The following is a 128499-nucleotide window of genomic DNA, read 5'->3' on the forward strand; positions in this document are numbered from 1 at the left end:
AGAGAATGACCAGCTGGGGTCATCACCTAATAACACGTGGGCAGAGATCATAATGTGATCACCTTTCAGCTCCAGGCTCTACCTGCCAATGAACTGTGGCCCCAGACCTGACCAATCAGACTGGCCTCCCCCCTCCCATGGGGAGGAGCTAATACTGACTGATAGACTGGTGGTGGGGGCAGAGGTGTTCCCTCTCCCTCTGGTATAGCAGGAGGGAGCTTGGGTGGTAGCTCCATCCTCTCCATGGAGGAGGAAAGTGAGGAGAGCTAAAGGAACCCCAGTAGCAGTGAGAGTAGTGACAGAGGTAGACACAGGGTCTGTGGGTGGACAGAGGAGCTCTAAGCCATTCTGACAGTAGTCAGGGAGGGCTCCCTGGAGGAGGACATATCTGACCTCATTCAAGCACTTCATGGGCAGAGAGGAGGGGCAGGACATTCTCAATGGAGAGATCAGCGTGATCAAAGGCGTCTGGGGGCTGAAGGGTAATTGAGGATTTCAAGAGTGTCCGGGTGGGGCTGTGCAAGGCAGGGGAAGTACTGGAAAGGCAGGCAAGGGTCAGGTCTGGAAGGGGCTTGCTACCTCTCTGTGTGTGCTACGGGAACGAGGAGGTAAAGCTGCAGAATCATCATAAAAATCCATCCTCAGCCTTTTCTAGGGCTTTACCAGGAGACCCTTGTAAGAATTCAGTGGGCATGATCCAGGCTCAGAAACAATGCAGCTTCGATCTGCTCTTTCGCTGACATTGTGTTGCTGTTCCTGCTCTCCTTACTGGGGAGGGGAGAGAGGGCCAGTGGGGGGCGTCCCTCCTGAGGTCAGAGCACGTGGGAGGAGGGGAGGAGGAACCAGCCCTGAACTTTGCAGGGGCAGGGACTGGTCGTTGGAGGTTCCCAGAGGCCCCCCCAACCCCGCTCACTCCCTGTATGCCGAGTACCAGCTGTGCCAGTGCCTGGTGGGTGTGGGTTGTTGGGTGGGAGGAGCGGGGTGGAGATAGGAGCAAAACAATTAGAACACGCAGTCCTGATGTACTACTACTTTCCTATTGCTGCTGTAACAAATTGCCACAAATTTAGTAGCTTGAAACAACACAGAAGTACTCTCCTACAGTTCTGGAGGTCAGAAGTCCGAAATGGGTCTCACGGGGCTGAAATCAAGGCATCAGCAGAGCTGGGTTCTTTCTGCAGGGTCTAGGGGAGAATCTCTTTCCTTGCTCTTTCCAGCATCTAGAGGCTGCCTGCATTCCTTGGTGGTTGCCCCTTCCATCTTCAAAGCCAGCAGTCCGCAGTCCCATTGTCTCCCTCCTCTGCTTCTGTCATCACATCTTCTCTAACTCTCCTGCCTCCCTTGAGCTTTTAAGGACCCATGTGATTAGATGGGCCCACCTGGATAATCTAGCATAATCTCCCCATCTCAAGAGCCTTAATTTAATCACATCTGCAGAGTTCCTTTGGCCATATAAGTAACTATTACATAGGATCTGGGGATTGGCGCCACCATTTACTAGCTCCGTGACCTTGGGTAGGCTTCTTAACCTCTCTGTGCCTTGATTTCCTTCTCTGTAAAATGGGAATTATAATTCCTGCCTGCCTCCAAGTGAATTTGTGAGTACTTAGTAAAGTGAGACTCACAGTTTTTTGGAGGAAGTCAAGGTGAAGGCAGTGTCATAAGTGTTCTCCCACCACCGCTACTAATTCCATGTCACTTAATGTGGGCAACCCAGAAAGAAAAAAAATAAGTGGGAACTGCAGTGGTTCTTGGCATCTGCTAGCCTGAAGTTTCAGAGCAGGGTGGAGTTCTCCTGCTTCAGCAGGCCACGCTATATCTTGTCAGCGGCAGACAAGGTGGGACCTCTTCTCCAGCCACCAGCAGGGACTCTGCGGCATGCGTAGTCAGGGCGCGGGGAGCTGGCAGTCGCCACTTGCTGACCACCGTTTCAGCTCTGCCTCCCCCTCCACTCCCTTGGCTAATCAGACCCATTTGGCCACGTCCCTATACCACTGCTCTCAGCCTTCTCCATTCCCTTCCCAGAGCCTTGGGGAGTTTTCTTAAACATCAGAAAACCTATCCCACTCTCCAGTTCTTTTGACCCAAGGCTTACTGGAGAGCAGATAACCCGCTTTTTGCTATGTCTTATCCCCTCCATGTCCACATGGGTGCCCTGGAGGAGAGGATCAGAAGTGGCGGTTGCTTGACCTTGTTAGTCCGTACCGTTTGCACTTCTCTGCAGACAGGCAAATGCAGAAGTCTGTGCTCGTCACACGCTGCTCAACATCCCTGCATCAGGGTGGTGTGCCTGGGCTCCTTCGAAGGGGCTCACAAAGGAAAATAGATGCCAGTTTGTCAGTCTGAGGAAGGAAGTAGAGGTGTAAGCCCCTGACTCTTGACAAGGTACTCTTCTTGGAGGGGAAGGTCACATGCAAGTCAAGGGTGAAGCAGACAGCAAGGAAGGCCCACCAGCATCAGGGGGGTCTGCAGCTGGCTGTGGTCCTGGGCGTGCAGCCCATCTTTCAGCACCAAGGCTGGTGCCCTTACCTGTCGCCTAGGCTGCTGGGCTAGGTGAGTGCACGGCAGATAGTGGTTGACTACTCACCACCATTTATTGAGGTGAGGGTGGCCACAGCCTCCTTCTGAAAGAGGCAGGGCGGGTCTCTAAATGGGAGTCTCTAAAATAATGGAGAGCCTGGTTTTTTTTCTCCCTTTTTAAATTGTGTTTCTTTTTTTCCCAGTTTTACTCCAGGGAAAAAAAAAAAAAAAAACAGAAAAAAGGGGAAAATTGTGTTTCTTTGAAAACACACACACGTGTGTGTGTGTGTGTGTGTGTGTGCATGTGCACTTTCCTGACTGTTTGTGTTTGTTAGAGATGCCTCTCTATAAAAAGAAGCTGGACTTACCACATGTGAAGACTGGCTTGAATTATGGGCCATGTGGTCTACATCATATTCACTTTGGGCAGCCCTGAGGGTGAGTAGCATTTCAAAGGATTAGCAGTCATCCCCCAGCCGCCAGCAAGAGGGCTCGATGAATGCTGATCTGTGCAATGTGACATAGACCATATGTGTTAAGAGGCTGAGGTTCAAATATGAACCCCAAACTGAAAGTCACAAGGACAGACACTGGCAACGGCAGTGTCCATTTTTAAGTGAACTGCTTGGCAGACGGGCAACTCTGTGTAACTCTGTGTGTCTGTATTGGTCAGGGTGGGCTTGCTGCTGCAACAAACAGCCCTCAAATCTCAGTGACTTGACACTTCATAAATTTATTTCTGGCTTCTGTTCCAGTCTGATACAAGTCAGAAGGGGGAGGGGAGCTCTGCCCCACACTGTCGTTCAGGGACCACTGTCATTCTGTTTTGTAGTTGAACATCTTCTAGGCCCTCGGAATCTTCCCCTGAATTCTCAGCACCCCGTTGGCAGGTGAGAGAAGAAAGGGAGGCTGCTGTGGCAGTTTCAGGGGCTAAAAGGGCTCATATCACTTCCTTCCACTTTCCATTAAGAGGCTGGCTGGGAAATGTGGGCCAGCTCTGTGCTCAGGGAGACGAGGGACCAGGTTTGGTGGGCATCTGGCCAGTCTGTGCCACTGTGCTCAGGATGAGAACAGCTGGATTGGGTTCTTCACTGATGGCAGTGGAGTGAGTCTCCTGATCTGCCCTGAGTAGGTTTGCCCCTTCAGAGCTCTGTCTTTTGTGAGAATTTACACATTTGATCCAATGATTCTGCCATTCCTTAAATCATGCTTGGAATTCCATTTTCAATATTCTCTTCTGAGCCTTTGAATAGTCTCATGAATGACAAGTTTTTGTCCTTTGAGGGTTCATTTGATTTCTGGAAGCATCAAAAATCATTTGGAACCAAATCTGGGAATAAGGGGACCGATCAAGCTAAATCGTCTCTTTGGGTCAAAAATGAGGTGTGACCATAAAGCAAACTGACTCCTGAAGCAATTTCTAAAGATGAGATGCCAACACAACACGTTTTGAGGACTGACAGTGTCACTGGAATAATTTTATAAGGCCTCTCAAGGTGCTGATTTGAAGGAACAACATTTATTTAGATAAACTGTACGTGTGTGTGTGTGTGTGTGTGTGTGTAGTGAGTGACTCTGTAGTTTTGGTTCTGCTCATCTTTTATTAATGATCTGTGTTGGTCTTTTTCTGCCCAACCAGATTGAAAGACCTTCAGTAGTAGAGGTGTATCTTCAGTTATAAATCATCCCAATTCATGGCTTTAAGTATTTTTTCTGTGCCCTGTCAACCCATCCAACTCATCACGGATTCATTCAGTCACTCACTTAGCAAGTATTTATTGAATGTCTATGTGTGCAAAGCCACGTGTTTGTTTTTTTTTTTTTTGATTCAGAAACTGTGAAAACAGATGACAGCGATTGCTCCCCCAGTAGCCTGCAGCTCAGTTTTTAGGAGTATTCTAGGATTAAGAAGCAGGAAATGGGCACAGACTTCTTGGCTGGCTAGGAGGAAAGGAAATGGGACTTGGAATAGACTGCACTCGGATGGTTCAACCAAAATGTTCTGAGAAGAGTAATTATTCACATTATCACGGACTGAGGACAATGCATCACCTCTTCTCTGGGTGATAGTAAAAAATTCCTGGGTAAATACAGTGCCCTGGAAAATCTTCACGTCTGTTTTAGAATTAGTCATGTTACCCCAAGACATCCAACCTGAGTTTCTCTTTTCCTCGTGAGCAGTAGGAGGAAGTTTAATGGATAGGGGTGGACCCTGTTCTATGGCTGCAGTTCTAGGGACAAAGTTGGGGATCCCATTGTTTCATCACGCAGCCGCGTTCAGAGATGACAAAGTCTTATTTCTGAAAGCGTGGTTCTCAGCTCACTGGTGTAAAAAATGACCTGGGATGCTTGCTAAAATGCAGTTTCCCGGGCCCTTCTCAGACTTACTAAACCAGAATTTCTTGGGTGAGGCCTAGGACATACTTTGTTTACTATTAATTTTTATTGGAGTAGAGCTGCTTTACAACTAGGACATACATTTTAAATTTATTTATTTATTTATTTATTTTTGGCTGTGTTGGGTCTTCGTTTCTGTGCGAGGGCTTTCTCCAGTTGCGGCAAGCGGGGGCCACTCTTCATCGCAGTGCACGGGCCTCTCACTATCACGGCCTCTCTTGTTGCGGAGCACAGGCTCCAGACGCGCAGGCTCAGTAGTTGTGCCTCACGGGCCTAGTTGCTCCGCGGCATGTGGGATCTTCCCAGACCTGGGCTCGAACCCGTGTCCTCTGCATTAGCAGGCAGATTCTCAACCACTGCGCCACCAGGGAAGCCCCAGGACATACATTTTAAAGTAACCCCTCCCGCAGGTGACTTTCTAAAGTTTGAGAAGCACAGGTGGAAAGGCTTTGAGCTGACCTGAGTCTGAGGCCTCTGGTCTCCATGAGCTCCAGGCTCTGTGATGGGCAGCAGTGGTCCCAGACCAGAGCTCCGTATGCTATGTGCTAGCGAGGCATGCTGGTCCGTGCTGGGGCCTGATAAACCAAACTGCGGGGGGCACGTCCATGGGCCGCACACTTAGCCAGAGACAAAGCACTGCAGAACCTCGTTCCACTAAGAACAGTGGAGTTGGGCTACATGACCTTGGTGTGCCTGTGTGTGCACAGGTGTGTGTGTTTGCACCTGTGGGTCTGTTTGTAGCCCTGGCCATACAGATTTTGTTCTCTCTGCCACCAGGTGGTGCAGCCCCACCCCTTACCTCTCAGCCCAGCCCCCACCTCCTTCCTTCCTTCCTTCCAGTCCCACCTGCAGGTGGCATCCTGCAATTCATGGTCAATCTTTATAAATAAAAAAATCTTCACTGAGCCAGGTGTTCCGCTAGATACCCATATTCATTGTTTCATTTGATCCTCAGAACAACTCAGTGAGGTAGGACTGTTATTTCCTCCGTTTTACAGATGAAGAAACTGAGGCTCAGGAAAGTTAAGTTATTAGCTAGTAAGTGGTAATACTGGATTTGAACTCACATCATTCACGGTTCCTGGTCCTGTGGATGCCAGCCCAGACCCTAAGTCCCCAACGGCTCCTCTTTCACCTCCAGAGCAGGTGTTGGCAAACGCTAGCCCCGTGGGCCGAATCAAGCCCAGAGCCTGCTATTTTTTAAATTGAGGTGAAATTCATATAAAATAAAATTAACCCTTATAACCACTGCCTGTTTTTGAAAATAAAGTCTTATTGGCACACAGCCAGGCCCATTCATTCACGCGTTGTCTATGGCTGCCTTAGACAGTCTATGGCAGAGTTGAGTAGCTGTGACCGAGGCCACATGGTGCACAAAACCTAAAATATTGACTATCTTATGGAAGAAGTTTCCTGGCACCTGCTTTAGAGGGTTTGATCTGGATCCAGGCCCTTGGGAGTGAGTTTCCTCACTATCTCCATCTCTGTCTCCGTTAAGGAATGCCTCTCCTTCCTGAGGATAAACTCTCCTCCTGTGTTGGATGCACCTCATGGACCTAGCTCCTCGGCTACCGCTGATTCCTCTTTCTTCCTCCTGTCTCCACGCACACGCAGGTCAGTCCTGGCAAACACACACCTTGTGCCTGATCTTCCGGGTGCCATCCCATTTTTCTTTCTTCCCCTGATAAATGCCTGATGTAGATGATTTATACCTGGACATTCCACTTTCTCTCCTTATATTTTCCCTCCTTACCTCTACAACCCAACTTGTGCCCTTCAGCTAGCCTTTTGCATACATCCCCACATGGATGTCTTGGAGTTACATGAAATTCAAGTAATCTACCTGGCATCCCATCTTTGCTAAGGTCATGTTATCCTGTCATCTTGCTGTCTCAAATCAGTTACTGTGAGGCCATCTTTGCCCTTCTCTTTCCTTACATCTGTTCTTTTCCCAAATTCTGTTGCCTTTTGGGCAGTATCTCTTGGGTTGCTCTCTTCCTCATTCCCACCATCAATTCCTCGGCCCAGGCCTTCATCACTTCGTGCTGGGGTCTCTACAGTGGCTCCTGACTGTTCTCCCTACCTCGCTCTCTCTCTTTTCTAATCTGCTGTCTCTAGCTCAATTTTCAAATACTGAGAGCTCAAGTAGTATCAGGCCCTTGGTGCTTCCCTTTGTCCTTCTTTCCAGCCTCTTCTCCCCACACTCCCCATGTTATGCTGAACACAGGGAGTCTTATAGGACTCGGCACCTGTATAACACGTTTTCTTCCACTTAGAATGTTCTCCTCTGTTTCCTGTGTTTGGTAAACTCCTAAGCACCCTTCAGGAAAGAATTCTAATGTCACCTCCCTAAGAAAGCTTTTCTCTAGCAAATCCTCAGTGTTCTTAGAGCACTTGGTTCATACTTATGTAAAACAACCTCCTTTATATTATACTTATTTATGGATCTGTCTCTTCTCCTAATTTGCTGGCTAGTCCAGGGCAGGGACGATATACATCTTCCACATCTCTGTGTACCCAGAGCCTAGCACAGTGCCTGCTGCTATACAGAGGTGCTCAGTAAACGCTTCTTGAGCAACCACTTTGATCATGTCCCTCTACTGCTGGAAGCTTACAGTGAGTATTCCCACTGCACTTAGGTTAAGGCAGTGGTTCTCAACCCTGGCTGTACATGAGATCACCTGGGGAGCTTTTAAAGAATACTGATGCCCCACACCAGAGATTCTAACTAGGTAGGCGGGTTCCAGGCACTGACGTTTTGTAAAAATTCCCTTGGCAATTCTAATATTCAGCCAGAATTGAGAATCACTAGTCTAATGCCTAGTTTTCAAGGCTCTCATTCATTCCTCCACCTCCTTAGGAGTTCCTGCTCAGAACCCCTCTCGAACAAGTGGCTTCCTTCCCAGATCCCTTTCTCTCCTTTGGGCCACACTTCCCTCCCCACCCAGACGAGGGCAGAGACCCTGTAGGTTTGCATGCTTGGACACAAAGCACAGGGCTGCCAGTGTTGTGAGAGCTCGCTGCAGGGCGGGAGCTTCAAGCACAGGGTTTGTTTGGGGTGGCGGGGGGGAAGCACTGGGTGGGAGCTGGTGGCGGTGCCTAGCCTGCACCCACGCCAGCGTGTGGACGGCCCCCGCTGCCTGACACCAACAAGTGACCCCACGCTGGCAGGGAGCTCAGAGCCTCAGATATGCTCTGCTGGCCAGCAGACATGCGGCCCTGTTTCCTGCTCCGCACGTTTGTCTGATGCTCTCCTTATGAGGGGACAGTGCAGGGGATGGGACGGGGCACCGGTTGGTATCCGAAGACAAGTCTAGTCCTGGCCTTCTGTGTGTACTCTGTGGGCACATCCCTCCTCCTGCGGGTCCTAAGTATATCCCCAGGTCCCTACGGCTCAGTCAGTGAGGCTTTTTTGTGGTTTGTCTAGACCAGGGGCCCCCATCTGCTCTGAGCCAAGGCCACTTGGAAGGGACAAAAGATGTCACAGACCACCTGTTCCCAGTCGCTCATGTGAAACAAAGACTTTTGGAGACAGGGCATTTTGAGACATTTATTATCTTTTATTTGTTATTTCTTACCTTTGAGACATGTATTTATCTTTCATTGCCCAAGTGGGTAATAAGGGCCTTTTGTCTAAGGCCCTAGGTTCAAATTTGTTTTCTCAAATTTTAAAAACAGGTAAATCAAGAGCCTCATAATGTATCTGTTATTTTTTCTTTAATACAAGAAATAATAATGTATTTTATTTTTCCATGACACTCTTTCCCTCATATCCATCATCTTACTTGATTGTCGTAGTTTCCCTGTGAGGTGGTCATGCCTCCCAATGGCAGCTATTACTGTCCATCTTTTGCGGATGAGAAAACTGAGACTCACTGAGGTTAATTGATTGGCTCAAAGTTGTAGAAATAGAGAATAGAGAAGCCAGAACAAGGGCTCATGTGTTCTGCTTCCTACTCCAGAGCCCTTTTCTAAAACATCCCACTTGGCCACCTTCATCTCTTAAAACGGAAATAGTTTTCCTCTCTTTTCCTGATTATAAAAGTAATAGATGCCATCAAAAGACACATACATGAACGTTAATAGCAGCATTATTTGTAATAGCTGCTCATGGAAACCACTCAGTTGCCCATTAACAATAGAAGGGAAAACAAATTGTGGGATGGCCCCGCCCCGGGTGCTATGAAGCAAGGAGAATGAAGCGTTTATAACTACATGTAATGATGTGAGTGAATCTACCATCAGATTCTGAGCAATAAAAGCCAGACACAAAAGGGTACATCCTACAGCACTCCACTGATAGAAAATATAAAACCGGGTGTTCTGTATTTTATCAGAAACTACTAGTCTCTGCTGAAAGAAGTCAGGATGGTGGTGACTGTGTGGGAGGATGAGTGGAGGGGACGTGGCATCTCTCCACGTGAGTGCTGCCTCTACCCGCGCTCTGGTAGCGATGAGCTCTGCGTGGCGCTTACCGCCGCTACACTTGCACTGTCGTCTGTGCACATCGTACTTAAATAAAAAGTTGTAAATAGTTACTCATGCTCTTGTAAGAAATGCAGATGACGCAGAGAAGGACACATATTCTTCAGCCAGTTTTAAGAATAAAACACAGAGAATGTAAAAGTTTATTCCACAAATATCTTTTTTTAATGTATTTAGTTCTGTGCAACAGTTTGTTAGAGAGAAGAAACAGAAAAGGGATGGAGGAAAAAAATGGGGATGAGCTGATTAGAGGAAAGGCAGGAAAAGAGTGTCTGATGGAGACACAGAGAAAGGGACGGGCTGGGAGGCACTCTGATGCAAAGTGAGATGTGAAGAAAAGTGGAGATTGTGATGCCCAGAAACAGCCAATGGAGGAGACCCCTGCAAGCAGACAGCGACATAAAGGTCAAAAGAATGGGGGGCCCAATGGGATACAGAAGAAAATGGAGGCTCCAGCCTCACAGGGTGAGGCAGAGAGGATGGCCAGAGGGAGTAGGGGGGAGTCGGTGTGGAGGTGCAGCCGCAGACTTACCCCTGATTGCTGACCTGGGCTGTGTGAGGGCAGCAAGTTATCACTGCTTTTTGAAAGACAGGGACGCTTAGCAGTTGCCTTCCCAGTGACTCCAGATCAGGGCCCAGCACTTGGAAAGTCTTGTCAAATATGTGTTGACTGATGGATTGAATGAGATGATGCCTGCAAACCCAGGCCCCTCTGATCACAGTGGGAGCATCACCCTGGGTTTTCTGCTCCTTCCTTAGGGCCCTGGCCGCTTTGCCTGGTGTCCTGGCATCCCAGGAATTTCCCTGCCTGCTCTGGGGAGGATTTTTCACACTAGAAGGTTTTGCAAAATCAGACCACTTTATCAGAATCCTGTTGCACTGGAGAATGTTCCTGGCTCCTTGATGTTTACAGTGTATAACTGATTTTATCGAAGGAATGTTGTTTGGAAAGGAATGGTCCTCTCAGATGAGCAGACAAGAAACGGAAGGTCATTTGAGGACCCACCCCAAGCTGTTGAAGTTGGAACTCAGGGTTGCCATACATGATGCTTGGGAGCTTGGCCAAGCTGTGAGCAAGCCTTCCTCCCTGAAGGAGGTCCCAGCCTGTTTGCAGCGGGCTTGCCTTGCTGTGTTTACATTCTCACCTTAGCCCTCCAAAGCAAAGGCCTCTGGAACCCTGCACCAGCGGGCGGAGAAGCAGCAAGAGCTCCCTAGGCTTGGGGTCCAGCAAGCAGCCCAGCTTGGCCTGGACAAAACAAAACCATTCGTGACATACCAGAAAGGGACAGTAAGGCTTCTCCCGGGAGGTCAGAAATAGGGAGATGGGTTTATTCCTTCAGTTCTTTTGTCAAAATCCCAAGGCGCTCTGCTTCCTGGAACTCTGAACAAAACAGTGCAGGTGTAGCAGGTGTTCCCTGGGGGGCCTGCACCCTCTCTCTTCTGTTATAACCCTGGTGCTGTCAGGGCTGGCTCAGCAGCTTCTGTCTGCAGGGGCTCTTGATGTATCATTGCGCAGAGAAAAGGACGGCGTGGGATGCAGAGACGAGGCTGAGATGGGAAGAGAGGCGGGGTCAAGAGAGGGCAGAAGTCTTTGTACCTGGTAGGAGGGAATCTATCCTGAAATGGGAGAGAGCCGATGTGCCCCGGCTCGGGCCAAGGATGCTGGGCGCCGGTCAGCAGAGAGGAGCAGACTGGAAAGAGCTGGAGCTGCTGGACACTGCCCGCCAGTCTCTGGGAGCCCTGAACAGGGTGGGTGTGCTAGCACACTGGTCTCACTCTCCACAGCTTTCTAAACTTCTTCATTCTGATGGGTAGAATTGTGTCCCCAGAAAGATACGTTCAACCCCTAACCTCTGGTGCCTGGGAATGTGACTTTATTTGAAAAGATCTTTGTAGATGTCATCAAGTTAAAATGAGATCAGACTGAATTAAGCTGGGCTCTAAATCCAATGACTGTGTCCTTATAAGAAGGCCAGGTGAAGACACAGACACACACGGAAGGAAGAAGCCCACATGGCAATGGAGGCAGAGACCGGAGTGGTACGTCTACAAGCCAAGGAACACCGAGGATTGCCGGCAGCCACCGGGACTGAGGAAGAGGCAAGGGAGAATTCTCTCTCCGAACCTTCAGAGGGAGCATGGCCCGGCTGACACCTTGACTTTGGACTTCCGGCCTCCAGATCTGTGAGAGGATAAACTCCTGTTGTTTTAAGTCACCAAGTTTGTAGGTACTTTGTTTACAGTAGGCCTAGGAAATGAATATATTCATGTTCCTCCAAATTTCAAATCCTGAGGTCCCACCCCTTCAGTCCCCCACTCTTAACAAATAGCTTTGTATTTGCTATCTTACAAAAAAAAAAAAAAATTCAAGTCCTCAGGCAGAAATCCAGATCCCCTCACCCCGCTCCTCTTTCCCTCCTCCCAAGGCCGGTCCCTCCACCTGTGCTACGGATTCCGTCTTCTCCGGCTTCTCAGAAGCCCTTTCCTGTCAGTCATCTTTTCTCTTTCTTAGACCTTTGATTTTTCTCTCTCCCAAGTAGACCATTTCTATGTTCAAATTCTCCCACTAAAAGCGAGAAAAACTCCCTTACTCCTAATTCCCCTGTAGTTCCTGTCCTAACGCACTCGTCCTCTTCAAAGCCAAGCTCTCTTGAAGTTATCTTGACCGGCTTGGTTTCCTCACTTCCCATTCTTCCCAGCTCGCTCCATTGTCCCTTCTGCTCCACTGACACCTTTCCTAGTATGGTCACCGGTGACTTCCATGGGGCTAAAACCAGTGGGTTTTCGGGTCTTCACCTTGCTGGACCTTTCGCCGCGTTACACGCTGTTAACCACGATCTCCCTCCCTTTGCTCCAGTGACGCAACTTTCTCCTGGACTTCGTCCCACATCTCCATGGCTCCTGCCCAGTCTCCCTTCTGGCAGAGTCCCCCCTCCCCAGCCATCTCATGGTGTGTCCTCAGGGCTCATTCTTAGGTTCCCTTCACTGCCTACAGCCCTCTCTAGATGATCTCATTCCCGGTTATGCAGATCTAGACCTCAAACTGGGACCTCTCCTCTCAGCTCCAAGTCTGCAGATCGAAACGCACACGTGACATGGCCATGTGGACAAGCTCAAAGACGTCCCAAGTCCAAGACAAAGTTAATGATCTTGACCTCAAAGACCTAATTCTCATTCACTGTTCCCGCTTCCTTGTGAATGGTACCACCATCCATCCAATCATGAAGGCCAGAAACTCAGGAAACCTTTGACCTCTTTTCCTCACCCTCCATATCTGTCCGCATATCTTGTGGATTTTACCTCACACAGTCTCAAGTCCACACTCTTCTCTGAACTCATTTCTATCACCTTCATCCAAGAATTATCATTTCTTATGTGGACTCCAAGAGTTCAGACATCAGCGCTTGTTTCTTTCTAAATCATTCCCCTTATCATAGCCAGAATGGTGCTTTCCATTCCCACCTCACTAAGCTAAAACCTTGGAATGACTTCTCTAAATTCTTAAGATAAAGCAAAAATCTTAAAAATGGGCTGTTAGGGTCTGCCTGATCTGGTCACTCTGAAAGTCTCCGGCCTCACTTCCCTCCACACTCTTCCTCGCTCTCTGTGCTCCAGCCATGTTGGCTTTCTGTGGTCCTTTCCATTTATCCCAATCCTTCCTGCCTCAGGGTCTTTGCACATACGCTCCCCACTCTCCTTTGCCTGATTAACAGCCTACATGTTAATGGCCTACAGAGCTTTCAGATAGTAGCTCAATCTCATGTTTATAGGGAAACCCCACCCTCTCTCCCTCCTTCAGGGCACTTTCTACAGTGACAAGTTTACATTTACATTCTTTGATAACTATCTGTCTCCTCCAAACCTTTAAGCTCTGTGAGGTCTGAGACTCACCCAATACCCAGCACAGTGCCAGGCACAGAGTAGTCAGTTAGTAAATATTTGTTGAATGACTAAATAAAAGAAAGAAGGTGCTATGTTGGGTTCTGGAGATACAAAGAAGAACAAGGCCCAGGACTTCCCAGAAAGCAGCTCATTGATGAGGGGTGGGAAGGGACAAGCAGATGAGAGGATGAGTAAACAGATCCAGGGTGTAAAAATGTGATGAACACATAGCAGAGGAGCAGGCCAGAGGAGACAGTGATGGCCGGTCCCAGTGTCCCACCTCCAGACGAAGCTCAATCCAGGAGTCTGTTGACTGGTTTCTCAGCCCTCACGGACCCTAGTCCCGTGATGTTACTGATATGCAGTCACCACCGTGTCTACTGCCACAAACCCTGCAGGGGCACTGTCCTCAGGAACGGGCACACTTTGGGCCTGTTCCAAGGGCAGCGTTATTAAAGGCTCTGGTTACAGCAAGAGCATCATGTGGAGCATTTGAGTCCGATGGGCTCCTGATGCCTTCCAGACAGTGATTTCATCATAGCCTCAGATCAGCCCTGGGAGGCAGCAAAGGGTAATGATTTTTCTCCCCACTGTACAGCTGGGGAGACTGAGGTCAGCAGAGATCACTTTTCTTGGCCAAGGACTGAGAACAGCTCAGGAAGAGAACTTGGAGAGAACCCAAGGCCCTCTCTGCGGGGTCCGCCCCCCAGACCAACTGGCAGAGGAGGACACCCCAGACCGAGCGTACATTGTAGCAGGAGCCTGCAGGCTTGTTTACTTTGGTGCAGAAGGACATTTCATCACCTCTTGGAACCACAGAATGTTAAAACAGATGGGCCCTAAGAGATCATCTGATCCGACACCCTTGTTTAATGAGGGAGGAAACTGAGGCCAGAGATATGAATCTCCCTTCCCCTCCCTTTCCTTTCCCTGCCCAACTGATGCTGAGCAGTAGGGCAGAGACTGCTAGCTGTTTACCCAAATCTCTTCTCCCCTTCTAGCCTATATGGCTAGACTATATTTCCCAGACTCCTTTGCGGTTTGGTGAGGCATGAGACCATGTTCTCTCTAGTGAGATATAAGAGAAAGTGAAGCCTGGCCCATCAAAACCTCCCATCCTCACATCTCCGTATTCTTTTTCACCTCTGGCTGATTGGGATGTCAATTCCAAGGGCAACTTTGGAAGCTATGCATTAGAGAGTGGCAGAGCTGCCACAATGCCGAAGCCCTGAAAGGCTATATGGGAGAAAGCCACCCCCTGACCTGAACATCAGTGCCTAAGGCTGTTAAGTGAACAGGGAGAATAAAATATCTACCACATAAAGTTGCTGCATTTGGGGAGCCTGTCTGTTACTGCAGGGGCTTTCCTGTCTCATACAAGTAGAGACAGGAAGGCCCCTGCAAAATCTCTGACTACATACAGCATTGGGTAATGGAGATAGAGGCTCACTGATGATTTCACTGTCAACCACTTTGGAGTGGCCCCTCTGGAAAGGCTAGGGACCTGGCTCCTAACTCACTCAATCCAGGAATTTGGTCTGAGCTGGCCTCCTACCTGTTTAATTCTAGATCAGTAGACTCCCAGGGCTGGAATGGACCTGGGAATGTCATCTGATTTATCCCCTTGGCTCCCGACAGGGCCTCTTCTAAGCCATCTGAGATGACCAAAAATCTTGTCTGGATTTTTATATCCCTGGGAAGGAAACACTCCAAATTCCTTAGACACTTGTTTTATACTTCCTTGCTACTGTGTCAGAAGGTTCTTTACTGAACCCTAAAACAGCAGAGCTGGAGCATTCCTTAGCAATCATCTAGGACAATCTTTGTTTTACAGATGAGGACACTGAGGCCTAGATCACACAAATAGTGGTAAAGTCAGGACAGGAAGCAAGGGCCCTAAGATCAATTTGACTACTCTTTCCAGGGTTCTATCTGCCTCTAACTCTCTCTTGCTGTTTTCTCATGTTCTGCCTGGGAGGAGATGAAAATATGCTGGGGTCCATCTTCACAGTGATCAATCTTTCCAGGTTCTCCTGTGTTTCTCCCCTCACCCCTCCCCTCACCTACCCAGCTAACCCGAAATAGGTCCTTCTCTTAGGAGGCAGAGAGACGATCAGAGAGGTGAATCTATGCTTAAAGGGGAGGCACGTGTGACAGGTGCATGTTTGCTCCTTGGGCCTTGGTAGTGAAGACATCTCTGAATCCACACCAGAAGCCTGTAAGGGTCATTAAATCCTTAAATGTTACTGGTTGCCCAGGAGGGCAAACTGGGCTACGTGAAATGTTGTCTGAGGAAGGAAGGGAGCAGCAGTGACCAGAACCTCTGAACACAGTTTCTTGGCTTATTGGGGTTTGTCTGGCTGCCTCTGGGCAGCTGGGGGCAGTCCTGCCTTGTTAATATGAGAGCAGGATCCCAAGAAGTTGAACTGGGGCCATGAGCGCAAACCAGGTTTCTTACAGGGGTGTTATTGTATGGTACTTTCTTGGAAAGACCTGGAAATTCCATGTGAGAGCACTGGAAAGTTGGGTTTGTTTTGTGGTTCTTTAAAAACAAAACAAAATAAAACCAAATCGTTACTCCTCACTCCACAATTTAAGGTGAGCTTGTACATAGAGAGCATCCTTTATGTTTTCTGCCAAGTGACTCACTTGGACTGAATCACCAGAGTGGGCCTGGGTCCATCTGCAGCTGCCCTGGACACCACAATCTGCTCATTAACCTGAAGGGGAAGTCATGGGGCTCAGAGACAGCAACTGAGAGGAGCAGAGAAATGGGGTGGAGACAGGCCTGAAAGGGAAGTCCACACTCATCGTTTCCCGAGCATCTGGTGGTCAGACATGGTCCCCAGTGGAACTGACGAGATCCCCAAGGAGCTCCAGTATTCATTTCAGTTGAGACTTTATCGGGATTATTGCAAATTCATAATTGTGGGACAGAATTAATGATGCCACATGGTCGTTCACAGATAAATCCCTTAATCTTTGGGTCTAGCTTCAGAATCTTGAGCAAGTTATTCTTTCATTTTGAGCCCTTCTTTCTTCACCTAGAAATGCAGAGGCTTACAGTCTAAAAATTTAGACATTTTATCCTTTATTTACCAAGAAAGTCTGTTTACACGAAATCTTTGAATCTCTCCTCCGAAAGTGTCCATTTAAAATTCAGGGATCTCTGTGCATCCTTCTGTTTAATTTGCGATCTGCAGCCCTTTTCCGGATATGAGTTTGCCCTAGCCCTGCCTGAATTCACAGTTTTCTTTTCCCTGCAGCCTGTTTGGGTGTCCTGGCGGTGACATTTCTGCAGAACTCTGGTGTGAGCCAAAGGCAGTGGTGGGATGGGGATGCGGATGGAATCCGGGCTTGAGAGGGCGCAGGGAGGGGCATAGGATGACTCCCGAGTTGGCTGCAGGGTATAAAGTGTTAGGCTTGGACACCGCCAGCTCAGCCCCAGCCCTGGGGACTGGAGGAGAGGTGGTGGGAGGGGTGGGGGGGTGTCAGATTAGTAAGGGTGGGGGGCAGGGCCCCAGGTTCCACTGCTCTCGCATAGCAAAGCGCTTTGTATGATCTAGGTGGTGCTAATTATGTTCCCCAGCACCTGCTTTTCACCCATGGACTGTGCATTTAAGGAGTTGGGAAATTCTGGTTCCAGATTCGGAAGACTCAGATTTTCTAAATTTTCTGCACATGGCAGGGCAATACTAATTGGGGGCGGGGGGGGAGGGGGCGGCGTGTGTGTGTGTGTGTGTGTGTGTGTGCAATACTAATTGGGGGCGGGGGGGAGGGGGCTGTGTGTGTGTGTGTGTGTGTGTGTGTGTGTGCCCGAGGTTGCCGGCTCCTAGGACCTCCCTCCACGGTCCCAGGCCGGCGCTCGCGGGCCCGGCCCCCGCCCCCTTCCTGCCCTCTCCCCGCCCCGGCCCGGCCGCGCTCGGCCGGTGATGTCAACCCGAGGAGGAGCCGCCCGCCCCGCGACCCGCCCGGGCTAATCAGCATGTAGCGGCGCCGGGGCCGCCTCCGCCGCGCCCGCCCGGCCCTCTGCCTCCCTCCTGCGGCTCCCCACAACTTTTGAGGCGGGGACCGCGCTCGCAGCCTCACTTCGCTCACTTCCCCGGCCCCGGGCAGCACCCGCCGCTCGCTTCCCTCGCACCCGCGCCCGCCCCGCGCCCGCCCCGCGCGCCGGGCATGTGAGCGCGGGCGGGCGCCGCCACCATGGCCTCGCCGCCGCCTCCGCTCCTGCTGCTGCTGCTACCGCTGCTGCTGCTGCTGCCGCCGGCCGCCCCCGGGACGCGGGGCCAGTCGCCCTCCCCGGGAGGCGCAGGGCCGGCGGGGTCGCCCGAGCCCGGCCCCGAGCGCGAGCTGCCGCTGCCCCCGGAGCGCCACGGGCCCGCGCCCCCCGGCCACCGCCAGACGACCCCTGCGCCGGGCGTCGCGACGCGGCCGGGACCCTCGAGCCGGGCACCTGGAGGCAGGAGCGCGGGTGAGTGAGAGCCGGGGACTGGCGCCGCGCGAGCCTCGGGCTGGGGGCGTGGGCGCGCCCGGGGCCGCATCCCCCGCCCTAGGCCCTGGCGCCGCTCGACCCCGGAGGGGGCTCCGCTTCCCCGGGGCGCGCTGGGACCGGGCGGGGGTGTGGGCCGGGCGGGAGGGCAGCGAGCCGGGAGAGTGGTTTCCTAGCCGCTTTCGCGGGTGGCTGGACTTGGGGGTGTGACCATCCTGTTCTCCCCCCATCCCTTTGGAAGAAAACTTATCTTACATGGTGTACCCCGGACCCCATATACACCTACCTTAAAAGAAATACATTTAAAAAAATCCACACCTTCACAAAGCACCTCTCCCACTTCAGAGGTGATAACGTCCGACGGGTCCATTCCCCAATCCCATTCTTTTCCTATAGATACAGAAATGGGCCTCTTCTGGTACAGAGCCTGACTTTCAAATGTAAATAACTGATTTTTTAAAAAGGGTTCTAGCCCTGAGGATATTTGTAAAGGACAAAGGATGTAGTTGGAAACCAAACACTCTGCTGGCTCTCTCTAAAGCAGAGAGACTCCAGGAACTGTGTGGAGGTGGGGCTCCAAGGTGAAGCCTTGCAAGGCAGACGCTGCCACAGGGCTGTCCCCGAGCCTTTCCTCCCCTTTCCTTTCCCCGTGAGCTGCAGCTTCATGCACAGCCCCCGCCTGTCCACTCAGAGGGACCTGCCCTCTCTCCTCCGGACCTTTTTATCCAATTCCTTCTTTGGGTCTGCAAGAAATGCTAAGGACCTAAGGACCGAGTGGAATTCCAACCGTAATACCATTGTGACCTTGGGGATGTCACTTCTTTTGATCTCAGTCTGTCCATCTGTGAAATGGAAGTAATGATCCCTGCTCTTCCCAGCCTCCTGGTGATGATGTGACAAAATGAAAGTAAAAATAAGTGGAAAGTGCTTTGAACAAAGCCAGCAATGCGGTGGTGTAAGCCACTGCCTTCCTGTGAGTGACACAAGGCATATGTTCTCACGGGTTATCCGGAGAAGCCAGGTCGCTTGAAACAGTAGGTATTGTCTTGGAGTTTAGGTGAAGGCTGAGAAGATTTCATCTTTCTAATGGATACTTCATTTAAGTCTCTCATATCACACAAACTTTCCGGGATAGGAATTAGCTTGCTTCATTGCACCTAGGGATGCTTCCTCTAATTAAATAAGAAGAAAGCTTTAAAAAAAAAAAAAAACTCAGATCCTCCAGCAAAAACTCAATTCCACATTCAGTAGTAATCCCGTCATTGCAAATGCCTTGTCCTTGTGAACTTCTCCATCACTGGCACAAGATTGAGACACTGAGGAACTGTAAGGGAAGAGAGAGGAGAAAGAAGCTTCCAGACCTACGAGAGACACAGTCACCATGACTGCAACTCTAGGTGACTTACAGCATCCATCATTTTAAGTTCCACAGGAAGGAATCAAAAACATAAAAGACAATATTTCCTGGCTTTCTCACACTACAAGAGTAACCAAAGAATACTGTGCAGAAATTTGTGTGTCTTCTAAATGGGAAGTGGAGTGCAGGGGATTGAGGCCATCTCAGGAACTAAATGCAGTTTCTCTGGCTGGAAGTCAGGCTTTCTTAGCTGTAGGACCTGATCTTGTTAGTGGAGGGGTGGGAGCGACGCTGACTTGTGGGGGGCCTGGCTGGATGAGGCTGGTAGAGGAGTCTCCCTCCTTCTCTTGTGGCTGAGAATCCCCACACATCATAGAGAGTTAGGTGTTACGGGGAGAGGGACAGTGGAGGCAGTTGGCTTAGGGACTCAGCAGGTAAGAGTTGGGGCTGATCTCCCTTGCTGGTCACAGACACCCCTCCGCCCCGACCGCCATATGTGAGCCACACTTCCTCACAGGTGTGGCAGGTAACTACTAATCTTGGCTTTTGCAACCTTCCCGGTTGCAAAGATTCATTTGGGGAGGTGAGAGCAATGGAGGTTTCAGGTGCGTGAGGCTCTGGAGGAAAGCACTTGAGAGTCCCAGAGAGCAGGTAGGCAGGAGCTGGGGTTGTCCAAAACTTCTCTTACCTAAGAGGCTCTCCCCTGGGACCACCACCCCCTCCCCTGCACTGTGCACAGAGCCCACCCAAGGAGTGTCTGCACTTCACCTGAGCTGAGGCGAGATCTCAGGTAGGATGTTAGGAAGGTGAGATGAGAAAAGAGGAAATTGATTACCTATTGAAAACTTCTAGAAGCTACTAACATGGCTTAGGATTCAGGCAGGACCTGTGCTGCTGTTCTGGTGGCCCACATAACATCACTTAGAGGGAAAAAGAAACAATGAACAAGAAAGTCAGCATCAAGTGATTTCAGTGAGTCCAAGTTTCCTAATAACCTCTGAGATTTTCTCTGGACCCTTTTTGATCGGCCACCATGTATCACAAGGTACAATCAGTTATTTCCCAAGGCAGCCAAGTCTCAACACTGCAGGGGCTTCCGGAAGCCCTCTGGTCCACACAGCGTCCCATGTGGTTATCTGCCCTCTCAGCACCCCTGACAGATGGCCACCCAGGCTCTGCACCAATCTTTTAATGTTTGGGGAGGTGCTTGCTGCTGGTTATGAGCTCTGAGTCTTACAAATAAGGTGCTTCGTTTGATCGTTGGGGAAACTGCCTGTAGCCCCTTGTGTTGCGGAGATGCTGGTGGTCAGTGCTTGGTCCTCATGGCCTGGGCTTCCAAATATGATGTCAACAGCAGGGACCAGAGAATGTCCTTTTCTTCCCTGGGGCCATTTCTAGCCCCAAGTAACCATGCTTGTGTTCTGTCTGTGGGTTGTTTGCCTGCCTTAGACCTTAAGTCCCTGGATGGCAGAACTGCCCCCCTTTGTTTGGCCTTTGTTAAGCTTTTGCACCCACCTGTCACCCGCGGGCTGTTAAGCTAAACTTGTTGCTGGTGTTTCAGCCAGTGGAGGTAGAGAGGATGCCAAGTCCTCGAGGTTTCCTTTTTCTTGCTGTTTTTGTTTTTGTTTTTTTTTAACAACTCAGGGTTTCCGAGCCACAGTTCTGAGTGCTTAAGTTGATATGCTTTGACTTTTGTACTTCTCAGTCCGTGCTTTCCCTGTGAGATCCACAGATGAGCGGGGGTGGGGAGGAGGAGGCCTAAGTCATAATGAAAATCAGTGCAGAAGGAAAGCACTTTCCCACCCAAAGGGGAAATGACGCTAAGGAGCTGAGCAGCCAGACCGAGGAATAATAATCTGAGAAAAATGCAGCTCCCTAGAGGAAAGGAAGCGCTGTGAGCCCAGCCCCTTCTGGGCTGTTACATAGCTGTCCCCTGAATTGCTGTAACTTTGTGGGCCAACTTGTCATTTAGCTTTAGCTGAGGGGGAACCCTTACACAGTGCAGTGAAGACCTGGGCCGGGCAGGAGGCAGCCCCCTGGCACGAGAGGGAGCTTTCCTCCGGGCATGTCCTGGCCGAGGCTGGCGGCGGTGGTGGTGGGGATTTCTGAGAAGCCCTCTTGCTTTGATGGAGGGTGCCCCAAATAGAGGGAGGGATGTGGGGAAAGGGACTCACCCTGGCCCGTGTGTGTTTAAAAGCCAGGTCCTTTTAACTTCATGCTTGCAAATGCTGAACAGCTATTTCCTGCCCGAGAGCTGAATGGTGTGGGTAGGGTGAGAACGAAAGGTGTTTGCTGCCCAGCCAGCCAGTTACTGCACCCCTAGTCCTGGACAGCTGGGGAAGGAGCCTCTGCCCTCCCAGTGATCCCCTCTGCCTTCCAGCAGCCCTGCCCAGCTGGCTGAAAACGGTGTTCTCAGAACTGGCCTGTTGTCTCAGAGCTGCTCAGAAAGAAAGCAAAGCACAGATGGCAGTTGAAGTTTCTGAGCCCTTAGTGCCTCCTTCAGTGGCTGCCCTCTGTCCCCACCCCCTTTTGTGTGAACGGGAGGTTTCAGCTGCAATAAACGTGCCCCCCTTCAAGAATCCTAAGGAAGGAAGCAACAAGGAAGGAGATCAGTTTTGCTCCCTCTTTGGCTTCTAGCCTTTGAGCACCTGTGTGGTTGGAACTTATTCCTCGTCCCATTTAACCCTCAGAACAACCCTGTGAGGGATATTACTGACCTTTTACAGTCGTGGAAACTGAAGCCTGGTGATGTTAGATCAGACAGTAAATGGAGAAGGAGGAATTTAAATCGATTTGACCAAATCCGTTTGCTCTTTCCACAATATCATGCAGCCTCGGTTTTCTCATGGGTTAAATGGGGTGAGAGTTGCCTAGATCGCTAAGATCCTCTCCAGTGCATCGTTCCCTCTTCCTCTCTTCCTCGGATCCTTGCTCTTGCCCTTTTTTCGAGAGTAAGGACTAGGATTGGAATGAGAGACAGAACAAGGAGATGGCAGCAGTAGTGGGGACAACCTGCAGAGTAGAGATCTAATAGAAGATGGGACTGCAAGTCTTTCTACATGTGTAAGATGGTATTTTATTTGGAGATTGTGAATTATGCCCTGTTTCTATGCCAATCTATAAGGTTATTGATGCCAGAGGTAGCTACATTCATTAGCAACCAAACTGAAATGAATTGGTGATGTTCTCAGTGGGCTCTCCTGGGAACAGGGCTGGTATTCTGAGGAAGTGTTATGAGTACTTCTTCAGTAGGAGGAGACGTCAAATGGTACCCTATTCAGAGGCTGTAAAATTGTTTTCTTTTTAACTTCTATGCCCTCTTCTACCCACTCATCGTGCATCTCGAGTAGATAGAAACGCAGATGTTTCTGTCCTGTCTTCTCTCTCTTCTTTTGTTGGAGTGTGGTACATGGCTCCGTCTGCATCGCGTTTGACTGATCTGTAAATCAGAAAATCTGTACAGAGCTCTTTCTCTGTGAGAGGAGCTGTGCCAGGTGATAGGGAGGGTGAGGTGCAAGCCTGCCGCGCCCCCGGCGAACATGCAGTCTTGTTGGAGCATGAGATCCAAATGTCTAAAAAGTGAAATGATGATGCACGAGTGATTCATCGGTGAAGAAGTGTCACGAGATCATACTGACCCAAGGAATGGCGTGGCTGGAGATGGGCTGCAGCACGCAGAGATGGAGAGACGGATGGGGCCGGCAGCCCCGGGAGACATGTTGGGGAGAAGGAGAGAGTTGTTTGGATGTGGATAGACAGAGAGGCGGGTATTGACATCAGCAAAATCCCAAATACTGAAACGCTCAGGATATTTTAAATGCAGGTTAACAGCCAGGAAGGTGGGGGGAGAGGACTTGGGGAGACTAGGTAGGCTCCAGCATAATGGGAGTCATTAGACGAGACTAGAAAGGAGGATTGGGTCAGATTGGGAAGGCATCCGTGTTTGTCTCATCCGTGTTGAGGAGCCCCTGAGGGCTCATGAGAAAGGAGCAGTATCGTTTTCTTGTTCGGTGTTCAGTGTGCTTGATGCCGGAGCCCCATGGATGAATCACATACAGATCTGCCCTTACTACAGCCCAGCAGTAATTTCAGAGGTATCAGAGTGCTGGTGGGCAGTATATCGACACTCTGGGAGGAAAAGGGTGAAAACAGAGCAGGACGAGAACGTAGGGGAGCGGAAATTGAAAGGGAGCGATGCAGGGGCCCAGGCAGGAGGACCCGGTGACCGCCTGGCTGCAGGGACGATGGGGCACGGTGGATGGAGAGGAGCTGGTTTGCGTCAGGTGAGGTGCCTTCACCGTAAAGACTGCAGCCTGTCCCAGTGAAGCCAGTTGAGAATGCAGAACCGAACTCGGACGAGGTCAGGGCTGATTCAGGGCCTGGAGGGTGAGCCCCAGCAGCAGGGAACGTCACGGGAGAAGAGGCAGCCAGCTCTGACCGGGTGGAGAACATCCAGCATAGATGGTGGGGAAGAAGCAGTGCCAGGCAGGGGGTCAGGCCGGCCTGAGGGTGCCGTGAGGGCCTGGCAGCTCGGGGGCTGGCTGTGGGTGCGCAGGTGATTGGAGTTAGTGCACAGTGTATGCATAAAAGGCAATAGTCTTAGGGGCAGGACAGGAATAAAGATGCAGACGTAGAGAATGGACTTGAGGACACGGGGAGGGGGAAGGGTAAGCTGGGACGAAGTGAGAGAGGGGCATGGACATATATACACTCCCAAATGTAAAATAGATAGCTAGTGGGAAGCAGCCGTATAGCACAGGGAGATCAGCTCCGTGCTTTGTGACCATCTAGAGGGGTGGGATAGGGAGGGTGGGAGGGAGGGAGACGCAAGAGGGAGGAGATATGGGGATGTATGTATACATATAGCTGATTCACTTTGTTATACAGCAGAAACTAACACAACAATGTAAAGCAATTATACTCCAATAAAGATGTTAAAAAAAAAGGCGATGGTTTGTGAAGGAACGTGTAAGCTAAGGTGTATCTGCTGGGTCTTGTCTCAGCTGGGTACTGTCCCAGTTGAAAGGAAAGGGGGATGGGGAGAATGAGGCTGAGGGCAGGCCCCTGGCTTTCATTCTGAGAATTCGGGGGAGCCTTTAGGAGAGCAGGAAGGAGCCTGTTTACCGTGTGGGAGACGGCAGATGTTGGTCTCCCTGGGCAAAGTTTAACAGTGACGTGAAAGAGGAAGAAAGTCAGAGACCTAGAACCCTTGATTCCCACCCCCAAACCCATTGTTGACGCCCAGATCCTCCCATGTCAGGAGTTGGCAACACCACCCACCTAGTTACTTAAAGGAGAAGCCTAAAAGCCACCCTCCATGCTTTTTGTCCTCACCCTCTACATCTTTGTGTGTGTGTGTATGTGTGGTTACTCCAGTTGCTTCTGTTTCCAGAATATATCCCGAATCTGCCCTCTTCATCTCCGCTGCTCTCTTCTGTTCTCCTTGCATCCACTCATGGTCTCCCTCTACTTCATGCTCACAGGAGCCAGAGTGATCTTCTTAAAATGTAATTCAGGTCACCTCACTCTTGGGCTGAACACCCTCCGACGGCTGTGCCGTTGTGCTGAGATAAAATCACACGAGGTCCGCAGGTCTGACCCTGTTAGCTCTCTGGCCTCTTCTCACTCCACTCCCCGTCCTAACCCACCAGACTGTTGTTTCTACATGCCCAGCTCCTTCCTGTCCTGGAGACGAGGCACAGGGTGTCCCCGGGCTGTAGTGGAACCAGCCTTGCCGGCAGAGGGAGCAGCCAGTGCAAATGCCCCAAGGCTGGAACGAGCTTGCAGGTTTCAGGATGGAGAGAAGGAAGGCCACGGTGACTGGGTCATGTGGGACCAGGAGAAGGCGGTGAGGAGGGCAGACTGTCTTCTAGGCCCCAGGAGGGGTGTTAAGCAGAGGAGTGATGTGGAGAATAGACTGCGGGAAGCCAGGGCTAGTTGAGGGCCTGACACGTGGTGAGTACTCATGGATTTGTGGAGTAAATGATTGCTTCAGATGTGAGAGTGGGAGGCGGGAAGAGGGACGCACGCTTGCAGTACTGTCTCTGTGACAGAGCTGTCCTCACGTTCCTGGATCAGCAAAGCACAGGGTCGGCAAGCCAACACCTCCCCCCTGCTTTACCCCCACCCCCGTGCAGTGGGACAGTGGACTGGACAGTCTTCTCCAGGGGAGGGAGAGGGCAGAGGGGCTGCTGGTGGAGCAGAGAGGCCTGCATCCTTGCTGTGGGGTGGGGTGCGGTCGGGGTCCGTGGCTGGGGAGCTGCTGCGGCGGGATCTCTGGAGACAAGGGTTTGGCTGCACGTTTCGGGAGTGTCCGCCTTTTGCTTATGGTGTTGCCGCTTCCCTTGTTGGCCCAGGAGCTGTCAGAGGGTGAGGATGCTTCTCCCTCATCAGGCAGGGGCCCCTCCTCCCTGACGTTTGTTTCCCCTGCCAGAGCAGGGACCCTCAGGCCAGAGATGCCTGGCTTGCCGTCCGTCAACAGTGAGGCCATGAGGTGACATTTTTAACTTAGGCTCAGGATAAAGTGCTAACATTCGGTACTTCCAAGCTGCATGCTTGTCTTTCCTTTTTAAATGTTTTTTTTTTCCTCATTATAAGAGTTAATATATGTTTATCATATACCATTTGGAAGTTATAGAGAAGTAAAAGCAACAAATAAATTATCACCTATATTCCAACTACTAAAAGTGTATTAAAATATTAGCAATTGTTATTATTTCTCATTTACATGGAATATAAAGTTATCTAACTATATCTGTCTATCCATTTATCTAGCTACATATCAATCCATGTGTATAGCTGTATGAAAATCCAGACTAGATATTATTCCACTATATGGTAACTTTTTTCTAGCTATTTCTTTATTGGATATGTAGACTGTTTTCAGTTTTTCATTGTCATAAATAATGCTGTGACTAAATATCTTTGTGCAAAGATTTTTGCATTTATATCTGATTATTTGCTGCATGTTAATTCCTGGATGTGGACAATTTTAAGATCCTTGGCAGTACTACCAAATGGCCCCTTTGAATTGTACCAAATTATACTTTCACCAGCAAGTTGAGGAGAAGATGTTTCTGTGGGTGACTGACTGTGCAGGGCATCTGACAAGCAGGACGTTTGGTGGACGCTGCTGAGGGAAGTGGGTCCCTCCAGAGCAGGCTGGCAAGCTGTCCACCGCGCTCTGTCCAGGGAGCCTGCATCTGGGAAGGGAGGTAGCCTAGCACAGTGCCTTGGCTAAGTGACCAGGCGGAAGGGAAATACAGTATTTTAGAAGGAACTAGAATACAGAATTGGGGATGGGGCAAGAGAATGCCACAGGGACTTTGCATCTTTCTAAATTAGAGTCATTTCATTGGCAATAATTGATCCCTTAAATTGTGGAGTACTGGGCAAAATTAGTGTTTTGGTTGGGGTCTATAAGAGCACTTTGAGAATTCTCTTTACGTTCAGAAAATCCTACATCCTCAGGATTAGAAAGGACCTTAGAAGATCCATCTTTATTCATTAAATGATAGGCTTATGTCCAAAACAAGGAGGAAAAAGAAGACTCTCCATTTCGTTTTAGGGCTCTCGCTCTTTTGCCTCATCTACCCTGGTTGATTTCCAGCCAGAGTCAGTAATTTCACTTTGTGCTCAGAAACTTCTGGTCTCTTTGTTCAGGGTGCGATGCAAGATGTGAGGTCCCCTTAGATTGGGAGATTATCTGACAAATCCAGATGCATCCAACGAATGATGTGATGGCTGCAGCTCATAGACATAGGTATTCCTGGAAAGGTTCTAGAAACCGGTGAAGCAGTTTCACAACCATCACAGTGACAGAGCTGTAGTTGGGGGTAGAAATGGTGCTCCAGCAACTGGAGTGGCTAGAGGCGAAAACTGGTCCAAAAGGTCCGGGGTCAAGTTTTGGCTCTGCCACTTAGTCACCATGTGACTTTGGGCATATCACTTCCCCCTGGGCCTCCATTTCTTTATGAAATGATGGTCCATCCCATGCTAAAAGCTCCCTTTCTGAGAGGGCCCATCTTTATCCTGTGAACACCTCTCGACTTCCCTGATGCTGGTATAAAATGTGAGAGGGTTCAACACCAGGCTCCTTAGCTTGAGGTCCGGGAGCTTTCAGAGCCTGTGTGAGGGACAGGGAAGGACCGCACGGTGGCTCTGAATGTGCGCTTGTGAGCCCACTAGACCTGCAGCTCCTTGGGAGGAAGCAGTAGATTTTATCCCTCTTTGTGCCCTAGCGCCCAGCACACGCCCTATCCAGCCTGCGGCCACCACTGCCCGGGTCCTACTGCAGAAGCACCTTCACCGCCACGTGGTCGAGGGCTCCTGGTATAAGATCTCTTAAGGAGCCGGCTAGGCTACAGAGGCTGTTCAAAATACACACATTGTTTTTGAGCTATATTTTGGTTTGGGGGACGTGAACTTCATGCCATGTGAGTGTGTGAGGAAAGCTGGCAGGTCAGATGGTGTAGGAAGCGGGCAAGGCTCTGTGTTCCCAGTTCCTGGAGTTGTTGGGAGCGCTGGAGGGGAGGCTCTCAACTCACTGGAGACCCTGAATAACAGCAGACCCCGCCTCCCTGGGCTGGGAGGGAGCTGGGCTGCTGGAGGCAAGGAGATGGATTTGATGAGTTTGACAAGTTTCTGCTCGATGTCTTTGGTAAGTTGGGAGACGAAGACCGGGGAGGAAGATGGGTGACGAGAAGAGGGCAGAGGCCAAGGTCAAGCTCTCCAGCTGGCCCTGCGCCATCCTGGGCGTCTGAACTGAGGCGGTCGTGTTGGAGGACGGAGTCGCAAGGATACGGAAGAGGGACACCCGGTTGTAATCTGGTGGGATTTTTGTTCTTTGGGAAAGGTCGTGACTAGTGATTACCATATGTTAGGCTAGTATTGAAAACCACTCCATTTTCCTTCCCCGGGTGGTAGAAGGAGATGGAAGCAGCTTCAGTGTGGGGATGAGTGTCACTCCTGTAGCCTCTGGGGCCACCAGGACGTTCGTTGATGCCATGGGTGAGACTTTCTGGGATCATCTTGCGCCGGGTGTGGATGAGAGCCCTCCTGGCTTTGCAGTCACAGACCTGGGGAGGTCCTGGCTGGGGGGTCAGATAGCCTCAGTCCAAACCCTAACAGCGCCACTGGCCAGCTGTGGGACCCTGGTAGGTTATTCAGCCTCTTTGCGCCTTCAGGTTCTCATCTGTCAAATGGGCTATTAATAGGCCCCTGCTCAGGGAATATAGTGTCGTAATCCCCTGTGGAGCAGATTGCGAGGTGCCTGGGCAGGAGAGCTCTATAAATACTGGCCACAATGACTCTCCTGAAACCAGTGTCTATTAATACTGACCATTGTATTGGTGACAACGCACCCTTCACCTCCAGGCTCATTGGCCAGGGGACAAGTTCTGAATGCAAAGGGCTCAAGGCCACCTTCCAAGGACCTCTGTTACCTAGTCCGCTCTTACCCTGGACCCCTGCCAACTTCACCTGTGGTCTTCTAGAACTCTCTCTCTCTCCTTAGCTTCAGAGAAAAGAGCAAGATTTGAAGTCAGAAAAACTCAGTGCCACAGCCCTTGCCTATAATCATCTGAGGAGACCCAGTTAACACACGTGAAGCAATTAGGATTCAACAAAAACAGAATATGAGGTATATGTGACTCCAAAAAAATAAGCCTTTGAAAATCAGTCATAGTTGGACCTCTATGGCCAATGAGTGTTCTCCTCCAGGTCAGAACCTCTGGAGGTTATTGACACGCCTCCAAAGTGTTTGAAGGAGTTGGGAGCTACCTTTAGAACCAGTGTGTGGGGCACAAGCGACTCACTGCTGAACTTTTGCAGTTAAACCTCCTCCTGGATCCAAAATGGGTTCACCCATTTTGATTGCCTTCATCAGTCACTAGATTGGGCTTTGAATTTGTGTCTGTGTCCAAAATAATCTAAACGCCTTATCAAAGGATGAAAAAATTGTCGTTATCCAGGAAACTCAAGAGAATAATATTCTGCAGGCTCTATTGAAAATTAGAGATTTTTAGAAAACAGCTCGAGCAATGACAGCATTGTTGGAATAAGTGTGGTCTTGATGGGACCTCCTTGAAGGGGATCAGACTCACTGGGTAGGTGAATTCTTGTGGTTTGCTAGGAATTATTTATAGTATAGTTGTGCCTTGTGGTAATGGAATGCCGCTGGCAGAGCTGGGAAGACAGATGCCAGTGGTGGCTCAAGGGCTCTGACGGGGTCAGAGGACTTCTGCTCTTAACCCCTTTGCTTTCTAGGTATGTGGCACTGGGCAGCTGCCTAACATCTCTGGGTCTTCCTTTCCTTATGTTAAAAATGAAGATGATAATGTCTATTCTGCTTCCTTAGCAAGGCTTTTGAGGAGAAGCAGATATAATTATGACTGTGAAAACATGTTTAAATGTAGACATAGCAAGTAATGAGTTATAATACAATGAACTGACTGTGACCTTGGGCAAGCCGTTTCATCTCTGAGCCAACTTCCATATCTGTAAAATGGAGAGGATAATACCCGTTGTGTCCACCTCACAGTGTTGTTGTAGGGGTGACATGAATCAATCCACATGGACGAGCTTTGTAAACACGCGTGTGCCGTGTATGGGTTAGTCATGAATGCTTCCCTGGAACACATCGGGCAGTGTCATTACTCTAAGTGAGGTGGGGCTCTATGGAGAAGGTAGATGCAGGAGGTGAGAAGAAAGTGGGAGAACATTCTAGGAAATCTCAGTGGCCTTTTTCAAGCCTCCTTCTCTTTGTCCTCTCAGCTGGCACTGGCTAAATAGCTCCTTCCCATCTCTGCCCCTCCCACCAAATGGGATGTTCCTCACAGCTCTGCCCTTGGCCTTGTCCCTCCAACTCAGTGAAGTGAACATTTATTGAGCATCTCCTGTGAGCCACAGTCTCTCATAAGGGACACAGAAATGGGATCATATAAGTTATAATTGTATAACAAGGTAAAACAGTGGTGTTGAGGGAGAGAGTTGTCTCTGGGAAGGCTTCCTGGAGGTGGTGGCCTCTGAGCTGGGTGTGAGAAATGAGTCACATTGTGCCAGAAGGCCAAGGGGAAGGAAGCAGGGCACTCTAGGTAGGAGGACTGCAGGAAGGAAGGCATGGAGGGAAGACAGCAGGGCTTCACCTATTTTCTCTGAGGGGGAGATCCTCCTCTTTCTTCTCTGCAGAAATCCAGTTCCAAGCCTTCAGCCACCAGTCAGACGTTGACACATTCGTTTATCCTGCTTCACTTTCAACAGCACAGATAGTGGTTATAAACGCAGACATGTCGCCCTTTCCTCCCCTAGACCCGACCACCCTTTGCCTGATAATGGTCCTGTTAATCTCTCCGTTGCACATTCAAAACCTCCATCATCTTTGTCTCATTGCCTTTTCTCACTCACAGGTAATAAGTGTGGACTCTTCCCTCCCTTCTTTCCTCCCATCCTCACTTCCTTTCTTCCTTCCACCTCCTAAATCCCATCACTTGTTAATCAGATGGAATTAAGTACACGTAATTCCATTTGGACAGTGGGCGACCTAGGCTGTCAAGGTGTGTTACCCCATTTGGGTTGTGAAGCCGCAGTGTGGACCCTGGAGTCCCTTGGAGGTCATCCTGGAAGCACACCAGGAGGTCCTCCTCAGCCCTTCCCTGCTTTCTCTTTCAGAAGCTGTCTTTGTTTTGCTCCTTCCTTTCCTATCCTTCATTCTTTATTTCTGTCTTTTTAAATTGGTCTTTGGAGTCAGACAGACCTGGGTTGATACCAAGTGCTACTATTTGCTGTGCAACCTTGGCCAATTTACTTATCTCACTATACCTCAGTGTCCTTATCAGAAAATAGGGATAATAATGGTGCCTACCTCCCAGGATTGCCAAGAGGATTAACTGGGACAGTCCCTGTGAAATGCTGAGCGCGTGTCTGCAGGGAGCAAGTGCTCCCCTCATTTGGGCTGCCATAATAATAGCCAATCATGACCCTACTCTGGTGGGCATCTTTGTAAAAAACCTTTATTTCTCCCTCCCTCTGTAAATTTCTCCCTTTTGTTTTATTTCTCTTTCCAGCCCCCTTCCTGTCTTCCTTTCTTCTCCCTCTATTTTATCTTTTCTCTTCACTGTCTATGGCATACAACTGATTTTTTTAATATTGGTTATGATTGAATCGAGTGTCATGTTTCCCAATCTTAATTTTAAAAGTGTCATGTTTCCCAATCTTAATTTTAAAAGGCTATCAGTAAACCTTTAATGTATCTTCTGAAATAGATTTTACTTAAACCCCTGCGGGCTCCTGGCGTTGCCACGCTGAGCCCCCCACCCCACCCCCGACCCCCATCCCCCATCCCCCATCCCTTGAGAGGCAGTGACCTTGGCGACCACCTTCCTCCCCTTCCCCAGTCCAGGCCTCAACATCTGTCCAATGTGTACATTTTCTAATGCTGTAAACTTTCCAGACAAATGATGCTTCTCTGGTTTCCTTAAAGTCCTGGGCCACTTCTCACAAGTCAGTGGAGTAAATGGACCCCAGAACGTGTAAAGGCACCGGCGTCTGGCTCAGTTCGCCCGCCGCCCCGGTAGCGGCGCTTCCTGCCCCCTTCCCACGCCTCTCCCCCTTCCTCCTCGGAACCAGGATGTTTTCCTTGCCTCTTTATTGTTTCACTAACCTGGCAGGCCTCCTTTGGTGGAGCCCTGCCACCAGGCTTCCTCTCTGGGTGTGAGCGAATGTCAGGGTGACCTCGCGGGAGGCAGGGAGGCTGGCTCCCCGGGCTGCCCCCCAACCCCAACCTTCGCCTCTGGCGCCGCTTGCTTCGGCCTCTTTCTCAAAACTGCCTCTCTGCTAAGGAGCCTCTTCTTCAGCCCCTCCATGGGTGTTTATTTTTCAGAGGGTAAGAGGGGCAAAGAAAACCGAGGCACAAGGTATAGGCCCCCCAAAGAAAGCCTTTTTGTTTACTTATTTAATTGAATGGGAATCTTCTGACCTTTGACCCTAGGGCTGTTTCTCAAGGTCTTTTTTTCCCCTTAAACCTATAGAATTATTTTTAAAGCAAGGAGCATGAGGTCACACCAAGGTCCTTCATCTTTCATTCCTGCCTGGATAGGCAGCCTCTTTCCTTAGTGCCCCTGAGGCCGCCTCAGGGCTGATTCCCTTTCTGGAAGCCTGACCCCAGACCCAGGGGCTCCAGGTCAGCCGACTCTGGGTCACGGCTCAGCCTTTGTCCTGGAGGATGGTCATCTGGACAAAAGCTGACTCTCTCACGGGGAGGGGAGGATAACGTGCCTTGTAAACTTCATGCTTTTCACTACGAGGGGCTGTTCCAGGGGAATCTTTTTAAAAATCACATCATCGGAGTTTAAGTCCAAACACTTCTCAATGTGTATGTTTTTTCTTGGGGCCGCTCCTCTCAGGGTAAGAACAAGGAAGGAAACGAAACTCCCCGAGAGCCCTGGACAGTCCAGATCGAGAGCTGAGTCTTTTGTTCACACAAACTCATTTGGCTCCTAAATGTCCTCCACCCAGAATCATTACATCCGCAGCAGCGTTTCAAAACACTGCCCAGAGTGGCCGAGCTGAGTAGGCGGCTGCCTTTCTGGTGAGATTGCAGCCACCCTCCCCCCAAGCGCCCAAGGTTCCTGCCTGCCCCAAAATATCCTGCCGCTGGCCATCTGGCCTGAAATCCCCCTCATTTGGAGGATTCCTGGGGTGCAGACAGTGAGGCCGTGAGGGCTCTGCTATGGAAGGCCGGGGATATTTGGAGGAGGGGGCGGCAGCTGGGGGAGGGAGGATGGGATTCTGGTCTTAGCGCTGCGCCTTCCAGACTCCCTGGGCGCCCCCTCTGCCTTGCTGGGCCACTTCCTTCGCTCCAGCAGCATCATAGGGATTTATTTCCATGGTTCAGCTCTCTTGGAAGCAGGAAGCTCCCTGGAGCAGATTCCACCATGTCTTGTGTGTGGTTGATGCTCAGTAAATGTATTTTTTATTGCGGTAAAATATATGTAACGTAACATTTACCATTTTTACTACTTTAAGTGTACAGTTCACTGGCATTGATTACATTCACAATGTTATACAAGCATCACCACCACCCATTTCCAGAACTTTTTCATTTTCCAAATAGAAACTCATTAAGTAATAATTCCCCATTCCTCCCTCCCTCCGGCCCCTGCTAACCTCTATTCTACTTTCTGTCTCTATGACTTTACCTATTCTAGGTACCTCAGATAAGTGGAATTATGTAATATTTTTCCTTTTGCGTTTGGCTCACTTCACTTACCATAATGTTTTCAAGGTTCACCCATGTTGTAACATGTGTCGGAATTTCCTTCCCTTGTAAGGCTGAATAATATTCCATTGTATGCATATACCACATTTTGTTTATCCATCTACCCGTTGACGGGCACTTGGGTTGCTTCCACCTTTTGGCTATTGTGAATAATGCTGCTATGAACATGGGTATACAAGTATCTGATTCCCTGCTGTCAGTTCTTTTGTATATATGCCTAGCAGTGGAATTGCCGGAACATCTGGTAATTTTATGTCTCAGTTTTTGAGGAACCACCAAAATGTTTTCCACAGTAACTGCATCATTTTATATTCCCACCAGCAAAGCACTAAGGTTCCAATTTCTCCACATCCTTGCTAACACTACTTATTTTTCATTTTTTTGATAATAGCTATCCTAATGAGTGTGAAAGTGAACATTTAAAAAAATTTATAAATGCCACTCACTGACCACATTGTGGATTTGGAACTGTTACTACCCCTTTGGGCCCCAGTCCTGTCATGTGAGGGTCAGAGTAGTTGGTTGCTGGGGTCCCTAAGGACAGAGGTCGCCTCTGGAGAGGGATGGGGGCACCACAGACCACCCAGCCGATTTCCCAGCTCTGCCCAGAATGAATGATGCAAAGCCCTGTGGGTGCTAGCTAGCGAAGCAGGCCACACACCATACGTTAGTTTGGAAAGAGCTGGCTGAACTTCTCTCTTGGTCCATACTGGTGTCCATGTGTGTGTGTTAATTAGGAAGGGCACTGGAATGAAAGAGCTGGCCTCTAGTCTCTGCTCTGCCACTTATTTTCTGGGTTATTCTGGGCAAGTGACCTCAGTACTGAGCCTCACTCAGTTTTTTCTTCTATAAAATGGGGCAAGAATTCCTAGCCTACCTGCCACGCAGAATGTCAGGATCTAACAGGATAACTTAGCCCCCCCCCCCCGAAATTATCCTGTAAAAAGTGCTTTGCAGATTGTGAACGTGTGGGATTTCTTCAGTTCCTCTCTGAGAAGAGGAGCCTACTTTCCTTCTCCCTTAAAGCTCCTGTGAACAGTACCTTCCTCCTCTTGTGGTTTCCACATCCGTCACACCAGAGGGATTAAAAAGAAAGGGGGGGGGGGTTACAGTCTCTCTTTTTAAAGTCTTTTTTCTTCCCTCTCTGTGTGAGCAATTGAATTTTAGGAAAATCTTTTAAAATTACAAAGAAACCTGCGATCATAGTTCTAAGATACAACCGTGCAGATCCAAGGCACCCAGCTCCACAGCACTCTGGAGAGTGTTTCCCAAGTCAAGGATCCCAGGAAAGCTCCAAGGGGTGGGGGGACAGGAATAGGGAATTCCGCACCTAGGGGTCAGTGTCTTACTGACCTTCTAGAACCTCTCCCTCGTGAACCTTAACCCCTAGCCATCTGACCTTCATCTTCCATCTTCCAAACGACACTCGGGAAAGTCCTGGGGGCTTTGGTTGACTCATCTCTGGACTTTTTGCAGGCCTGGTGTGCACGGCCTCTCTCTGCTGTATCTCCGCATGCACAGCCTTCCTGACTCCTACTTTTAATGTCATCCTATCCTTCCCTCGTCATCCGTGTGTCTTTCACTGGCTCTTGTCCTCCCGCCCAATTCAAGTTTTCCCCTCAATTCAGTCCTTGACCCCGACTTTCCCCTTCATCTGCCACCTCTTTGTCCTTCCTCCTGATCAATAGCCCACATCTTAACTACCCGTCAGACATTTCCACCTGGGAGTTATAATATCACCCCAAACTTCATATTTTGAAAACAGACTTTTCTTCTCCCATAAATTCATTCTCCATCCAGGCACTACTTCTTTGTTATCATTCTTTTCATTACCAGTGAAATTCATCTCTGAGTTAGAAGCTAATTTAGAAGTCCTCTTGATCAGTCTTCCAGCTAATAACATGCAGCTGCTGTCAAGCCAAGTCTGTCCGATTCCAAAGCCCACGTGATAGGCACCATCTCGTTCCTCTTAGAGACAGGGAGTGCAGTTGGTTTTAAGGCTGAAGTTTGGAGGCTGGTGAGACTTTCTTTGGCCCTGCTCATTGGTTAGTGCCTTGGAGGCCCCGTGTCACCGAATAAGTGGGGATGTGATGGAAGGGGACCTGGATTCAGATTCTTTTCTCTCTGCTGTTGAGCCTGTGACCTTGAACAATCAATCTTTCTGCCCCTCAGTCTCTCCATGTACCATGACACCTACTTGACCAGCTGTCATGTGCATCAAATGAGATAACACAGGTGAAAACACTTAGCACTGGGTAGTGAGATCTGAATCTCAATGGAGGGAAACGAAAATAAAGCGCTTGTGCTTCAACACTGTGCCCCAGAAGCGAGAGTGTAGCTGGCAGCATTTGACATGGGGCCACCGCAGCGGTAGATGGTACAGCATGGGGGCGGCCGGGCCGCCGGGAAGAAATTGCCTCTTTGGATGACAGCACACTCCCCGCAAACACCCACTACACTGCTCGGGAACAATGCAAGCTGAAAAACCCCAAATCATGGGGTGGGTGGCGAGGAGTTGACTCTGTAGCAGCTGCTAATTAGGAAATCCTCCTGGGCCGTGCTGGCATCCCTGATGTTGCTGGTTCACAAACAGATGTTTTGGAACATTAAGACATTACAGAAGTGGAAGTTGTCAACTTGGAAAAAAAAAAAAAACAGGCAAAGCAGTAAAACTCTCGTTAATTTAATCTCCATTCATGGTACGAGGGAAAGTGATGGCCTGACACAGGGGGCTGAGTGCAGAGGGAAGGATGGTATTTCCAGCTCAAAAGACACCTGGGAAATTGGGACATCTAAACTCCAGTATGAGGCTGGTCGGTGTGGCTCAGTTGCCACGGGATGTGCGTGGGGCTTGAGCAATCGCCTCTGACCCTCTGGGGAGAGGGATGGATGAGGTGACGAGTCCCAGCCTCCCCTGAGCCTCGGGACGCCCCTTCCTTCCCCCAAGGCTGCCCCTGAGTGTCTGGTGGCACACAGCCTCTTCTCCTCACTGCCCGGCTGGCCCAGGCTCCACAGCCTGAGGCATACCTTCTCCTCTCTCGAGGGCCAATTTCTCTTCTCCACAAAGAGGAAGAGCAGGTTCCCCGATAACCTTCCCCTGCATGTGGTAGGTCCCTGTCCAGTCCTGTGCACTTTACTCTGAATTGCTCTCCCCCTCAGGGTTTACACCTGCGCTGAATAGGAAGCCACACCACAGACAAAATTCAACCACAGGAGCCCTAAACAACTCAGGGCTTCTGCAAGGACTCGTCCTTGGACTTAAGTAAATATTTTAGTGTTTGACTCATTGTTCTTCCTGAGATACAGCCTGGAATGGTGTAAAGCACTTGATGTTCACAATCAAACAAGACCTTGAACGGCAGAGAGTGTGGCCTGGGGTGCTGCCTGCCCCAGCCTGCATGGTTTGTTAATCCCTTTTCTGAGGAACGGTTCATATGCAATCAAAGGAGTGGAGGCACATCCAGAGCTAAACAGGGGGCAGTGGGATACTGTTCTTTTGGAATACCAGGCCAGTGACATCAGGGGCTTGTCTTGTAAAATTCAACTTTTATTTTTATCAAACTTATGCATGGTTTAAAGATCAAATATGTTTTATAAGGCTATTATAAAAACCCTGACCACTCCTACCATTATCATTTTCTGCTTCCCACTTTCAACCCTTTCAACTGATTCTTTTAGGAATTATGTCCATATCTCTAAATAACATGCTTATGTTACTGTTTATTTATTTATTTATTTTTGGTTTTGGTTTTAGGTAATGTTCATTGATTTCTCTCAATGGAAATTTTATATCATTCCAAGCTCTACCACTTTTATTCTTTTTTTTTTTTAAATTTTATTTATTTATTTATTTATTTATGACCGTATTGGGTCTTCGTTTCTGTGCGAGGGCTTTCTCCAGTTGCGGCAAGCGGGGGCCACTCTTCATCGCGGTGCGCGGGTCTCTCACTGTCGCGGCCTCTCTTGTTGCGGAGCACAGGCTCCAGATGCGCAGGCTCAGTAATTGTGGCTCACGGGCCTAGTTGCTCCGCGGCATGTGGGATCTTCCCAGACCAGGGCTCGAACCCGTGTCCCCTGCATTGGCAGGTGGATTCCCAACCACTGCGCCACCAGGGAAGCCCTGTCTTGTAATTCTTAATTCTCTTTTCAGCTGTATCTAATCTGCTGTTAAGTTTCCTAATTTTAATTATTATTATTTTTTCAATTCTAGAGTTTCCATTCAGATTTCTTTCAAATTTTTTGGCCATTATGTATAGTCTCTTTTTCTCTCATTTTCAATTTCTTCTTATTTCGTTTCATGGAGTTTTATATACTTACATTCTTTGTCTGATAATTCTAGTAGTTGAAGTCTTTGCTTGTCTAGTTTGCTGACTTTTGCCTACAGATGCCTTTTTCTTGTTTATTTTGTGATTTTTTTTTTTTTACTGTGATCTCTTATTCCTTAGGATTTTATCAGTAAATAATAAAATTGGATTGAAGGTATGTTCATCTAGAGAGAATTCACATTTGTTTCTGCCAAGTACCCAGAGGCGCTGTATATCAGGACCACTTTTCCTCCCCAGTAACAGAATATGCGTGTGTGTGTGTGTGGTTTGAGATATAATTTATATACCATAAAATTCAGCCTTTTAAAGTACAGGCATACCTCAGAGATATTGTGGGTTCAATTCCAGGCGGCTGCAATAAAGCGAATATCACAATAAAGCAAGTCACACGAAATTTTTGGTTTCCTAGTGCATATAAAAGTTATGTTTAAACCATACTGTAGTATGTTAAGTGTGCAATAGCATGATGTCTAAAAGATACAATGTACGTATCTTAGTTAAAAATAATGCTGTTGGTACCAATAGACTTGCTTGATACAGGGTTACCACAAACTTTGAATTTGTAAAAAATGCAGTGTCTGTGAGGCACAATAAAATGAAGTATGCCTGTATATAATTCACTTGTTTTTAGTGTATTCACAAGGTTCAGGACTACTTTTTTAAAAATTTTAATTTTATTGGTGTATAGTTGATTTACAGTGTTGTTAGTTTCAGGTGTACAGCAAAGTGATTCAGTTATACATATACATATATTCATTCTTTTTTAGATTCTTTTCTCTTATAGGTTATTACAGAATATTGAGTTGAGTTCCCTGTGGTATACAGTTGTCCTTGTTGGTTATCTATCTTATATATAGTAGTGTGTGTATGTTCATCCCAAGCTCCTGATTTATCCCTCCCCCCTACATTTCCCCTTTGACAACCATAAGTTTGTTTTCGATATCTGTAAGACTGTTTGTCTTGTAAATAAGTACATTTGTATTATTTTTAAAAAATTAGATTCCAGGACTTCCCTGGTGGTCCATTGGTTAAGACTCTGCACTTCCAATGCAACAGAGGCAGGTTCGATCCCTGGTCGGGGAACTAAGATTCCACATGCTGTGAGGCATGGCCAAAAAAAAAAATTAGATTCCACATATGAGTGATATCATATGATATTTATCTTTCTCTGTCTGATTTACTTCACTTAGTATGGTAATCTCTATAGGACCACTTTTAAACACACCCTTGGCTTGAGGTTTAGACCACACAGGTATTGTGACTATGTGCTGCACCCCCGTATGAGGGCTAGCTTTATGGTTATAAATTCTTAAGTGAGAGTTATTTTTTCCAGATTTCCTTGCTGTCCTCTTCCGCAGGGCAGGTTTGTTTCTATTTGCCTTACATCCAAGGTATAGCCCTGGTCCTAACTTCATATAGGAGTTTCCTCTCAGACTCCCTCCTTAAGAATTTTGTCTCTTATCTCCTGCATCCCTGTGGCCATCAGAACAGAAGTTCAAGGTCACAGATATTGAGCAGGTGCCCCAGGGCAGCTGCCAGCTTCAGAGTTAGCTCAACTCTCTGAATTCCAACTCTCAGTTCATTTTTGACCTCACAAGATTTGTGTGCCAACTCAGCAATGCATTTAGAAGTATTTTTTTTTAAAAAAACATTTTATTCAGCATTTTTAGTTGTTGTTAGTGGCAGGGTTATTCAGGATACTGCAGGACTATTGTCTACGTTTTAGTTTTGTTTATAGAGTGCATTTTTCCTGCCTTCCATTTTTAGTCAACCCTCCAGGGAGACAGCATGGTTCAGTGCTAACCATGTCCTGTCTTCATGTGGCCATTCTTTTCCTTTAGAAGACTGGAATTCCTTGAGCTGACTGGATCTTGGGATATCCATCCTTTGTTCCCTGAAGAAGGGGACGTGGCTGCTTCCAGAGGCCCAGCCGCACTCACCATTGGCCAAGTCTCACACTCATCTTGAGGCTGTAATAGAACTAAATCCATTTCCTTCCCTTTGCTCATGGCTTACCAGTTTTGGAGCATGGGTTTTAAGTCCCTTCTGCCTCCCCACAATCACTTTTTTTCAGGCTTCTTTTGAGAATAACTTCTCTCATTGTGCCAAGTTGACCAAGAGGGTAGGGAAGGCATCCTCAAATCCTTTCCCTTCCTCTTTGGAGGCCAGCTTGCCTTTGCAGCTCAGAGAGGAAGAACAAAGGTTACATGCTGTGTGGGTCACTCACTGCTGTCCATAACCCCAGAGTCCCAAGTTGAACTTGTGGACTTGGTGGCTGCCCCAGAAACACCCCTCCACATCCCATTTCTAGCTGACTGTGGACCTTGCCTGTCTGGGCCTGGGCCCCAGAGGAGCCCAGATGCCTAGGAAGCTCCCTCCTCCTTAGGAAGCTTCTGTTAATTATCACTTACAGGAAACAGAATAGGAAGCATGAAAACAGTAATTCTCAAGGGGCTTGTGGAGGAAATGATTCCCTTAGGAAAGTTTGTCAGAATCTCTTTACAGAAGAATTTATAATCACCACCCCTCCAACTCCAGTAAGTGAGCCACTGCTTCGGGTTGGAGTGGACCAGCTTGGGGACGGTGTTGAGAACCATTGCTCTAGAATTGCACTGTCCATATAGCAGCCACTAGCCACATGTGGCTAGCGTGCTCTTGAAGTGTGGCCAGCAAAATACTCTCTGGATTTTAAAGGTTTAATACCAAAAAAAGAATGTAAAATATCTCAGTAATTTTTATGTCAATTACATATTGAAGTACCATTTTGAATATGTTGGAGTAAATAAAATATTTATTAAAGTTAATTTCACCCGTTTCTTTTTACTTTTAAAAATGTGGCTACTACAGAATTTAAAGTTACCTACGTGGCTTGCATTTGTGGCTTACTTTATACATCTCTTGGACAGGGCTGATCTAGAAGATAACTTGCTCCTTTGGGATTGTGTGTGTGTGTGTGCGCGGGCATGTGCGTATGATATTTTGAGTTGAACTGTAGGTTCTGCCTGCAGCCTTTACTGGTCCGATGGTTGGCCATTTTTGCCTGACTCGTATAGATAGAAGTGACTTCATTCATCCCTGCAGAACTTTCTCAACAGCCCCCGATCCTAAGCAGAAAAAAAAATATCATTCCCAAATGGGAAAATAAAAACGGGTTTTTTCAAGGACCCATGTGATCAGCAGTAACTTCAAATTGGTCTCTTTCTATCCATTTTCATCGCTTATTCCACTTATTATAAAACTTAACCCTGTATAGTATTGTTGCTTCATAATTTCTTCCCCTGGATTGCAAGAATAATTACTGTTGGAAGGAAGAAAGGTGAGATCATTCTCCTTGAATCCACTTCTCCACTGATATATCTGCTCATATACCTTTTCTGAAGGTTTACTTCTCTTTTCAGAAGCCAACAAGTCCTCACTGATCCATTTTCCTATTGTTTCAGCTGCTGTAAAAAACCACTGGCTAGAAAGCAACACTGAACAACCCCACACAGAAAATATTACCTTTGATCAGAATCAAGTGGACTTTTCAACAGTGGTCTCCAAAGAGGATGTGATGGTTCCGACCCCCAGGAAGAGCCACGCTTCTTCAGATGCTCCAGAAAACTTCACTCCACAAACTGAAACAGCAGCTACAGGAAGAAGTGACTCTTCAAGGAGGACAGATTTCACCATTTCCCCTGTTGGGCCTGAGAGAGCAGCCGCTCTGACTTCCCAGAGCAGCACCTTAGGTGAGCTTATGCTGATGACACTCATGTCATGCATGTATGTCCAGTCCTGGAAAACCTAATGTCTGCTGGTCTCTGCCTTCCCCCATCCTGAGCCGCAGTGCTCGGCCAAGGGTCCTGGGCCGGGGTGAACCAGACCTGTGCCTTGGGCTCCACCTGTGGCTCACTGTGGTTAATTGAGTTGTAAGCCTAGACCAGGTGAGGGTGCAGTTTTGCTGAGTGGCCTGACCAGTGCCATGGAATCTACATTCCATGGCCAGTCTGAATCCACACAACATCAGCGATCCTGCCACGCGCTGCAGTCTCCTAGGTACCGGGTCTGGTGGGCTGCTTGGCTGCGTGTTTGTGTTAATGTAGCTCAGATGGCTGTTCTCGCTGCGGTCCGCACAGCTCTGTGGTTTGCTATTTTCAGCAAAGGATTTCAAGAAGGGGCTGGGGCTGGATGAGCAAGATTTGATTGAGGAAGGGAAGACAAAGAAAGCTAGCACCAACTGGGTACCTACGCTGTACCAACATGTCTCTCAATTCTCACAGCAAGTGGTGAGGTCACATTACTCTCATTTTAGGAATTCGGAAACTGAAGCTAGAGAAATTAATCAATCCAACGTGTGTAGGTCAAACAGTTAACAGGTTTCAGAGCTGAGATTTGGCCTAAGCCTGTATATCTGAGCGAGGTGGGAAGGGTGGCTGAGGAGTGGGATGCCTGGACCATATGAGCAAAGATACAGAGGAAGGAAGAGAAGTGTGGCCCCTTCGTGGGTGGCAAGGCCAGCAGCCTCCCTCGGAGCAGACATAAGTCACACACAGAGGAGAGGAGCAGCGGGTAGGACAGTCATGTGGGTGGGGTTAGGCACAATTACTGAGGACTTTGAAAACCAAGCAGTTTTGATTTGGTGTGGTGGGAAAAGTCACTGGAGGTTTTTGAACAGGCAGTGACATGATTAAAGTGAATTTGGGCAGGGTTCACTTGGCACGTGGGTGTAAGATGTCTGGGGTGAGAGATGGGGCAGAAGGAACCTGGAGTCCAGGGGACCACCCAGGCAGACACAGAAATCCAGATACCAGGTGCTAACATGTGGCCTACTGGCCTCAGGGATGGAGAGGAAGGGATTGGTAAAGACTTGATAAAATCGATACAGCTTGGTGATGTGATGGCCTAAAAGTAGAGGCTGAAGCCATCAAAGATAACCCCATGGTTTCACACCCTAGTGATGGGAGGTCTGGTTGGGGGACTCAGTTCTGTAAAGAGTACATAGGACAGTATTTTAAGTTCCATTCGTGAATGATGGATATAGAGCTTAGAAACTGCACGTGATGCGGCCTGGGTTTGTTGGTCATCCAGATAGTGGAAATTTTGTTTATGTTAAATTCAAGTAAATTCTGGGACCAACTTTGTGGGATGTGAGTGATGAGTCATGATGATCAGAAGCCGACCTCTGGTTCTTTATCCTCTGATACTTAGCTTCATTGTGCCCCTTTGCTGATAATTTTACCACAAAATGCAGAATCTTTGTTTGTGAGCTCTGAAAACAGTCTTTGTCTTGGTTTGTGGTCTCTCCTTCAGGAGGTGATTTTTCATAGAATGAACAATGGCTCCTAATTTCTTCTCGTGTCTATTTTATAGAGGTCAGAGGTGAGCCCACTCAAAGATTGTTCAGACATTTGGAAGTCTGCTGGTGGAATTTTAATTGTTGCTGTCTGCTTTCAGCCTTGGGAAGGCGTCACCCGTCGTCCAGCAGTTCTGGGTCAGAAGGAAGAACCGCCCCTCCTCACACGGAAAGCGGAACATCCTGGGGTTCCCCGGCAAGGGGGCAGGGGCTCCCTGAAGAAGTGACTGTGCACACCCAAGTGGCTGCCACTTCAGTTTTGACCCAGTCTTCTCTTCCTGCTGTGGAGGAGGGAGGAGAGACCACACTCCCCAGGCAGAGAAATTCCTCAGGACCAGAGCTCTCCTGGCTGCCTCTTTCCAGGACACCGGCTTACTTCCCTCCCTCAGGCCAGTCCGCATGTGAGTACTGCTATCCCAGCTGCACCCTCTGAAGTCATTCGGAATAGAAATAAATGGCCCCGGATCGCCAGCTAGTTACCGCTCATCACAGGGGCCAAGGGGAAAGGACTTTAAGCACCAATGCAAAGTGTTGGTTCAAAGTACAACCTGCCCAATTTATCTCAGTGTTGAAGTTCATGTTTAAAATGTATTTTCTTTAACTGTATAAGGAGGAAAATAATAGTTGGTCTGGTGGCTGCTCTAGGCCTTTCCGTCCACCAACCCCTGCTTTTCCCGTCTCCCCACACATACACACATACACACATAACAAAGACTGAGTGCGGCTGGTGTGTGGTCTTGCACAAGGGGCCACGTTCTGGGGTGAATGAAATGGTGAACATTGTTTCATTTGATGAGGAGTTATATTTGTATTTCTTCATTATTGCAAAAATGTTTCTTTCAATGGCAAAGATAACATAGGTAGACATTTTTCTGTCTCATCAGTTCAAAAAAACTATACAGGCAGGTGTTTGCAAGACTGCAGCAGTGGAGCACTGGCCTCTCTGCGTTCCAACCCCTAGTCATCAGTTACGTCTCTGCGCAGGCCTTCCATCTCCACTGAGCCTTTTGTCAACCCTCTGAGCCTCTGTGCCATGTACCTTGTCACACCAGCTTGTCTGATGCCTTCTACCCAGATAGACTGTAATCCGCTTGAAGACACAGATTGTGTTTATTACTTCTCTTAGGTTCCTCTGCCCCACAATGAGGTACAGTTGATGAGTAAGGGGATGAACATGTACCCAAATATGACAGGGGTCATCCAGCCACAGGCCAGTGTTGGAAACTCTGCCCACTGTTTCTCTTTTCCGAGGTTTTATACCGAGCCTGGGCGTGCTTCTTGTGTTTTCATCTCCATGCCATGGGGAGCAGGACAGAGAGGGTTGGAAATATTCTTGGGAAATAGGTGGCTTCAGAAATTGCCATTTCAAAATTTTCATAGGTCAGAGGTTTTTAGAAGTACTTTACAAGACTAGGGGTTCAGGTTTATGTCATCAAAGCAAAAACAGAACCCAGAGGTCCTTTCTGGAATGCCTGTTTAAAGCAGCCCATTCCCCTTCCATATACTCTGTATACAGTTTCCTGCTGACTGGGTATATATATAATTTATGATTCATATTTTTAGGAGATTGGTTTTTCAGATTATTAAACATTGGTTAGATAGGATAAAAGCTACGATCCTTTCCAGCTTCAAAGTTCTGTGGTTCAGTGGTTTACAACCAGCTTTATGAAATGGTGGAAAGGAAACATTTTCTAGGAAGCTAAACTTGATTCTGGTCAGGGTCATTTAATATTTATACTTTAAATTCAACCCACTACTGTGGTATGTATACTGTGGTATATTTGAAAATCAGCCTACGTTTCCAACTACTGGCCTTGACTCTGTAGTCACCTATACTTTTTAACATGAAAAAAATAATTAGCCCTCCAATTCCTTGAGCATTCATTCTTTTAGAACCTTATACTTTTAATTTTTGAAGAGTTCTACCATATCGCTCCTCTTCCTTGAGTTTCACTGAGCATTTCTATTTCTTCTTAGTGAACTGGATGTTCTGTGCTAGGTAGGGTCCCACCTCCCTCTTAGATACTGGAGGGCGCTTTGTGTGCTGTTAAATGAGGGGATAGCCAGGCATCCAGGACTGTCTGGATCTAGCCTGACAGCCCCTGCTCTCCTCCCTGCAGGGATGCAGAGGGGACATGAACGAGGATCCGAAGCCACATGGGAAACAAAGCTCTGCTTTACTTTTAATGCTGGGCCGGTCCCTGCTACCCTGTTAACCAGAGCTCTGGTGTACCTCCTACCTCCCCTAAAATCCAAATCTTGAGATTTAGATTTTCTGAGCACAGGATCTAGGAGCGCTAGGCATGCAGGCAAGAGTGCTGAGAAAGCCAGCAGGACTTGCCTAAGGCAGACCGGGAGTCACCCAGCCCAACTGGCCTCTCTGTAGGGAATCGAAGCCAAGAGGGAGTGGGGTAGGGGCATGTGCTTTGTGACACTTGGCTGCTCTGTCCACTAGTAAACGTGACCCAGTGAAAGTCCTGGCACTTGGACCAGTCAGATGAGTGATGCTTCTCACTAGGTGAGCACTAGAATTCCAGCCAGGAGCCTGGCCTGGGGAGGATGGGAGTCCTTATTTGAAACATGAAGGGATTAGACCAGTTGATCCTAAAGATCCTTTCTAGTTCCAGCATCTGTTATTCCAAACACATCAGCCTTTGTATTCGGTGACTCCTTTCACTTCTCATTCTGCTACATAGAAACATACACACAGCACAACCTCTTCTGAGGCTCAGGTAGTCAGGGGTTACCTGCTTCCAAAAATAAATTGCATGCTAATAAATGTATGTGTTAAAGCAGGTAAAAGCCCAGACAGCTAACTCAGATTTTAAAAAAAGAGATCGGAAGCTGTTTGAAATTATTTTGCTTGCTGCTTTAGATCTTTTGTTGCTTTTTTTCCTTCTGTACTTTTTATATTTTCTATAATGACCATGTACTATTTGATAATTAGGGGGAAAAGTAAGCAAAGCAACTAATAGGGAAAAAAGTTCTCTTTTAAAGGCAAAAAGAGATATGTGTATGTTGAATTATGTGAAAATGGCTACAACTGAGCACTGAATTTAGTACTGAGCTTCCTGGAAGCCAGGGCACAAAGGGAAACCAGGTGAGGCATGATATTATTGTCAGATAAAGTGAGTATACAATTTCATCCATAGGCTTCAGTGTTTTGGGGGCAGTACATTCTAGGAGGCATATTTATATAAGGAATGTTGAGGCTCATAACAGAAAATGCCTTCAATTGCTGTTTTGTGGAAACTGTGCTGATGTTCTTTAAAAGGTGATATTTTCTGTCGATTCTCAATAGGAGCTGAGGGTGTAATAATGGATCTCAACTCATGGAAGTGTTTCTATGGGTAGCTGAGCTAATGTGGTCCAGGTAAATTGCTTCGTGGTGATTTCACTTTGTAAAGGAAGCGGATATAAATAACTCAGAAGGTTGTAGATTCAGCATATCTTTCCCAAATATCAGCCGCTCCTGCCAGATTTTTGGCAAGTTCTGGATAGCAGTCAAGCCAAGGGTGAGCACTGCGATGCACGCCTGCGGCTCCAGTATGTTGTGTTGTGATGGGAAAGTGACCCGTATAGTTTTCTCAGAGGAGTAGGCGTTCCTTTCACCTCCTATTATAAAGATTAGGGAATTTAGTTTTTTTCTGCTCCCAAATGGATGGTCTTCCCATTTTTTTTTTTTTTTTTAAATTTGTTTATTTATTTATTTTTGGCTGTGTTGGGTCTTCGTTTCTGTGCGAGGGCTTTCTCTAGTTGCGGCAAGCGGGGGCCACTCCTCATCGCGGTGCGCGGGCCTCTCACTATCGCGGCCTCTCCTGTTGCTGAGCACAGGCTCCAGACGCGCAGGCTCAGTAGTTATGGCCCACGGGCCCAGTTGCTCCGCGGCATGTGGGATCTTCCCAGACCAGGGCTCGAACCCGTGTCCCCTGCATTGGCAGGCAGACTCTCAACCACTGCGCCACCAGGGAAGCCCGGTCTTCCCATTTTTGAATGGCTGCTTCAAGGGTAGAAAATGAGCAAGGAAAGGCAATTATTAAATAATCAATAGTGCTGGTCTGCTGATTAGAAACATGGTACATTTCACCCTAGATGTATTTAGCAGGCGCTCATTTAGTAACATAAGTGGTGACTGTAGGTTAGTTTGAGCAAGCATTTTCTCTTTTTATTAAGAAGCACCAGCTCTACAGAAGTATCCACACTGCTTCCTAGCTTTACTGTGAAGACTGAACAAGATTATAGATATAAAGTACTTACTTAGCACAATATATGGAGGTGTACATGAAGTAGTGGCACATCGTAATTGGTTAGTAAAAGGCAGAGCTTTTAATACTGATGATAATGAGATGGTGAAGCAGTGTTCCACAGAGCCCTCAGGGTCAGGGATAAACCTAGCCATTTTCCTTTTGTGACTTCCAGCAGTTGTGACTTTTACAATTGTATTTCTGAGGCCATTGCTTTGCTGGACAGGTGTTCATGCCGAGTCCAATAAAACCTCACTGTGCATTGAATTGATGAAATAATGCAGTTTACTGGGCATAAAAGTGTTTTGAAAGAGCACTCAGCAATCTGACGAGGCTGTCATTGGCGGATATAGATGGTGACTGATGAAGTTGGGCCTGAGAAGCTAAGCGGGCAAGTGAGGATTTGGGGCATGTCTGTGTTGTGCTTTCCTTTTTTCATACTGAACCTTTTTTGTTTGTTTGTTTGTTTGGAGCAGAGAAAGGTTTATCGCAGGGTCAAGCAAGGAGAATGGGTGGCTTGTGCTCAAAAACCCCAGGTCCATTTGTTTTTGTTTTTAAGTAGGTATGGCTATAGGATGAAACTATTTTTGTGTCCAGGTCTTTATATTCCCATGTTTTAATTACTAGTTTTTTGTTTTTTTTTTTAAAAAGATATAGAGTCCACTGTTCTAGTCCAGAGATTTTCAACGTATGTGTTGGGGTTGGGGGTTGGGGGGATACATATAGAAAGGGAGAGGATGTCTTTTTTTTTTTTTTTTTTTTAAATTTTATTTATTTATGGCTGTGTTGGGTCTTCGTTTCTGTGCGAGGGCTTTCTCTAGTTGTGGCAAGCAGGGGCCATTCTTCATCGCGGTGTGCGGGCCTCTCACTATCGCGGCCTCTCCCATTGTGGAGCACAGGCTCCAGACGCGCAGGCTCAGTAGTTGTGGCGCACGGGCTTAGTTGCTCTGCAGCATGTGGGATCCTCCCAGACCAGGGCTCGAACCCATGTCCCCTGCATTGGCAGGCAGATTCTCAACCACTGCGCCACCAGGGAAGCCCTAATTACTAGTTTTATGGATTGCCTGCATCTTCCTTGTCTCCATGGAGGTCCAATGACCAGACCTGCGGCCTATGTTCTAGGTACACCTGGTTCTATGGTTTTGTACAAAGGTGAAAAGAACCTTTCTGTTTCCTGTGCTCTCCCTATATGTGTATATTTGATATTTATTTGTGCTTTTGGTCATGACTGCACATTGGACTCATCTTCAGGGAACCATTTATAATGAGAACTTTCTTTTTTACTTTCCTGAGTCATAATTAACAATTTGAAGCCTTTCATTATATAAGTGTAGAGAGTACTTTTTTAAAATTTTGGCTTAAAAAGAAAAAAAAGCACTCTTCCTTCTTACCTTTGGATCTTGCCCACTCACCAAGCTTTCCCGCAGTTTATTCCTGTTTGGAATGAAGATTTCAGTGTGCCCTTCTGGAGGTCATTTCTCAATGTGTCCTTTGGAAAGTTCTTTGTGGAAGGGAGCCACCAGCAAGCCACAGTACTGCTGCAGAGCGCACTGCACATTTTGACCAGTGGTGTATAATTCAGTTCTTGAGGTTCTTGACAATTGATCCAGTGTCTGCCATCCATTTCATCAGAAAAGCTGTCTTGACCTGGAGTCCCTGACCTCCTGGAGTAGTATGTGAGCTCGAGAGCTGGTCTCCCAAGCCTAATGAGCTAACTATAGTAATGGAGCCTGTTGCTTTTGGATGGAATTAAATCAAATCAGTGGGGTAACAATCAGTATCTCCTGCTGATTAGAAGCTCTGTTACTTAATAAATGCAGCTCGGTTAATAGTCTTTCAAAACATAAGGTTTACTATGGCCATGAGGTGGGGAATAATAAAGAACACTTGATGGTGGCAAGGCTGGGAATTACTTTTCTAGGCCAGCATTGTTCTGACTGTGGTCTGCAGATCCCTAGGCCTCCTCAGTGGTGACTGGGCCCCCTGCAAGGCACCCACTTTGATTTATTTTTATGTATGGGGTTTTTTTTTTAAATTATTTATTTTATTTATTTATGTTTGGCTGCATTGGGTCTTCTTGCTGTGGGCTTTCTCTAGTTGCAACGAGCAGGGGCTACTCTTCGTTGCACTGTGCAGGCTTCTCATTGCGGTGGCTTCTCTTGTTACGGAGCACGGGCTCTAGGCGCGCAGGCTTCAGTAGTCATGGCATGCGGGCTCAGTAGTTGTGGCTCGTGGGCTCTAGAGCGCAGGCTCAGTAGTTGTGGCACACGGGCTTAGTTGCTCCGCAGCATGTGGGATCTTCCCGGACCAGGGCTCGAACCCGTGTCCCCTGCATTGGCAGGTGGATTCTCAACCACTGCGTGACCAGGGAAGCCCACGTGTGTGGGTTTTAATCTATAATAGCATTTGAACAAAAGGGTTACACTGCTAAAACAAAAGAAAACAAATCCTGCACCTTGTTACAATGGTCTGTCCTGTGTAAGTAATAAAGTGGGATTCAAGAGCAGAAGTTTTTAGCTTCCTCTGTAAAGACAAATGCAAATCATGTCTAGAGGCTTTCTCCTGTCTTCCTCTTAGCTTGATCTGAAGCTTTTATTGTGCTCAGTGAAGGACCTCATGCTTCTCCACTTAGCTCTGTGAGGAGAGGGCGGACGAGTGTGTTATGTGTGTTTATCTATTAGATCCACCTTATCTATATTCATCTACCGAAATGTAATTAACATCATTTGTATCCAGATACACCCCAACTAATCTTGAAGCATATTTTCTTCCATTTTAGCTTCTGGAAGTACGGAGGATTTAAACAACTCCACTGCTGTCCACAGCCCCTCGGTCAGTGGGACAAAGAGTGTCCTTGTTGCTACCATGTTCCCCGACGGTGTCCCAAGGATGCTCCAGTCTTTAGCCATCAGTCCAGGACCTCTAAATGAGACAGAGCATTTCCCTGAGGACTCTGAAATGACCACAACTTCAGCATCAGTCCATTCTTCACCCTCTGAGGCAGGGTGGAGAAGAAACAGTGGAGTAGTCAGGAGCCCAGGGGATGGGGAACTCACTGAGCCATCCACGGAAAATGGAGTTGGCCTTACGTCTTCCAAGGTCTCAGGAGAATTTTGGCAAAATGATTCCCCAAGTAAGTCTTTGATCTTTATTTGATTTATTATGGACATTTTTAAATTGCTGCATTTTCTCAAGGAATCACTTTAAGACCATTTGCAACCTTTAAAAAAAAAAACCACTGTGTTCTTGAATAACACCATCTCCTTTATCTGGTATACCACATTATCTCATTTTGATTTTCATCCTCATGACAATGTTGTGAAATTAGTCAAACAGGCGTCATTCCTCCTGCGTTCTTGTAGATGAGGAAACTGAGGTTCAGCGGGTTTAAGTAGTGAGTGCGTGGTCTTTAGCTCACTCACCACAGAGTTGAGACCCCCGCCTTGAGCTCCCACTGCTGGTGCATCTTGTCACTCTGCAGCATATCTTCAAACTGAGAGCTGGCCTGTTCTTTAAAGCTAGCTTCAGTTATCTTACGTACATATCATCTTTACAAAGAAAATGTGCAGATATAAACATACTCCCTAAATTCATGGTTTTAGTGTACTGCCTATAGTTGATTTTTTGTTTGCTCTACTTCAAAATTAGAATAATCTTTTTAAAAAAAAAATCTCTTTATTTATTTGGCCGCACCGGGTCTTAGTTGCAGCATGTGAGATCTTCGTTGTGGTGTGCGGGATCTTTTTAGTTGCGGCATGCGGGATCTAGTTCCCTGACCAGGGATGGAACCAGGCCCCCTGCACTGGGAGCACAGAGTCTTAACTGCTGGACCACCAGGGAAGTCCCCAAAATTAGTTTTATTAATAATAGAACTGCCTTAGAAAAATGCTCTAAGCACAGTATTTGGGCACATTGTATTTGATGGACATAACAGCATACTCACTGGCTCATACCACCCCATGTTTCTGGGGAAAGAGAATAAAACACTCAAGCCTATAAGTTACTCTGCTTTGCACATACTGTTTAAAAGCTCCTGTCTTCACCAATTTTTGTTTTTAGTATTGATCTCTTACTGACACTGAAGAGTTTTGAAATAATTATTTAGAACCTGAAAATGCACGTCAGGTTGCACGTATAGTAAATACTATACAAGGTCCTTGCAAAGGGCACCTTCTCCTAGGGAGGACTCGTGTCTCGGTTGTGGAGGGATCTCTCTTGCATCCATGTGATGGCCTTTTCTCTCTGACACCTTTCAGCCTCCAGAGGACACCAACTCGCCAGCAGCTCTGGTGCGGGGAGTGGCAGCCCCGTGTCTCAGACAACGACTGTGTCTCGGTCAGTCCCGCCGGCAAGAGGTGGAGAGAGCACTGCTCGCTGGTTCTTGACCAACAGCGAGCCGTTCGCAAATGCAACCGGAAGCTCCACTTCCCATCCTGAGGTTGTGAACGCTTCGGATTTGACCCGGTTTTCAGCCTCCGCCCCACAGTCTCGAGGAAGTGACCCAGCGCCTGGTGAGAGGAACTACTCTGAACCGGCCACCGACTCCTTGTCTTCATCCTCAGAAAGCCTGGGCTCCTCGGCACCACGCGGGGAGCGCTCCAGTGAGTCTCCGTTCACGGAACCGCACCCCGCGGACGGTGGAGGGGTGCCTGGGCTGCGATCTTCTGCCGCATTAATGAAATAGCTCCGTGGGCCCCTCATTATTCCCGGTCCGTCCTTCTAGCTGGTTGATACCGATATCCCTGTATGTCCCCCAGTTTTTCTGTTCCATCTCCAAGATGCTGCTGTTGGCACGTGCCCCTCCCACACACAGCTCGGGGACTTCTCTGCCGTGTCCTTCCACACCGTATAGCGCCCCCGCCCCACGCCGTACCCCCATGCCTGCCGCAATCACACAGCTTCTGGAAGGTGAAAGTATCACCTTCTCGTGAGTGGTTGTTCACCCCAGGTCTGGGCTTTCATCGAGAGAAATTCTCCTTTCACCCCCTTTTAAACAGCTTTATTGAGATATAATGCACATTCTATACAATTCACCCACTTAAAGTGTACAGTTCAGTGGGTTTTAGTATATTGACAAAGTTGGGCAACCATCACAACTACCTAATGCCAGAACATTTTCATCACCCCCAAAAAACTCTGAGCTCATGAGCAGTCTCTCCCCATTCTCTGCCATGCCCAGCCTCTGACATCCACTAATTTACTTTTTGTCTCTATGGACTTGCCTCTTCTAGACGTTTCTTATACATGGAATCATACAATATGTGGCCTTCTGTATTTTTCACTTAGCATCATGTTTTCAAGGTTCATCCACATTGCAGCATGTCAGTGCTTCGTTCGTTTGTATAGCCAAATACTATTCCGTCATATGGCTGCACCACATTTTGTTTATGCTTTTATCCATTATTGGATGGGTGGTTGTTCCCACCTTCTGGTTATTATGAATAGTACTGTTGTGAACATTCAGGTACAAGTTTTTGTGTGCTCTTGGAATTGCCAGGTTATATGGTAGCTCTATTTCTGACCTTTGAGGAACTGCCAAACTGTTTTCCAGAGTGACTGCACCGTTTTATATTCCCACCAGCAAAGTACGAGGGTTCCAGTTTCTTAACACCTTTACCACCACTTGTTATCGTCCAGCTTTTTTGATTCTAGCCATCTTAGTGGGTGTGAAGTGGTGTCTCAAGTGGTGTTGGTTTGCAGTTTTCCCAGCTGACTAATGATGGTGAGCATCTTTTCATGTGCTCATTGACTGACCATTTGTATATCTTCTTTGGAAAAGTCTATTTAGATCTTTTGACGGCTTTTAAATTGGGTTATTTGTCTTTTTTTTTTTTTTAATTAATTAATTAATTTATTTATGGCTGTATTGGGTCTTCGTTTCTGTGCGAGGGCTTTCTCTAGTTGTGGCAAGCAGGGTCCACTCTTCATCGCGGTGCGCGGGCCTCTCACTATCGCGGCCTCTCCCATTGTGGAGCACAGGCTCCAGATGCGCAGGCTCAGTAATTGTGGCTCACGGGCCCAGTTGCTCCGCGGCATGTGGGATCTTCCCAGACCAGGGCTCGAACCCGTGTCCCCTGCATTGGCAGGCGGATTCTCAACCACTGCACCACCAGGGAAGCCCTGTCTTTCTTTAATTGCACTGTAAGAGTTCTTTGTATATTCTGGGTACTCGTCCTTTATCAGAGATACGATTTGCAGACATTTTCTCCCATTCTGTGGGTTGTCTTTTCACTTCCTTGATGTTGTCATCTGCAGCACAAATTTTTTTTAATTTTGATGAAGTCCAATCTATCAATTTGAGAAAGCTTTTCCTTTGATATTCCTTTTTAATAATGTTTTTGGAAAATATTTAAAAACAATTCTCAACAGCCTTATCAATGTAATTGTATGCTGACTAAAGCAAAAATGCAGTAACTTTTCATTTAAGCTTATAATAGGTTTAAATTCTTACCTCTCCACCATTCATAATAGCAGCTCTTTTCCCCCCCGCTATGAGTACCCTAATTGATGAGGAAAATTAACATTTATCACTACTGATGTGATGTGGAAAAGCGTACGCTTTATCGTAAAGAATACCACATGTATGGGTGGAGGCTATTTGTGTTCTTTTATGTCTGTGAATGGAAAACACACTATCTGTCTCCTAAGCACAAGGAATCCTTTCCGCCCTACCCCTGTGGCGCTCAGAATTTTTGCCATCTCAGACCAGGAGCTCATGTCCCATAGCCTTTCCCTCTTCCGTCTCTTCAGTACCCTGCACTCTGCAGTCAGGGTGCAGTTGATTGGTGTGGAAAATGCGATCTCAGTGTGAGTGGACCTTGGGGTTCAGTTCTAAAGCACCAGATAAGGAACAGCCTCGTTCCTGAAACCACCTCACTCTGGGTTAACATAATGCTTTCTCTCTTTTCCTCTGAATAGCCCACAGCTGACTGATTCTGCCATCCAGTTTTCAGAGTTCTTGGTTCGTTCCTTTTTCTGGATTCAGATGCAGCCCCTCTGTTTCAGGGCATGACTTTCCCCTGTGTTAAGTCTGTCAGCCTGACAGGGTTGTTGGCCTAAGTCTTGTGTAACAGAGCCCCGACCATCATTGTCCGTTCCAGCCCTGTCCTCTTTGCCAGGGAAATTGTGCTCGGGTACACTCAACTCTCCAGCCTCTCCTGGTGGACTTTCTGTGGGTCTCTTAAGTCCTGCTGCCTGGGTCAGACCACATCTGTGACTGGGTCCTGGCTTTCTCAGTGCTGCCCCAGGTCACTGTGTGTCCCTGTCCCCATTCCTGTCTGTCAGTTAATGCAAACCTATCATGAAGAAAACCTACACTCAGCTTTGTATCCATTTTCCACCAAGGTAGGTCCATGGGGTGTCAAGGGCTAGACTGGTCTGGGAATAAGAATAAGAATCAGAAAAGAGCCTGTTTGTCTCATTAGATCCAGATATGTAGGCCAAGAAGAATTGGACCTCATTTCCATCATTTCTGAAAAGAAGGATTTATTTGATAATTTAATATAATAATCTAAGATTCTTTAAATTTATAGCATAAAACATATACCCAAGAAAGGAGGAAAAGGATACTTATTCATGTGTCACCTGTCCCTGTTCCATCCCTACCAAGGAAATAAAACACATACATTTAAAAAAAAAAAAAACCAAACCCACCCGTAACCTGCGACCACAATGCCATTTTCACTGATGTGCTAGGGTGAAGAACTACACTATAGAATGACAGACACTATAGAGCGACAGGCCCTGTGTCGGTCGTGTATCGCTGGTCCTACCAGGAGGTAAAAGCTTTCCAGGTGATACTGGCCTCCCTCCCAGGCCTTGTCGGGTCTAAAGCCCCAGCAAGGTTGTTAGTCTTTTGCCCACTGTTCACCTCTCCCACTGCCACCACCAATTTCCCTGACATAAACACTATTTATTATGTTATCACCGAGCAGAAATACCGTATCAATCCTGTTCACTAAGTAATAAACCTTCCCATAAATCCAAGCCACCTGAACAGCAACGCTGACCCCCGCACTGCTTCCTGAGGTTTCGGTCACTGGTGCCTTTGCAAGAACAACACACATTTTGGGTTTTCACCTTGTCAGTTTCAAATAAAAACACTGAGAAAGCGTAGGGAAGCGTCTGGCTCACACAGCCCAGCTCTATGCCCCGAGTGACCGGCCCTCCCCTTTTTGGCCCTCTCGCAGCCACTGAAGACAGTCCTGAGCTGGCCGTCAATTCCGAAGTGGAAGAGGGGGCTTCTGAGGGGGCGCCCGGAGCCCGCGCTCACAGCCCGCACACCTGGGCTACTTTCACTGGAGTCGGAGAGCGCACGCTGCGATCTCTCACCAAAGGCAGCACGACTCCTGGGGATGTGGGGCGCTCAGCAGCGACGCCCAGAGACGCGGAGCGCCCCACTCAGCGGGGGAACGTGACGGCGACCTGGGACGCCCCCCCGGTCTCGGGTTCACTGGCAGCCTCGCGAGTCCTTGGAGGTGATGGAGGTGAGGGGCAGGATCTCTTGCCACATCCCCTCAGCTCATCTGTCAATTTGCTTGTGATCCTAGAGTGATTGAGTTCTCTGTCGACCCAGAAAGTGCCTTACCGGCTCCCTGTGAAGAGGACTTTCCAGGTTCTCCCACCTCCCCAACACTTGCCCCAGGCATTGGCGGTGCTGTCTGCCAGGATGCTTGCAATAAAGAAACCTGGCCATGTGGTGGCCTAGGCCAGACTCCTGGGAAAGAAATATCTCATTGTACAGAATGGAAAGTTGGGAGGGTTTTCCTTTTTCCATTTAGGCATAACAATTGTTCTATTTGGGGTCTTAAGAGCTTTTCAGATACTAATTTGCTTTCATCAAAAAAGGCCTGTGGAAGGAATCTGGACCTGTTCCTTATTCCTCGGCCCCTGGCCCGGCTTCTCTTTTATTACCATTTCCCCTGCTGCCGCTGTGCTCCTCACAGGAGGGCAGGTCCGCTCACTGCGGACTCAAACCCTGCCTGCCTCCCCGTACTGTCTCTATCCAGAGAAAGTGTGTCACCCCCAGGCGTTCAAGGGTGGGACACTGAAAGTCTGTCTCATAGTGCAGGTTCACAGATGTCTGTTCAGTTTGACCTAACTTTGGTTTTTCCCTTTGCAGTCACTGGAATGAGCTACGATGCAGTGAGCGGCACCCACCCTGAACACGGGACGTCCAGTGACTACACAGACCACACCTACGTTTCAGCTCCTTTCACCAAAGGGGAACGGGCACTGCTGTCCATTGCAGACCACAGCTCATCCTTGGACGTAAGGGAGAGTTCCACCTCTTCTGTTAAGATCTCAGGCTCTTTGCATTCAGACTCTTCTTCCCCTTCTCAGGCTCAGACAGAGAGAAGCAACGTCTCATCCCACGGTGGGGAATACGCTCAGTCTTCCACTGAGGCACTAGTTCTGCGCACGGCCAGCCCTCCATCCCGCACACCCACCGTTAATATGCTGACCACTCTGGTTCTTCTGGACACCGACGCTGAATCCGTTGGCGATACATCGTTGTCTTCTTCGTCAGGGCCCCCCTTGCCCCAGCCCTCAGTGTCACAGCCCTACCGGTTCTCGTCATCCTTGCCATCGACCAGGGCCTCCACTCACCCACCGCAGTCCGCCCCTGATGTGCCCGCACCTTCGTCTTCCTCGCCAGCACCCTCACTAGTGTCCCTGACAGCATCTGCCCCTGTCTCGCCGTCTGTCTCACAGACAGTCCTCCCACCTTCATCTTCTACCCTGGTCCTGCCCAAGGCAAGGGACACTCCTGTGACTTCAGCTTGGACGTCGATAATGGCATCATCCGTGGCAACGCTCCCCAGCAGTCAAACAGCAGATCCTAGGAACCAGAGCAGCCCACACCTTGAGAAGATCGTTACAGAATCAAAGCCACAGAGCCTGGAGACTCTGCCCGTGGAGGCCACGGAAACTGTAACAGTGAGGTCTACTCTGGGGATCCCTTCGCCCCTGGCCTTCACGGAGTCCTCCGCTGAGCAAACCCTTCCAGCCACGAGCTCCAGCTTAGCCCAGACGTCTCCAGCTTTGGTAGCTACCACTCTCCAGACCTCTCATCCCCCCGCGCCCAGCCCCCAACCCCCATCAAGCACAGCATCTCTGACGGGTGGTCCTACAACAGTACAGACGGTGGCTGGAAAACGGCTCCCGCCAACCAGTCCTGAAATTCTAGTGGTACGCATCTCAACAGAAGGTGCCGTCACCACAGAAAGGAACCCAGTGAATAGAGATGCTGCCACCGGATCGATCGCCCTGACCAGTGCGCCCACGTCAGCAGAAGAATGGACCACGGGGCTTGCCCCTACAGAAGAGCACAGCCTGGCTTCACGTTTCCTCAGAACATCTCCTTCCCCCCAAAGCACACCTGTTTCTACAGCTAAGGTGTTGACATCTACATCGACCACCTTCACTGCTCAGAGCAGCACCCAGTCGTCCACAGCCCCGTCATCTCCAGCCTCAGGTAGGACACAGTCGCACAAGCACACTGAGACCGCACGGGACTCGGGGTGGCTGGTATCCGCCATAGGACAGGGTCTGCTTTGTGATCTCAAATACTTTCTGTTGAAGCACTTAAATCAGAAGAGAATGTCACGGTGACAGTTTTCTCACCCCTGAGTTTCAGAATTCTTCCTGGAGAAAGAGGAGAGGATGCCGTTGGCCATGTGTGACATCAGTAGTAGTGCCATTGTAACTTGTAATGCCCCGTAATTGCAAGAGCTTTTCAAGCATGCCTTTAACTCTAGCAAGGCCAGAGTGGGGTAGTGAAGCAGGACTGAAGGGTGGAAAACTGGAGTCAAGAAGCTTTAGGTGGCCTGTCTGAGACACAGAGTGAGCGGGTGCCTGCTCCCGGATCAGAGCCACGAGCTTCTGAGTTAGTCAGCCAGCCCCCCAGTCACCGGGGAAACTTCTCTTGATCCAGGGGAGCCCAGGCTCCTTTGTCTCCCTAAGATTATGATGTCAGTGGATAAATGTGGGTGGAGAGATGTGTTCAGTGAGAGGATGATGAACTAACCTTTCCCATAGTGACTGTGTGACATTGCCCTTGAGGTTATATATCTTTATATCCATGTTGAAGTTGCTGGGACAAGGGAAATAAAGCCATCCACGTGATTCTTTATCACTTAAGGAAAGGTAGAAGGAAGTAGGATGATACCTCCTTTGATGTCAGGGTCAAAATTTGCTGGATATTTAGCTTGTCCAGACTCAGGAAAGGAAAACTCCTGTTGGTGAAGGGGTGAAATGGGGACTGAAGGGAGGAGGGGAGAAGGGAAGGGAGTTAGAAGCAGAGTTCCAACCAGGCAGCCATCATCCAGCTCGTGGCTGGAGGGCCGTGGACCCCACGCAGCCCCGCAGAGCCCTGATGCATCGGTGCCCCCTTCGTGCCAGTGGTCCGAGCATTGCTGGGAAATGGAAGCTGGCTCCTTCTTCTGGCAAGTTTGGGATCCCTGCTTCAGGACTCACAGGCTTCATTTCCAGATGCCAAATATATTCCAATACCAGGTAGAACATAATTCACAAGTTTCCCTTAAAGCCAATTATAGCCATTGCAGTGATAACTATAGGTGAGTATTAGGAACATTGTTACTGGCTGTTGCTGTGTCTTTTATGACAGAGTCCATGGGTGCAGTGTTTGTACATATAGGTGCTATGCTCATGCAGGTGATCTTAGGTAGATATGAAGTAGCAATGAGGAGCAGGGACACCATCTTCAGGTTTAGCCCATTTGTCTTCAGGGTTATTCTGGAGTAAGAACTCTTGACTTCTGCCTTCTCTTTCTCATTCTACCACTGACTTTTCTCCTTGGAGATGGTTTTTCTCCTTCTGTTATGAGTTTTGGCTTTTCTAAATATGCATCAGAAACCTTTATTAGGCAGTTATTGTATAACTGTAGCATGACAAGGCCAGTTATACAGACCCAAACAGAGAGTGTGGTCACTGCACCTGGGAGCTGGGAGTCCAAGAGTTCAGTGGAGCTTGTGCATCGCCAGGGCCTGGATGAATTAGACAGGCTCATGGTCACACCGCATAAAGAGAGGGTATCGTAGTGCTCACCTGCAGGCATTGTTCTGAATGATTGCATGTTGTGTGGAGGCCCGGTTACAGTGTGAGACCTTTAGAAAAGAGAAAACTTGGAGCAGGGAGGATGGTTGATCAGGCATCATTTTCTCCTTAACGTGTGTTTTAAATTGGCATTGATTCAAGTAGAATTTAAGTATCCCAAGGCAATGTAATCATCATTCCCGAGCCGAGGGACTTGTAAGCAGTATTTGGATTTGAACCAGCTCCTACATTTAGGGATCCAACTGTCTAACACGTGTGTATGTACACAGCTAGTGCCAGCATCCAGTCCCAATACATCTCTTCTGCACCTCTGGGAACCCATTCTGTTTCATAGTGTGGCCTCTCAGGGCAAGTACACAGAAATAAGCAAGAATCAAATATTAGCTGGGAGAATTAAATATTTACCTAGCACTGCCCTTACCTTTCCTGTGTGATTAACTGCTCTGTATCTGCAATGTGTTTTCAGTTAACAGCTGTGCCACTAACCCTTGTCTTCATGATGGGAAATGCGTTGTGGACCCCACCAGCCGTGGGTACCAGTGTGTGTGCTCACCTTCCTGGCAAGGAGATGACTGCAACGTGGGTAAGAGGAAGAGTCATCTGCAGTGGTCTACGATACAGTATCACATTGAGCTAGGCAGTAAACTCCCTTTTCCTCCAAAAGGTAGGGGAGTAAGGTTTTAAAATTCATACCCTGCTTACTTGAGAATTAGCATGCTTATGTGTTGTCTGCAGAGCAACGTCATTGTCAGACAATGACATTGAGGAGCCTCCACGATCTGGCTCCCTTATGCGGGCTCCCTCCATCCCTGCCACGCTGGACCACCCACCACTCCCTGAAAACCCCTACGCTTTCCTGCTCCAGACCTTCACTGTGCTGGTGCCCCAGCCTAGAATCCCCCTACCCACATCTGCTGATTAAAATTCTTCCAATCTTAGTCCAGATGTTATTTGAAATAGTCCTTAATTCTCCCTTCCATCAAAATCATTACTTTCTCTTTACTTTCAAATCCTGCCTTATATTTATAGTTAGTTGTACTCATGGCTGCCCCCACCCTCAGGAGACTGGTAGCGCCTTGAGAACAAGGGCAGTGTCTACTCGTTTCCAGGCCCCATCACGCCCAGTGCCATTTGGCCCTTAGAAGTGCCCCTTGTACTGGATTATGATTGTGCTGCCTGCTGCAGATTCACTGTGACCTTGTGTTCCCTTCTCCGCAGATGTGAATGAATGCCTCTCAAACCCCTGCCCACCCCTGGCCATGTGCAACAATACTCAGGGATCCTTCACCTGCAGATGCCCAGTGGGGTACCAGCTGGAAAAAGGGATATGCAATTTGGGTAAGAGAGTTTGTCTATCTTGGAATTTTCTCTGCACCACAATGTATTTTGCAAAATAACATTTATTGATTTTCTCCCTAATCAAAATCAATATTTGCCCAAGGAATAAATTTAAGGAATATAGAAGGGAGTGGAAGACATTGCCTATTATTCCACCACTCAGAGATGTAGCACCTTATTTGCAGTCTTTTTTAGTGTGTATTATATTTTGATATAGTTGAAGTCATACGGTATTTGTACAAACTTTATACCTTAAACATTTTTCCATGTTATTGAGACTATTATACAAACTTTGTAATGACTGCATAAATATGCCATCATCTGTGTATAACACTATTTGCTTAACCATTCCACCCTACAGTTAGGGGGAAAAAAATCAAAAGAATATTCTAACCAAAGAGTAAAAAAAAAAAAATTTAGGGAGAGAAAAAAGAGAATAAAACCCTGATTATCCTACCACATTCACACATTCTTTTCATTTTTAAAAACGATCTTCACGGGCTTCCCTGGTGGCGCAGTGGTTAAGAATCCACCTGCCAGTGCAGGGGACACAGGTTCGAGCCCTGGGCCAGGAAGATCCCACAGGCCATGGAGCGACTAAGCCCGTGCGCCACAACTACTTAGTCTGTGCTCTAGAGCCCGTGAGCCACAACTACTGAAGCCCGCGTGCCTAGAGCCCGCGCTCCGCAACAAGAGAAGCCACCGCAATGAGAAGCCTGCACACGGCAACGAAGACCCAACTCAGCCAAAAATAAATAAATTAATTAATTAATTTTTTAAAAAACCAAAATGATCTTCATGTTCTTGTCCACAGACAAGATACAGTTTTTACAAAGCTACTGCCATAATTATATCATACAATTTGTCACATTTTGATCCCGAATTTAATAGATTTTATGAAGATGGTTGGTTTTAGATATAATCTCCATCTTACAGGTTAAAAAGCAAACAACCCAAATGAAAACTAAGGCCCTGACAAAGTACCAAGTGGCCCAGCTTGTACAACCGCTTGGTGAGACGCCAGGTTTGCAGCCCACAGTCCTTCCATCACACAGTGCTGTGTTCGTTCTGGGAGCTTTCTTGCACACACGGTGTGTAATCTGTATTAGAGTGCCGAAGTCAATGAAGAACTTGAAGAAATTACAAGTGAGGAAGATAGAGTTATCTAAGCTGGATAGGGCGCTGGTGGGTACAGTGACTCAACTTGGAATCATCTTATATTGCCCAGTGTCATACTCAACACAGAAAAAGTGCTCAGTAAATGTTTTTTTGAGAGAGCAAATGTCTGTGTCCTTTGAAAGTGTTATTTGCATGACTTGCATTGCCCATAGGCTGAGGGGAATAATCAGAGTTTTTAAGAAGGTGGTGTCAAATGACAAAACTAAAACAATTTGGTAACGAGTTTGATGTCCTTTACTCTAGGGAAAGCAGTCCATGGACTGGGGAAGTACAGGGCCTCACAGCAGTGGAAGGAACACTCCTTCTGAGCCACTATGGGCAAGAGTGAGATTTATAGCGCGTAGAAGCAGCAACGCGGACACAGGGCATGATTGGCTGGGGTTGCATATCTGACCTTATTTAGAAAGATCAAGGAACAAGGAAATAAGTATAGAGCCCAGAGTTGGCTTCGCTGTTGGGGATTGGCTGACTGATATGCTGCATTACTGGTCAAGGGGAGCGTTTACAGGAACTCTAAAGTTTGACTTGCTGACGTGGCACCCCAGGCAGGTGCAGCTCCATCTTGGGGCTAGAAATGTATTTCAATAGTTGGTACCCTACTAAAATAATGGTAGAATTTAGAAAATTGTTTAAAATACAAGGATCAAGTCAAAGCGTTATTTTTTTTTTGACTATTACAGAAGTTTATTTAACAAAAAAGTTCAGTAAGAAAATGTACACGACCCAATTTTCATCGTAGTAAAATGTGGAGAGGGGACATGTGGAAGCAGTTGATTTCTCTGGTGAAGACAGCCATTGTTCATACTCGTTCCAAAGCTTCTAACATGATGATACTATTTCCTCGTATTACCACCATTCCAATATTGTTCTGTTGCCCACTAGTTGCCATCTCCACACATTCATCTATCACAAGATTCATAAAGGGATCAAATCCCCTCAATATTCCTTGGACATGTCTGCCACCATTTAATTTCAATGATAACTTCTTGTCCATAAATTTCTTCAACTCGGGAGGGTGAGCTTTGCTCATGATGTCTACTCGAGGAGCTCAAAGATGCCTCCAAACGGAATTCGAGTCGTCCCTCACCAAAAGCGTTATTTTTAAGGAAGAAAAATCTGGGAATATAGACATCAGTCAAAGTTGAGAAGTCCTCGTATTCTAATAGATTATTTGCAGTTGGGTCACCTATTCCATTTAGCTACACCCTGTAAGAAATCAGCAAGGAGTTTTCAGTTTAAGAATGGAGATGATGGAAATGATTTTATTTTGAAACAGTATGAAAGTACACTTGCCAGGGACTCAAATGCCAGGCTTCCAGCTCCATGTCCAGCACCTACAGCACACTGACCCCTGAGCATCAATTTCCTCATCTGTAAAATCAGATTACCACCTGCTCTGCTTCCCACTCAGGGTTATTATGAAGATCAAATAAATAATATATTTGAGCAAGCTTGGAAAATGGTAGGGGTCTCCAGATGGGAGGTATCCTTTGACATTAGTCTTCTAATCTCTTGGACCAGAGCTGAAAGCAATGAAAATGATAAACTACTTTGAATATAAAACAATAATTTTGGATCTTTAAAAAATCATTTAGATAACCTGTGTAAATCAACAGTTAAAAATTACCCTATTGTAATGAGGTGGATGGAGTTAGAGTCTGTCATACAGAGTGAAGTAAGTCAGAAAGAGAAAAACAAATACAGTATGCTAACACATATATACGGAATCTAAGGAAAAAAAAAAAGGCCATGAAGAACCTAGTGGCAAGACGGGAATAAAGACACAGACCTACTAGAGAATGGACTTGAGGATATGGGGAGGGGGTGGGGTGAGATGTGACAGGGTAAGAGAGTGTCATGGACATATATACACTACCAAATGTAAAATAGATAGCTAGTGGGAAGCAGCCGCATAGCACAGGGAGATCAGCTCGGTGCTTTGTGACCACCTAGAGGGGTGGGATGGGGAGGGTGGGAGGGAGGGAGATGCAAGAGGGAAGAGAAATGGGAACACATTGTATATGTATAACTGATTCACTCTGTTATAAAGCAGAAGCTAACACACCATTGTAAGGCAATTATACTTCAATAAAGATGTTTAAAAAACAAAACAAAACAAAACAAAAAGAAAACAACAAGGGAAACTGATGATTTAATACCTTTTAAATACACATATTTATGAGAGTAAAAATCAAGTAAATAAATTATACAAATATGAACATTAAACAGTAAGTAAAATAAATTATACAAATATGAAATTATACAAATATGAACATTAAATTATACAAATATGAACATTCTTTTTTTCCTTTTTTGCTGGAAAATAAAACTAGGGATACATTTAAAAAAAAAAAATTGCCCTAAAGCCAGATGATGTAACTGCAGCGTGAAGATGGGAATGTGTCTGGGAAAGGGCAGGGCTGGGGGGGACACTGCGGTGCCTTATTCGTATTCACACAGATGCAGAGGCCACATTTACTGTCCTGGTTCAGAAGAGATCTGTGTACCTGATGGTTACCATATATATGTTTCTGCACAGAGTCTGGGCACAGACCTAGACCTGTGAGATGGGAGGACAAAGGGGTGGGGTGACTGTTCTGGAAGACTGAGTGTGGAGGGTCCCACAGGCACCATGCATCAGGAGGAGAGCCACTTATTGTGTTAACAATCATCTTTCCCTTTTCAAGTCATTTAGCTTCATTGTTCATAAACATCAGAGGAATATGCAAATTAGAGCATGCTGAAACGCTTTCATTTGGCCAGGAATGTTTTCAAAGAGCTCCCTGCTTCTCAGAAAGAGTCCTAAGCAGCTGGCTTCACTGAACTGTAGAACAAGCAAAAAGATGTTAAATAAGGATTAAGGGCTTTAGACAGTAAGTATAAGATGTTAAATGTTTTCCCTGGCTCATTTGTGGGCCTTTTTCTTAATTCAGCAGGCAAGCTTTCTATGAAAGAGCAGCTTCATGTGTTTCTGTGTTTGGGTTTATTTATATTTTTTTCTTGTACAGAGGGAAAGATAAGAATTGAATCTAAAGGAAGATAAGAGCCAGGTATAAAGCAGGCTGTCCTAATTTTTGATTGCCTGCCCATTTGTAAGTTCTATCACCCTCAGGCCCAATCAGCACAAGTTGATGTTAACTAGAATTTTATTTTATGAGTGAAATGGGCCGTGAAAATGGGGCTACTTTCTTTCATGTCTGAACCCAACAGTATCTTGAATATGGGTTGTTTTCATTATGTGGCTTGTAGTCGTGGAGTCTGGCAGCCCCCTGAGCGGAGTCCTGCCACAGATGTTTGACACCTTTCTCTGTAGCCACTTGGTTGTCCTTAGACTATGAGATTCCTCAGGGGACTGGGGGTTTAGGGGGAAAGAAGAACTTGGAAGATGGACACACATGACGTTAAATGTTAATTTTGGCCCTTGGGAGCTGGGTGATCTTGGGAAGTAACCTGGCTTCTGGAAGCCTCTTTTATCAATGATAGAACAGGCATTTCCTCTGAGCAAGAGGAATGGGGAATGGATGGAGGTGACTCTCATGAGAATAGGAAACCAGAGCACGCCCTTGAAGTGGAGGGCTGACTAACTTGGTAAAAGACCTAGAGAGAAAGAGCTTTCCTCCATCCGAAGCTTTATAGGGGCCCACAAGCATTTGTCTTTCCAACCCACGTCTCCCTCCCCTCTTCCTGGAAGTGTGTTCTTTAGACCAGCTCATCTCTCTTCTCTCTTACAGCTTCACTGAGCATCTAAGATGTGGGAGGCCACTGGAGAGACGAGGAAAGCTCACTCTCTCAGAGCCCTCGCACATACGCAAAGGGCTCTTTGGAGCCTCTCACCCAAAGGTCTGCTCAGACTGAGTCTTCAGCTCAGCTCAGTCGGTGCTCCCATTGGTAGAGGAGCCCCGAAGAGGGAAGAGTGGTCTCCACCCTCCAGGAGAAAGAAATGCACAGAGAGCATCCTGGGAGGTGGAGGAAAGCTGGGTGCCTTGAGATTTACAGACACTCAGCCTTGCGTAGGTGGACCTTGTGAGGTCTAACAGGTTATGTTTTCATTTTCAGTTAGAACCTTCGTGACAGAGTTTAAATTAAAGAAAATGTTTCTTAATACCACCGTGGAAAAACATTCAGACCTCCGTGAAGTTGAAAATGAGATCACCAAAACGGTAGGTTTCCCGAAAGGCATCTTCCTGCTAGTCCTTTGTTTTCTAGAACAGATTTTATTCAGAATCGGGAACCTCCTGGGGATCAGCTGTATCTCCTGGGCAGTTCATTTCTATTATACTTGGAAGGTGAACTTTAGGGTAAAATTAAAGGCCTCTTGGAAATAGAAGGGAGGTGTTGAGAACCAGTGATGCCGGTAGAAGCATTTCTTCTAATGTGTCTTCCCATGCAGCCTTTATCGGTGCCTTGGCATTTCTTGTCCATGTTCAGACTCATAGTTACAGACATTTAGGTGACATGCACCAATAAGAGCTGTTGGTGAAGCGGAAAGACCCAGAAAATCCTACGGTCCCATCTGCTGTTGACATGCTGTGTGATTTTTCTGTCTGTGTTTTGGAACCTGGAGAGAATGATGCTTTTTTCTCAAGGGAATGCTAAAGGTGGAACAGTTAATCCTATTATCCAGGGTTGAGAATTCACTGAGTAGATTATCTAGGGGCCTTTGATTCTTCTTCTTTCCCTCCTTGCCTGCTTTTTGCCAGGAAAAAGGCAAGAAAGAAAAAAAGAAAAATGGAGAGGAAAGAAGAAGAGATAGAAATGAAGCTCAGATAGTAAATTTTGCCTCTCAGCTGCTACCATAGTCTAAGATTTGGTGCTCAGAAAATTGAAATTTGCCATCAAAATAACTTTTAGAGATTGTTTTCTGATTTTAATTTTACTTGTTCTTTATGGGTAAGAGTATATTAGCCAAAACCCATAGAATTTTATGGGACCACGGGTTTTATTTGTGTAACATGTAGATTCCAATTCCATTTCTGTATCTACTGAGCACCTACTCTGTGACAGGCACTTTACCAGATGCATCACTCCTATAAGAGGTATTGCCAACACTTTTACAGAGGGAAAACTGGCAGGCTTTGGAAGTGAGTGACATTGCCCGAGTTTACACAGAACAGGTGCAAAGTTAGAGACCACTCTCACTTCTGACACCAATTGCGAGTTTGGGGGTCCCCAAGAAACCCTCAGTTTTGATAATGCACGAGAAGGACTCACAGATCTCACTGAAAGCTGTTCTACTTGTGGTTACGGTTTATTGCAGTGAAAAGATCCAGGTTACAGTCAGCTAAGGGAAGAGATGCATGGGGCAGAGTCCAGGAGGGATTCAAATTCAGGGCTCCCAGTCGTCCTCTCCCCATGGGGTCATGGACAGGGTTAACTCCTCTCAGCAATGATGTGTACAATATTCATAGAGTATCACCGACCAGGGAGACTCACCCGAGCCTTGGTGTCTAGAGCCAAAACACAGATAGTCAACTGCCCATATGGCTGACCTCAGTCTCCAGCCCCTCTGGAGAGGTAACCCTTTGGGTTACCTTGTAACCCCAAACCCCACCATAAATCACACTGTTAGATTATCTGGAGCAGCCCAGGGTCTCCAGGTAAACAAAGGCAGGACATTCCAAAGGCTTAGAAATTACCTCCCAGTAGTCAAGGGCCAGACCTCTCTTTGCGTAAGGTCAAATTCTTTACTATATGACAGGGTTTTACGTCTACTAACCCTATACCTGGTGTTCTTGGCACTGCACCGCAGCTGCCTCTTAGTTCGGTTGTAGGTCAATATTTCCTTCTAAGATAGTACAGGGGCTCAGAAACTCGTGCAGAGGTACAGTCCTTCCCATTACACGGTGCTCAGTGACTTATCTGATTTGCTGATTTTTACCCAGTATCAACATATAATTTATTAGTAATGTGACATCCCCACCCCCAGGATATAGTGAAGATTTGGTTATGACTAGAGAAGATTTAGGCTATGACTCAAGTAGCCTTTCCCAAGGTGCCGTTCTGTTCTGAAATGTGCTATTTCTGTTTCTTCCTGGGAAAAAAAGTTTAAGTAATAATAATAATAAATCATTACCTTGTGAATATAAAGCAATGTCATACAAAGCCAAAAAAGTGTTTGATAGCATCCCGTGTTTGAATCCACCTTGTGAAGGGTGAGATGTGTCTGACACACAGGCTTTGAAGACAGGTGGGTTGCACTGGTCAAGGTATTGAGACCCTCTGCTGCATAAAAGGAATCCCCAGCCCCTACTGTGGGGGGGAGTGGAGAAGCAGGCATGTACTTCATGCCCCACAGGGATTTTCTGCTCTTTCCGAGGACACAAGGCAAACACAGGGAGAGTCGCTCTTAATTTGCTCTCAACAAAAGGGCTCTTGACCCATGTAATGTCATTTCCTATGGAGAGCCTTATTGAAGAGGACCTATCTGTGAGTTAGGTCAACTCATTGTAGATTAAGAGGGGTCTGTGTCAGGCCTGCCAGACCTGGGGTAGCTGAAAGGAACCCAGCCTTTTCAGTGAGGCTTGTTCACTATGCAAAGTCCAAATAAACAGTTGCCTCTGAGGTTTTTGAAACCCTGGGTCTTAGAAGAGATCTGCTCCTTTGAAGATGTTTTGCATCCAAGGGTGCTGTTCCGAACATCATTTCCTGCCAAGATTTTCCCCACTGATTTACTATCTGCCTCTCTCCCTTTGTACTCATGGAACAACAGAATAAGAGCAGAAAGGCATTTAAGAAAGGAACAAAAAAGACACCACTCCTGCGTAAGGCCGCCTGCTGACAACTTGATGGCTGGAAAACGCCTATTTGATCCTGAAAATAGGAAATTCGTTCTAGGTTCAAGGCTTTTGTCTGACTCACTAAAGTTAACGATAAACCTGTTCTTCCTTTCAGTTAAATGTGTGTTTTTCAACATTACCTGGTTATACCCGATCCACAGCTCATGCTTCTAGGTAAGTAACAGGATTATATTAGTATGTGGACCAGTCTATAGAAAGGGAAGGCTGTTCTAACATGGGTGATGGCAACAAAACTGGGCCTTGTTTTGATTGGGCCATAGGGTGATCCAGGGCCAAGGTCACTGGAACTTCATGCTCTCCCAGGCCCTCACTGGAGAATGGGGAGGACACTCATTTTCCAGAAGCCCTGGGGCCCACATGTCATCTTAGGACAATTAAAACCTACATATTTTGCCTGTAGGGAGCCCAGCGTGGTGGTGATGTCACTGCAAACCACCTTTTCCCTGGCCTCCAACGTGACGCTGTTCGACCTGGCCGATGGGATGCAGAAATGTGTCAACTCCTGCAGGGCCTCTGCTGAGGTCTGCCAGCTCTTGGGGTCTCAGAGGCGGATCTTTAGAGGTAAGAGGCCCTCTGGGAGAACCCCACCCATTCAGTTAGGCACAGACCGAGGGTAGAAGTGTAAGGCATTCAGGGCTCAGGTCCAAGAAACTTGTCACAGAACCAGCCTGTCTTTGAAATGGGCGTTAAGCACAAGGCCTTTGTGTGTGTGCATCTTTGTGTACACATGCACGGACACACACACATACATATGTGGGCGCGCGCATGCGCGCGCACACACACACACACACTCACTCACACACACACACACACACACACACACACACACACACACACACACACACACGGAGTCCTGTACACACAGCCTTGAAGGCCCCCAGTCCTTGGCATACTGTTTCTATTTCTTCTCTACAGCATTAGTATTGGAAGGGATGTAGGAGCTGATGTAATGGAGCAAAAACCACTCTTCTTTCCCTTGAAAGGTTCCTACTCTCTCTGGGGAGATAGAAATTCACACACAGAATGTACATGCTTGTCAATGGCTCCAAACCTTGATCATGACATACCATTTGGTTAAAAAAAAAAGCATGTGCAGAATCACCCGTCTTTCTGTGTATTTGTTTGCAAATTCTAAATGCACAGAAACAAGACTAGAAGATTAGAGGCCAAACTGCTCACAGTCTGTGATTTCTCTTTTCTTGTTCTTTATCTGTTTTTGTTGAAAGCTTCTACAGTGCATCTGATGTGAAGCAGCTGAAGAAAGGGATTAGAAACAAGTTTGGAAGGCAAATTCGGGTCTTGGAGGGGAGGTTTCGCCTCTGGGATGGGAAAACTCTGCTGGAATCAAAAGTGCTTCCTCATGCAGGGGGGCTTGCCCCTGCTGTGTCTCATAAGTGGTCAGAGCTGGCTCTGGTTGGCTCATTTTACTACACATAGGACTGGTGAGGGATGCAGAGTCGGAGGGAACCTCCCCATCTGGTGCCCAGATGCTAGACTAAGTTGTAGGTAGCAGGTTTGGTGCTCTGCCTTCTGGAGATCCAGGACGTTCCCGATGAGCCAGAGCTTTGTAAGAGCAGGTCTGGAGAGCCCTCCTTGTGGGCCGTGCATTACAGAGCTGGCAGTTAACCTTTTGCTCAGGGATAAATGCTAGAGCTTTGCCCATTTAAGGGCTATTCACTTGGAAAAAAAAAAAAAAAAGGAGCTAAGCATTCTGGAGTTCAAGTTGCTATCATTCAGCTTCAATGGGGAAATGGTTAAAAAATTCCTGCCCCATCACACTGTACTCTGCTTTGATTTTAGTTTCTTTCTCTTGCCAGTGATTTAAAGGTTCCAATTTTTCCTCCCCAGAAAGTAGGAAGGGGACCTTGCAGTTCACTAAACACGTGTGGAATACATGCTACGTGGTCAGCATTATATTAGGTTACTTTTTTTGTCCTTAGTAAACGTATTTCATGTTTTGCAAATCAAGTGGCAAGATATTTGGATTTTAAGGGCCATGCCCGTGGCAGCCCTGCCCACTCTCTGACCCCCATTCTTCCAACTGCTCAGATGTAGCTTACGGGAAAGCTCCTGTCTTCCTTGCCAAGGTCCCTTTTTTTTTTTTTTTTTTAAAGACTTTTTTCTAGAGCAGTGTTAGGTTCCCAGCAAAATTAAGAAGCAGGTACAGAGATTTCCCACAGACCTCCTGTCCCCACGTGTACTGGTGCCCATTCTTTGCCTCTGCTTTCCAAGCCCCTGAGGACAAAGACGGCCACGCGTCTTGGCTGAAAACAGCCTCACCTCTCTGTTTTCCCTCCCAGGGCTTCTCCAGGTTTTGCCAACACACTGCTTGGTCTCTCACTCACCCCTCTGAGTGCTAGAGAGGCAGGCTGGACCAGGGGGAGCTGTCAGCTTCTGACATCTGCGTGTTCCCAACACGTGGGAGGCGCCGGGCCACTCTGGACGCTGCCCTTGCGAGGGCAGGTTTTCCCCCTTCAATTCACAAAACATCTACTTCCTCGCCTTTCAGAGAACTGTAGCTCTCATCTCTCCAGAGGTTTAGAGTCCTTGGAAATCCCCCAGGGAGCGTCCCAGCCTTAGATTCACATAAATTCTCATTGTCTGTTTGGCGGATGTTATGCCCAGGAAGGACCATGGGAATTGTAGATGCAGAAAAATCACATCGCCAGGCTTAAAATGAACACGGCATCATTATACGTGGTTCCATTGGATGGACTGATGACAGAATGTTCTTTAAGAATTTTGAGGATAGCAACCCCTCCATCGCAAAGGCGGGGCCAGCTCTCCCTGCCTTCAAGTGAATCTGCTTCTGTGCGGGAAAGAGTTGCTTCAGCAGGGCGAGCAGTATTTGCCAGCAGGCGGGATTCGTGGGCAGGGTGGAGGGAAAACGTGACATTGGCTTCCAGAAAATATCTAATCAGGCCAGGCAACTCAGGCTGGCGGCTGCACCAACTAGTACCAGCCTAGACGGCCTTCTGTGCTGGAGATATTTCTTTATATTAAGGCTTTAGATGAGAGATTGTGGCCGTTTAGTGCCCCTCTGTGCCAGCTTCACCGTGTTTGCCTGGTGAGATTTTCCATTTTTCATTTTTCTCCCTTAAATACAAACCTTTCACAATAAACAAAGGAAATTGTATCACACACACCAATAGGTTCTGATTTAGCATGCCAGCTTCCACTGATAAAGGCAGGAAATTCAGCTCTGAGAGCTGAAATTGTGTCCTAAACTAACCTCCTGTGACCAAGCCACCCACTGGCCCCGAGCTCTCGAGACTCAGACAAGGAGGCAGATGCCGGGGTCCCTGTCACCAGAACCTGCCTGGGGTGGGGTGGGGGTATAGCTTTGCTGTGTTAAGAGCTGGCACCTGGTTTCTGAACTGGTTGGTGTTTTCCTTAAGGTGGGAGAAGGGATCCCACACCTCACTGCCCAGTGTACACGTGGCCCTTCCTCGGCTCTCTCCTCATGCTGACCTTGCTCACGCCCGCCGAAAACAGCGGCGTAGATCAGTCTCACCCTGTACATAGTGTAAATAAGCTACTGTCCACTATCCAAGTGATTTCATATTTTTGTTCTATTGTCTGTATACCCCAATTACGTATGTTTTTTTGTTAGATCTACCTTAGATGGTAAAAAGCACCCTCGTTGTGTCCACTGTATACAACCTCAGAGAGGGCCTGCTGTGTACAAACTCAGAGAGGGTCTGCTGTACATAACCTCAAAGAGAGCCCACTGTATACAAATGCAGAGCGGGCCTGCTGTATACAACCTGAGAGAGGGTTCACTGTGTACAACCTCAGACAGGGCCACATGCCCAACAATGAATGCTTTCTGATAATAATGAAAGAGTTCTTTGTCATCCATGAAATGAGCATGGCCCACATGGCCAGGTATTGACGACCCAGAGCCAAGCAAGCCCCAGGAGGGCGTCAGTATAGTGGGCAGGCGGGCAGTGACAGAACACATAGAGCCCGACTTACCTTCCACACCTCTCCTCGGAGTCAGTCTGCCTGGCAGCAGGCTACCCGCCACAGCAGGCGCTGCGTCCCTTGAGGCCAGACAGACACAGAGCCGGGACAACACACCTCAGCTGTGACAGGCCTTCTTCCTAAGAGGGCGGGTCACGCTTTCTGGGTTTGTGCAGATTCTCCCCTGCAGCCCTAGAGCGTGAAGGTGCAGAGGATCCCACCTGTTGAGGGTTGTGTTTGCAGGGGACGCTGGAGGTGGTGACGGCACCCCGTTTCTTCTGGGTTTGTTTTCTGCCCTGTGAACTTTTACTAACAGACCCGGGGCGGGGGGCCGACTCGGGGGAAGAGCGGCAGAAGGCAGTGCGAAGTGCCCTCCGGGAGGGGCGGCGCACCACGCAGGCTCTTTTGGAAACTGTTCTCCGAGCCTCTTGAAATAGAAAGTTCACGCATCTTAATGCTCGACGTGGAAGAGGTTTTGTTCTGTTTCACTGTCTTGTTTTTCCATTCTAGCGGGCAGCTTGTGTAAGCGGAAGACTCCAGAATGCGACAAAGAGACCTCCATCTGCACCGATCTGGACGGGGTCGCGCTGTGCCAGTGCAAGTCTGGCTACTTCCAGTTCAACAAGATGGACCACTCCTGCCGAGGTACCGGCAGGTCTGGGGCTCTGTGGCCCAGGGGGCGGGGAAGGTGCTTTTCTCTGCCCGGGGCACTCTCTCTGCTCTAGGGGTGACTGTTCTAATCTGGGGGTAACCGGTCCTAGTTATTTGGCTCCCAGCAGAGTTGAATACGTTATCTCCCTGGAATAATAGCATTATCTCTGACTGGTGCACACTGGTCTGGCCAACCAGATTCAAAGGAAAAGAAAAGAGAATGGAATGCCTGGGGTGGCCAGGCCTTTTTTTTTTTTCTCCTAATTAGAGGAAATTAGAAAAATTACTGTTTTAATTCCCAACGCTTTATTCTATTGTTTGCTAATCTTTTAAAATGAAAATACCAGCACGGAAGCAGGGCTGTACCTTTTAGTGGTAGCTGGCAGCCCGGGAGACCTGAGTCACAGCCCCACTCTGCCTGCCTGTCCTGTATCCTCTCGGGCAAGTCACTTTGCTTCGCTGAGCTTGAGTTTCCTCTTCTGTGAAATGGGTGCAGTGATACTTCATTGGATATTCTAAGAATTAAAGAGGGTAGTGGTTATGGAGGTACTTTGTAAGCCATCAGCCTTTGCTCTTGTATTTTACCCAGGTGGTCGTTGAACCAATGAGTTCTGGTTTTAAAGGTTTCAAGGCAGAAACCTAGTTCTGCTAATCTCTTAGGTGAGGATTAACTTCATCCAGTTTGAGACGAAGGCTGGTCAGTGAGTGCAGTGCAAGAATACTGCTTTAAAATAAAATGAATTCAAGTCCAGAGCCCTGGGTACCCTGACTTACGAAACCCTGCTGCAATTCATGATCACAGGAAAACTAGCAACATAAAGGCATCACGTAGCCTTAGGCCTCGCATCACATGAGAACGTGTATGGCCCAGTTTTCCTGCTCAGTCAATGCCTGCTGGTGACAGATGTACTGGAATCTGAGTTAAAATGGCATCCTGGGGAAAGATGACATGCCACTTATTTCTGTCAGGACTTCCCATTAGAGGAGAGGATAAAAATACATTTCAGGGCAGTGCTCTCATCCTGAGCTTCAGACCCTCTGACTTAGGTGCTTTGAAAGTGCACCTCCTCAGCTCTGCACACAGGCCCTCGGTGGGGTTTGAAGAGGGGAACCAACTCTGTGGGGCAACAGGCCTGATTCTGAAGCTCACAGCGCTTCTCAATGCCCTGTCAGTCTGCCGCTTTGATACCGAGGTGATGCTTCTTAGTTCCCTCTTATCTGGTTTCATGCAAAGTGCTGCTGGCCCGTCTTAGAAACTGGGACACTGAGTCCACTTCATGTGTGAAGGTAACCTCTGCTGACGTCCATGTGTGCTGGAGGCCGTGTGGCTACGTGGGGTAGAGTAGCAGTCGTTTCTGTACGCAGTGCCTCTGCAATTTCAGGCGGCCTCAAGAGCAGCCCTGCCACCTTTGCTTCTGGCTGGCGTGAGTCATTTCCCTCTCTTTCCAAGTCAGTAGTTCTATAATTGTGTCGCTTACAGACTAGCATTAGCAATAGCAGAGCTGTCAAAGATTTACCAGATGCAGTGACACAGGCACCGGAAACCTTATGTCTATCAAGTAATGACCGGAGAATCGGCATAAGAAAACAGCGGTTAGCTTTTGGGCTTGTGGCTGAGGCCCTGTGCAGCCTGCTTTCTTCGGTATCCTGTTGGTTAGATTTTCACCCATGGCCATCAGAGCTCCATGAATGGATCCCGGAGCTCCCTGGGCCACAGCCCGGTCAGCTGGGTTCTGAGGGGTTACAGTGACATCTTCTGGCCATTGGTGCTGGAGCACGGGGATAGTTAAAAGAAGTACCCTCTCGGACACCTCAAATCCGGGGTCAGTCCCTGGTGTAAATCGAGGATAAAGGCATGTGGGTGTGTGTTTTCTAAATCTCTGCAATTAGCAGTTGTACATTAGCAACTGTATATTGTTCTTTATTGTATGCACACACACAGCTTCTCAGCGTCTCACATAAAATGTCTTTACCAGACTTTCAAAGCATCATGTAAAATTAAAGTAGGTGTCCTTCCCGTAGATGTCTTAGCTTCCTTCCATCGTGCAGATATCCTGATGAATTCCAGCCACCTGTTTGCAGGTCTCTTTCTCTGACTAGACTGCAGATACCTTGGGTGCCTGTCTCTAGAATATGCTTGCACATTATGGGGTTCCATAAATGTCTGTTGAATGAACAATTGGATGATAGGGCAGCATATATGATAGGACAAGATTGGCAGGTCTTGATCTGGTTTCCTGCAAGGGAACAAAAGAGCCCTGAAGACTCCACCATGTACTTCTGACCTTTTATTTAAAAGTCCAGAAGGCTCAAATTTGCTTGTGTTCCATATCAATAGGGGAAGCCCACTTTGGGTGTATATGCTGGCTGTTGCCACATTCATTTCATCTTCAATGTTCTGCGGGTGAGGGTCCCTCTAGGGCATGGAGATGAGGAGCTGGATCCCAAGGCGCACTGGAGTGCCTTATGACAAGGTTTCCCTTCCAAGAGCCCCTAGAGCAGCACCAGGCCCACGGTAGCACTCAGTCTTTGATGAATGACTGAATGAACCCGTCTGAAATAAGGAAATATCATTACACCAGGGAGCCGGGCCACTTCTGAAGCTAAGTGAAAACAGCCCAGCCCATCAGCTCGTAGGCAGGACAAGAGATGGACCTTACGTCTGGCTGGATGACAGCCACAGGGTGGAAAGCTCCCACCCAGCAGATGAGGGTTGGGTGGGTAGATCTGATGTAAAAATATTTCCAGGAAGAAGTGTTCAGAATAGAACAGACTAGTGTGACATCAGCCTGCCTCAGTGCTGAGATGGGTGGGGAAGGGTCACTGGGATGCCAGCAGTCCCCGTGTAGCTGCCCTGCAGACAGAGCCGTGGCTCATCCAGGGGCCGCTTCCCCTGCTCCCACGACCCGGCCATAGCACAGGGACTGCCAGGGCGTGGTGCTTTCCACGCCAGGGAGACAGGAGGTCTCAGCTTGTTCCTTAGACAAGGCCCCAGCTGAGTAAGGCCAGCTCAGAGAACTCAGAGGTATCAAAGATTTGGGAGAGGGGCCTCATTACTCTTCCCTGAAGTGGGATATGATTATGCTCTACCTTGTTGCAAAAAAGATTTGAAGTGCCTAATGAAAATTCATGGTAACAAAATGAGATTTAATTTAAAAGGTAAATCAGGTTGAAGGAGAAATAAAATGACTGCTTTGTTGAGGCTAGAAGGAAAATGAATATGCAGAAAGATATACCTTAAGTTCCCGCATGTTTCCTAAAGATAGGCCACTCACTCAAGTTCTGAGGCAGAGAGAAACATGATTTTGAAAGAAGTGGCGACCATCAAATAAGTAGAGTTCTTTAGGCCCATCCGCATTTTTCTGGGCCCCAGGGCCCAAGAGACGTTTCTCTGGGGCATCCACATCACGAGGTTACTGAGTGGTATTGTGGCAATGTGGTCCATGACAGCCTGTGATAAATACCCTAGGGGCTTGCCTGGGGCTGCTGCTAGTAATAGATTGCCCTTAATAAAGAGAGCAGAGCTCAGGAAAAGTGATTCCAGGGGGCCAAACAGTGCAGTGCAGGCTCACAGCTCTCATGATCTGCTGTGAGAGAATTTAGATCATTTAGAACAGTATTTTCCAAACCATTCCACAAAACTCTAGTGATATATCGATCGTCTATGACAACAAAATAGATACTAGAAACATTTAGTGTCTAACATTAAAAAATAGAAGGAAGAAAAAAGTTAAGCACATCTACGTAGTTAATATTATTATGCACTGATCCTTAAAGGAGGATGCGGGAGGTCTGTGAGAGATCTCCCATCCCAGCCTGCAGGGCGTGCAGCCTCTGAGCCACGTGTGCTGCTGGCACTCACGTCTCACCATCAGTGTGTGTGCTATCTGTCCAGAGATCGCCGCTCTACGCTGTGTACCTTTTCTTACCTGTGATTCTTGTATGCAGCGCATGGCATACATTAATCATGAATCAAATTTCTATCATTCCTTGCAGCAGTGAATTTGTCCGAGAGGAGATTTTTTATTGTCTACTTTCATCCAAGCATGCATTACAGCTCATGGTGTTCTGTCAGCTTATTGTAATGCTGAAAATGTTCTGTGATCAGATCAATTCAGGAACTGCTAATCTAGGGGAATGGCTGGCCCACAGGCCTTCAGTGAAGCAGTGGTCCATGAGCTGCACTGCCAGAGGGTTCAAAGCTATGGTCTTGGGTGATGTGCCGATTAGGGCTCATCTAGGTATGTCTAGAATCCCCTACACAGACCACAGGGTGAGCGTTCTCTTATGGAAACTGAGGCCCCCACCAGGACCATGGCTCTGAAGGTGTCACAGCTCTCACTTCCTCATGGAAGGGGGTTGATGGAGCCAACAGCTGGTTAAAGGTTTGACTTACGTTAAAGAAGGTGAAGCAGTTGTCTTTGTGTTTACGGAAGGATGTTACACTGGGGCCACGGAGAACTTCCAAAAATAATTGCATATGTTGGATAATAATTACAGCTACAAACAGTTAGTGGTTACTATGTGCTAGGTGCTGCGCTAAGTCATTTGCATGCCTTATTTTACTTAATCTTGGTTAATTTAACCAAGAAACTATAAAACAGATATTATTATTATCCTCTTTTTTATAGCTGGGAAGCTGAGAATCACTAAGAGGTTAAGAAATTTGATAAAATTGAGTTGAGCTGGCAACAGTATTTAGGCCAGGTTTTAGGTAATTCTAAAGCTGTTTGTAGCCTGCTGGATCTAGAATACTGTTGTGGCCTTTAGGGTGGCTGGTTTTATTAACTGTCAGTTTGGACCAAGGGAAGTCAATAGACACGTTCCTGGATTTTCCTTTTCTCTTTCAGCCTGTGAAGATGGATATAGGCTTGAAAATGAAACCTGCATGAGGTAGGCTCCGTGTTCATTTATTCTGATGAATTTGTTCCAAACCTTATTTAGAAGTTACTTAGGTAAATTGCCTCAGTTATTTCTTTTGATATTTGAAACTAATCCTTATTCTTTTTCTTTGTTGATTTGCAGTTGCCCATTCGGCCTTGGTGGTCTCAACTGTGGAAACCGTAAGTATGCAGAAGTCCCGAGTTCTGCGTGGGCAGGGCTGGCACGGCTGTTGGCACGCAGGGTGTCTGTCCCCTCCTCTTGTCCTCAGTTCACATCTGCTGTCTTCCCAGCTCCTGTGCTGGGAGGAAAGCAGAGCGCTCTCCAGGGGCTGGAGGTTTGTAGGGGAGATAAACACTTTCCTAAATAGCCTGACTGTGGAGTGTTAATCAGTACATTAGGCATGAGGTTTGAGGCAGAGAGGGAGGGACCACACCCAAGGAGAATAGAAGAGCCTCCTGGGTAGTTTCTTGGAGGGGATGGAATTGGAGGTTTGGGAAGACTTTGGCTGGCAGGTATGGAGGGAGAAGGAATCCAGGCAGAGGGAACAACCTAAACAAAGGTCTTGGGGCAGCTTGGGCCCATGGTTTTCAGGGACAGTGTGTAAGTGGGTGTGGCTGAGGACAGAAAGAGAGGAAGGCGGAGAATGGGGGATTAGGTTGGCAGAGTATGTGGGGACCAAACTGTTGGGACTTTCGATGGAGTCTGAGAGTTTAGGTTTTAATCAGTAGCCACTGTGGCACTAGCAAGAGTCTTAGAGCAGGAAAGCAGTTTGATCAAGAAAATCAAGTCCGGCTGCCGTGAGGAGGACAGAGGACAGAGGAGAACATGGGGCCGTTTAGACCAGTATCGTTGGGGCGGGGGTCAGGGCTGGACGCAGACTTAGGGGGGGTCCCCTGCTGCTAGCTGACGTCAGTGCTCCCGGGTACAAGAGGGTTGAGTGGCGGTGACTGTGCCCGTGGCGAGTTTCACAGTTAATTCACTTCTTTGAGAGAAGCGGTTGGGATTCATTCCAGATCACTTTCACTGACATTTTCTTACACTGAGACCTGAGAAATTACAGTCACCCTCAAAATTATTGAAAGAAATTCTGGGATACAGAATGTAGCAGGAATAGTAACACTCACTATTTTAGGACAGCTTTGTCCCTCATTCCATAGAATCCGCCAACAGTCCATATTCTAAGTTTACTAGACCACAAGTAGACATGACTTTATTTAACAAGAGATGCTCCTCTCACCCCATCAGTCAGAAATTCCAAGTGTTTTAAAAGCTCTTATGCCAGAAATGGGGTGGGGGGTGAAGACTAGATAGACATTTCTTTTTTTTTTTTAATTATTGATTTTATTTATTTATTTAAATTAATTAATTTATTTGGCTGTGTTGGGTCTTCATTGCTGCGCGCAGGCTTTCTCTAGTTGCAGCGAGCGGGGGCCACTCTACGTTGCGGTGCGTGGGCTTCTCATCGCGCTGGCTTCTCTTGTTGCAGAGCACAGACTCTAGGTGCGCGGGCTTCAGTAGTTGTGGCACACAGGCTCAGTAGTTGTGGTGCACGGGCTTAGTTGCTCCGCGGTATGTGGGATCTTCTCGGACCAGGGCTTGAACCCGCGTCCCCTGCATTGGCAGGCGGATTCTTAACCACTGCACCACCACGGAAGCCCTAGATATTTCTTATTATGGCACAATATCACAGGTGTACTTGGTTTTATAAGAGCGTGAGTGAGACAGGGTGACGCGCGTGGAGATGTGACCATCTCGGGGGTAGGGAGCAGGAGGTGAGAGAGCCCACCTGCCAGTCCTCCCGGGGCCCCTTGGCCCTGACAGGCCTCTCATAGGATGAGGCAGTACTTCTAACCTGCTTGTAGTCAAACAGCTCCCTAAATAGGTTTTACTAGAAAATGCTTCATATTTCTCAGGAAATGGAAGAGTGAAAATGGATACAGGGAAAAGCCCTAGAAAGGGCTGAAGGAAAGGGGAGTGAGCTGCCGGGCGTTGTTCTAAGTGGCAGTGAGTGATTTGCTTTTCAGAGATCATTAACTACTGTATATGTGGAGAGGATATACCACTACATCCACTGAATGTTCTGTGAGTTCCTGTGTCTCCGCGTTATGTGGGTCGGGGTCTTGGAGTAGCAGAATTTCTCTCTGTTCCTGAGACTTCTTTTTGCTCCCTTTTATCCGAGTCATCACGATAATGTCCAGCAGAGGGCAGACTCCAGCCTGGAGGGTAGCTCCAGGCCACCTTTTGTGGGTGACTCTGGTTAACTCTGAGGGTGTGAATACCACTTTATGACTTTGATATCAGTCTTAGTGTCAGTGTTGCAAAGCAATTAATAGTCACTGATAATAAAAAGCACCTGCCAACAGCCCCTTTCTCTGCGGTCTCAGATCAGCCCTGGTGTGGGTTAAGGAATCCGGAGCACCTGATTTCATCCCCACCTATGGCGATAACACCGTGTGAGTTCTGTGGCTTGTCACTCAGTGTTTTGTGCCAAATAGCAGAGCTCTACCACCCACCCCTGTCCCTTCTGCTGTCACCACCAGAGACAGTAAGTGCCTTCTTGGAGGTCTGGCTCAGGCTGGATCTTTTATAGAAAAGAAACACTGCTCTCTGCAGGCTTCTGGGGACACACACTCTGCTGCCCAAGCCCCGTGAAACGGGGAGCCCAGCTCTGTCCAGCCACGCACGTGGCCCTGCGATTCCCTCACGCCTACATTCCTGGGAGTCAGCCAGCTCTAATACATTCTGGCTTCAGGCATAACCTCTGACTGCCTTTCTAAAAGTCCCTATTCGCTTTCTAGTGGTGCCCAGATTTCACTCGTCGCTCCTCACAGAGAATATCCTTCAAACTGGAGCCGGCAGGACAAGTTCTCCTCTCAAGTCCCTGAGTCCCTGAGGCGGTGCGGGCCCAGCTGGACCCCTCTGCGCACCTGGCAAGGCTGCCCACACCCGGCAGAGCAGGGCTGCACCTGTCTTATCACTGCTCGTTTTAATTTTCTTTCCATGTGAAATATGCCTCTTTATGCCGCAGATTCCAACAATCCTGTCTCTGATACCACTCGTCTGATGGCCCCAGAATTCTTACAGACTTGTTGTCACAATGTCCCTCACTTCACCTTGCCCCTCCAGCCTTTTTTAGGTGTGCGTGTTTCCTCCTTGGATTGAATTTTATAGAGGCTCCTCCTCACAGTTTTATTATATCTCTCATGACCTTGTGGTTTGCTTCACCTTTTTTCTCTTTTTAAAGTAAGTGAGTTTTGTCTTTTTATAACGTAAAAACAACACATGCCCATTAATTTTCCTTCTTTAACCCAAATTAATTAGAAAATAGATACAAGGGAAGAAGAAAACTAAAATCAAGCCTTATCACCCATTAAACACATCATTCAATACCCTGGTGTATATCCTTGCTACTGATGCTGGTCAGTAGGACCAGCAGAAGCCACAGCACCTAGGACCTTGTTAGAGATGCAGCATTTCAGGCCTCTCCACTCCAGACCTACTGAATCAGAATCTGAATTTTAACCAGACCCCTAGATTTGGTTAATATGCAGATTTGTATACATATCAAAGTTTAGGAAGCAGTACACCAGAGGTATGTATGTGTGTGTCTTTTTAACGGAAATCGGGTCTCACAGAATAAACTGTTTTGTAACCTGCCTTTAAACCTAGTCAACTGAGCAGTGTTTTCATTTACATAATTTTATAAGGCCACTTTTGATAGTTCTGTGGAGTTCTACTCTCTGGATATGTCCTAATTTACATAACCACTCCCCTCTTATCATCAGTTTTACATCTTTCTTTACAGTCCCATCCTCTAAGCCGTTCTTCTGTTTGTGGTTAGTGTCACTTTGTGATGATAGAACACACATAATTTTCCCAGATTACCTTCTTCTGGCCGCAGACATTTTTATCCATCCCTCCTTCTTATCTGCACCACGTCCTTCTGCAGGTCATCCTTTCCATTCGGGTGTCCTGCGTCTCTCCAGTGGGGATGTGGAGTCTCTTTCCCCGTGGCTGGGCCTCTTCGTCCTCCTCCAGTGAAACCAGACATTCACCTTAAAGGTCCTCCTGCCATGTCTTCCCACCCCACAGTCTGGTGGCAGGTGTAGAAAGTGTCCTTTAATGGTCTTCACCTTGTTGTTACATTGGGCTTAGAACTCAAACCAGTGGAAATGCTATGTGTTGGCAAGAGTCACTCGTAACAAACTGCTTAGGAGGACGAAGAGATCATTAATTATCCAGCAGTCAGCTGGAAGTCTCATGCAGCTAAAAGCAAGCAACTCACTTTGTGTCGGAACTGAAAGGAAGCAGCCTTGGGAGAGGGGAATGCTGCCCTGTCCCTACTCTTGAGTGTTATGGCCACACTACAGCCTGTAGATATGCGAAAGGCAAATTTCAAGAGGTACAGAGGAAAAAACAAACAAAAAAAAGAATGCTGTGAACAGGGTTCTAAAGGAAAGATGATGCAAGAGGAGTGGCAAGATTTAAAAGGCAGAATTCTAACCACACATCACTAATGAGCACAGTGAGGGGGAAGGGAAGAGAACTAAATGAATTTTAAAATAAAACGAATGTGGCCACCTGGAAAGGTCTGTAATGAGTTCAAGAGTTTTAAAGGAAGGCCTACGGGTTAGTACAAGTTAGTACGATTCTGACACCAATTCCAATGTGTGTTTTTCCACATCACTAAGCCAGTTATCTCAGTTCTGACACTATCTCCAGGTAGATCCCACAGCTTAAGGGCTCGGTCCACAAGACTTCCCCACCCCACTCCCCCAACGGAAGCCAATCCCACGTCCAGGTTGTCACCTGTGCTTCTGACCAACGGGCTGTAGATGGAGGTTCCAGTGACCCCCCTCCCTGCGTTCCATTAATTTGCTGTACTGGCTCGCAGAACTCAGGAAACATTTTAGTAGATTACCAGTTTATTATGAAAGGATAGAACTCAGGAACATCCGGATGGAAGAGATACTCAGGGCCAGGTTGGGGGAAGGGCCCGGAATGTCCATGCCCTCTCCCAGCGCGGCACCTTCCCCTCATCTCCCAGCGTTCACCAACCTGGAGCTCTCTGAACCCCGTCCTTCTGGCTTTTCATGGCAGCTTCATGACACAGGCATGGTTGATTAAATCATTGGCCATTGGTGACTGAAGTCAGTCTCCAACCCCTCTCCTCTCCCAGGAGGTTAGGGGGGTAGGACCAACAGTTCTAACCAGCTAATCATGAGTTTGGTTTCCCTGGCAACCAATCTCCACCCAAGGGTTTCCTAAGGGCTTTCCAAAAGTCACCTCATTAACATAACAAAAGACACCTCTGCTCTCCAGGCTTAGGAAATTCCCAGGGTTTTAGGAGCTGTGCTTGGAACAAGGACCGGGAACAGATACATATTTCTTATAAATCAGTATTACAGTCGACTAAAGTTATTCTGGAGTAAGTAAACCTAGCTGGCTTGAACAACAAAGATGGTTTATTGGAAGGCTCCTGGGGTAAGTCATGGAATTCCAGCATCAGGAATGGCAAGAATCAGGGAGTTGTGGAGAGTCACAGCAACAGGAGATTGGCGCCTTCTTTTCAGAGCACACGTTAACGTGGATCCGTCTTCATCCCTGTCTCTACTCGTGCTCTGGGTCTGTGCACAGGCTTTCTGCCTCACAATGGAAAATAGGCTCACCAAAGAGCTTCGAATGCGTGTCACTGGCTTAGTCATTTTGAAATAGAAGGTTCTGTCTCTCTCCCAGAATGAGATTCCTGGGAAGGAACTAATAGATCCAGCTTGGATCTTGTGCTTACTCCCAGACCAAACCCCTGTGGCTGGGGATGGTGTTACATGTATAAGCATGACCACCCCACTGTACCCTGCATGTGGAGCGGGGTGGACAGTTCCCACAAGGGGGTTGACTAAGCAGACAATCCTGTAGATTCCATCCAAATAAGCATATAAGCAAGGACAGATATAGCCTCCGGGAAAGACTAAGGCCCAGAATGGGTTGGTTTAATGAAAAACGGCAACAGCGACGACAGCAACATCAACCTATGATCAAACCACAGGAAGAATAACGTAAAGATAGAGCCATTGCTTGGGAAAGACTGTGAAATGTCAGCAAATGTCCAAGACAAAGTAAGTGAAGAATTCCAGGTTCATCATTCTGCAGGATCTCTTCAAAGTAGGAAGGATAGGACAGATGAACCTAAGACAGCACACATGGCCTTCGTTCTCACCTTAATAAACAAACATTCAGGGAACCTACAGGACTAGTGAACGTTACAGTAGGGGTTGATTTACAGTCCCACGCACTGTACATCATCATGTGGCCTCATAATAAATCTGAAGTCAGTCCTCAAGTGTGAAAGATCAGTTGTAGTTCATGAGCTGACTTGACCATAGGTATGAGAAAAAAGATCTGTGGGTTATATTGTCCACAAGCTTATTACAAGTTTCCAGTGACATGGCTGCCAAAGAACAACAAACGACTCTTTAAAAAATGTATGTGTATAAAGTAAATTATATATGTACATATATACACAGACAATTTCTAGATTTAGAGGAGGTTGTGTGTATCTGCGTGTTTATATAAACACATGAATAAAATTTGGGAAATAGAGAAAAACATGAAGAAGAAAGTACCAGTCCATTATTACCCGAGGCAGTGCTAAAGTCAGTGAACATTTTTGTGAGTTCTCTGCCAGGCGCTTTCTCTGTGCTCATGTGCACAGAGGTCTTCGGCTTGCAGTCCAGCATTCTTTTCTCTCCTACATAATTTAAGCCAGTGCCACCCAAGGTCTGGCCTTCCAGTTGGCAGTGTCTCCATCCACCAGAAGCTTACTGGAGATACAACTTCTTGGCCTAGCCCAGACCTGCTGAATCAAATCTCTTGGGGTGGGGACCAGGCATCTGAGTTTTAACAAGTCCTCTGGGTGAGTCAGATGTGCAGGAAAAGTTTGAGAAGCACTTGTCTATATCAGTGTGTTTTGTTTCAAGGGGGCAAATTATGCTCAGAAACCAAGAGGTGATCTTTACCAACATTTTATTTAAACACAGGTTGACTGTGGGGATTATAATTTCACAGGGCAGTAACATACAGGATGTCTCTTAATAAGTCAATAAAGAAATAACAGTCCAAACTAATGACATACTTATCACACTGTTGTTCCAGGAAAGGGGAGATGGAAGGAATAAGGTCCAAACTTAATTGAGGTGTACCTTTCAACAAGTTGGTTCTCAGGAAAGACGGTTCAGCAGATTTCCAACTGTCAGTGCAAAAACCACAATCCTTGTTTCCAGAGCGTGTTGCTAGGGAATCAGGACGCTCGTGTTGACAGGCAAGATGATCTTTGTGAGGCCACCGCACTGCCCGGCTTCTACCACTACCAGTAGAAGAGCCCCCTTTACCATGGGAGGAGCTGGTGCCCCAGGGTCTTCGGAGAGCTATTTAGATCAGCAAAGGATAGCCTTGTCCAGACCGAACACTCACAAGAGTCTCCACAAACTCTGAGTATTTAGAGTCTAAATGTCCCCTTGCTCATGTTGCTTCTTCATAGGTTCTTATTAAGCCCCCAGCCGCACTAGTAAGTGCTGTCGGCAGCCACAGATGTGGATGCTGACATCCTGAAATACATTTTCACTTTTATATCAAAACAATAACTTCATTCATTTTTTTTTTTTTTTTTTTTTTGGCCGTGCCCAGTGGCTTGCGGGATCTTAGTTCCCCAACCAGCGATTGAACCCTGGCCCCGGCAGTGAAGGTGCCAAGTTCTAACCACTGGACCGCCAGGGAGTTCCCCAATAACTTCATTCTTAAAAACAACTTCATTCTTGTCACAAACAAGGGGACCTGAAATCATATAAAACCACCTCATAACACGGCACCCCTCAAAGTGTGGGAGCTGTGAACTGGGACAGGACAGCGACAAGATGATACAGAAATGGAGAGTAAGCACTTAGAATCGTTTACGCCGACATGGCTGTGACACCCAAGCATGGGATCCTTTGTAAAATAAATAGCTTTGTTGTATTTTACGGAAGTATCGGTCTGAAGTAGATGCCTTGAAAAAAGGAGAGAAGGAAATTCATGATAGTTGGTGCCTGGGGGGAAAGACAAGAGAAACAAATGAGACTTTATTTTCTTCATTTAAAAATAATATCCAAAAGCACAGGCCAAGAAGAACTGGTCCTTGACCACAGATAGTTTGGAAAGCACTGGTCTACGCTGCCTTTGTCTCTCTTTAGACACAGCACAGGTGCTTGTTTCAAAGGGAAACCTGCCACAGCTGCAGCAACTTGCAAGGGTCACTTCTAAAATGAGTGCTCGTTTGTTTTGCCGGAAGCGACAAAACATGAACTTGGTGTGGAGGGATAAGCAAGAACTAGACTTTGGTCTCTGGTGAGGGACAAAGGCAGCTACTGTAGGTTTTTTGAGGCAGGGAAATGGCACGGTCAGATTCGGTTTTTGCAGTGAGTGGGCAAGACTGGGCACGGGAGCATGAGTTAGGAGGTGATTACAGTTGTCTGGTCAGCAGTCGATGGTGGCTTAGGGTAGCGTTGGTGGAGATAAAGGGAAGTCGACAAATTCAAGAGATTTGTCTTTTGTCCTCACTTTTTAAAAAATGAAGCTTGAGGGCTTCCTTGGTGGCGCAGTGGTTGAGAATCTGCCTGCCAATGCAGGGGACACGGGTTCGAGCCCTGGTCTGGGAGGATCCCACATGCCGCGGAGCGACTAGGCCCGTGAGCCACAACTACTGAGCCTGCGCGTCTGGAGCCTGTGCTCCGCAACAAGAGAGGCCGTGATAGTGAGAGGCCCGCGCACCGCGATGAAGAGTGGACCCCGCTTGCCGCAACTAGAGAAAGCCCTCGCACAGAAACGAAGACCCAACACAGCCATAAATAAATAAATAAATAAATAAAATTAAAAAAAAAAAAAAGAGTAAAACCTTTATAAAAAAAAAAAAATGAAGCTTGAGTAGGTGTGTCAGGAGGTGAGGGAGAGAATTAACTCATTCCTTGGTTTGGCTTTGTTTCCTGGATATCTTAATACTGATGGTTTTTCATAGTAATCAGGTTTCTGGACTATTTATTTCAAGAAAGGACAGGTAAATGGTTGCATGACTTGTATTTGCTCTTCTCTCACAGTCTGCTCATTGTCAGCTCTGTGCATTATCCTTTGACTTTACCTGAATACCTAGAGAGTATGGTTCCATCCTAATTTACTATAGGAAACCTGGTCATTGGCTCTTTTTTTTTTTTTCATCCTGGACCTTACAACCTGAGAGCACAATTATAAATATATTTCCACAGCAAAAAACAATCTGAATATTTAATAGATTTTATTGAAAATATGTTTTCCAGAAATATATAGGTATAAAACCAATTAATTAAAATTTTAATATTGTTTATTATATATGATATGTGCTTGCTTATGTGACTGCTAATTTCTGGTAATTAAATTCAATGTGTATGTGCTGAGACTACCCAGTTTCTAGCATGGGTTATGCAGTGATTCTCAGACTCTGGGTAACATTTCTTATAAAATTGTGAAATCTAGCCTAGGGTTGCCTTCTTTTTATTTTATCAAGTAAGAACCTAAAACCAAACTAAAAAATTTTACATCTACTATCACCATCAATTCAAAAATTTTTTAAAACAATTAACCACCAAGGGTGGGAAGTAGCCAAGAAAATATTCTCTTTTTTTCCAATTACTTTTTCAAAAGCAGCTTTACTGGAGGCATAATTTACACATGATAAAATGCATCCGTATTAAGTGAGGAAAAAAAGTAGGAAGGACCAAATTTTAGAAGGTATTAAAACTAGGGAAAAAACAACCCAAATGAGTTTAGTTTTTGAAAAATGTATGCATCTCTTTTATTTTTCTCTTCTGATCGTGGATTGGTAACAATGTCATCGGGCTGGTCTGCAGGTAGAATTTGGGAGCCCCCATTCTTGGAGTGGCTGAGAAAGAGAAACTCTGCTCAAAATAGTATAGGGGAGGGATAATCATTTTCCCTCTACCCTTCTAGATTCTTGGCTGACACCCCCCACAACTCCCATTAAAAGCCAGAGTAACAGGAGAAAAAACAATTTTAGTTATGCGCATACACACGGGAGCCCTGTAAAGATATGAGACTCAAAAGGCAGCCAGATGATTGAGGCTCATATACCCTCCTGAGCTGAGGAAAGGGCCAGGGATCTAGGGCTTCAAAGGGGAAGATGCAATTTACAGGAAAGTGAGAAGAGGAAATGTTTGGGACACAAAGGTTGCATGCCAAGCAGATAAGTCTCTCAGGTGAAAAAGTTATCTCTGGTATTAGCTCTCTTCCTGGTACAAGCCTCTTTCTAATGTAAATTTCCCTTACAAAAGGGTAATTAATACTCAGTTTTCAGAGTTTCTCCTGTGTCTGCAGTTTCTCAAAAATATCAGCTCAAAATAATAAATATACCAAAGAGGCATATTTGGGGATGGAACATTCTGCTCCCCTTCAACTGAGAGAATGCAGAGCTAGTCCCAAGCAGCCTTTGCTGGGGGCCCAGAAAATGAAAAGTGGTCACCAGCTGAGGCATGGGGTAGCCATGGGGCAGGGAAGGGGACCATTTTTTGGTATTCTTTTATTCATTCATTACCTCTTACCAATCCACTTTTTTCCTTTTTAAACCTGTTTAGCCTATCAGCTTATCACTGTGGTGATCGCGGCAGCGGGAGGTGGGCTTCTACTCATCCTGGGCATCGCACTGATTGTTACCTGTTGCAGGTGAGTGGCAAGAGTCCACATTTTAATTCTCCTTCTTTGCCTGTGCTAAGCAAGGGTCATTTTTACCCCTTTTAAAGAATTTTCTGGGGTGGTTTACAGTATTAAATTGTAATGAATGACTGAACCATTTAAAAGAAGGAAAAAGGGAAATTCATGATAGGTAGTACCATCTGGGAAAGAAAAGGACAGCAAATGGGATTTTTACTAAAAAGCACAAAAGCACAAGCAACAAAAGAAAAAGATAGATCGGACTTCATCAAAATTAAAACTTCTCTGCTTCAAAGAACACTATCAAGAAAGTGAAAAAGACAACCCACAGAAGGGGAGAAGGTATTTGCAAATCATATGTCTAATAAAAGACTTGTATCTAAAATATATAAGGAATCCTTACAACTCAGTAATAAAAAGGTGAAACCGCAGAACGCATATTGGGACTTAGTAGAGCGTAGGTTCTTCTGTCTTGGTGCAGAAAGAATTCAGCAAAGTGATAGATAAGAAGTGATTTATCAGAATAGGATGCTTGTGAGGTTTACAAGCCGGCGGGCAAGAGGGCGCCACACTAAGAACTTAGTGGGCTACAGTTTTATAATCAAAGGAAGAATGGGGAGGGGGAGAAGACCACTGTTGAGTGGATGTCAAGCTTCCATCATCAGCTCCTCCTCCACATCAGGTGGGGGAGTTTTCTTGTCCCTACATGGTGAAGCCGGGACTGTCATGGCACTATTTAAATAAGCAGAAGGGTGGTAACATATGCTAAAAATGGTACATCATCTCAGGTTTTAGTATAATGTCATCTTTGCCCTGTATGTTTGTTTTTAGTGCATGCAAAGGAGCATGTCCTAGGAATTATTAACTTACTGACCTTACTGGGCAGGATGTGGGTCTCATTTGACCATTGTTTTACTGTTTGGGGGCATGTCTCATGCGTCTGTTGCTAAGCAAGCCAGCTTGGTTTTGTGGTTAAGTAAACCTGCTTTCTTGAGTGTTCATTAACTTACAGGGGTCTCCCATGCTTTTTTCTTTACTTATCCCTTAGTGGGATCAACTATTTAATCACCTATTTTGTCCCTTTACTCTGTCCCTATCAAAGGCAACCCAATTAAAAGTGGGCAAAGAACTTGAATAGTCATTCCTCCAAAGAAGATACACAAATGCCCAATAAATATATGCAAAGATGTTCAATGTCATTTTCCGTCAGGGAAGTGCTGTCAGAACTAACCTCAGATACCACTTCACACCCACTGAGATGGCTACTAAAGCAAACCAACAAAAACCAGAAAATAACAAGTGTTGGTGAGAATGTGGGAAAAGTAGAACGCTCAGACACTGCTGGTGGAAACGTAAAATGGTGTAGTCACTTCGAAAAAGTCTGGCAGTTCCTCAGAACGTTAAGCAGAATTGCCATCCGACCCAGCACTTCCACTCTTGTACCAAGAGAAATGAAAACGGGTGTTCACACAGAACCATGTACACAAGTATTCACAGCAGCATTGTTCGTAACAGCCGAAAGGTGAAAATAACCCCAATATCCATCAACTGATGGATAGCTAAACAAAACGTGATATATCCATACAATGGAATATTATTTGCCATAAAAAGGAAAGAAATACTGAAACGCGCTGTAACATGCATGAACCTTGAAAATAGTATGCTATGTGAATTAAGCCAGTCACAAAAGACCACACATGTATGGTTCCATTTATTTGAATGTCCAAAATAGGCAAATCAAATAGAGACAGAAAGTAGATTGTCAGTTGCCTAGGCCTGGGTGGGCAGGGGGAGAACTGGGGAATAATGGCTAAGGCGTGTGGGGTTTCTTTCTGGGGTGATGAAATTGTTCCAAAGTTGCACAACTGACGGTTGCACAACTCTGACTATACTAAAAGCCATTGACTTCTACACTTTTTAAATAAAATTTTTGACTGCGTTGAGTCTTCATTGCCGCACGCAGGCTTTTCTCTAGTTGCGGCGAGCGTGGGCCACTCTTCGCTGCGGTGTGCGGGCTTCTCATTGCGGTGGCCTTTCCTGTTGCGGAGCACGGCCTCTAGGGTGCGCGGGCTTCAGTAGTTGCAGCACGCGGGCTCAGTAGCTGTGGCTCGTGGGCTCCAGAGCACAGGTTCAGTAGTTGTGGCGCATGGGCTTAGTTGCTCCGCGGCATGTGGGACCTTCCAGGACCAGGGCTCTAACCCGTGTCCCCTGCATTGGCAGGCAGATTCCTAACCGCTGCGCCACCAGGGAAGCCCGACTTTTACACTTTAAATGGGAAAATTAAGAAGCAAACAAAGACGAAAGGGATTGCCTGGAATATTTAGCAGTGGAGAGGTGGCAGGCATGTGGATGGGCAGACAGTAGTAAACTTGGCTCTAGGCTTCCTGGACAGCAGTGGGATTGGGTTTTGATTGGAAAAGGAAGAAAAAGAAAGGAATTGGTTCCCTTCTCTGTGGTTATTCAGATAAGGGAAAACTCAGACTTTTGATTTAGATGATAATAAATGGCAGGAATTATCCTAACATAGCAGATGGAGGGGACCTACAAAATAGCAAGTTATCTTTTCAACCATTGACCTGAAGGACATTTTAAGGTATCCTCTATCTCCAGGAATGCTGCAGAGAGCAAGCTGCTCCAACTGCCCATCCAGGGATGCAGGCCTCATGGTTCAGCCCATGCCTGTCATTTACAACATTGCAATCAAAGCATCAGAGATAAACTGTGTGAGTGGAAAGAAAAATCTGGGTATGAGACCAGGAGCTAGAGAGATAGACTTTGAGTGCTGCAGGAGACAGAAGCCTCCTATCTGCTCAGTGTCCTGTACCAGGTAGTATAGCCGTCTGGGGAAAGAGAGCCTGTGACTATTGGTCCCTGGGAGAACGTGGCTGTGGATCATAAGTCATTGTTTGAGACAAGATGCTCCAGCCCCCAGGGAGCAACACAATGGCAGGTCTGTTCTCAACTTGTAAGAAGGGACAACGCCTATTCCCCATGCTGGACGTTTGGTTTTAAGATCCTGAATGATTTGGTGCCTTCCCTAGAACGTTTATTTACAGGAAAGCCAGGTGTAGAGGCAGGAAACTCCAGATTATCTTACCCAGGACAAATATCACTAAAAATGTCTGATTCGAGGCCCATTACAGAAGGTGAATAACACATCCTCCAACAGTTTCCAGTCAGAGAACTCTCACCACTAGGGAACTTGTCCTAGGGTTTCCCTGCCCCGCTGACATGAGAATCTGTATGGGTATATACACAGGTGGGCATTTCTGCAAACAAAACATACTATTTTCGTGGTTCATGAAGTAGCTTCATGCAGTGGAACAGCACTGGCTGGGGAGTTGGGAGGCCTGAATTCTGGCCCCAGCTTTACTAGTAGCAAACTGTGACCCCAGGACAAGTCACATCCTTCACAAAGCCAGAGTTGCCCCATCCCCAGAACTCCTCAAGCAGGTTGGGAACTGCTGGACTAAAGAACCCTAAAGGCCCTTCCCGCTGCAACATCTTATGAATTTATGACTCTTGTTTCCCTGGCTGACCCCACGGTGCAGTGATCTCTGTCCCCCAGAACAGTCTAAATCTGCTCCACTGCAGCTGTCTTTGTCCTCTCTACCCCCGATAACCTGACCCTTTGGGTTGGAAGATTTTTTGCATCTTTTTTTTGCACCTAATTGCATTTTTATAGGCAAATACTAAAAATAATAGCAACAATAATAACATTCCTCAGTGGGCAGCTACAAAAAAATACAGTGGTATCTTTAGGTCTAATTTTCCTTGCCAAAAACTAGATGGTGCTTTCACAGATAGCATTTCTTCACAGAACTTATTTCAGTTTTCAAAATTTTTTTACCTTGCAGAAAGAATAAAAACGACATAAGCAAGCTCATCTTCAAAAGTGGGGATTTCCAAATGTCCCCATATGCTGAGTACCCCAAGAACCCTCGCTCACAAGAATGGGGCCGAGAAGCTATTGAAATGCATGAGAATGGAAGCACCAAAAACCTCCTCCAGATGACGGATGTCTATTACTCGGTGTGTATTCCCACGCCCAGGTGACCTCCCGGCTCCAGTTTCCTCGGAGAATTAAAGGGATTCTGTTTTTTCTGTTTGTTCTGGGTTTTTCTTGGTTTTGTTTTTCTGGTCTCGACACGTGGCTTTCGGGATCTCAGTTCCCTGACCTGGGATTAAACCCGGGCCACAGCAGTGAAAGCCCGGAATCCTAACCACTAGGCAACCAGAGAACTCCCAAGGGATTCTGTTTTGCTGTAGTAAAAGCACTCCAGCTCATTAAGGGTTAAAAAGAATGGTGGCGTACGCCTCTTATTCACATAGTTTAATATTCAATTTACTTACTATCTATTTGCATGGGATTTATTAGTTTCAACATTGAGATATGAAGAGTATTTCCACAGAGCACAGTATATACTTTATGAGGTTGCAGCAGGAACCTTCTTGTCACACTGAACTTGCTTTTAAGTTACAGGATTGGAAGGTAAAAGATAGAGAAAGAATTTAGTGATATTTAGCCTTTGGCCCTTTCATTTTTATCTCTTGTCTGCCATGCTTTACATCATGTGGTTGGGTAGTTGAAACTGAGGGATTGGGAAAAGGTGTAAAGAGAACAATTCAGTGTCATCCTCAACCAGCACTTGTCAGAGGTTTGGAAGATTCAATAGGTCTTTAATAATCTGCTATGTCCAGCCCTGGAGTGCATCATTTGGAAAGAGGGGAGACCACCTTGAACCCTTGCTTCTTCTGTCCCACATTGAATAACCCATGTCATAGTCCCATGCCTGCTCAGTTCTTTCATGTTATACTGCATCAGCCATAAAGCAAACACAGGCGGTGATACCTGAGCTGAAAAATAAACAGCTGTCAAGTGACTTCTCCTGCCTTGCGGAGCTGTTAGAAGTATAGCAGTAAACGTGAAACCTTGCCCTAAGGTTTCAAGGGACTTAATAGCTTTAGGCGATCCTGTTAACAGACTGAACAACCACTCTGGTTGCTATGGAGATTAACCTGCGTGTTCAGACTTTGGATGGGAGGGGCATTCACGCTAAGGAAGCTGTAGTTTCAATGGACTCTGAAAAATTTGAACCTGGCTTGGAGGAAGAACAAAAAGAAATAAGGGGAAAGATAAATGTAGATACAAAGATAGATCTAGTTTGAATGTTTCCGTTGATATTTTTGCATAGGGGCTTTGCCTTACCCTCTGTTTGTCAGGAAAGTCTTTTTCCTCTGATAACTGCAGCCGTAACTAAGCAGGTATCTCTCCCAGGGATACCCGCACACTTACAACCTTCACTAGGCCCTCCTCAGCCCCCAGGCAGCACCAGGACAGAGCAACTGACAGGCCTACAGCATCACAGGACCCACCTTTGCTGCACATTCCCAGGCCATTAGCTGAAGAGTTGTCTTAAGTAGATGCACTCACAAACTTACACGAACCCCATTTTCATTTCAGACAGTAGGCTGAGCAGTCTGCAGAAGCAGAGCCTAAGCTGTCACCTGAGGGAGTGGGCTGTCCCTCACAGTGGTCTCAGGTGTACACTGGGCTCTCCTGGGATCCACATTATAATAAGCAGAAACTAGTGTTTTGTTTCTATAAGCCGACATTTCTCCCCGAAGGAGGGCCTCAAAGTAGCCAGGGCTTTCCCCAGGGGCTCCTTTTGCGTTAGGTAGGTAGTCACAACCCACTAAGCTGGGATCTGGTCAGAGACACCTGAGAATCAGCTGGCCTCCTGCTTTGGGGTCCTAACTGCACCTCCGACAGGTGGCCTTGTGAAGGTCAGTCCCCCATTCTCGGCAGGGACAATAGCGTTCTGCTAAATACCAGAGAGAGTTTAAAGCCATTGTGCTTCGCAGAGAAACTCTTTTTTTAAAAGTCAAAATGATAATCAGATAATAATTACTCTTGATAATAATCAAGATAATAATTAACCCAGGTCTTTTCCTACGTTGGTCTAAAATCACTGGGCTGCTCTTGGGACTTCCCTGGTGGCGCAGTGGTTAAGAATCCGCCTGCCAATGCAGGGGACACGGGTTCGAGCCCTGGTCCGGGAAGATCCCACATGCCGTGGAGCAACCAAGCGCGCAAGCCACAACTACTGAGCCTGCGCTCTAGAGCCTGCGAGCCACAACTACTGAAGCCCGCGCGCCTAGAGCCCGTGCTCCGCAACAAGAGAAGCCACCGCAATGAGAAGCCCACGCACCGCAACGAAGAGCAGCCCCGCTCGCCGCAACCAGAGAAAGCCCGCACGCAGCAACGAAGACCCAACACAGCCAAAAATAAATAAATAAATAAATAAAATTTAATAAAATAAAATAAAAATGACTGGGCTGCTCTTGATTATGTAATGTTTCTAAAAAACCCCTTTTAAAATATGGGCAAAGGGATCCCAGGTTCCATAAAGAGACGACCTGGGAGGTCCTGACTTCTAGGTCAGACCTTGCTCTGCTATGTATAGCTGACTCCATCTTAAATTCGTCAAAATATAGCATTCATTGTTTCTTGTTTCTTAACTATTAAATTTAAACCCAAGAATAATAAACTGACTTTTCTTTTCTCTTTGGCCACCAGCCTACAAGTGTAAGGAATCCTGAACTTGAACGAAATGGACTCTACCCGGCCTACACTGGATTGCCAGGATCACGGCATTCTTGCATTTTCCCCGGACAGTATAACCCATCTTTCATCAGCGATGAGAGCAGGAGAAGAGACTACTTCTAAGTGCAGCAGAGAGAGGGGCCCGTTGCTGCGACTGCACCAGTGGAGCACCTCCCGCCGGCTGCGCCCAGGACTTGTGCAGCCACACCTGAGCGGCCAGCGGAGAGGGGACGGGCGTGGGGGGGGTGTGACCACAGTGGAAGGGGACAGCTGGAGCCCGTGGACGTGGAGCTGCAGGCTGCTCCTCCGGCACCTTCATTGCTACTGTGAATGTGAACACGGGCCAGTACGGTAGAGTCCCCGCATGACTGCAGCTCGGCCGTGGCTTCGGGGTGACTGTTAATTAGGGCTGATCATCAGGCATCAGTGCAAGGACCCAGGTTTTCCTTAGTTTGCACTTTAGTAAATGCAAAAGTAGGGAGGGAGGTCTCCTTTTGGATGTTTCTCAAGACTGCTCCAGAAAGAAGGCCTCTTCTACTCGGGCACTTCCATAGGCCTCAATTTGGTGATTCATTTACAGCAAAATACCAGCTCTTTTGTTGTTTTCCTGCCCAGTAGCTACGTGCTGAACGACAGATGCCGATGGACACACCACTAGTGTTTGGAGATGCTGGAGGTTAACACACCCTCTTAAGTCGTCTCGTGCTACGTTCTCCAAACAAACCCCCAAAGTGAGGAACTGAAATTTGTGAGGCACAGCACACAATTCCAGTTTGTTTTCTTTAGTCAAGGTGACACATTTATCTAGGATTATCTTTTTTCCCTTTGCAGTTACATCTGGATCAGGGCAAAACAACTTGCATTTGGTTCTAGTTAGACACATCCAGCTGCCCCATAGTGAGGCCCAGCAAGCACTGGACGAAGGCCCTGGTGGAAGGGTGCCATCCCTGAGGGCAGTGCATGGTGCGTGGGCTCTGACCTCCATCCTTGAGGCCGAGGCTGCTACATGTGGAGTAGAAGTGGAGAGCTCAGTGCAGGTTGGGTCTGAGCTGGTACTTCACCACTAATGGAGAAGCAGCTTTTGTTGTTGCTGCAGCTGAACATGGTTAGGGAAACGGGCTGAATAGGCGTATTCGATTTTCTGAAACACCAGTGCTTTGGGAAGCCGGGCGTGCGGTTCCTGAGGAAGAATAGGGAGCTGGGCTGGAGCCACACGTGAGCCTGCTTACCCACCAGTGCGGCATCTTTGCCAGTAGCACCGATCTCGTCCACACACTCAGTGTCGGTTGAGTGGTTCAGCCAACCACTCAAAGCTATTTATTCATTGAAGAAATAACTTATTTTCTCTCAAACAGTAATTTGTAACTCTTTGTACTACTACGGAGTTCCCTCCAGAAACATGGGTATAATTCAAGTCAGCATTGGAGAACTAAAGACTTCTGGCCAGTTAGGGAGTTGAGCGTTTGCCTTGGGGAAGGAAATTCCACGCGTCTTACTTATGGTGGCTGAAACGTGGGTCCTGCGAGGGGGGCATATCCAGTGCTGTGCCTTTAACTGCTGCTTGTGGACCTGTGATCGTTCTCACCTGCCTTTGAACATCCTGGTTCGGGATGAAGTGAAGAGAACACAGAGGTAAAAGAATTGTTCCCACCCTGAAGCTCGGAGCTCAGTGGCACCCACACTTCTGGAAATGGTGCAGCCTTTGGAGACGGTTCTGTCCCGGGCATGGTTGTTTCTTCAAGGTTCTCTAAGCTCTTCAGAATGAATCTAATCATTAGTCTTATGTAATCCTCGTCCAAACAGTTTTAAGTGCAAACTCCTGAGTCCCGTGGTCTCCACGAGTCACCATTTCCCTGCTGCAGCAGGAGTACTAGTCAGCTGTGATACCACTTAGTAGTTTAAATTGCATTCATCTCATGAGATAGATACAAAAAGAATTCTGTTTTGTTAGTGGGTGCCAACTTAAAATTTCAGAGCATCCCCTTTTAGAAATCTCGGGTCTGGCCTCTCTCCGTGCAACCGAACGGCCGTCTGTGCCTCGTGATCTCCCATCTAACTGGAGAGCTCGAGCTCCTGCACTCAGCACACCTGAGCCAGCAGGCTGGGGCCTGAGGGAGGCAGCTGCTTCCGGGCTTTGGCCGCAGAGCCTCGCTTGCCCCCGGGACCCGGAGCCACAATGGGGGCTGTCCCCAGGCATACAGGCCTGCCGCCTCCAGCTGACAGATCATCGCCTGTGCCAGGGTCGGAAGCTGTATGCTTCACGACGTGAAGCATTCTGTCCCCAAAGCATCCTGGAGCAGAATCTCAAGATCCAGAAAAGAGTGTGCTGTGAGTTTCAAGAATGCTTTCCTGGGAGTGGCTTTTGTGCACGTGAAGTGGATTAAGAGTGCTGTTTTTCCTTTTACTGTGAAAAAGGGAGGCCCCCTGCAAGGTTGAGTTCACATCGTATCTGCCGTTTCTAGGAGGCTTGCAGGGTTGGGGGCGGGTGGCCGTGCCAGTGCCGGCTGCTCGCCTGGGTAAGGAAGGCAGAGGCTGGCTTTGTTCCTGCTTGGGGTTAAATACCTCTAGAGGGTCCTCCCTGAGCCGAGACACAGCTGGTGGGGCGGCAGCCCCTGGGATGGGGAACAGGCTGGCTGCACCCCTGGTGAGCAGAAGCCCTCGCCTCCGGCACAGGTGCTGTGTCAGTCCCTGTACCTGGCGTGTGCGAGCCCTGTGCACAGAAATGCCTGGGTCCTGCGTGGGAGCCCCACAGCTGGGGGCGGTGGAGGAAGCTGCCCATGAGACACTCAGACGTCTGCAGGGAAGAGTGAGGCCGCGTGGAAACCCATGTCCCGCAGCAGGCGGAGCACGGTGACTCTCAAGGCAGGGAGATGCTCACTGGGGCCTCCCGGCATCTGCAGGTTTTGTCGAAGCTCCAGAGGGTCTTATTTCTGGTGTCTTTTCCTCTTGCCCCTTGAGCCAGCCCAGGGCACTAGAGACAATTTAGAAAGCCTGAATAGTCCCAACGGGCATCTCATGTGTTCCCACCACACCCCGGCTCTGTGCAGCGTACGTGGCCTTACCGCACCCTTGTAAGGTGGGTGTGAGAGAGCCCATTTCTCGGACATGGGACCCTTCAGAGGGGATAAGTACCTTGCCTTGGAGGGCCAGGACCCAAACCCTTCTGCCTGGCTTGTTCTCGCTGTACCTCTTGCCTCACCTCCCTGGCAGATGCCTCACCATCCAGTGTCAAAGAGAGCTGGAGAGAGCGGGCTTAAAATAAAAGTTGTTTATTTTAAGAACTTTAATATTATTAAACAGTAACTAAACTAATGCCATGAAGTACAAAAGCAAAATGTTGAAACAGTCCTTTCAGGTCTGTTGTTACATGTATTTCTTGGATGCTTGCGGTCGTCATCAAGGTAACAGTGGCTGGCTCATGCTTGTTAGCAAGAAGCATATTGGTACGTGGCTTTGGTTGAGGGAGGTGTATATGGTGATGACCTGGGTGCTTGACAGACACGGCCAGACTTAGACATCTATCTGAGGGCTGCCTTGCCCTGCTCCCGCGGTGAAGCCATGTTTCCCACGTACTGGAAGCATGTTTTTGTGAACATGATCCGAGTCTGGAACATATTCAGTTGAAATGTCTTAAATGCTGACAAATCTTCCTCCTTTGACAAAAGTTTGTTTTCAGAAGCAGCTAAGTCATTTAGAGCCAAAATTGCTGAGTGGATAGTGTAATCAAGCTGGCTGATAGCATTTGAGGTCAAAAACTAAGATGTAACCGTTAAGTTCTTGAAGAGGTCGTTCTTAATGTTGGCCCCAATGGGAGGGCAACATCTTTGCAAGATGAGGCTGGATGGCTGCCCACGAAAATGTCATTGAAGGATGATATTCATTCAGATGTGAAAGTTCCCAGAGCAGACACATCAGGGTCACTCCTCACATGTGGCTTCTTGGGGCCTCCATTAAGCCATCTTGCCCACTGGTGGTACACCCAGGTGGGTGCCTGTAACTCCATGAATGCTGCCTGCAGAAGCAAGAATGTTCAGACCAGCTGCTTCTGGCTTAGTTTAGCCTAACACACCCCAAACTAGGGTTTTGACCCATGGTTCTAAGATACACTGATTTCAAAACTAGAGCACTTCTTTGGAGAGAGGAAGAAAGCAAAGTTCAGTATCTCAGTATTTTGTATCTTACTGAAAACCACCTTTAGTATCAGAGATATTTTTTCTGTGTGAAAACTTCTGTGGGGATTAGAAGGGACATTTCATTTCCTTCTTCCTGACAAAGCGTCATTCTGAGGTTCTCATGTGCATTTTTGGAAATAGATACGGTTTTGTAGAGTTGGCTGTTAAGTATATGCTCTTTTTTCTTTTTCTTTTCTTGGCTCCCCAGAGAAGGAACCTGGTTAAACTACTAGAAAGATTAAAGTTTTAAATGTCAGTTAATTTGTTGTGCTAAAGTATCTTTTCAAGAGTGTTATAATCCATCCTATTTGGTGTGAAGTGCTCACAGAAAACCCTGTGAAACCAAAGGGGACAATTGAGGTCTAAAAAAAGACATATCTTAGACTGGCTCTGTTCTCATGGCATTTTAAAGAGGATATTTAAAAGGATTTGCATATTAGATTCTAGCTTTATCCTTTTTTTCTTGGATACATAATAATGCACTTCAGGTGCAGAGTTCTTGGATAGGAAGGATGGGACTAGACAGGGATGGGATGGAACCTGTCTAGCTGGGAAACTAACCCAGGTTTCTGTATTACTTCGCCTATTTCTTAAAAGATCTCTCATCATGGGTTGCTGTGAGTTTTGTTAATGTTTGTGTTGCTGGATTTATGGTTAAATGAAGCATGTAGCTGGAAGATGAACTTCTGAGTTTTCACATTGTCCCAGATTTCTCCTTGCAGACCTTTAAACCTTAGCCCCTGGTTGATTGTGTTAAATCCATTATGAGAATGTTATTTAAAGTTGTATTATAATTGCAACCTCCACGAATTATTCAGTACTGTAGCAGCAAAGTATTTGTAAGAATTCGATTATTTTTATACTTATATCCACTATAAGTCTGGCGTTCTAGTCAGTAAAATGATGCAATAAAATCAATATCATTTTCACTGTGTTTTTCTCGTCATAACAAACAAACCACAGCAGACTGCAACAAGTTCATTTTTATGAGGGCATCATTTAAACAACAGAGCTGCACTGTGAACTCTTACATGGCACATGTAGGGGATGAGTCACTTCTGTATCCTCAGTGCCTATAACAAGTGAGGATATATGCTTTTTTTTTTTTTTTTATAAAGCACATTTAAAACACTGTAACTGACTTTATTTATTTATGTTTGGCTGTGTTGGGTCTTCGTTTCTGTGCGAGGGCTTTCTCTAGTTGTGGCGAGCGGGGACCACTCCTCATCGCGGTGCGCGGGCCTCTCACTATCGCGGCCTCTCTTGTTGCGGAGCACAGGCTCCAGACGCGCAGGCTCAGTAGTTGTGGCTCACGGGCCCAGTTGCTCTGCGACATGTGGGATCTTCCCAGACCAGGGCTCGAACCCATGTCCCCTGCATTGGCAGGCGGATTCTCAACCACTGCACCACCAGAGAAGCCCAGGAAATAGGCTTTTGATGATGGATGGATGGGCAGACGGATCAGGCATAGCACCTGCTTTTGTTTACTTTTCTTTCTGCTGGTTGGAGAGAGCCAGTAACCAGTTTTCAGACATGGAAGATTTCCTCCTCAATGCCTCCCACCATCACTCTTCATGTCTTGCAGGAGAAGGGAGAGTAAGCATATCTGTGCTCTATGGTGGAGAGAATCTAGAACTTTAAGATGGTAGGCCATGGGCCTTAGACTTACGTGGCCGGTGAATGTGGCCATTTGGCTGATATTAGTTCATTAATTAATTGCTTATTGGAGATTTGAGTGCCTTTTGTGGCAGGGATGTTTGAGCCTTTCAGATGCTTTATGACAGTAACCTTGGCACTAGGAGAGGCCAATAATGGCAGCTCAGGACATGACGGTGACCTTTTGGCGGATTAGATCGGGGTTGCAGCCCATCAAACATCTCTGAATGGAAATAAGCAGCAGCACTTTCCTCTCCTGACCCGACTCCCCCTACACTGCTTTCTGTCCCACCATTTAATCCCCACCTGAGACCTTAGCAGAACCCAGTACTGAACCTCGTTCATGTTCCTGCCCAGCTCAGCCAGACATTGTACACATCACAGCATTTCCATACCCACTGTCCCCTGGGAACTCTTTAGGACTGAAAACTGGAGGACCTTCTGCTGTCCACCCACAAGCTGGCCCTAGTGCTTGTCCTTCGTGTGCATCTCACCTGGCAATGTGCAGCCTCCACCTCCGGAGGTGATTTGCCAGTAAGTAAAAATCTAAAAAATATTTTTAGACCCTTGGACTTAAAGGACTCCAGCAGTGCACAGTCATTTTCCAATTGTTTGAGAAGTAATGAAAGGTAAGGGGCACAATATATAGATTATATAGGGAAGAGTCCTCCTGTCTTGGCTATTGATCAGCCAGGACAACTTTAAACCCCCAGAACTGGATGGTATCGACATGAAGCCACCTGACGCGGCAAGCGTGAACTTCAGATAAGAAAGATACAAGGGAGAGGCCAGGGGAAAGAAATGCAGGTGGATTTTTATTGACCTCATAAAAACTTAATAGCGTCATCAGAAGGCCTGGGCTCTAACGGCTGGTACGAGACACTCCCTAACAGTTTCCTGGCTCTTTTTCCCCCCGATCATGATGTGAGGCCTAAGTGTCTTCTCAGCTCTCTCAGCCTCAGTGTCCTGATCAGGGAAGTGGGGATAATAAGTGTTGCCTCCCAGAGTTGTTGTGAGGATGAAAAGGGAGAATTCATATGCAAACACTCTGTAAACTACAAAGAAACGGAACACAGATGGGTTCTCTTCAATAGGGCCATCCTGTCACCAAAAGGAAGACAGACAAGTACAGGATTAATGTGTCATTTCACTAGTAACTGGTCCTGAAGACCTCGGACTTGCCATCCAAGCTTTCCTGTCATTTCCCCTTCTCTCCTTCTCCAACCTGCTCCCCATATCATGAAGGGATTAATGGGTTAAAAATCGTAAGCTCTGTCCAGGTAGGAACCAAGTCTGTCCTGCTCAACATGATATGCTCAGTACCTGGCACCTAGCAGGCATTCACTAAAACAAAGAATAGGTGAGTGGGTAGATAAATCGTCCAACAGTAGAAGTATATTGAAGTTAAAGTTCCTGGAGACCTACCCCCTCCAGTAGCTGCAGGCTGACGACTAGCTGATGGTGGATGAATATGTAGCTACGACATGTAACTGAACAGGAACCCTTAGCAAAGATCTCTTGTAGCAAAGTTCAAGCAGGCATTTGCAGAGCAAACACTAAAGGTACACTATAAAGCCCTTCACCTGATGAATTATGGAACACCTATACAATGAAATACCACTCAGGAAGTAGAAGGAACAAACTACCTCAACAGGCAGCAACATGGATGGGTCTCAAAAACACTGTGCTGAGTGACAAGAGCCAACCATAAAAGGCTACGCACTGTATGATTCCATTTGTATTTCATTCTGGAAAAGACAAGATCATTGGGGCAGAAAACAGGTGAGTGGTTCCCTGGAGGTTGGGAAGGGGCTTTCTGCTGTTCACCAAATATTTCCAGCTTTCCTCCTGTCAGGCACCTGGTAGCCAAACTTCCCCACCCGCTTTGAAATACGGCTGTGTGACTTGCTTTGGCCAAAGAAATGTGAAGGGAAGTGAAATGTGTCGCTTCTGGGAAGGCACTAGAAGAGCTGTGTGTGGTGGTCATTTCTCTTGCCTCAGCAGTCATGGAAATATCTATTGAGATGAAGCCACTATTGGCCTGGGACCCCGTGACTAAGAGGAACATAGCCTCATTGCTGACTGGGCTTAGACACGAACAAGAAAAAACGTTAACACTGGTTATTACCCTTGAGTGAATTGCTTGATTCCTAGTTCAACACCATGGAACATTTATTTCATTAAGATTCTTCAACTAAGTTGTTTTATAATAATTCAAATCAGAAACACTTATTGAGTGGCTAATATTTTCCAAGCCTGTTGTGTGAGAATTTGTGGTATGAATGAGCTTTTGAACCAGAATAACCTAGATTTGAAACTCATCTCTACAGCTTATTAGCTGTGTGCCCTTGATAGATTTCTTAACCAAATGGATCCTGAGTTTACTCCTCTATAAAATAGCGATAGTGATAGTTCCTAATTCAGAGGTATGCTGAGATTAAATGATAGGATGTCTCTAAAGTGTATCTCAGTGATGGAATACATCATTTAGCTCTGAGCATGGGATGAAGCAGGCATTGAATATATGTGTGTTAGGCTCCGTGGTAGGCATGCTTGAAGCAGCTGTCTTGTTGTTCATATAAAACTAGAATATTTATTCCTCTGCCCTTCCTTCCTGCTTACTTCACAGTAGTTGTCAAACTTCATTGTAAGGCATTATCATAGGAATACTAGTACCATCAAGAAGATAAAAGTTGTTTGGGGAAACATGCTAAAACTTTATAATCCATGTAGAACTTGATCTATATTTAGCTCAGTGATAACTATATTAATCAAATAACGTGGAGTGTCCTGTCCCTCACTTCCTTATCAGTTGATCCCCATTTCACATTGAGGCTAATTGCTTTCTAAAGACCAAGGGACTGGGATATAGTCATCCTGCCTGGGAAAATAAGGACAAGTTTCACTGTTACTCATAGTATCATAGACTGTGAGGCCTGGAATCTTTTCAGTGAGGTCATCTAGGCAGTGGTTTACAAATCCTGCCCGTGGAGGGGTTCTGGTCCTGGAAGAAGTCATCACTGGGCGGGGGCCAAATGCATGGAATAAGTAGTGAGTTTTTCAAAAAGCTTAATTTATTCAATGTAAATACAATCTCATTATTATGAGACAATGTCCTTTCTACTTTTTTGAGTTATAAAAATGTCCCTTATTTTATGAAAAAATGATAATAGCAGATGGCAGTTTATTTTTTAGTACCCACGCTTCATCAGCAATCACCTCTGTCAGTCCCCTACACATCACTAGTTTGGGACACATCACTAGTTTTTTAAAACCTTTAAATCTAGCCCTGGTCCAGCCCTGGATTTTACAAAAGAGGAAACAGGCCCAGTGAGGCTGAAGGCTGTCACTTTTCCCAACGTTTCCCAATGTCACTGGTTGTACTTCGCAAGACAGAAGCATCGTCATGCAGTGGGATAGAATAATGCAGGTTTTAGAGACAGATCTAGATACAAGTCCTGGGCTCCAGTGAACTACTCACTAGGATAATGCCTTGAAAAAGCTATGTCATTCCTACAACTTAGTAGTTGTTGGCTTTTTTCCATTTTTAAGACCAGGTTAGTGTCATGTATATAAAGGAAGTCACCTGTGAGAGGGTTGAATCTGGCTGGTCTCACACTTCTTCACAGCAACATGCAAAGCTTGAAGGCATGAAGCAATATCTATAAGGTTATCCTCTTAGTCAAAGCAGTAGGCAGAGATCGCCCAAAAGAAAAGATTTCAGGGAACCCAGCACCCAAGAAAAACCACTCCATAGTGAAGTCCTGCCAACCAAGAGAGGAACCAAAACACTGAATTGGGGAATGGAGAAGCTATGAGGGATATGTGTTGGATCTGGTTAGATAGAGAATTAAGACATGGAATTAAGAAAATGAAAGAATTAAGATTTGGAAATAGAATATGAATGTTACAAAACCCTGACAAAGTAAAAATAATATAAATAACAAAAACAGAAGGTATAGGAAAATAAGGTGCTCTTTCCCTTGTTATTCATAGCTGGTAGATCAATCCATACTGTTTAAAGTTAAATAATAAGCTTTTTAAAATAACATATCTATTATGGATTTTCACAGTATTTTTTTCTTGATCTTGGATCAGTGTCCTTGGAATTAATATCTCTTAAAGACATTCTTTTGAAGTTTAGCAATCATTTCATTTTCACTTTGGCTGATTTTTCTTCTGTTAATTCAAATTAAAAACTAAATGTCTTGTTCCAATTGAAAAATAGTTTCTATGTTGTGATCTCATGCTTAAAAAATTATACCTACTCACCTATCTATCTCCGCCTATTCTCTCTCTCCCCCACTGTCCGTCTACAAGCACGGAGAGAGCTGTCTCACCTGGCGTCCTCTAAATGTTAACGCTGGTTACTGGGTCGTGGGTACTTTTCCTTTCTTCTTTATGCTTTTCCATGTTGCTTGAATTTATCTTAACAAACATGAGTTATTTTAGTAAGAGCAATAAAATTATTCATTTAAAAAATGAAATGAGGACAATAATATGTAACTTTCAGAACTGTCAAAGGAACGTATATGTGTGCATGTATATGTCTATATATATGTATATGTGTGGATATAGGCATACAGATATAGATATCCTAACAGAGTTCTTGGCATACTGTAGGCACTCAGTAGGTCCTAGGCACTATTGCTATTGCTTTCTTGGGGAGAGAAAAGCGTTAAATCCTGACTGAAGTAATCTCCTGTGTTAGTTGGGGTTCTTGGTTGCAGAGATGCGCATCCACTCTGTCTTATTAAAGGACATCAGATGTCTCACAGAATCTCCAGGAGGGACTTGGAAGATCCCCAGAGGAGAACAATGGCCAGATCACCTTGCGGGAATGAGCCCTCCAGCAAAGACAACCCCTCTGCCACCACTGCTCCACCCAGACCCCACAGCTAACACCACTGCCCCCAGGCATGATACTGGCACCTCAGGTTTCTGCGTCTGAAAGACACAAAAGTAGACACCATCTGGTGCTGCTACCTTTTATTTCCTCTTCTAAATACAAGTCGTGTGCGGGTGCCACTGACTTATGGTGCTAAGTCATAGGCCTGCACCCCACAGACAAGAGAGGCTGTGAAAGCAAGGTCTTGGCCTCTATCTTGGTGTGGCAGGACTTGAGATGGGGGAGATCCCCAAGTACAGGAAGTGTCGTCCAAGGTGCTGAGTGGTCTCAAACAGGGCAAACACTCCTAAGTATTGATCGTACCTCCTAAGTATCCCTTACAAAGCTTGGTGAGGCAAAGACCAAAAGGATTCCAAGAGCACTTGAAAATTATGGTATATTGGTTCTTTACTCACTCAAAGGTTCTGCTAATTCATTGAAATATATTTATGTACAGTAGGCCCTTCATATCCAGGAATTCAACCAACCATGGACTGAAAAAATTTTTTTTTAATTCCATAAAGTTCCAAAGAGCAAAACTTGAATTTGCTGCTCACTGACAACTATTTATATAAATACAATACGTATAGCATTTACAGCTATTTTCATAGCATTTACATTGTATTAGGTATTATAAGTAATCTAGAGAGGATTTAAAGTATATGAGAGGGGGGAATTCCCTGGCGGTCCAGTGGTTAGGACTCGGCGCTTTCACTGCCATGGGCCTGGGTTCAATCCCTGGTCGGGGAACTAAGATCCCTCAAGCTGTGCAGCACGGCCAAAAAATAAAATAAAAAAATTTTAAAAAGTATATAGGAGGATACTTATAGGTTACGTGAAAATATTACGTTATTTTATATAAGGAACTTGAGCATTCTCAGATTTTGGTACCTATGGGGGGTGGGGTCCTCAAACCAACCCCCCAGAGATACCAAAGTACCACTATAAAATTCTAAAACCTCAGTGAAGGGGCTCCTTATCCAATGTAAACAGTGTTATCAGAGACCTCTCAATTCTTAGCTGAAAAAGGGAGAGAGGTTTTTTGTTTTGTTTTTTTCATTTTTTTTAGCATCTTTATTGGAATATAATTGCTTTACATTGTTGTGTTAGTTGCTGCTGTATAACAAAGTGAATCAGCTGTACATATACATATATCCCCATATCCCCTCCCTCTTGCATCTCCCTGCCACCCTCCCTATCCCACCCCTAGGGATAGAGTTTTTATAAAAATATAAACTGTGTATAAAGAAAAATATTAAAAATCAAAGAATAAGGATTTACAGCAAATATGACAGAATGAGGGTTAATATATCTTGATGTTCCTAAACCCATACAAATTAATTTTAAAAAGAAAGGAAACCACTAAGAACCCAAGAGGTACACGGGCAAAGGACATGCACAGATGATTGACAAAGGAGAAAGTGCAAGAAGACACATGGTCTGAAAAATATTAACACTTGTAGCTGGAGAGGAAGGGAGACTACCCCTGCCTTGGCACCAAGCATCTTGCATACATTTTTATTTCATCCTCACAACCATAGTCATGTTAGATGCCATAATCTAAGTTATAAATGAGGAAACTTGAGGTTCAGAAGGGTCGGGTAGCTTGTTGACCAATACCAACTGCAAAGCTGAAACTGACCCCATGACGACTGTCAGGCTCCAAAGACTAGGGTCTTTCCACTCACCAAGCTGCCTCTCTATTGATTGTTGTGAATCGAAGCAAACTCTTTTCACCTATTAAATTATCAAAATCCAATGCTGATGAGAGTATGATGGAAGAGTCCTTCTCATAAGAGATTATGGGTGGGTTAGTAAATTAACAAAACCCTTTGAAATCTGTCAAGACTTATTAAGAGTCATAAAAATGTTGATTTCCGTTGACCCAATCATTCACTTTGGGGGAATCTTCTCTCAGGGAATAATTCAATATGTGGAAAGAGTTGTGGGCAAAAAGATGTTCATCACGGATTTATAAGAGTGAACAATTGGAAACAACCTAAATATCGAGAATTGTCTAACTAAACTGGTAAATGTTTACTTTCCACTTAATAGAATATTAAATAGCTATTATAAACATTTGTTATATTATGAAGTAAAAAGGAAAACAATCATTTCAAATACTTTTTAAAATAAACCCCTTGATATCAGGATTAAGAAGTGAAGAAATGAGGGAGCTTCCACTTTTTATATTTATATATTCCTGGAATATTAAAATTTTATTTTATTTATTTATTTTTTTGGCTACGTTGGGTCTTTGTTGCTGTGCACAGGCTTTTCTCTAGTTGCGGTGAGGCTACTCTTCGTTGTGGTGTGTAGGCTTCTCATTATGGTGGCTTCTCTTGTTGTGGAGCACAGGCTCTAGGCGTGCGGGCTTCAGTATTTGTGGTGCATGGGCTTAGTTGCTCCGTGGCATGTGGGATCTTCCCGGACCAGGGATTGAACCTGTGTCCCCAGCATTGGCGGGCAGATTCTTAACCACTGCGCCACCAGGAAGTCCCTGGAATTCTTTTTTTCCCCTTGGAATTTTTTAATTAAATATTTTATAATTAAAAAAAATAAGGGGTTCAAGATGGCGGAGTAGAAGGACGTGCTCTCACTCCCTCTTGCAAGAACACTGGAATCACAACTAACTGCTGAACAATCATCGACAGGAAGACACTGGAACTCACCAAAAAAGATACCCCACATCCAAAGACAAAGGAGAAGCCACAATGAGACGGTAGGAGGGGTGCAATCACAATAAAATCAAATCCCATAACTGCTGGGTGGGTGACCCACAAACTGGAGAACAGATTTATACCACAGAAGTCCACCCACTGGAGTGAAGTTTCTGAGCCCCACATCAGGCTTCTGAACCTGGGGGTCTGGCAATGGGAGGAGGAATTCCTAGAGAATCAGACTTTGAAGGCTAGCGGGATTTGATTTCAGGACTTCAACAGGACTGGGGGAAACAGAGATTCCACTCTTGGAGGGCACACACAAAGTAGTGTGCACATCGGGACCCAGGGGAAGGAGCAGTGACCCCATAGATACTGAACCAGACCTACCTGCTAGTGTTGGGTGTCTCCTGCCGAGGCGGGGAGTGGCTCTGTCTCACAGTGAGGACAAAGACACTGGCAGCAGAAGTTCTGGGAAGTACTCCTTGGCGTGAGCCCTCCCAGAGTCTGCCATTAGCCCCACCAAAGAGCCCGGGTAGGCTCCAGTGTTAGGTTGCCTCAGGCCAAACAACCAACAGGGAGGGGACCCAGCCCCACCCATCAGCAGACAAGCGGATTAAAGTTTTACTGAGCTCTGCCTACCAGAGCAACAGCCAGCTACCCACCACCAGTCCCTCCCATCAGGAAACTTGCACAAGCCTTTTAGATAACTTCATCCACCAGAGGGCAGACAGCAGAAGCAAGAAGAACTACAATCCTGCAGCCTGTGGAACAAAAACCACATTCATAGAAAGAAAGACAAGATGAAAAGGCAGAGGGCTATGTACCAGATGAAGGAACAAGATAAAACCCCAGAAAAACAACTAAATGAAGTGGAGATAAGCAACCTTCCAGAAAAAGAATTCAGAATAATAATAGCGAAGATGATCCAGGACCTCGGAAAAAGAATGGAGGCAAAGATGGAGAAGACGCAAGAAATGTTTAACAAAGACCTAGAAGAATTAAAGAACAAACAAACAGAGATTAACAATACAATAATTGAAATGAAAAATACACTAGAAGAAATCAATAGCAGAATAACTGAGGCAGAAGAATGGATAATTGACCTGGAAGACAGAATGGTGGAATTCACTGCCACAGAACAGAATAAAGAAAAAAGAATGAAAAGAAATGAAGACAGCCTAAGAAAGCTCTGGGACAACATTAAACGCAACAACATTCACATTATAGGGGTCCCAGAAGGAGAAGAGAGAGAGAAAGGACCTGAGAAAATATTTGAAGAGATTATAGTCGAAAACTTCCCTAACATGGAAAAGGAAATAGCCACCCAAGTCCAGGAAGCACAGAGAGTGCCATACAGGATAAACCTAAGGAGAAACACACCGAGACACACAGTAATCAAATTGACAAAAATTAAAGGCAAAGAAAAATTATTGAAAGCAGCAAGGGAAAAACGACAAATAACATACAAGGGAACTCCCATAAGGTTAACAGCTGATTTCTCAGCAGAAACTCTACAAGCCAGAAGGACTGGCATGATATACTTAAAGTGATGAAAGGGAAAAACCTACAACCAAGATTACTCTTTACCCAGCAAAGATCTTACTAAGATTCGATGGAGAAATCAAAAGCTTTACAGACAAGCAAAAGCTAAGAGAATTCAGCACCACCAAACCAGCTCTACAACAAATGCTAAAGGAACTTCTCTAAGTGGGAAACACAAGAGAAGAAAAGGACCTACAAAAACAAACCCAAAACAATTAAGAAAATGGTAATAGGAACGTACATATCGATAATTACCTTAAACGTGAATGGATTAAATGCTCCAACCAAAAGACACAGGCTCGCTGAATGGATACAAAAACAAGACCCATATATATGCTGTCTACAAGAGACCCACTTCACACCAAGGGACACATACAGACTAAAAGCGAGGGGATGGAAAAAGATATTCCATGCAAATGGAAATCAAAAGAAAGCTGGAGTAGCAATACTCGTATCAGATAAAATAGACTTTAAAATAAAGAATGTTACAAGGGACAAGGAAGGACACTACATAATGATCAAGGGATCAATCCAAGAAGAAGATATAACAATTATAAATATATATGCACCCAACATAGGATCACCTCAATACATAAGGCAACTGCTAACAGCTCTAAAAGAGGAAATCAACAGTGACACAATAATAGTGGGGGACATTAACACCTCACTTACACCAATGGACAGATCCTCCAAACAGAAAATTAATAAGGAAACACAAGCTTTAAATGACACAATAGACCAGATAGATTTAATTGATATTTATAGGACATTCCATCCAAAAAAGAGCAGATTACACTTTCTTCGGAAGTGCGAACGGAACATTCTCCAGGATAGATCACATCTTGGGTCACAAAACAAGCCTCAGTAAATTTAAGAAAATTGAAATCATATCAAGTATCTTTTCTGACCACAACGCTGTGAGATTAGAAATCAATTACAGGGAAAAACACATAAAAAACACAAACACATGGAGGCTACACAATACGTTACTAAATAACCAAGAGATCACTGAAGAAACCAAAGAGGTAATCAAAAAAATACCTCGAGACAAATGACAATGAAAACACGACGATCCAAAACCTATGGGATGCAGCAAAAGCAGTTCTAAGAGGGAAGTTTATAGCTATACAAGCCTACCTCAAGAAACAAGAAAAATCTCAAATAAACAATCTAAGCTTACACCTAAAGGAACTAGAGAAAGAAGAACAAACAAAACTCAAAGTTAGCAGAAGGAAAGAAATCATAAAGATTAGAGCAGAAATAAATGAAATAGAAACAAAGAAAACAATAGCCAAGATCAACAAAACTAAAAGCTGGTTCTTTGAGAAGATAAACAAAATTGATAAACCATTAGCCAGACTCATCAAGAAAAAGAGGGAGAGGACTCAAATCAATAAAATTAGAAAGGGAAAAGGAGAAGTTACAACAGACACTGCAGAAATACAAAGCATCCTAAGAGACTACTACAAGCAACTCTATGCCAATAAAATGGACCACCTGGAAGAAATGGACAAATTCTTAGAAAGGTATAACCTCCCAGGACTGAACCAGGAAGAAATAGAAAATATGAACAGACCAATCACAAGTAATGAAATTGAAACTGTGGTTAAAAATCTTCCAACAAACAAAAGTCCAGGACCAGATGGCTTCACAGGTGACTTCTGTCAAACATTTAGAGAAGAGCTAACACCCATCCTTCTCAAACTCTTCCAAAAAATTGCAGAGGAAGGAACACTCCCAAACTCATTCTATGAGGCCACCATCACCCTGACACCAAAACCAGACAAAGATACTATAAAAAAAGAAAATGACAGATCAATATCACTGATGAATATAGATGCAAAAATCCTCAACAAAATACTAGCAAACAGAATCCAACAACACATTAAAAGGATCATACACCATGATCAAGTGGGATTTATCCCAGGGGTGCAAGGATTCTTCTATATATGCAAATCAGTCAATGTGATACACCATATTAACAAATTGAAGAATAAAAACCATATGATCATCTCAATAGATGCAGAAAAAGCTTTTGACAAAATTCAACACCCATTTATGATAAACACTCTCTAGAAAGTGGGCATAGAGGGAACCTACCTCAACATAATAAAGGCCATATATGACAAACCCACAGCAAACATCATTCTCAGTGATGAAAAACTGAAAGCATTTTCTCCAAGATCAGGAACAAGACAAGGATGTCCCCTCTCGCCGCTATTATTCAACATAGCTTTGGAAGTCCTAGCCACGGCAATCAGAGAAGAAAAAGAAGTAAAAGGAATACAAATTGGAAAAGAAGAAGTAAAACTGTCACTGTTTGCAGATGACATGATACTATACATAGAGAATCCTAAAGATGCCACCAGAAAACTACTAGAGCTAATCAATGAATCTGGTAAAGTTGCAGGATACAAAATTAATGCACAGAAATCTCTTGCATTCCTATACACTAATGATGAAAAATCTGAAAGAGAAATTAAGGAAACACTCCCATTTACCATTGCAACAAAAACAATAAAATACCTAGGAATAAACCTACCTAAGGAGACAAAAGACCTGTATGCAGAAAACTATAAGACACTGTTGAAAGAAATTAAAGATGATACCAACAGAAAGAGAGATATACCAAGTTCTTGGATTGGAAGAATCAATATTCTGAAAATGACTATACTACCCAAAGCAATCTACAGATTCAATGCAATCCCTATCAAATTACCAATGGCATTTTTTACAGAACTAGAACAAAAAGTCTTAAATTTGTATGGAGACACAAAAGACCCCGAATAGCCAAAGCAGTCTTGACGGAAAAAAATGGAGCTGGAGGAATCAGACTCCCTGACTTCAGACTATATTACAAAGCTACAGTAATCAAGACAACATGGTACTGGCACAGAAACAGAAACATAGATCAATGGAGCAAGATAGAAAGCCCAGAGATAAACCCACACACCTATGGTCAACTAATCTATGACAAAGGAGGCAAGGATATATAATGGACAAAAGACAGTCTCTTCAATAAGTGGTGCTGGGAAAACTGGACAGCTACATATAAAATAATGAAATTAGAATACTCCCTAACACCATACACAAAAATAAACTCAAAATGGATTCGAGACCTAAATGTAAGACTGGACACTATAAAACTCTTAGAGGAAAACATAGGAAGAACCCTCTTTGACATAAATCACAGCAAGATCTTTTTTGATCCACCTCCTAGAGTAATGGAAATAAAAATAAAGAAATGGGACCTAATGAAACTTAAAAGCTTTTGCACAGCAAAGGAAACCATAAACAAGACAAAAAGACAACCCTCAAAATGGGAGAAAATATTTGCAAACGAATCAACGGACAAAGGATTAATCTCCAAAATATATAAACAGCTCATGCAGCTCAATATTAAAGAAACATACAACCCAATCTAAAAATGGGCAGAAGACCTAAATAGACATTTCTCCAAAGGAGACATACAGATGGCCAAGAAACACATGAAAAGCTGCTCAACATCACTAATTATTAGAGGAATGCAAATCAAAACTACAATGAGGTATCACCTCACACCAGTTAGAATGGGCATCATCAGAAAATCTACAAGCAGCAAATGCTGGAGAGGGTTGGAGAAAAGGGAACCCTCTTGCACTGTTGGTGGGAATGTAAATTGATACAGCCACTATGGAGAACAGTATGGAGGTTCCTTAAAAAACTAAAAATAGAATTACCATATGACCCAGCAATCCCACTACTGGGCATATACCCAGAGAAAAGCATAATTCAAAAAGACACATGCACCCCAATGTTCATTGCAGCACTATTTACAATAGCCAGGTCATGGAAGCAACCTAAATGCCCATCGACAGACGAATGGATAAAGAAGATGTGGTACCTATATACAATGGAATATTACTCAGCCATAAAAAGAAACGAAATTGGGTCATTTGCAGAGACGTGGATGCATCCAGAGACTTTCATACAGAGTGAAGTAAGTCAGAAAGAGAAAAACAAATATCATATATTAACGCATATATGTGGAACCTAGAAAAATGGTACAGATGAACCAGTTTGCAGGACAGAAATTGAGACACAGATGTAGAGAACAAGCGTATGGACACTCAGGGGGGAAAGCGGCGGGGGCTGGGGGTGGTGGTGTGATGAATTGGGAGATTGGGATTGACATGTATACACTGATGTGTATAAGATGGATGACTAATAAGAACCTGCTGTATAAAAATAAAATTAAATTCAAAAAAAAAAATAAGGAAAATATGTAGGATAAAAGCTTGAAAATAACCGTACCAAAATATGAACAGTATTAGAGTAGAAGGACTATGGGTTTTTCCCCTCATTTTATTTTAAAATTTTCTTTGTAATGTATTACTAAAGATGTAGTTTTATAATAGAAAAACATGTCATTCTAAAATGAAAGTATGGTTTCAGTAAAAAAAAAAAAAAAACAAACAAACATAGTTGCAATTTATTGTCTCTGAGAGGAGGTCATTTTCTCCACGTCACAGATGAGTGAACTGAACCTCCAGGAAGCTGAGTAAATTTCCAGCCACTTAGAATTAAGCCTTGACCTGTGTGACTCCTACCTTTGTGTGCCTTCAGTCTGCCCTCAGGACCCACCTCAGTTGAAGCTCTGGGCCAGAAGGAAGCCCTTGAATGATGAAGATCTATGATTCAGCTTCCTGGAAATCAGTGGCATGTGGTGACCGAGGCAGAATTATCAGTGGTTGATATTGACCTGGACATGATGAGAAAAATAATATGTCAAAAACTAGCCTTAGCCTGAGAGGAAGTAGGGCATTCAGGATTTTTGAAGAGGGTGGTTATGGGAGAAGCAAGATACAGGGACACCTCTCCAAATGAAGTGGGTATCCCAGCAGCATCCTTCTTTGTGATAAGCATCAGTACTACAGGTAGGACAATACAGCTGGAGAAGAGAGATGTTTCAGGACATCAGAGAGGAGACCTTCTGCTTTAAAAATATTAAATACAAATTAAAACAATGCTAGAAAACATAAAATATGGAATCCCAGACTCTCAGGTTTGAAAACGATTTTAGCCATTGTTTATTCCAGCTACTCTAAAAAAGTGCTTCAATTCATCTCATCTGAGCAGATGTCCCAGGAACAGGGAGCTCCCTTGCTTTGAGGAAGCCCCCTGCATATCTCAAAAACTCCAACTGCTAGAAAGCTCCTCCCTACTGTCAACCCAGTTATTTCATCCTTCTTGGATGAGAGAGTCACCTTGGGAGTGGCAAGGAGCTTGCAGGGGTGGAGGAACTGAATTTAGGTTAGGGCTGTATAGGGACAGATTTGAGCAGAGCTGAGCAGGAGAGACGAGGCGAGTGAGGCTGGGGAGGAAGGTCTCCATGAAGGCAGAGTGGGCTCCAGGTGCAGAGAGATACCAGTGATTGGGCACACAGGTTCCTCTGCTCTGGGTGAACCACAGCCAACCTCCCAGGAGTACTTGGAAAATGTGTGAGGGAGAAAGTTTCCTGCTCACCTCTGCAACCTTCTCTCCAGCCATCCCTGCAGACGTGTGCGGGGAGGGTAGAGGTTGACAAGATAGTGGGACAGGGGAGAGGACCCTGGTCACTCATGCAGACTTCCTGGGGTTACATCCTTACTTACTAGCTCTGTGACCCTGGGCAAATTTTTGTTGTTTTTTTTCATTTGGAGTATAGTTGATTTACCATGTTGTGTTAGTTTCAGGTGTACAGAAAAGTGAATCTGTTATACATATATCCACTGTTTTTTAGTCTTTTCCCATATAGGCCATTACAGCGTATTGAGTAGAGTTTCCTGTGCCATACAGTAGGTCCTTATTAGTTATCTATTTTATGTATAGTAGAGCATATATGTCAATCTCAGTCTTCCAGTTTATCCCTCCCCCCCTTTACCCCCTGGTAACCATAAGTTTATTCTCTACATCTATAACTCTATTTCTGTTTTGTAGATAAGTTCATTTGTATACTTTTTTTTAGATTCTACATATAAGTGATATCATATGATATTTGTCTTTCTCTGTCTGACTTACTTCACTCAGTATGACAATCTCTATGTCCATCCATGTTGCTGCAGATGGCATCATTTAGTTCTTTCTTATGGCTGAGTAATATTCCATTGTATTTATATTCCACATCTTCTTTATCCATTCATCTGTTGATGGATGTTTAGGTTGCTTTCATGTCTTGGATATTGTAAATAGTGCTGCAATGAACACTGAGATGCGTGTATCTTTTCATATTATGGTTTTCTGCAGATATATGCCCAGGAGTGGGAATGCTGGATCGTATGGTAGCTCTATCTTTAGTTTTTTAAGGAACCTCCATACTGTTCTCCATAGTGGCTGTATCAATTTACATTCCCACCAACAGTGCAAGAGGGTTCCCTTTTCTCCATACCCTCGCCAGCATTTTTTGTTTGTAGATTTTTTGATGATGGCCATTCTGACCGGTGTGAGGTGATACCTTATTATACTTTTGATTTGCATTTCTCTAATAATTAGTGATGTTGAGCATCTTTTCATGTGCTTTTTGGCCATCTGTATATCTTCTTTGGAGAAATGTCTATTTAGATCTTCTGCCCATTTTTTAATTGGGTTTTTGTGTTTTTATGTTACTGAGTTGTATGAGCTGTTTGTGTATTTTGGAGATTAATCCCTTGTTGGTCTCTTCATTTGCAAATATTTTCTCCCATTCTGTGGGTTGTCTTTTCATTTTGTTTATGGTTTCCTTTGCTATGCAAAAGCCTTTAAGTTTAATTAGGTCCCATTTGTTTATTTTTGTTTTTATTTTCATTACTCTAGGAGGTGGGTCAAAAAAGATCTTGCTGCGATTTATGTTATTATTTTTTAATTGAAGTATAGTTGATTTATAATGCTGTGTTAGTTTCAGGTCCTGGGCAAGTTATTTTTAATTGCTCTGTGCCTCAGTTTCCTCAGGTGGAATCATAATAGAATCTACCTCTTAGAGTTGTCTTAAGTATTAAGTGGGTCAATATCTATAAAACGTTTACACCAGTATTTTACATGTAGTAAGTGTTATATAAGTGTTTGTTGAACATAAAACATTTTGGGTTCAAACTGTGAACAAATTTATGAAACTATGACTTGGATTTCACAATTTATATAGCTGATTTCGTATACTGCCAGGTTACTTTTTTGATTATTATATTCCTGACAACCTCCTAAACTATGAAACTAGTTGAGAATCACATTATAATGAGAGAGTATTCTAACAAAAGCTGTTAAGAGAATAAATCTTAAAAGTTCTCATTGCAAGGAAAAAAAATTATTTTGTAACTGTGTGTGGTGATGGATGTGAACTACATTTATCATAGCAGTCATTTCACAGTATAAACACATGTCAAATCATTATGTTGTGTACCTAAAACTAATACAGTGTTATATGTCAATTATATATCAGTTGGAAAAAAAAAGCAAGGTCTTCTCCTGAAAGAGAAAGAAAGTGTGTGGTGGTGTTGAAAGGCAGGGAGGAGAGAAAGCATCTGAAGTAGCTGTTTGGGAAATGAGAGGAAGCTGATGCAGGACATGGAGTAGCATTGGACAGACAGGGAGAACGGTGGGCTTGTGGTAGCAGCAACCCTCACATGAAATAATTTTACTCTAGCAGAATCCAGCAGTAGGTACTAGAGCAGAGAAGGGGGCCAACGGGACCCAGAATTGAGTTTTTGGCAGGTGGCACCAGGTGGGAGGATACTGGCTAGAGGACTTTACTGTGAGTGATGCCTGTGGGTCTGGACTTAGAAGAAGGAAAGGCTTGATGAAAATGAAGGGCTGGGACTTCCCTGGTGGCGCAGTGGTTAAGAATCTGCCTGCCAGTGCAGGGGACACAGGTTCGAACCCTGGTCCAGGAAGATCCCACATGCCGCGGAGTGACTAAGCCCGTGCGCCACAACTACCGAGCCTGCGCTCTAGAGCCCACAAGCCACAACTACTGAGCCTGCATGCCACAACTACTGAGCCCGTGTGCCACAACTACTGAAGCCCACATGCCTAGAGCCCGTGCTCTGCAACAAGAGAAGCCACTGCAATGAGAAGCCCACACACCACAAAGAAGAGTAACCCCCGCTCGCCACAACTAGAGAAAGCCCGCGTGCAGCAATGAAGACCCAGTGCAGCCAAAAATTAATTAATTAATTAATTAATTTAAAAAAAAAACAGAAAATTAAGGGCCAACAAAGGTTAATATCTTTAATCTGTAAAATATGTTAAAAGCTCATACACTTTCTTAGAACATTATGAATAACCCTTCCCATGAAACAATAGACAAAAATCATGAACAGCAACTGCGAATAACCTAGCAAATATATGGAGAATGTTCAATCTCATTAGTGGTCAAAGAAATGAGAATTTAAATACTGAGGTATCATTTTTCAGCTACCATGGTAGGAAAAAAGCCTACTTTTTAAAAATGAAAATACATTATGCTGATGGATGAAAAGAAAGCTGCAGAGGAGTAAATTAATATAAATCGTTAAGAAGATAATCTGGCAACAATTTCTAGAAGCCTCAAAATTTTTATTCTTGAATTAGTAGTTTTACTCCCTGGAATTTACACTAAGGAAACAATACAAAATGAAAACAAAAAAGAGAAAGGCACATCCTTCTCGCTCCCTTGCCCCCCAGCACTAGGCTTGTATCCAAAGAACTAAGTCAGTTAACCTTCAGCAGTAATGGAACTTTGAGGCCATTAGTGTCCCCTGAAGCTCTCTGTCCTCCGATTAATAGGTATCACAGTAAAGCAAGTTTTCTCAGCCTACTCCTCTACAGAGGCATGTAGGTCAAAGACCCCCTAACTTCATTGCCATTGATTTCTACATTTCTATTATCCTAAGTTTCTATTATTAGTGCCTTGGTTATTACCCACTAGACTGTGAACTCTTCAAGGGCGGGGACCTCAGTCTTATTTATCTCTTTGTTTTGTATCCACCTCTACTCCTTATGACTAACACTCATATAGTAGATGCCTCATAGATATTTATAAAATTGGCTGTCATTTCAGCTACTCCCACTCCATTGTGCCCCATTGTCTACCCTTTTCAATTTGGGCATTTGGCTGAAGTTGACGTCTTTTTTTTTTTTAATTTATTTTTGGCTGTGTTGGGTCTTCGTTGCTGCGTGCGGGCTTTCTCTAGTTGTGGCAAGTGGGGGCTACTCTTCGTTGTGGTGCGTGGGCTTCTCATTGCGGTGGCTTCTCTTGTTGTGGAGCATGGGGTCTAGGCACACGGGCTCAGTAGTTGTGGCATGCAGGCTCAGTAGTTGTGGCTTGCGGGCTCTAGAGCGCAGGCTCAATAGTTGTGGCGCATGGGCTTAGTTGCTCCGTGGCATGTGGGATCTTCCTGGACCAGGGATCAAACCTGTGTCCCCTGCATTGGCAGGCAGATTCCTAACCACTGCGCCACTGGGGAAGTCTCAAAATTGGCGTCTTTGTTCAGTTGATTTATTCATAAATGTCCTTGTTTATGTGCCAACCAGTCTGCATTTCAGGGGTGCTATGTTTATTAAAGGACTCTTCTGTCATGTACCTTAAACAAGGTTCAAAATCCATTCCTCTCTGGGCCTATTAACAGTAATTGCTTTCTATAACTATCACTAACAGAGGGATGTGGTAACATGTGGGTAATAAAACATGGTGGGGAATCAGTTGACTCATAGAAAGTTAAAACTGTAAAGGAGCTCACGAAATGGTGGTGTGGCTCAACTTGTACTCTGATTTTACGTATAAGGAAACTGAAGACCAGACAGAGGAAATTTTCCCAAGGTGACACAGCTGGTTTATGGAAGGGTTGGGATAAGGGTCCAAGGTCTAGGCAGCCAGCTCATTGGATTTCCAGGGCACATGTTGTCATCAAAAGTGTATGGGGGGCTTCCCTGGTGGCGCAGTGGTTGAGAATCTGCCTGCCAATGCAGGGGACACGGGTTCGAGCCCTGGTCTGGGAAGATCCCACATGCCGCGGAGCAGCTGGGCCTGTGAGGCACAACTACTGAGCCTGCGCGTCTGGAGCCTGTGCTCCGCAACAAGAGAGGCCGCGATAGTGAGAGGCCCGCGCACCGCAATGAAGAGTGGCCCCCGCTTGCTGCAACTAGCGAAAGCCCTCGCACAGAAACGAAGACCCAACATAGCCATAAAGAAATAAATAAATAAAAGAAACCATGTTCTCATGTGAAAAATTAAAAAAAAAAAAAAAAAAAAAAAGTGTATGGGGGATGGTGAGGCCAGCAAGCCCAGCCATGGTGACTGACATAGTGAAGGCAGAGTCAGCAGGGATTCTGTGAGAAGGCTTGGTTGGAGAGCATGGACAGGGTTGTGGGGCGGATCTGGACAAGTGTGTGGATGAAATAAAAACAGTGTGGTATGGTGAGTCGAGCATGGCCTTTGAAACTTGGAATTCAATCCCTGGGCTGCCACACGTCCCCTTGTTACGTTACTTCCCTAAGATCCAAGTTTTCAGTCTGTAGAAACTTGCTCACAGAACTGACTTCTCAGAATTGAGTTAAAGGAGACAATGGAGGTAATTTCAACTCAGCACCAGGAAAGAGCTCTGGAAGATGGTGATTGGTGCTATCCTCTTGGAGGTCAACTCTTGGGGTCCCTCTGGGACGTGAAAAGTGAGCACCTATCCCCCCGTCCGTCTTCAGAATGCTTCTGGACAGCTCCTACCTTGGTGAGGGAGGGCCTGTCCCCATTGGTCTCACTGCACTCATGAGCATGGGCTGGCCAACTACAGTCGGCTGCCTGTTTTGTAGGGCCCACAAGCTAAGAGTGATCTTTACATTTAAAAAATATTTATTTATTTATTTTTGGCTGCGTCGGGTCTTCATTGCTGTGCACAGGCTTTCTCTAGTTGTGGCGAGTGGGGCTTCCCATTGCGGTGGTTTCTCTTGTTGCAGAGCACGGGCTCTAGAGTGCTCGGGCTACGGTAGTTGTGGCTTGCAGGCTCTAGAGCACAGGCTCAGTAGTTGTGGCTCACGGGCTTAGTTGCTCTGTGGCATGTGGGATCTTCCCAGACCAGGGATCAAACCCCTGTCCCCTGCATTGGCAGGCAGATTCTTAACCACTGTGCCATCAGGGAAGTCCTACATTTTTTTTTTTAACTGGAAAAAATCAAAAGAAGAATCATATTTTGTGAAATGTGAAAATTACGTGGAATCCAAATTTCAGTGTCACAAAAGAAGTCTTACTGGGACACAGCTACACTCATTTGTTTGCATGTTGTCTACAGCAGCTTTCATGCTACCATTGCAGGGTCGATCAGTCATAACAGATTATGGGTGACATGACATGACACCCTGATCACTTCACACTGCTGCTCAGCACACTACACACCACAGTGGTACAGTTTTAACCCAACAGTGTTTCAAATGCCATGCGTAGTAATACCATGACATTTTGTGACATATAGTTGATGTACAACATTATGTTAGTTTCAGGAGTACCTCATAACGATTTGACATTTACATACATTATAAAAGGACCACCACGATAAGTCCACAAATAAGCAATCATTTGTCCTCATACAAAGTTATCACAATATTCTTAACCATATTCCTTATGCTGTATGTTACATCCTCATGACTTATTCATTACATAACTGGAGTTTTACAACACTTCATCCCCTTTACCTGTTTCCTTCACCCCCACCCCGTTCCCTTCTGGCAACCACCCATTTATTCTCAGTATCTATGAGTCTCTTTTCATTTTGTTTTATTTGTGTGATTTCTTTGCTTTTTAGACTCCACATATAAGTGAGATAAGGCGGTATTTGTCTTTCTCTGGCTTATTTCACTTAGCATAATACCCTTTAGATCCATCCATGTTGTCACAAATGGCAACATTTGTTTTTTATGGCTGAGTAATACTCCACTCCATATATATACCACATCTTCTTTATTCATATATCAATAGGACACTTAGGTTGCTTCCATATCTTGGCTATTGTAAATAATGCTGCAATGAATATTTCTTGTTCCTGCCAAGCTCAGCCAGACATTGTACACATCACAGCATTTCCATACCCACTCTCCCCTGGGAACTCTTTAGGACTGAAAATGGGAGCACCTTCTGCTGTCCACCCACAAGCTGGCCCTAGTGCTTGTCCTTCGTGTGCATCTCACCTGGCAATGTGCAGCCTCCACCTCCGGAGGTGACTTGCCAGTAAGTAAAAATCTAAAAAATATTTTTAGACCCTTGGACTTAAAGGACTCCAGCAGTGCAGTCATTTTCCAATTGTTTGAGAAGTAATGAAAGGTAAGGGGCACAATATATAGATTATATAAGGAAGAGTCCTCCTGTCTTGGATACTGATCAGCCAGGACAACTTTAAACCCCCAGAACTGGATGGTATCGACATGAAGCCACCTGACGCAGCAAGCATGGACTTCAGATAAGAAAGATACAAGGGAGAGGCCAGGGGAAAGAAATGCAGGTGGATTTTTATTGACATCATAAAAACTTACAGCGTCATCAGAAGGCCTGGGCTCTAACAGCTGGTACGAGACACTCCCTAACAGTTTCCTGGCTCTTTTACCCCGATCATGATGTGAGGCCTAAGAGTCTGCTCAGCTCTCTCAGCCTCAGTGTCCTGATCAGGGAAGTGGGGATAATAAGTGTTGCCTCCCAGAGTTGTTGTGAGGATGAAAAGGGAGAATTCATATGCAAACACTCTGTAAACTACAAAGAAACGGAACACAGATGGGTTCTCTTCAATAGGGCCATCCTGTCACCAAAAGGAAGACAGACAAGTACAGGATTAATGTGTCATGTCACTAGTAACTGGTCCTGAAGACCTCGGACTTGCCATCCAAGCTTTCCTGTCATTTCCCCTTCTCTCCTTCTCCAACCTGCTCCCCATATCATGAAGGGATTAATGGGTTAAAAATCGTAAGCTCTGTCCAGGTAGGAACCAAGTCTGTCCTGCTCAACATGATATGCTCAGTACCTGGCACCTAGCAGGCATTCACTAAAACAAAGAATAGGTGAGTGGGTGGATGAATCATCCAACAGAAGAAGTATATTGAAGTTAAAGTTCCTGGAGACCTACCCCCTCCAGTAGCTGCAGGCTGATGACTAGCTGACAGTAGATAAATATGTAGCTACGACATGTAACTGAACAGGAACCCTTAGCAAAGATCTCTTGTAGCAAAGTTCAAGCAAGCATTTGTGTTCCAAACAATTTAAAGACATACTAGAAAGCCCTTCACCTGATGAATTACGGAACAACTATAAAATGAAATACCACTCAACAAATAAAAGGAAAAAAAACAACAGATTCCTGTATATTAATTTTGTATCCTGAAACTTACTGAATTTATTTAATAGTTCTAATTGTTTTTTGATGGTGTCCTTAGGATTTTCTATATATATTATTATGTCATCTGCAAATAGTGACAGTTTTACTTCTTCCTTTCAAATTTGGATTCCTTTTATTTCTTTTTCTTGCCTGATTGCTGTGGCTAGAATTTCCAATATTGTGTTGAATAAATAGCGACAGTGGGCATCTTTGTCTTGTTCCTGATTTTAGTGGAAAGGCTTTCAGCTTTTCACCGTTGAGTATGATGTTGGATCTAGGTTTGTCGTATACAGGCTTTATTATGTTGAGGTATGTTCCTTCTATACCCACTTGGTTGAGAGTTTTTATCATAAATGGATGTTGAATTTTGTCAAAAGCTTTTTCTGCATCTATTGAGATGATCATATGATTATTATTCTTCAGTTTGTTAATGTGGTGTATCACACTGATTGATTTGCAGATATTGAACCATCCTTCCATCCCTGGGAAAATCCCACTTAATCACGGTGTATGATTCTTTTTTTTTTTTTTTTAAATTAATTTATTTATTTTTGGCTGTGTTGGGTCTTCGTTTCTGTGCGAGTGCTTTCTCTAGTTGCGGCAAGTAGGGGCCACTCTTCATCGCGGTGCGCGGGCATCTCACTGTCGCAGCCTCTCTTGTTGAGGAGCACAGGCTCCAGACGCGCAGGCTCAGTAGTTGTGGCTCACGGGCCCAGTTGCTCCGCGGCATGTGGGATCTTCCCAGACCAGGGCTCGAACCTGTGTCCCCTGCATTGGCAGGCAGATTCTCAACCACTGCGCCACCAGGGAAGCCCTGATTCTTTTAATGTATTGTTGAATTCAATTTGCTAATATTCTGTTGAGGATTTTTGCCTCTACGTTCATCAGTGATATTGGCCTGTAATGTTCTTTTTTGTGCGGAATCTTTATCTGGTTTTGGTGTCAGGGTGATGCTGGCCTCATAGAATGCATTCAGAAACATTCCTTCCACTTCAGTTTTCTGCCGTAGTCTGAGAAATACGGGTGTCAAGTCTTCTCTAAATGTTTGGTAGCTACTGAGTCAGCCCAGACCCCAGCCCTACCTCCATGTGTACCCACAGAGCCTGCAGCTGCTATTGCTGGACCTGCCCCACCGACTGGAGCACCAGTAATATGCTCATATATCCCTCAGGCACTGAGTTTACAAACCCACCAGCAGAACATAAATCTACAGATTACATAGCTGCTGGGACACAGCTCAGATTTCAGCCCTGCTTCTGAAGTCACGAGGCCCCTAGGGATTGGCTTGGATTTTAGCTCCACCTCCATGTGTGGACAACCCGCCAGCACTTGAGTGCTCCCAGAGCTCGTGGAGGTGGAGCTGCACCTGCTGTGAGAATGAGTCTGCTATGACGGGCCCCAACCCTCCCTTCGAGTGTGTGCATTACCAATGAGACTTCAATGGCGGACCCAGGCTCCTTCCTGTGCCCATCCCCAGTTGTGGTTTGGACCACATTCCAGCCCCTTCAGGCTGTCTCCACACAGCCAACCCCAGTCCTCTCCCTGGTTCTGTCCTCTGAAGCCCAAGTTTTGGCACCCAGCCCCTGCACACACAAGTAAATGCACATCTTGGGCTGAAGGGTGCAGGAATGTGGCAGGACCCTCTGCTAGTCTCTCTCTGTTCTCCCTGCTACAAGCTGGCTGCTGTGCTCTCCTCTGAGCCTCTGAAGCTCCCTTTCAGTTCCGACTGATCTCCCAACTGTTGAAAGGGGTTCCCAGTGTAAAGGAACCTTTCCTCTTTCACAGCTCCCTCCCAGGGGTGCAGGTCCCATCCTGATTCCTTTTTCCTTTTCTTTCATGCTACCCAGTTATGTGGTGATCTTTTTTGCAATTTTGGTTTTATGAGAACTTCTGCCAGCATTCAGCAGTTATTCTGTGAGAATTGTTCCACATGTAGATGTATTTTTGATGTATTTGTGGGAGGAGGTGAGTGAGTTCCACATCCTTCTATTCCTCCATCTTGATCCAGCCCCCTCAAGTCTTTCCTGTTCTGTTACTTTTGGATGGAATGTTCTATATATATCTATGGAATCCGTCTGGTATAACGTATCATTTAAGGCCACTGTTTCCTTATTGATTTTCTGTCTGGATGATCTGTCCATTGATGTAAGTGGGGTGTTAAAGTCCCCTACTATTATCGTGCTACGGTTAATTTTTCCCTTTGGGTTTGTTAATATTTGCTTTATGTATTGAGGTGCTCCCAATTTTTTTGGATTGGTCCCTTTGTCATTATGTATTGTCCTTCTTTGTCTCTTGTTACAGTCTTTGTTTTAAAGTCTATTTTGACTGACATAAATATTGCAACCCTGGCTTTCTTTGGGTTTCTGTTTGCATAGAATACCTTTTCAATCCCCTCACTTTGTCTGTGTGTGTCTTTAGATCTTAAGTAAGTCCCTTGTAGGCATATATGGTTTTTTTTTTTTTTTTCCATCTAACCAGCCACTCTTATATGGTTCTTTTTTTTTTTTTTCCCTCTAACCAGCCACTCTATGTCTTGATTGGAGCATTTAGTCTATTTACATTAAAGTAATCATTGATAGGTTCGTACTTATTGCCATTTTGTTCATTGTTTTCTTTTTGCTTTTGTAGTTCTTTTTTGTTCCTTTCTTCTTCTTTTGCTCTTTTCCCTTGTGATTTGATGACTATCTTTAGTGTTATGTTTGGATTCCTTTCTCTTTTGTGTATGTGTATCTATTATAGACTTTTGGTTTGCAGTTACCATGAGATTCATATAAAACAACATATCATTTTTTTTTAAGTTGATGATCTCTTAGGTTCAAATGCATTGTAACAACCCTGCATTTTTACTCCTTCCCCACAATGTTTAATATTTTGGTGTCATATTTTACATCTTTTTGTTTTGTATACCCTTTACTACTTATTGGGATATAAATGATTGTATTATTTTCGTCTTTTAACCTTACTACTAGCTTTATAAGTGGTTGATCTACCACCTTTACTGTATGTTTGCTTTTACCAATGAGAATTTTTCACTTTGTAATTTTCATATTTCTGGTTGTAGCCTTTTCTACTTAGAGAAGTCCCTTTAACATTCCTGCAAAGCCAGCTTAGTGGTGCTGAACTCTTTTAGGTTTTGCTTGTCTGTAAAACAAGACAGACTCTTGTAAAACTCTCCTCCAACTTTGAATGACAGCCCTGCCAGGTGGAATGATCTTGGTTATAGGTTTTTTTCCTTTCGTCACTTTAAATATACTGTGCACTTCCTTCTGGCCTGCAAAGGTTCTGCTGAAAAGTCAGCTTATTGTCTTATGGGAGTTCCTTTATACATAACTAGTTACTTTTCTCTTGCTGCTTTTAAGATTCTCTCTTTAATTTTTGCCATTTTAATTACAGTATGTTTTGGTGTGGACCTCTTTGGGTTCCTCTTGTTTGGAACTGTCTGTGCTTCCTGGACCTGAATTTTTTTTCCTTTCCCAGGTTAGGGAAGTTTTCAGTTACTGTTTCTTCAAGTAAGTTCTCTACCCCTTTCTCTCTCTCTTCTCTTTCTAAGACCTCTACAGTGCAAATTTTAGCATGCTTTATGTTGTCCCAGAGAGCTCTTAAGTGTTCCTCATTTAAAAAAATTTTTTTTGTGTGTGTGTGATATCCACTACTTTGTCTTCCACTGATCTGTTCCTCTGTACCATCTAATCTACCGTTGATTCCTTCCAGTGTGGTTTTTTTTTCAGTTATTATATTCCTCAGCTCTGTTTGTTTCTTCTTTGTATCTTCTAACTCTTTGTTGAAATCTCATTGTGTTCATCCATTCTTATCCAAAGTTCATTGAGCATCTTTATGATCATTAGCTTGAACTCTTTATCAGGTAGATTGCATAGCTCCTCTTCACTTAGTTCTTTTACTGAGGTTTTGTCTTGTTTCTTCATTTGTAACATATTCCTCTGTCTCCCCATTTTGCCTAACTCTCTGTGTTTATTTGTATGTATTAGGTAGGTCACTTCTCCAAGATTGAGAAGTGACCTTATGTAGGAGACATCCTGTGGGGCCCAGCAGCACACTTCCCTCTGGGCACCAGAGTTATATGCTCTAGGGGTGCCCCGTATGTGGACTGCCTGAGCCCATTTGTTGTAGAGGGGTGAACTGCCATGGGCACATGGAAGGCAAGCCTGGCCCTCAGCCTGGTTCTGCCAGGCCTTGCCTCATGCAGTGGCTGCTGACCTGCTGGTGAGTGGGACTGATTCCTGGAGCAGCTGGCTGCAGGATCCAGGGAGCCCCAGGGCTGGTCCTGGTCCACTGATGGGCAGGGCCGGGTCCTAGGGCTGTTGTCAGTCCACTGGTGGGTAGGTAACCCTGTGGTGCTAATAAGCTAGGGAGAGGACTCCAATATTGCACTTGCTAGCACCGGTGTCCTCGTGGTAGAAGGAGTTCCCCAAAATGGCTTCTGCCAGCATCTATGTCCCCAGGGCATTTCCCCTTTGCTTCCTGCCTCTTGGGGAGGTGCTCTAAGATCAACAAGTTTGTATGACCCAGGCTCATTTTAATGTATTGCCTCTATGCTGAGACTTGGAGCATCTGAGATTTTGTGTGAGCTCTTTAAGAGTGGAGTTTCTGTTTCCTACAGCCCTCCAGCTCTCCTGAACATAAGCCCTGCTGGTCTTCCAAGCCAGACATTCTGAGGACTTGTCTTCCCATGCCAGACCCCTAGGCTGGGTAACCCAGTGTGGGGCTCAG

General features: G+C 45.9%; 2 protein-coding genes across 4 annotated transcripts; one reads left to right on the top strand and one right to left on the bottom strand.

The window, feature by feature from the left end:
* The first annotated feature begins 17264 nt into the window (after positions 1 to 17264).
* HEG1 (heart development protein with EGF like domains 1) lies at positions 17265 to 100843 on the top strand. 3 transcript variants are annotated; one of them, XM_082458490.1, is made up of 18 exons: positions 17265 to 17755; positions 41171 to 41458; positions 43164 to 43463; positions 50086 to 50439; positions 51563 to 51907; positions 55496 to 55792; positions 56428 to 57783; positions 59851 to 59967; positions 60603 to 60722; positions 65958 to 66061; positions 68793 to 68851; positions 69099 to 69259; positions 73175 to 73309; positions 78166 to 78208; positions 78341 to 78378; positions 88852 to 88939; positions 92785 to 92959; positions 94873 to 95261. In XM_082458490.1, the coding sequence occupies exons 1-18, from the start codon at positions 17488 to 17490 to the stop codon at positions 95221 to 95223; spliced, it is 4599 nt and encodes a 1532-aa protein (XP_082314616.1). In that variant the 5' UTR covers positions 17265 to 17487; the 3' UTR covers positions 95224 to 95261. The 3 variants fall into 3 exon arrangements, with proteins under 3 accessions (XP_082314616.1, XP_082314618.1, XP_082314617.1); XM_082458491.1 differs by lacking the exon at positions 94873 to 95261 and adding an exon at positions 95508 to 100843 and having other exon boundaries at positions 17267 to 17755; XM_082458492.1 differs by lacking the exons at positions 88852 to 88939; positions 94873 to 95261 and having other exon boundaries at positions 17266 to 17755; positions 92785 to 93035.
* LOC309659223 (small nuclear ribonucleoprotein G) lies at positions 62666 to 63007 on the bottom strand. Its single transcript, XM_082458722.1, has one exon. It carries the CDS (start codon positions 62929 to 62931, stop codon positions 62701 to 62703), a length of 231 nt encoding a protein of 76 aa, XP_082314848.1. The 5' UTR covers positions 62932 to 63007; the 3' UTR covers positions 62666 to 62700.
* Positions 100844 to 128499: the final 27656 nt, after the last annotated feature.

This window comes from Balaenoptera physalus, assembly GCF_965194825.1.
Source record: "Balaenoptera physalus genome assembly, chromosome: 4".
NCBI lineage: Eukaryota > Metazoa > Chordata > Mammalia > Artiodactyla > Balaenopteridae > Balaenoptera > Balaenoptera physalus.

Excerpts from the sequence above, each read along its gene's own strand:
- HEG1 (XM_082458490.1), top strand. The coding sequence starts at position 17,488 with ATGGCCTCGCCGCCGCCTCCGCTCCTGCTGCTGCTGCTACCGCTGCTG. Across the intron at positions 43,464-50,085 it reads TCCCTCAGGCCAGTCCGCAT|CTTCTGGAAGTACGGAGGAT; the intron begins GTGAGTACTGCT and ends CTTCCATTTTAG. Across the intron at positions 88,940-92,784 it reads CTGATTGTTACCTGTTGCAG|AAAGAATAAAAACGACATAA; the intron begins GTGAGTGGCAAG and ends TTTACCTTGCAG.
- LOC309659223 (XM_082458722.1), bottom strand. The coding sequence starts at position 62,931 with ATGAGCAAAGCTCACCCTCCCGAGTTGAAGAAATTTATGGACAAGAAG.